Source organism: Zootoca vivipara, chromosome 8, assembly GCF_965207765.1.
Source record: "Zootoca vivipara chromosome 8, rZooViv2.hap1.1, whole genome shotgun sequence".
Lineage (NCBI taxonomy): Eukaryota > Metazoa > Chordata > Lepidosauria > Squamata > Lacertidae > Zootoca > Zootoca vivipara.
In genome coordinates this window covers 5334179-5474474 of record NC_142591.1, presented here as the reverse complement: position 1 = coordinate 5474474, position 140296 = coordinate 5334179, and the positions used below count along the sequence as shown (strand labels likewise).

The 140296-nt window shown below is 46.9% G+C and overlaps 5 protein-coding genes across 20 annotated transcripts; 3 read left to right on the top strand and 2 right to left on the bottom strand.

Annotated features, from left to right (window-relative positions):
* Positions 1 to 23618: 23618 nt before the first annotated feature.
* On the top strand, positions 23619 to 34516 carry LOC118079345 (START domain-containing protein 10). Its single transcript, XM_035103478.3, has 6 exons — positions 23619 to 24299; positions 28451 to 28598; positions 29443 to 29546; positions 30740 to 30857; positions 31504 to 31556; positions 33354 to 34516. Exons 1-6 carry the CDS (start codon positions 24135 to 24137, stop codon positions 33564 to 33566), a joined length of 801 nt encoding a protein of 266 aa, XP_034959369.3. The 5' UTR covers positions 23619 to 24134; the 3' UTR covers positions 33567 to 34516.
* Positions 34517 to 39163: 4647 nt separating this feature from the next.
* Positions 39164 to 79290, top strand: ARAP3 (ArfGAP with RhoGAP domain, ankyrin repeat and PH domain 3). 7 transcript variants are annotated; one of them, XM_088675048.1, is made up of 34 exons: positions 39164 to 39400; positions 44204 to 45269; positions 47741 to 47796; positions 48501 to 48571; positions 49420 to 49496; positions 50496 to 50744; positions 51663 to 51732; positions 52110 to 52230; positions 54083 to 54270; positions 54752 to 54858; positions 57097 to 57296; positions 58371 to 58456; positions 58685 to 58867; positions 59119 to 59260; positions 59733 to 59864; positions 59956 to 60109; positions 61902 to 62004; positions 62532 to 62730; positions 62935 to 62998; positions 64664 to 64827; positions 66060 to 66272; positions 67492 to 67597; positions 68571 to 68718; positions 68822 to 68890; positions 69196 to 69270; positions 70023 to 70137; positions 70456 to 70584; positions 71169 to 71302; positions 72258 to 72340; positions 72612 to 72647; positions 73584 to 73647; positions 75990 to 76127; positions 76744 to 76782; positions 78063 to 79290. In XM_088675048.1, the coding sequence occupies exons 2-34, from the start codon at positions 44248 to 44250 to the stop codon at positions 78687 to 78689; spliced, it is 5364 nt and encodes a 1787-aa protein (XP_088531174.1). In that variant the 5' UTR covers positions 39164 to 39400; positions 44204 to 44247; the 3' UTR covers positions 78690 to 79290. The 7 variants fall into 7 exon arrangements, with proteins under 7 accessions (XP_088531174.1, XP_034959304.3, XP_088531172.1 ...); XM_035103413.3 differs by lacking the exon at positions 39164 to 39400 and adding an exon at positions 41322 to 41456 and having other exon boundaries at positions 50499 to 50744; XM_088675046.1 differs by lacking the exon at positions 39164 to 39400 and adding an exon at positions 41322 to 41456.
* A 716-nt stretch (positions 79291 to 80006) lies between these two features.
* On the bottom strand, positions 80007 to 94001 carry LOC118079321 (protein diaphanous homolog 1). Of its 3 annotated transcripts, none has more exons than XM_088675060.1 (6): positions 93603 to 94001; positions 84617 to 84680; positions 83732 to 84367; positions 83131 to 83239; positions 82322 to 82440; positions 80007 to 81361 (listed from the first exon to the last, which is right to left on the bottom strand). In XM_088675060.1, the coding sequence occupies exons 3-6, from the start codon at positions 83854 to 83856 to the stop codon at positions 81241 to 81243; spliced, it is 474 nt and encodes a 157-aa protein (XP_088531186.1). In that variant the 5' UTR covers positions 83857 to 84367; positions 84617 to 84680; positions 93603 to 94001; the 3' UTR covers positions 80007 to 81240. The 3 variants fall into 3 exon arrangements, with proteins under 3 accessions (XP_088531186.1, XP_034959311.1, XP_088531187.1); XM_035103420.3 differs by having other exon boundaries at positions 83732 to 83871; XM_088675061.1 differs by lacking the exon at positions 80007 to 81361 and adding an exon at positions 81870 to 81941 and having other exon boundaries at positions 82264 to 82440; positions 83732 to 83871.
* Positions 94002 to 96951: 2950 nt separating this feature from the next.
* On the top strand, positions 96952 to 118196 carry FCHSD1 (FCH and double SH3 domains 1). 5 transcript variants are annotated; one of them, XM_088675052.1, is made up of 21 exons: positions 96952 to 97165; positions 98134 to 98231; positions 99068 to 99113; positions 99779 to 99848; positions 104389 to 104462; positions 105835 to 105979; positions 106153 to 106289; positions 106871 to 106934; positions 107102 to 107230; positions 107780 to 107902; positions 109862 to 109960; positions 110051 to 110167; positions 110982 to 111089; positions 112548 to 112709; positions 113415 to 113543; positions 114162 to 114245; positions 114609 to 114786; positions 115059 to 115264; positions 115832 to 115910; positions 116227 to 116285; positions 117447 to 118196. In XM_088675052.1, the coding sequence occupies exons 7-21, from the start codon at positions 106156 to 106158 to the stop codon at positions 117510 to 117512; spliced, it is 1737 nt and encodes a 578-aa protein (XP_088531178.1). In that variant the 5' UTR covers positions 96952 to 97165; positions 98134 to 98231; positions 99068 to 99113; positions 99779 to 99848; positions 104389 to 104462; positions 105835 to 105979; positions 106153 to 106155; the 3' UTR covers positions 117513 to 118196. The 5 variants fall into 5 exon arrangements, with proteins under 5 accessions (XP_088531178.1, XP_034959377.2, XP_088531177.1 ...); XM_088675054.1 differs by having other exon boundaries at positions 97018 to 97165; positions 109862 to 109957; XM_035103486.3 differs by lacking the exon at positions 99779 to 99848.
* RELL2 (RELT like 2) lies at positions 118192 to 140054 on the bottom strand. 4 transcript variants are annotated; one of them, XM_088675056.1, is made up of 8 exons: positions 134787 to 135428; positions 133694 to 133910; positions 130258 to 130323; positions 130097 to 130169; positions 129014 to 129205; positions 125821 to 126370; positions 123019 to 123061; positions 118192 to 119466 (listed from the first exon to the last, which is right to left on the bottom strand). In XM_088675056.1, the coding sequence occupies exons 2-7, from the start codon at positions 133902 to 133904 to the stop codon at positions 123020 to 123022; spliced, it is 1134 nt and encodes a 377-aa protein (XP_088531182.1). In that variant the 5' UTR covers positions 133905 to 133910; positions 134787 to 135428; the 3' UTR covers positions 118192 to 119466; position 123019. The 4 variants fall into 4 exon arrangements, with proteins under 4 accessions (XP_088531182.1, XP_088531181.1, XP_088531184.1 ...); XM_088675055.1 differs by lacking the exon at positions 134787 to 135428 and adding an exon at positions 140016 to 140054 and having other exon boundaries at positions 118194 to 119466; XM_088675058.1 differs by lacking the exon at positions 134787 to 135428 and adding an exon at positions 134162 to 134381 and having other exon boundaries at positions 118194 to 119466.
* Between the last annotated feature and the right edge of the window lie 242 nt (positions 140055 to 140296).

The window sequence follows — 140296 nt, the reverse complement described above, 5'->3', positions numbered from 1 at the left end:
GATGCCACAGCAATCTGTGGTTACTGCAGACAAAGTGAGAGAGGAAAATGAAGCGGGCATGTAGATGAGAGGGAGGGGAAACATGCAAACCAAAGGCCTGAGCCCAAATGGCGATCGAGCCACCATTTGCCATGATGTGTGTGAACCAAACGATGGTCTATTCTGACCAAGAGAGACGTCAGCCCAGCTCAGCCTGCTTTCCTTGCTACATGTTGTGGAGAGGAGAGGGTTGGGTCTAGGGCACCTGCTTGCCACAAGCCTGGAGCCTGTATGCCTTCCCTGGCAGCAAAGCTCGAGATATGGTAGCATGTTCTCTTTGAGCAGTAGGAGATTTGCAAGTGCTTCCTTGCAAAATCACAGCTAGCTCCCAGCAAGAGATGCCGTGTGCTGCACAGAGATGGCTCTGGACCAGGAAACAGCAAGCTGCAGATCACACAGAGGGGGGTGGGGGAGGGAGTGCTGTGGAGCACAGTGGGGGGGGGCATGGAGGGAGGTTTCTCAGTTCAGAGAAGCACAGCTGCACTGTAGAAATGAGTGCATCCCCTGCCCTATTTGTCTTGTACTGGTACAAGAATGCAATGGGGTAAGGATGGGGCCAGTGTCTGCAGGGGCGTCTTACCCATAGAGGCTAGTGGCGCGGGGTGCCGGGGCGCCAAGTTCTGGAGGGCGCCCGGGAAGAGGCGGAGCCTGGACGCGGCACCTCCCGGCACCAGCTCGCTACCCTCGCCTGCCTTAGCCAGGCCAGGCCAAAGCAGTACCGTGCCCGGAGCTTCTGTCTGCCGTGGCCACCGTGGCACGAAGCGGCCAGCTTGTGGGATGGAACACTGGGGCAGACAAGTCACAACAGTTCCTAGAGTGTCCACTAACAGGAACTTACCTGGAGGGACACCTGACTAAGTTCCTGTTCCTCCAGATATGCAGATGTGATGGATTAGCTGGGACAAAAGCCCCTAGCCAGCAGCCATTCTCCCTCTTAGCCTTCTCTCCTTCGATGGGAACACATCTCCAGAGAATCTCTAGTTAGGATGGTTCTCCCTCTTGGCCTGCAGCCAAGAGAGAGACCAGATGGAGCCTTACTTTACTAAGTAGTCTCCACATGTATATATCTGTAACTTTTCTAAGCAAGCCTGCCTTTCTGAGATTATGCTGTTAACTCAGGATGAAACTGTAAGTAAACTCTATCTTATTTTATAAACACTGTGTTGTGTATTTCTTTTAAGAGGGACAAAGGGGACTTTGCCAGGAAGTATAATATTGTACAGGTTTTAGCAAACCTGAACGCACACGCTTTGCTGCGCACAAAAGGGGAATGTCACTCTGCTGATATTGGAAGCTTGCTAACACAAGCTTGGATAGGATCTATCTAATAATATATCCTAATCCACATCCCTAACATTCCCACACAGCTGAGCCGGGAGGAGCCACAGCCAGCCTCCGCCTCTTCCCCACCGGAGGAGCCGCCCTCCAGCCGCTGCCCACCTCCTCCAGCCCCACCAGCATCGCCGTCCTCCCTAAAAAAACTCTGGGAAATGGGGGGGCGCCGGAGGGAGCTTTGCACCACGGCGCTGGATATGCTTAAGACGGCCCTGAGTGTCTGCATATGATCAGGTTAGGCTGTCTGTGGGGTTGTGAAGCATGTCGCTCATCTGCCCTTTAACCACTTTGTTCCTCCATCTTCTGTCTTTTTGTCTGCAAGCTCGACTCCATGACCTCCCCATTCCTCACCCCACAGAGCTCACCCTTATTTTGGGATCTCAGTCCACTCCTGGGAACCCTCAGTGTCTGGGAGCTAGAAGCATCCTATGAATCCATGTTTTCCAGTGCAATGTTTCATTTTAAAAATCTTTATACTTAACTGTCACTATTGATTTACACACTCTGACAGAAATTCAGTAGTAGTCCAGCTCTGTAACACTTGCAGTCAGACCTTTTTTCTGGCCCAATTATGCCGGGGTGCAAGGCTGCAAGCACCCCTAGATAATTTGGGGGAAAAAATCATTTCGGCTCTGCATGGTGTTACTGTGTGTCCTTGTTTCCATTTGTGCGTGCATTCACATGTACCAGTGTACCCAACTGACATTTGCAATTTGGGGACTTAAGTTCAGAAATGCAGCAAACCAGACTCAGTTCCTATGTTCTTATGAGCGGATGAGAGAAAACAAAAGCCAAACAAAACCCAGAAGTAAACTCCAAGCTCCTAAAAATTATTCTTAATGTGGGAAAATATGGGGGGGGGGAACGCACTCCAAATAATTTTCCTTAATGCATTCTGACTGAAAACAGTCTTCAATAACAGCAATGGTAAAGGCCTTTCTGGATACGTTTTCTGATTTCTTCTTTTCTCTCCTTGACTAAAGCTCTGCTCTCTGATATGAACATTTGCTCCCCCAGGAGACACGAATCCTTGTTCGTCAGAAGCCCACATTCTCCTATAAGTACTTTCTGCTAAGCCAGTCACAGAACACATTGGATGACCTGCTTTGCCTGTGAGCTCTGTGGCTGAAGTGATTTCGTGAAGCTTGTGTATAAGGGGTCTCAGGGGGGATTCAAATGGGGAGCCCTGGGACTGTTCGGTTCCCCTGCTCTGACTGCCTGCATAACAAAGGCCCTGAGGCATTCTTCTTGTGTACCTTAGGGATGGAAGGATCTGTCATTTTGGGGTATGCTCAGTTTCTCATTTTTCCTGTCTTACTTTTGGTTCTCCTTATTATTATTATTATTATTGACAACTGAACTTATATACCGCCCTATCCCTGGGGGGTCTCAGGGAGGTTCACAGAATGCAGTTTTGCCTGATACAATATTGACATTATCCCTTCATTCACACACTTCCATTTTCATTCTATAGTTTCTCTGACAGCAGCAGGTTCTGATTTTTTTTTATGAAAAAAAACCTTATGAAAATTCATCAGCACTTCAGTGCAAACTTCTAACAGACACATTTTTATATGCAGTTTTGACAAATGTGCACATTTTTGCAAGCAATTTCCTCCAATATAATGCACTTTTAATGTTATTTTTGCTATCATCGTCACTTTTATGCACACCTCCTAGCACACCCGTTTTTGTAAACATTACTTTGTTGAAAAACTGCATCGCAAAATTCAGACACGTGTGGCTTTTGAAGGATGGCAGTGTTTCAGTTCACATATAGGTTTGCAAAGTGTGAATTTGGCATCGAATGTGTACTGAAACAAATTTCTCTCCCTATTCCTACCTGGAGTTACACCTTGTGTGTGTATAGAGGAAGGGCAATACCATGGTGCCATTTACCCAGTGCCATGACTGGGCTGGCTCCTTCCATTCCTAGATGCTTTTTTTTTGCAGGGGAGAGGTTGTGAATTTAACCCCTTTGTGATGGTGTGTGCCAGCTCGGTTGCCATGGACCCCAGGGGACTGGTTGTTGCTGTTCCTCTATGCCTTGCTCTTTGTTGCCCTCTGCTCCTCCGCTGGGAGTACACTGGATCTGATAAACCTTTACGGAAGCCACACTAGCATTAGTAGCGGGGTCCCTGGTGGGTGGGGGAGCACTGGCTTGCTCTGTAATCTTTCTTTCATTGGGTGACAGCCCTGCTTTAAAGAATCCTTTCGGATGGAATAGCTTCTCAACTGGTACAGAAGGCAGCAGTTTTCCAGAGCCAGCAAACATGCTTCGTCCCTAGTTCTGCATAAACTCTTGGGCGAGGCCAGAAACCACTCTAAGCTCACCATTGCACCATAATGAAATTTCCTGCAAATCAGAGCAGCCACGGCCAAGACTCACCAGAAGCAAAAATGGGAGCTGGCACCGAGGCCTCTCTCTCGGTCTCACAGTGCCACCTAGCAGCACTTCCTCCGCTCAGCCAGAGGTTTCACAAATTCGGTTTCATAAGAGCAGAGCTGGCTGGGTGAAAATGAATACAGTCATACCTCATGATACATCCGCTTCATGTTGTGTCTTTTCAGGTCCCGGAATGGATTACTTCCGGGTTCGGTGCGTCTGTAATAATAATAATAATTATAATTTTTTATTTATACCCCGCCCATCTGGCTGGGTTACCCCAGCCACTCTGGGCGGCTTCCAACTGAAACATTAAAATATACTAATTTCTTAAACATTAAAAGCCTCCCTAAACAGGGCTGCCTTCAGATGTCTTCTAAAACCTGTAACCTGCGTGCATGTGCAGAAGCGCTAAATCACGTGCGCAGATGCGGCGCTTCATGTTGCGGCCTTTTCGTGTTGCAAACAGGCTGCCGGAACGGATCCCGTTCGCAACATGAGGTACCACTGTATTATGTGTCTGTCTGCATCTTTCAACATGAGGATATAAGGTTGTGTGTGCATATATATTTGTGTGCAAATATACTTTGGAAGTGTCTACTTTCAAAGGTAATGGGTTGCATTTACCTTTGAGTTTTATCTAATCTAACCCCCTGCAATGCAGGAATCTTTTTGCCTAATGTGGGGTTCAAACCCACAACCTTGAGATCAACAGTCTCATGCTTTCCCGGGTTTGTGTGTTTGCTGTACATCCTCTTGCTGGCACTTACAAGTATATGAAAAGGGTATGTGCAAGTGTGTTGTATCAATAGCCACCGCCACTGAAGCATGCACTAGTGAAGAGGCCTCCCATCCCCTTTTCAGAAACCCCCCCCCCCACAGTGCTTCCTTAGAAATCTGCCTTCTTTAAGTGAACAAACAGAAAGATGCAGCGACAGAGTTGCCATCTTTCATGTACAGTGGTACCTCGGTTTACAAACACAATTGGTTCTGGAAGTCTGTACTTAACCTGAAGCGTACTTAACCTGAAGCGAACTTTCCCATTGAAAGTAATGGAAAGTGGATTAATCCGTTCCAGGCGGGTCCGCGGAGTACTCAACCTGAAGCGTACTTAACCCGAGGTATGAGTGTAATTAGTTCCGGAAGTCCATACTTAACCTGAAGCGTACTTAACCTGAAGCGAACTTTCCCATTGAAAGTAATGGAAAGTGGATTCATCCGTTCCAGACGGGTCCGGGGAGTACGTAAACTGAAAATACTCAAACCGAGGCATACTTAAACCGAGGTATGATTGTATCTATATTTCTACAAGGAAATATGTTGTTGTAAATAAGACACCTTGATGCTTAAAATTATAAAATTATTTATTGAAATCCATGGGGCGGACCAGAGTGACTATTTTGGCCAAATAGGCAGGCAAGCTGTGATCCGTCTCCCTAGCCTGGGTGAAGCCAAAAAGGGTTCACCCAATCCCGGGGGAAACCTCACCTCCAGCACGACCGCCAGATCCAGGGGAAGCATTTTTGCAGTAAGCATCATTACGCAACAGATGAAACATGTACAAACTGTGTTTCAGATTTTTTCATCTTGTTTTTCTTTATGCTTCTACCTCCCCCTTGGTTTTATTCAATGTCCCTCCCAGCTGCACCCAAGGCTACTACCGCCCCCCATCATTCCAGTGCATAGCTGTCAAGTTCTCCCTTTTTTAAAGGGAAATTCCATTATGCTGAATAGGCTTCCTCGCGAGAAAAGGGGAAACTTGACAGCTATGTTCCAGTGTCCCCCAGGGGGTGGTATTGCCTACTTTGGAAAACAATCTATTAGTTCCTCTGTGCTTCAGTTGTGCTTGTATGTTTTGCCCTCTGTGGCTCATAGTTTCAGAGTGGGGAGGTGTTAAATTCAGGGATGGGCATGGAAGCAAAGGGTTAACCCTTGCTCCTAATCCAAATGCCTATCAGGGGAAAAGACAGGTTATTAAAAAGAAAGAAAGAAAGAAACAATACTATAGTAATAAGTAACAAGGCGCTGATTGCTGCATTTTGAAGAGGAAAATTAAATTGGGAGTTCCTAAAAATGAATTCCAACATAACATGCAATCACCCGAGCAGTACTGGACTACTGGTTTTGAAATTTCTGTACAATATTAGTCTTCAAGTAGATATTGCACAGATGTTAATATTGCACAGTTTGAAGTGACTAGATGCATAAAAACTGACTCATTCTGGAAATAGAACATGGTCGAGGCCCATATGTTTTATTTAAACTTTACTTGCAGAACTTTCTTCAAATCAAAACAAAAACATTCAAAATACATCTCTAGACAGTTCCATAAGACAAGGCGTAGGCTCAACATCTTAGAAAATATGGAATACTCTAAAACAGACCTAGAAGCAGAAGAACATCTCTTCCCACAGCCTGCATTCTGGCCTGAGGCTGTGGTTTCCTGGAGAGCTTCATTTACATACATACTCTCACAGAGTATGAGAACAAAGAACTAAAGGCAACTCCCTTCAAAATGGTGATTTGCAATCCAATACCTTAATACCTGATCTAAGGTTAAACACTCATGTGTTAGCTAACAGCAAACAGAAACAGTTAATTATCAATTCAGTTAAAGCTCAGAGTCGCTTAGAATACTGCAGTGGAATTTCCCCAAAATTAGCAATAAACATTTAGGCATTTCAGTGTCAATTAACCAATTATACTTAATTGTAAGGAGTCCTGCTCCAAACCCACAACAGATTGTGATTTGATTATGCCACAATGCCCCCCCCAGGGGCATGGGGGAAAGGATTGGAGAGAGAAGTTAAGAGTAGGGGAGAGTAGGAAAAAATCAGCAAAGGAGAAGCAGGGAAAATGGCAAGAGATTATGACATGTAGGCCCAATTCAGATGTGGAACAGCCTCCCTTCGGATGTCAAGGAAACAAACAACTATCTGACTTTTAGAAGACATCTGAAGGCAGCCCTGTGTAGGGAAGTTTTTAATGTTTGATGTTTTATCGTGTTTTTATTATTCTGCTGGGAGCCGCCCAGAGTGGCTGGGAAAACCCAGCCAGATGGGCAGGGTATAAACAACAACAACAACAACAACAACAACAACAACAACAACAACGTAGTCATAAACTATGGGCCTGGTTTGATATCCTGATTTCTTCACAAGCTATAGTGTGCTGCAAACTGTAATTAGAAAGTTGTAGTCTCCTCCCCTCACCTTCAGAGGTGGGAAGGAAAAGAGTGAGGTTATAACAACAAAAGCCAAAGGTTATTGTTGTGTTTGAAGTAAGCCATAGAATCACACATGAAAACCTAGCATGGCTTTCCTGCGGCTCTCTGGATGTGGCTGGACTCCAGCTCCCATCATTCCAGAGCACTGGCCATAGCAGCTGGGGCTAATGGGAGCTGGAATGCAATGACACCTGGAAGGCCACTCCTAATACACAGCCGACTTCATGAGGCCATGGGCATAGAAAGAGGCCAGTCTGCTCCTATTGAAGCAGAAAGGTTTCCCCGTTCCCTCTTCTCAGCTGAGCAAGCACACATTTACCGACTCTGCATTTACACCAAGATGTTTTCATACGAACACATTTCTCTTAATGGCATGTTAATATTATGGGGGAAATAATTTTGCATAAATATGTAGAGTGTCTCGCAAGGCAGTTATCCAAGGTAATTATTAGTTGTCGCCATGCTAATTGCTCAAAGGAAATGTTTAATTGTATGTTAAATGGATCCAGTCTGGTTTTCATTTCATGTAATGTCTGCACCTTTTCAATATGCTACTCCCCCAATTTCAGGTAGATGGATGAGTAGGAGCTCAGACCAGGGAAGAAATGGGATGCTTGAGACAAATTTTCTTAACGTTTGCACAGTAGGGCTCTACAGAAGGTTGTGGCAATGAGGAAATTTATTGTAGACACAACGGTGGTCTTAATGGAAATCGGACCCCCCCCCCCCTTTTCAGAGCCTCTGGGCTTCCTTTGATTGTAGGGCGAGGGAAGCCGACATTCAAATGACCACTTAGCCATACAGCTCCCTGGGTGTCTTTGGCCAAGAAGTCAACATTTCTCCACCTAATGTACCTCACAGAGTTGTTGTGAAGATAAAATGGCAGGGCCGGGGAGGAGGACATATTTGTTGCTTCTTAGAGGAAGAGTAAAATATGAATATCTTAAAATAATGTGTATGCAACTACCTCAGCCCCCTCAATGTACCAGTCCCTAATATAGCAGGGTGTATGGATGCTGCCACGATATGGTTTAGTCATTAGATGGCACTAAACCTGGTTATATCTGCATACTGTCGAACATTTCTCCCATGAAAATAGGGATGTCCTAATACTATTACTACTAATAATAAAAAAATTATTATTTATTCCCCATGCATTTGACTGGGTTTCCGTTATATCTGCATATTGTCGAACATTTCTCCCATGAAAATAGGGATGCCCTATTCAATACTAATAATAATAATAATAATAATAATAATAATAATAATAATAATAATAAATTTATTATTTATACCCCATGCATTTGACTGGGTTTCCCAGTATGTTGGGTGGCTTCCAACATATATAAAAGCAAAATAAAACATTAAACATTAAAAAAAATTCTAAAGGTTGTATAGTTACTTATCTCCCTGGCATAACTCCATACCCTCCAACATTTCTCCAATAAAAACACAGACATCCTAAGGTAAAGCGAGACATTCCAGGATCAAATCAGAAACCAGGATGACTTCTGTAAATCCAGAACTGTCCCTGGAAAATAGGGACACTTGGAGTCTGTATCTGAGTGGAGGCAGACGTTTCCGGTCTTTGCTTTGCTCCTGTTTAACGAAGACAACAAAGTTCTTGCCTAGCTTCCTGACTAGCTTCTCCTCTATGTCTTCCATGACACAGACTAGAGAGGAAGGGCAAATTGCAGTAAAGAGTGGGTTTTCCCTGGGAATAGAGCAGGGCGCCACAATTTAAGAAGAATATTGACAAGGTGGAATGTGTACAGAGGAGGGCAACCAAGATGATCCAGGGTCTGGAAACCAAGCCTTATGAGGAATGGTTGAGGGAGTTGAGTTTTTTCAGCCAGAAGGGAAGGGATATGATAGCCATCTTCAAATATATAAAGGGCTGTCACATGGAGGATGGAGCAAGCTTGTATTCTCCCGTTACAGAGGGTAGGACTCAGACTAGTGGATTCACATTGCAAGAAAGGAGACTTTGACTAAACACCAGGAAGAATTTTCTGACGGTAAGTGCTGTTTGACAGTGGAATGGTCTCCCTGGGGAGGTTGTGAGCTCTCCTTCCTTGGAAGTTTTTAAGCAGAGGTTAAATTACCATCTGCCATGGATGCTGTTATGTATTAGTGTATATAGTTTTCCCTCAGGTCCTCAGGTCCTTGACAGTTGTTTTAGGAGGGAACTTTAGGAGGGAACTTTGAATTATGTTTGATACATTGTTTGAGCCAGTTCTGTTCCAGCTTCCAAATAAAGAGCTGCTTTGGAGAGATTGCTGTGTCGTCTGCTATGCTTACCCACAACTTAACAGATGCTTTAGCTGAGATTCCTGCATTGCAGGGGGGTGACCCCTGGGGTCCCTTCCAATTCTACAATTCTGTGATTCCATGATTCCATGACAGTGACTCATCAACAGGCGTGAAAGAATGCATTATTTATGAAATGTAAGAATAGCATTTATTTTTAGATGTCTTGCCACTTAGAAATTTCACAGTTGCACGAAATAAAGCAGTCTGACAATGTATGTAATAAAAAACAACAGCTAATTGATATTTAAAGTTCTGGGGGCTGTTGAGTCATTTTTGAGAAAGGCAACTGAGAACTGTAATTAATAAGTAAAAGGAAGTAACTGATTAGTTATTAAATGATAAGTAATCCTTAAATGAACAGCTTTTCCAATCCAGTTTTTTGCAGTGTGGCGAGGAAATCCACCGCAGTGACCTGCCTGAAGTTCAGTTCCCTCCTTTGAATGGTCTTTTGCCGCTAGTCGGTGCTTATCTGATGAAACTCACAAATGGGTCCTTGGTTTCGGTCTGCCATCCTCCCTGCTGAAACAAGGCAGCAGCATTTATGGGGGAAGCAAAGCTCCGTTTGCTTGGGGTGAAAGCCTTGACCAGGGGAGAAACCGTTGAATCTGAGGAGTCTGAAAGCTTGGAGGATGGCAGAGTTGGCAGGCTGCCGAGAGGATGTGACAACAGACAGGAGCTGAGGGAAAGAAGGCAGATAGCTGGCAGGAGCACACATTGGCTTGAACCAAACAGCCAGATCTTTGAAATCTTTGTCTCAGCTAATGGAACTGCACAATTCAAATTAGCCGTAAGTAATTTGTGGTGGGGGTGATGGTGGGAAGTTCAAGCCACTGCCGTCCTAGGAGATTGTATTTTTCTTGTCTGTACAGAGCCAAGAAATGATATTTCTGAGAATGACACAGATAGGGTATGTGCCGTTCTGGATATTAAGGTCTATTTTCCTCTTGTTCCAAGTGCCGCTGTGATGTTTCTAACCCAAAGCCATGCTGCAAACGTGCCTTTGGGGTTGGGGCTAAATGAACACCCTCACATCCTTTTTCATCATGGTTGCAGACCCCATAAGTAACCCTTTTTTATAATAATTTTTTATTAATTTAGCAAAATAGACACAGAAGATACATAATCATAATCAGCCACCCTCTTCCACCACCCCTCACGAGGCCCCTCCTGCCACAAGAGAACTCCATGCGGGGCGAATAGTTGAAGGCGAACCATTTTATAGCTGGGTTTCTCCCCTCCCTCCCCCCCCCCAGATCCCACTCCTGCCACCAGTGGGCCTCGGGATAACAAGGGAAGATAGGGCTGGGTATCCGCCGAGCTAACTTCCATTTTTTTTAAAAAAAAAATATTTTTATTAATTTTCCAATTAAAACCAATTATATCACATTCAATATTTCAAATTATACACATATATATATCAATCAAACCGAATGTTATGCCAAATCATCTGAATAATTTATTTTTGGGTTCCCATGCTTCAAGAAATTGGGAATTCCTCGCAACTGTCCACTGCCGTCTTATTTCTAAAGTTCAAATCGTCCTCCAAGCTCATAATATTCCAAATCTTCCCCTTACAGTCACATAGGTGTTTTCCACTTTCATCCGATTGTTCCAGCTGCTGAGATAAATATCAAACGAAGTTTCACAGATGTTCTTTCTCCTGTGTGAGTTAATCAGTCCAGCCTCCCCATAAATCTTCTTAGTGGAGCTCCCTGTTGCGACGAAGTAGCAGCGCCATCTTGAAAGGCTCAAATCACTTTCATTTTCTCTCATAGCCATGAAGATTTACGATTTATTTATCTTTATAGAATTTACAGCTTTTTCAGGCAGGAGACCCAAACATCCAACCATGAACTCTTGGTAAATTAATGGATCTCCTTGCCCTATAGCTGAACTTAGCTTCAGGTCGCTGCTCCAATTTAAAGTGCGTCACAGCTCATAAATCCTCCGAACGCGTCCAGAGCTCCTTCCGTCTGACTAGGGGGGGGCTTTTCTCATCGGCAACTTCACATCTTTAAGAAATATGCTCAATAACAACAGCTATGAAGTTCAACTCACACAGTCTTTTGCTTCTCTTTCACTCCAAACAAGCCAGGACATCGCGTCCGGGAAGGTACGAGGCAACAATATGAAGAAAAAATAAAAACTTGCTTCCCTTATCGCTCCGTCCCCATCAATCCTTCTTCCAGATGCCGTACATTCTTTAACTCCTCTCACTCAGCAGCTTAAAATTCTCAGCAGTAAACAGCGCTTCTTCCCCTCCTTCTGAAGTATGTCCATAGATTTAAGCCTAATTATCTTCTTTAACCATGGAAATCCCCGCCATGCAGATTAGCGTCCGGGAGTCCTGGCCGTCGTAAGTGCTCAGCCCAAGCTCCCCCCACTCCAAAAACAGTCGGAGTGGGTCTGGGGGCATCGCGGGCCAGCGGCCCCTCTCCGTAACCCCCGGAGAGGGTAGGGGGTTGCCATTTACTCCCCTAGCAACCGCCAAATTCCTTACGAAGGTCAGAGAGATGGAAAACAGGTCCGCCATTCCTGCAGGCGGAAACCGGAACCGCCGAGCTAACTTCCAAACACTTCTTACCAAGAAAAAAAAATGAAAAGAAAAAGAAGAGAAAAAAGAAAAAAAGAAAAGAAAAGAAAGAAGAAAAAAGAAAAACTATTCATAAATTCAATCCTTAATTACTTAACATTGTTTTGGTGACTTCCCTGAATCTCTCCCACTTGATTTTCATAATTTTTCATCATTATTGACAGCAGTTTATTATTAAAATTTCAAATCAAACTTTTTACACATAAATTCAAACAGCTGATCATTATCTTTACACTTTACCTCTTATTTTAACTCACATAACATACATCTTCTCCCTCCCCCCTGTCCCACAGAGCCACTCCTGCCACAAGGGGCCCCATAAGTAACCCTGCACTTAGAGGGCTTAGAGTCTGCTACAGTAACCCTCACCACCCCTGGAAGATAATTAGCTACACTGCGTTGGCATTGTAATGGTTCTTGGTTCAAATAAACAGATACAGGCGTGGGCGTCTTTCGGGATGGCCTGAGAAAGGAAACAAGCAATGAAATTATCTCACTGAAGCCGAGATAACATGATGGAGGGATGACCATCCATTGGCCATCCACACAAGCTGAGCAGGACATAAATCGAATGAGATACATACCAGGCTGGAGTGCCCTCCAATATCCTGTTTTCTTTTATTTTCCTTTGGACTCTGATTCAGAAACCATGAGCTCAGCTTGTGCGGGAAATGAAGCATGAAACAAAGACGATGAGACTCATTTACAAAGACTAGATATTTACAGTGGCTTTCCCCCCCATCTAGACACTGTCAGTGGGCTTGTGAGGTACAGTGGGCTTCAGGCAAAGCTATTAGATTGATTCACAATATTGAATCAGCCACAGCTACACAGCCTGTTTTCAGACTGCTGCTTTGAGAAGCATCCAGTGGGAAGGAGAGGCATGTGCTATGGAAGCAAATGAAGGTTTATAGCAACCAGTTAGCTTTAATTTTCAGTTCAAGGATTCATAATTGGTCTGAGAAGCAAAGCACACATAGCAAACTTGAAGGGAGATGACCAACATGCTTAAGTCATGGGTTACAAGGTGGAGATTATCATGGATGCCAGCTAGCCAGGAAGGGACGTGCCGTGTTCTTTCTGTGAGGTTTGAAATTTACAGCCCCCAGTCTTTTTAGTTTTCAGAAAAGGGGACTCCATTTTGTTCTCCTTCATGGCACTTGGACGACACCAAGTGGCCAAATATAAATTGCAAAAATTGCCATCTTTGAAGAAAAAGAGCTTCCCAAACATTTAATATTTCTCTAAGAGAAAAATACTAATTTTATATCGGTGGGGAAACTATACAGGCTTATTTCTATTTCTCATTCCGGTATATGTGACATTGAAAGAGGCGCCAGCAAACCATTGCCATAGCCACAGCTACATAACATTTATTTGATGCCACCAGAGAGCTGACTAGGAATTTGGCAAAACATAAAAGTGATCTGGCTCAGCTATAGGTTTGAGGGGTCCCAGGGCAGAGTGATATCCTGTGGCCACATGCCTCTGTTAGGTGGGCTGCTTTGGCAAAGGCAGACAATAGCGATGCAGGGGACAGAAACCACCCACTGTGAGGTAATTGCCTCAATGTGACCGGCTCCAGAAATATGAGAGGGGCGGCAGATCCAGCCTCTATGGAGCACCCCCTACTCTTGTTGGCTGCAGCCTCCTCCACTCTGTGCCTGCTACCCACCTGCAACCGCCACTCTGACTGACGGCAGGTGACCGTAGGCACAAAGAGGGCACATATCAGTGGGGAGGGCAGCAATTCTGCTTTGCCTCTAGCAGCAAAATATCTTTATATATATATATATATATATATATATATATATATATATATGTATATGTATATGTATATATATATATTAATTTTTATTGATTTTACTACAAAAGCAACAGCACAATATAAAAATAACAATAAACACAAGAAAACAACATTAAAAAGACAAATACAAAAATCCAAATGAAAAATCCTTTTCTTTTAACATTATATAAGGGGGGGACTTCCTCGAGATCCCTCCGTCTGCGGTTCTATACTCCTTTATCTTTAGCAATTTCCAATTCATTATTTAAAACTCCTGATGGTTTCAAATCTCTCATATATCAATTTACGTCACATAATTCCCAAACCCGCAGTTTCTATAAACTTCTAAATCTAATCTCAATATACAATTTTACCATATTTTTTTAAAATACATTTTGAAATCTTTCCAATCTTCTTCTGTCGCTTCTTCTCCCCGGTCGCGGATTCTCCCGGTCAACTCAGCCAATTCCATATACTCCATCATTTACATTTGCCAATCGTCCGCTGTTGGTAATTCTTGGGTCTTCCAATTCTTGGCTAGTATAGCAGCAAAATATCTAGGGCCGGCTCTGGCTGGGGTGGGGTGGGGTCTTCTTACCACATTTGAATTTCCTACACTGCTTCTGATGTTGCTGTATTGCAGGGCATTATGGGAAATAAAAATGGTGGCTAGGCCCAGCTGTCCAGTGCTGCTCAAAGTACTGATAGGTTCTTGAAGGGCAAGTTTCAGCAGTGGATGGGCAGAAAAGAGACCTCTCTGCGCCTCAGTTCTGCAAGCTGCCCTGTCCCTCCTGCTTGAGTGTGCCAGCCGGAGAGGCAGGGCGGCTTGCGAGCTGAGGCACAGGGTGGCTTCTTCCCACACATCAGCTGTTAGCCAGGAGGCTGAAGAGCCTCATCAAAGCCTCGCTGCACCTCTGAGTCATAAGAAGACCCTCTCCAGAGCCCATGGAGGACGTCCCCTTTGCACTCCTGAAAGGGTCTTCTCGTGAGTCAGAGGCGCAGTGGGGCAAGAGGTACTGGAGCTGTGTTCCAGCACGGTCCAGCTGCATGTTCTCCCACCTTACCTATTTTTCTTATTTTTGAAGTTTCCTGGCCAAGACCCTCTTTCTGTTTGTGTAGAAAAGCAATGACAAACCTAGACAGCATCTTAAAAAGCAGAGACATCACCTTGCCGTATAGTTAAAGCTATGGTTTTCCCAGTAGTGATGTATGGAAGTGAGAGCTGGACCATAAAGAAAGCTGATGGCCGAAGAATTGATGCTTTTGAATTATGGTGCTGGAGGAGACTCTTGAGAGTCCCATGGACTGCAAGAAGATCAAACTTATCCATTCTGAAGGAAATCAGCCCTGAGCGCTCACTGGAAGGACAGATCGTGAAGCTGAGGCTCCAATACTTTGGCCACCTCATGAGAAGAGAAGACTCCCTGGAAAAGACCCTGATGTTGGGAAAGATGGAGGGCACTAGGAGAAGGGGACGACAGAGGACGAGATGGGTGGACAGTGTTCTCGAAGCTACGAACATGAGTTTGACCAAACTGCGGGAGGCAGTGGAAGACAGGAGTGCCTGGCGTGCTATGGTCCATGGGGTCATGAAGAGTCGGACACGACTAAACGACTAAACAACAACAACAACAAATTCCCTGCCCTTGGGGCGGGTGGATTAGGGTTAATGCGCTAGCTAGCAGGGTACTCCCTTCATACCAAAAGTCTCTTACATGACTTTTTCTTCACAAAGAAGAAGGTCTCAAACTGTGTAATATTGGTTTTAGATGATAAAAAAGCTCTGAACCTTCATTTTTGGTCTGGTTATTTGTTTTTAATATTCTCTTGCAAAGAAACACCCCAGATTGTGGGGTTGCATTTGTCCTGGCATCCTTGCATTCCCTTTTGCAGAGAAAGATTCCTGAACTGTGTGTCTCAGGCCTGATCAATTTGGCAAAAAAAGTTCACTAACCAGTTCCATCCCCAAACAGGTACATGACACTACCTCCTGAGAAAAGACATGAAGAAGCAATTGTGGGCGTGGCAAGTCATTGGAAAACAGAAGTGATACCAGAAATACCGGAGTGGAGATCTAAACTGTATGGATATATGGCAATGGTAAAATTGACTGTAATTATAAGAGGGGGTTCTATCCAGAAGCTGAAGGAAGAATGGAAAATGGTAGAAGTGTACATGGCAAAATATGGAAATGTCAGCTAATCAAGCGTGAGCACGTAAGGGTTAAGCTCACAAGGAGGAAAATATTGTACAGGAAGGGGAAGTATTAACAAATATAATTTATATAACGCAACAGAAAATTTATAGGTAAGATTAAATGAGATCGTATATCGGTGAGGGAAATCAGGAGGGGGAGGGCAAAAATCAGGAGAGGAGGGATTGTATTTTACTTGGGAATATCCTGTTATTATATTATTCTATGTTTATTTTGTATTGTTATTTTGGGATATTTTGCTATGTTGTGTAAAAATAAAAATTTAATAAAGTTTTTTTTAAAAAAGAAGCAATTGTGGGTGGGTGTCTGGAAGAAGAAGAAGAAGAAGAAGAAGAAGAAGAAGAAGAAGAAGAAGAAGAAGAAGAAGAAGAAGAAGAAGAAGAAGAAGAAGAAGAAGAGGAGGAGGAGGAGGAAATAACATAGTGGCTTTTAATGTTTTAATGTTTGATGGATTTTTGTATTTTAATATTTTGTTGGAAGCCGCCCAGAGTGGCTGGGGGAACCCGGCCAGATGGGCGGGGTATAAATATATTATTATTATTATTATTATTATTATTATTATTATGGCTAAGCACATGAACTGTTAAGTCAACAATTCTCCAGTTCAAAAAAAAGCTGGTGAATTGTTGCTATGGGAATGGGTCCGGTTCAGCACCATGTGAAGTTTCTCATGGGAACGATGCTGTTTGCCTCCTACACAGGGCTGTCCCAGGTGGGTGCAGTATAGGAATGTGCTGGAGTTTGCCTCTTGCAATAATACTGCATTTTTTAATTGGCATTATGAAACACTGATTTGGTTCCCTAAAAGATTGTGGCAGGCTTTAAGTGTATGCATACAGTATGTCAAGTTATGTAAATCAGGGATGTCTTCCAAGACATACATAACTCATGAATGCCAGCTTGGCCTTACCTTTGGTTAGGCAGATGACTCATAGTCCAGGAGAGGCAGGGAAACAGCTGGAGAATTCCCTGATATGCCATCATTTATGAGGAGGAGGTGATTTGAGGCCTCTGTGTGAATAAATTGCACTTTGAAGTTCGGGCTGTGGAAGAAATGTCTCTTGACCAATCGTTGGGGTGGGAAGGACAAAACGAAGCCCTTTTGAAAAATTATGGTGCAGGGGAAGAGAGAAAGGTCTCTAGGCTTTTCGGAAGAGGAGGTGGCCATTTTCCCCCTTTGCTTTTTTACCTTTAAAAGGCTTCCTACCAGCTCAGGCATGGTGACAAATCATATCACAAGACATTCCAGGAAGTGGGGCTACCTGGAAATTTTGGGCAATGTTTTCCCTGCCCCAGAAAATAGCTGTCCTGATTAGCCCTGACCTGATTAGCCAGACACTGGGTCCTCGGAGGTCAAACCAGACACTCCGCTCCAGATCATGAGAAGCAATTGTTCAACTTCATTCTGGGTTGGTCAGGCTTCATCTGGAGCATTGCATCCAGCTTCAAGGGTTGCATTTTAAAGGCCGTGTCCAGAGGAGGGAGGTCAAGATGGTCAACGATTTTGAAGTGCTATTTAAGCCAGGAGACGAGACTTTTAAGGAGAGCTATGATTGTGGCCTTCAAATATCTTGAAGGGCTGTCATTCAGCAGGTGGAGCAGGCATGTTCCACACAGTGGCAGAGCTTCATACTTCAGCACTGGGGGGGGGGCGGAGAGCAGGCGGGGCGGGGCTGGCGCCTGTCCCCCCCCCCACTCCTCTTCCTCCACCAGTGGTTCTACAGGGCAGGACTAGAGCCCATGGATGAAAACCACAATGAAGTAGACTTCAGCTGAAGAGAAGAAGAAACTTCCTACAGCTCAACAGTGGAAGGGACCTGCTTTGGAAAGGGCTCACCTCGCCTTCGCTGGAGACACTCAGAAGTTGCATCCTGCATTGCCCTCCTATATTGGGCAGGGGGTGGGACTTGATTGCCATCATGGCCTTTTCCCATTCTGTTCTATCCTTTTAAAGGTAAAGGGGCCCCTGACCATCAGGTCCAGTCGTGTCCGACTCTGGGGTTGCGGCGCTCATCTCACTCTATAGGCCGAGGGAGCCGGCGTTTGTCCGCAGACAGCTTCCGGGTCATGTGGCCAACATGACAAAGCTGCTTCTGGCGAACCAGAGCAGCGCACAGAAACGCCGTTTACCTTCCCGCCGGAGCAGTCCCTATTTATCTACTTGCACTTGGATGTGCTTTCGAACTGCTAGGTGGGCAGGAGCTGGGACCTTTTATACTGCCTTTATTTCCAGAGTTTTGTTCATGATGATACTGCTTTTAAAAAGTTCGGTTTCTTAAAAAATGATTTTATTGTTCTTTTCTATTGGGGGGAGACTTGGGTGGGGCTGAAAAGCAGTATATAAATGTTTTTGCTTTCCCCCCTCTGATCTCGTAACCTCTTACCTTCTTCTTTTGTTGTTGTTGTAAGCCTGAGGAGAGGGACTGCCTTATTACTGATGTTTGTAAACTGCTTGCAGAGCTTTTTTCAGATGTAAATTGCTGTGCCATGATTAGATCTCCTGGATTTCTTTTTTTCTCTTCTCCGGAACAAAAGCAGAGATGACTGGGATATGTAATCATAGGCACCCCATGCTTCCCTTGTTTGGTCTTCATCCTTGGCTGAAATTTGTAGGACACTTTCCAAAATGTTTGGTAAACGTTGTCGCAAAACCTAACTGTGACTTAGCCACTAGATGGCAGTGCCATTTGCTGTTCTTTCTAGACATGCCTGACAATGATGGTTTCATTTTTATTTAAGCAATAAAGATTATGACTGCCAGTGTTCTCCTAAGCCTTCCATAATACTGTGTGTGTGTGTCTGTGTGTGTGTGTGTGTTTATTCCATTCCATTTATGAATAATCTCAAAGCAATTTATCAATAAAAGCATATAAAACAATTTCATATTTTAAAATGATCTCAAATCCAATGCAGTTTCAGGGATAATGTGAAGCTGCCTTCTATTAAGTCAGAATATTGGTCCGTCTAACCCAGAACTGTCTACTCCAAGGGACAGCAGTTATCAAGGATCTAGGGCAGAAAATATGCCAGGAGTTCCATGTCCAGTTCTGGGTGCTACAATTTAAGAAGGATGTCAATGGGCTAGAATGTGTGCAGAGGAGGGCAACGGAGATGATCAAGGTTCTGGAAGCCAAGAAGGAGTTGGGTATGTTTAGCCTGGAGAAGAGGAGACAGAAAAGAGACATGATATCCATATTCAAATATCTCAAGGGCTGTCAAGTGGAAGAGGGAGCAAGCTTGTCTTCCCCTGTTCTGGAGGGCAGGACTCAAACCCATGGCTTTAATTTACAAGAAAGGAGATTCCTGTGGGAATGTTAGAGATGTGGATTAGGATATATTATTAGATAGAGCCTATCCAAGCCTGTGTTAGCAAGCTTCCAATATCAGCAGAGTGACATTCCCCTTTTGTGCGCAGCAAACCGTGAGCGTTAGGTTTGCTAGAACCTCTGCAACAATATTATACTTCAATATTATACTTCCTGGCAAATCCCCTTTGTCCCTCTTAAAAGAAATACATGACACAATAGTATTAAAATAAGATCGAGTTTACTCACATGACATCTTGAGTTAACAGCATAATCTCAGAAAGGCAGGCTTGCGTAGAAAAGTTACAAATATGTACATGTGGAGACTACTTAGTAAAGTGAGGCTCCATTTGGTCTCTCTCTTGGCAGCAGGCCAAGAGGGAGAACCATCCTAACTGGAGATTCTCTGGAGATGTGTTCCCGTTGAAGGAGAAAAGGCTAAGAGAGAGAATGGCTGCTGGCTAGGGGCTTTTGTCTGCCAGCTAATCCATCTCATCTGCATATCTGGAGGAACAGGAACTTAGTCAGGTGTTTCCCCAGGTGAGTCCCTCTTAGTGGACACTCTAGGAACTGTTGTGACTTGTCTGCCCCAGTGTTCCATCCCACAATTCCGACTAAACATCAGGAAGAACTTTCTGACAGTCAGTGCTGTTTGACAGTGGAACGGTCTCCCTTGGGAGGTGGTGGACTCCCCTTCCTTGGAGGTTTTTCAGCAAAGGTTGGAGGGCCACCTGTCATGGATGCTTTATCTGAGTTTCCTGCATTGCAGGGGGTTGGACTAAATGACCCTCAGGTTCTCTTCCAGCTCTACAATTATATGTTCCTAAGAATACCACATGTAGCCCTTGGAAGGCAGCTCATGGAGAAATGTGGCCCTCAGACTGGAAAAGATTCCCCCAACCTTAAATACGTAATTTGGGTTTGGAAAATCAGGTCTTAAAACATAGAGCAGTGTATGGTTTCTCGTCTTCTGGTTTGTGGATTGTATAGTATACTAGAAGGGCTGTCTAGTTAATTACAGAAACCCCAGGCAAACAATGTGGCAATTAGAAGCAGAACAAGCAGATGGAAAAGTTCTCCTCCTCCTTTGAATTTTTCCGGTATTACTATTTCTCACAAGGTTTAAAACAGGTTTAAGCCGGGAAGCTGTATTATTTGGGGGGAAAACCCAAAACAGGTCCAATTAATCATCTTGGATGTGTGTATTGCTGTGATATTTTTTATTTTTTGCAATGAGCTCCAAGTCTTTTGTGAAACGCGAGTTTTGTTCTTCCACAGCCTACGAGCAATCTGTGCAAAGCACTTGGCTTGGACATTCATTAAGCAATTTGTCATCGCAAGAAAAGCAGCGCTTGCAGGCAATATCCTCACCAAATCTATGCCTCGTGGCGGCTGTATTAAGCATCTTTTGTGTTTCTCTGGAGTCTGCACTCAGCACAGGTGCTACCTGCAGGAGATATCCTAGAATTAGCAACAGCATTATTGAAGTAACACCCTGCCTTTGGCACAGAAAGTGAATGTTTTATTATCTTCAGTTGCTTCCATATTAGCCCTTTTCTCTGAAAGTAATCTTTTTAAAAAAGAAAAAGAAAGAAAGAAAAATAGCAAGTAATGAGCCTATTGCCAGGGCCTGGGAAATGCCTGCTTTGTGATGCATGCAGTTAGCAGTCTTAGGGGAGCCCAAGCAGTTTCAGGATCCTGAGCAGGTGCGTTTGTTTGAGAGAGTTTAACCCTTTCTCCCCCTGCCCATGGTTCACCCCCTCCCCAGCTGCACTGCAAGGGAAGCCTCTACGCTGGGTGAGTGCCTGGAGGCGGTTGGAGGTTGGATGGCAGCTAACAGATTGAGGTTGAATCCTGACAAGACAGAAGTACTGTTTGTGGGGAACAGGAGGTGGGCAGGTGTGGGGGACTCCCTGGTCCTGAATGGGGTAACTGTGCCCCTGAAGGACCAGGTGCGCAGCCTGGGAGTCATTTTGGACTCACAGCTGTCCATGGAGGCACAGGTTTATTCTGTGTCCAGGGCAGCTGTCTACCAGCTTCATCTGGTACGCAGGCTGAGTCCCTCCCTGCCCACAGACTGTCTCACCAGAGTGGTGCATGCTCTAGTTATCTCTCGCTTGGACTACTGCAACGCGCTCTACGTGGGGCTACCTTTGAAGGTGACCCGGAAACTACAATTAATCCAGAATGCGGCAGCTAGACTGGTGACTGGGAGCAGCCGCCGAGACCACATAACACCGGTCTTGAAAGACCTGCATTGGCTCCCAGTACATTTCCGAGCACAATTCAAAGTGTTGGTGCTGACCTTTAAAGCCCTAAACGGCCTCAATCCAGTATACCTGAAGGAGCGTCTCCACCTCCATCGCTCTGCCCGGACACTGAGGTCCAGTGCCGAGGGCCTTCTGGTGGTTCCCTCGCTGTGAGAAGCCAAGTTACAGGGAACCAGGCAGAGGGCCTTCTCGGTAGTGGCACCCACCCTGTGGAACGCCCTCCCACCAGATGTCAAAAAGAAAAATAACTACCAGATTTTTAGAGGACATCTGAAGGCAGCCCTGTTTAGGGAAGCTTTTAATCTTTAAGAAATTAGTGTCTTCTAATATTTCTGTTGGAAGCCTCCCAGAGTGGCTGGGGAAACCCATCCAGATGGGTGGGGTATAAATTGTTGTTGTTGTTATTATTATTATTATTATTATTATTATTATTATTATTATTATTATTCTGGGGCAATCCCAGGCTTCCCTTGAAATGCAAATACTGTATGCAACTTCAGATGTAGTCCTGGGCACACATGCCTGGAAATCCTTGAACATGGTGGAGTTTAGGCTGTGTCCACAGCAGGGTGTAACTGCATACCTGGGCTGTTTCCATGTGTGCATTCGTGCATCTTTGTCCACACATGAGTGCTTTGAAGTTTATGCCTCCATCCAGGCTACAGGATGATGCACTGTGCTGCCCCCTCCACTCAATCACTGCTTCCCTGCTCACTATAAGTTCCAGAAACCTGAGGTCTGTTGTGGATATGCACCATATATATATATATATATATATATATATATATATATATATATATATATATATACATACATACATACATACATACACATACTACTATTGAAATGTTTCTCAAAATACCCTTATCACCACCTAAACGAGTTTGCTCCCCTTCATGGATCAATGCCTTGTCATGGCGAAGGGGCTTGAATAACTCAGAGAAGCTATGAGCTATGCCATGCAGGGCCACCCAAGATGGACAGGTCATAGTGGAGAGTTTTGACTAAACATGATCCACCTGGAGAAGGAACTGGCAAGCCACTCCAGTATCCCTGCCAAGAAAACTCCATGGACGAAGACAACAGGCATATAAAAGTTATGACGCTGGAAGATGAGCCCCTCAGGTCGGAAGGCGTCCAACATGCTACTGAGGAAGAGCGGAGGACAAGTACAAGTAGATTCAGAGCTGATGAAGCGGCTGGGCCAAAGCTGAAAGGTCGCTCAGTTGCGGATATGCCTGGGAGCGAAAGGAAAGTCCGATGCTGTAAAGAAAAATATTGCATAGGAACCTGGAATGTAAGAACCATGGATGATGGTGAGCTGGATGTGGTCAAAAATGAGATGGCAAGAATAAATATTGACATCCTGGGCATCAGTGAACTAAAATGGAAGGGAATGGGCGAATTCAGTTCGGATGACCAAACTGCGGGAGGCAGTGCAAGACAGGAGTGCCTGGCGTGCTATGGTCCATGGGGTCACGAAGAGTCGGACACGACTAAACAACTAAACAACAACAAACGAGTTTGCTAGTTATTGGATAGCCCTGTCTTCTGCTTGTTGCGATTTCTCAGTGTGATTAGTATCGTGATATTGTGAAAATTGTGATTAATATTGTGCAAGCAAAACTTGTCTTGCTGGGCTGTTAGCAGGGGAACCTTGGTTCAAGGGTCTTTTGAGATGGGGGGGGGGTCCCTTACTGCCCCCTGCCTTGTTACACTCAGATCTGAAGTGGGAGTAGGGGAGCTCCTCTTCCCGGATCGGGTGCATCCGTATCTCTAACAACAAGGCCACAGCATTGTGAAAGCTCCGAACACAACATTCTAGCTTTGTCACGGCTGAAGAAGTTACAGTTTGAAAACCCCTCCCTTTATGCTCCAGTACATCTGGAATGTCCTTTTTGCCTCAGAATGTAATGCCAAGAGAGAACGGCCAGTGTGAGGCAATCCCCACAACCTGCTCCCTGTTCCAGAATCCCTATTCCACAATCTAGAATTTTCTCTAGCTCCCCCACAACTGTTCCATTGCAGGGTTAGACTGCATCCTGCATTAACAAGGCCATCACATTAACCATCTGCAGAACCGAACCCAGCGGCTGCTGTTGCTGCTGCTGCTGCTGCTGCTGGCAAGTGCCCAGCTGGTTCTGCAACTCAGTGCGGCAAAGTGAGAGGCAGGTTAAGAGAAGCAGAAATTAGGAGAGGGATAGGAAAGAGGCATGCGAGGAGACACTGGAGAATACTGGGGATAGAACACTGAAATGGGCTCTCTGGGTGTATTTGTGCACTTACAGATTATCCACATAAACAGCAGAAGCTTCCCAGGGGGGCCTGGTGCCCTTTGGCAGGACTGAGAAGGCATCCACACTGCCAGGAACAGCCGTGACTCTTCTGCAGGAGAGGAGCGTCGAGGCTCTGAAGAGCCCACGCCATGCAATTGATGGAGGCACTGCCGTTCCTTCTCTCCCAGAATCAGGGCTGGGGGCCCAGAGAGGCCCCTGACAGAGCTGGGGAGGGAGAGTTATGAAGGAAGAGAGGGAAGTGTGACCAGGGCAGCGCTGAGCCCAGCGTAGCTTCCCCAGTGGCCAGCCAGGAACCTCTCTTGCCTGGGTGGGCATTTGGCACAGCTCCTTCTCTCAGAAAGCCTGCCGGCCCTGGAGGAAGCTGCACCTATGTCTGGGGAAGGAGAGAGAGCCTACATCCCAGATGATTCCGACTTCAACACTTTCCGGGACCAGTGTGAAAGCCAGGAAGGCTGGAGCAGCCGGTATAACAAGGGAGGAGTGGCAGTGTGGACCCAAATGCAGGAGGAGAGCAAGACTGTCCAGAAAATCAAGGTAAGGGAGTGGCATTCAGCTCTGGTTTACTCAGAGTAGACCCATTGCAATCAGTGAACAGGACATTCATTTCAGTGGCTGTGCTCTGAGTAAAACTTACTTGAATGCCACTCAGGGCCCCCTGCCTGGGCTTGGGAATCGTGGGTGATGGCGGGGCACTGCCCACCCCCCTTCTGCCCCCACTGATTTGCCCAGGAGCCTCTTCTCCTGCCCCTGCCCCATGAATGCTGGACTCCAAAGCAAAGGTTGGCTCCAAAACAAGCATCCCTCTTGCTGCGCTCAGTTCTCGAATTAATCCAGGCTGCAGAATGTGCAATGCTGCAATTCAGCTAGAAGATCCTTTGTGGCTCTCACATTCCCTTTTCCTCATCCTCTTTTCCCCTTTCTTTCTTTTTTTCTGTGAGGGATCTCTGCTGTTTTAGCCTCCAAGCACATTTTACAGTCAGAAATAACCCTGTTCAGGTATCTTGGCCATAAATTGAGATAGATTTACAGGAAGATAAGGCTCATTCTGTGTTTTTGAGTGCCCTGCCCAAACATAAGGGAATTGAACACTGTATATGGATTTGATAGTAGATAAAGACACAAGCTTTGGAGTTGTGGTTAGCCCTCAGAAAGAGGCTGATTCAGTTTTCACTCACTGGCTCCACACATTGTTTTCTTGAGCTCACATATTGACATTGAGGTGCTACATATTCCATATCTAAAAGGCCCAGAGATCAATACAATGGAACCTGGTTTACTTGTGTACACGAAGATTCTTTATTTAACCTACGGTTAGTTGTGATTTACATGTTTACTGAAAAATAATAATTAATAAGTCACACTGTGCTCGGTGGAGTTTATTTATTTTCAAGAAGTGTGTCTAGAATTTCTAAGCAGAATGCTCAAAGGGATTCCTTTTGTACGGCTGAGAGAAAGTTCTGAGATACAGTAATGGCTTCTTTTCTCATGCCTTACTGGGCTGGGCAGAGTGTAGATGACAGGGAGGGAAGATTGATGGTGAAACCAGTGCTGCTCATACATGGAGGGTTTTCACACTGTTCACATGATGTAATGGTCATCAAAATTCCAGCCTATCAGTGGCATAGCAGTATGTGTGTGTGTGCTCCAGAGGGGCCCTGGTCCCATGTGAGGGAGCACGAAGCAGGCGCCCCCAGCCTGGCCCGGCCCAGAGCTTTTCTTCTGGCATTGGAGGAACCAACACTCAAGCCGTGCCACGCTGGAGGGTGCCTGCATGGGGCGCCTGCTTCGTGCCCACCAAGTGCTGTCGGCTGGCTGGGTAGCAGACACAAACTCTCCCTGTCTAGGAATGGCCATAGCTCTCGAACCAGCCACAGTTGGTGGAAGGCCCTTCAGATTACACACATCTGAAATATTCCTCTGCTGGACTAAATAATCCCTGTGCAGAGGCAGACAAAGGAGCTTGGGCATCTGGACGTCTCATCTCCAAACAGCGAAAGCCCCCCTACCTCCACCCCACCCCCATTTGTGCGTAGATTGCTGGTGGAATAATATGAGCTCTTCTGTACATGAATACCAACATGAAAATAAGAATAAAAAAGAGAAAAGGCAGTATAAAAAAGGGATAGCTCTTTTCATTCAGCATCTGGCTAGTATTTAATTAAAAATGAGAACAGGATAACGAGCAGCATATACCACCTTGCTCACCTTAGCTTTCATTGAACTGAGCTGAGATAGATGCAGATAGAGAGATCCATGAAGTACCAACTGCCTGAGGCACTTAATCCTACAGACAGCTTTAGTTACAGGTGTCGTCATGACTTTGGTTACCACTAATCTGGGGTGGATCTAAACATTGGGGGGGCGCTATAAATAAGTCAGAAATCAGATTGTTTTAACAAAAGGGGGGAATTTCTATGGAAAATCGTGTTTTAAAATTTCCTGCTCTCTGTCGCCATCTGGTGTTGCATGTTTATAGCACATTCAAATTGCTGTTTCTTTAATAATGTAGCTGAGTCCTCGGTCTCTAGTTCAGGGTGGAAACCACCTGCAGACTTATGACATCTGGAATCGTTTTCTCAGGCTGGATCTAGACACATCAAAAAAGTGTTTCAGGAAAACGCATTGTAAACTTCATAAAGGGAAATTATGATGGCGAAAGGCAGGACTCCACAGCACCATCTGTTGTCAAAATGCATATAAAAGCACTTTCTCTTTACTAGTGTAGTTGAATGCTCAGTGGCAATTATCTGGTTGCCTCCACCAGACCTTTAGTGGAGAATTTCCATGTTTCTTTCACTCCCTTTTTGCATGGTTTCACCACCATGCCATCATCCAGTCATGGTCACCTTGTATTCAAAGGCCTATCCATTGAAACAGAAATTGAATTGCCATTGAGGAGGGCTGAACCCTCATGGGTTCTTGCCCTGTATGTGAAATGCTTTGAACACTCCCAAGCGTCTTAACATTATTCTCTACCTGCAGGATTAATGGGTGGCAGAGGAGTGGCCCCCCCCAGTCAGGATGTTGCCCCCAACCCCCAGTCACTTCTTGAGGGTGTTGTGTGCTGACTATGGGTCTGTTGGGAATTTGCCCCTTTTTGAGCTCCCTGGCTGGTGGAGGGAATAGATGGGTTTCTTTGAACGACAACATTTAAACATGTGGCGATGAAGAGATGGGTGGATGCCATAGCTGCCAAGTCTCCCGTATTCCCCGGGAAATCCCCGTTTTTCCAGCTGTTCCTAGCTGAAAAAACGGATATATATTTTTGTTCCAAAATGGCGGCAGCGCTACTTCCGGTCTGCTACTTTCAGCCTGGTCCCTTATTTCTCCAACAGCAACTTGGCAGGTATGGTGGATGCCCCCCCCCCCAAATTCCAATGCCTGGATGATGTGTTCAAGATGCAGACCCTCAAGCAGCGGCTGAGGAATTTCCTCTCAGGCCAGCTCCCTCTCTCCTGGAGCATCCTTTGGGATTCTCCGTCTCCTTGGGAACTGGAAGCTCAGAGCTGCAACATGCAAGAAAGACCTTAAGAAACTCAGGCAGGGAGGCCCAGGCCAGGACACTTGCACCACCACCAGACAACCTGAGAGGACTATGTGGCTCTACAGTTTATACTGTTCGTGTGTGTGTGTGTGTGTGTGTGTGTGTGTGTGTGTGTGTGTGTGTGTGTTTTAAACTGGTAAACCACCTTGGGTTCCTCAAGGGGAAGGTGGTATATAATTGCAGGAAGCAAAGACGTCGGATGCAGGGGCTATTGCACCGCACCTCACAACTGAGAGTAAAACCTTTGGGGTTGTGAGAGGTTATACCGGTATGTTCAACACCAGCAGATGCTAAACGAAATAAACAAAATCCACTTATATTAATAAATCACACAAAATGTCCACGTAGCTGCCATTTTACTGATTTTGCATAATCTTTAAAGTTTCAGAATCCAGGTTTTCTTAGCACACAATTGACCTCTCCCCCAAGTTATCTGCTTGTGTCCCAAATGGACTGCTGCTCCACACATTTGCTTGTGACGGATTGTTTGAGCTACGCCAACTGAAGAGAAAAGCTTGGTCTAAGTGCACTTGACCTTCTTTTGGATTAAGGCGTCTTATCATGACAGAAGATCTGACTAATAACAAAGTGATGGAATCTGAAGAGCCACGTGATGCAGCTCTTGCTGGACTGTACCAGCTGCTCAGACTGAAGTTTAGATAACACTCAACTCCCTGCATGCAGAAAATTAACATGTAAAGTTAAAGGAAGGCTAATTCACGTTCACTTTTTGCCCCATTCTTTCCAGGAACAGATCTGTGCTTGAAAGCTCCGTGTCCCAGCGTGTTTCTTTTGTTTGTTGCTACTGCTCTGAAGCTTTCCCTGTGAAAACCCGCTCCTTAGCAGTCAGTCAGGGCAAACATCCATTCAGGTTTTTAGTGGTTTGCTCTGGTAGAGCTTTAAAGAGCAAGTTTTTGTGAGGAAAAATCTGGAGCAAATAAAGGAGCTTTAAAATGCAGACTGTGCCTGGAAAAAAGCAGGGGGTGTGAAGTTTAGCTTGTTTTATTACAATTTCCCTCTCACCTGCCCAGCCTTTGCCCCACCCCTTGGTCAAATGTTTTGCCTCAGAGACTGATGACACAGCTGCTGTGCTTGCTAGCAGTTTTTCTGTGCATGATCACACAAATCCCTTGCCACACAGATGCGTATCGTCTGCCGTGATGTGCCTCCAGAGACGCTCTATGATGTTCTACAGGACACCAGTTACCGCAGGAAGTGGGACTCCAACATGATTGAGACCCACGACATTGGGCGCCTGACTGCCAACGCAGATGTCGGATATTACTCCTGTGAGCAACCTTGCTTGACTGGCATGCAACCCCTGGCAGATTATGTGGCTTCCTAGAAGAAAACACTTCTTGTGCCTCTCGGCTACATCCCCATCTGTGCCCAGAGGGGCTGCTGGGCTTGGGGGTTGGTGTCTCTTGAGAAAGCCATTGGGTTACTCCGCTGCAATCCTAGACCCACTTACCTGAGAGCAATTCAGGACTTCTTTCTGAGTAGCCATGGGTAGGACTGCACTGAAACTCTTAGTCCTGAGCTTCTTGCATCCCCCAAATCAAAACAAAAAACTCAGCAAGGATTTTAAGCAGTAGCTGGATGACCACCTCTCAGGGGTGCTGTAACAGAGGATTTCCTGAGGTCCCATCCAGCTGAATGGTTTTCTGAGCAGAACGCCACATTCTACCTTCTGCCATGCACATTAAATAAAATGAGTATTTGCTCAACTAATGTCTGCCTGAAACATGGCATGCAAACATGGCATTCCTTCTTTGAATGTGGGATTCTGAATGGGCAAGTATGACTGCATTGGGGAAGGAATGGCTGAGGTAGAACTTACGGTGAATACTTTGCTGCTCAGATCAGCAAAATGTTTAGCAAGGGGGGCGGATAGATCCAGGTACACACACTGGAGCTGCTTCATTAATGCTTCGTATTTATATTTATGCTATTCAAAACACTCAAAACACATGGCATATATAATCACAATCGTCTCTGTAGGCCAGTGTTATGTCCCCAGAATAGATGGGGGGGGGAACCGTGTCCTATAAGCAAGGTCTCTAGTTATGCATTATTTTCTCCTGGGGTTTTAATTTCAGTATGTTCTTGCTAACCACATTTTTTCTCTTTCAGGGAGGTGCCCAAGTCCTCTGAAGAATAGGGACTTTGTTACCTTGCGCTCCTGGCTGCCCCTTGGCCACGACTACATGATCATCAACTACAGTGTCAAACATCCAGTGAGCCACATGCTCTCAGCTCCTTGCAACTGATACTTGGGTGGTGCTTGCTTGCAGTTCAGAATGGGAAGCGGGGATGAATGCCACCCCTGGCTTGGTACCCTGCTGGCAAGGAAGAGGAAAGGGGTGCAGAGCAGGGGTTTAGTTTCACCCCATCCCTTCTCTTCCTTTGCTCGTGCAGAGACACAGAATTCCTCCTTCTTCAACCCCCTTCTCTCAGCTATGCCAGTTTCTCGATCCCCTTGCCTCATTTGTAATCCTTTAAGCCCCATTAAAAGCACGCCTTAATAATAATAATAATAATAATAATAATAATAATAATAATAATAATTTATTTATGCCCCGCCCATCTGGCTGGGTTTCCCCAGCCACTCTGGGCGGCTTCCAACGGAAAAATAAAACACAGTAATCTATTAAACATTAAAAGCCTCCCTGAACAGGGCTGCCTTCAGATGTCTTCTAAAAGTCTGGTAGTTGTTTTCCTCTTTGACATCTGTTGGGAGGGCGTTCCACAGGGCAGGCGCCACCACCGAGAAGGCCCTCTGCCTAGTTCCCTGCAACTTGGCTTCTCGCAACGAGGGAACCGCCAGAAGGCCCTCAGAGCTGGACCTCAGTGTCCGGGCAGAATGATGGAGGTGGAGACGCTCCTTCGGGTATACTGGACCAAGGCCATTTAGGGCTTTAAAGGTCAGCACCAACACTTTGAATTGTGCTCGGAAACGTACTCAGAGGAACCTAGGAAGTTGCCTTCTACAGAGTCAGACCATTGCTCTATCTGGCTGAGTAGCTGGCAGCAGCTCTATGGGGTTTCAGAGACGGACAAGTCTTTTCCAGACCTGCCTGAAGCTTCCTGAATACAAAGCATGTGTTCTAGCACTGAGCCATGGCCTTGCAGCAAGAATATCTCACTCACCTCTTCCTGAGTTGGCCACTATGGGGAACTGGCAGCCTCTACAGTGGGGTTGCTACTGCTGCTGCTTCTTGGTTTGGCTCTCTAGCAGTTTCTTCCTTTCCCTCCTTTGCTCCCTCCATGGGCCCTGCTCCTACACCTGAGGGCCCTTAGTGCATAAGCATGTTTCCACAAAGGGCTTATTGTGTGATTCAGTGCCTTCACGAGTTCCCCTTCAAGTGGGTACTCATGTCGGTGACTGCATGTATGAACCAAGCCTTAGACTGTGGGGTCTTCTCTGCAGAAGTATCCGCCCCGAAAGGACTGCGTGAGGGCCGTATCCCTACAGACCGGCTACTTGATCAAGGCAACGGGCAAGAGCGGCTGCATTCTTTACTACCTCACCCAAGTAGACCCTCGAGGTGAGCATCTTTACACCCAGGTTGTGGTTGGGAAAAGACAAAGCCTGAGAGGGGGGGATTGTTCCAGGCAGTGCCCAAGTCAGTGTTGAGGGTTCAGGGCAGCAAATAAAGGGGAGGTTTCCTAAGACACAGGTAGGAACCATTTTTGGCATAGCAGGCCATTTTTGGCATAGCCAGATTGCAATCAGCTGAGGTTGTTATGACATCACTTGCGAGTCGAAGCCCTTGGTACCATGTTTCCCGAGTGCCTGGCAGCAATCCAGTGTGCAGAAGGGGGGCTTTAACCCTGCTCTCTGCAGGAATTGGCTGTGTTGATCAAATTCCACAAGAAGGACCTGCTCACTCAGCCGATCCTGAACTCGCCACCATCAGTTGAACTTGATTGTGCAGCCAATTCAGCCACGTCTCTATCTGCACCCTGCATCTCAGGTGTGGGGCTGGTGGGTGTGCTTTGGGGAGAGGAGCCTTGCAGGATAGCAAAGGCTAGCCAAAGGACCCACACCGATGGGTGACACACCTGTCCCATGGGGCACAATAGACTGGGCTCTTCCCCGTGTAGGAACGGTGGGAAAACACAGCAGTTATCACGGCGGAGATACTTGCGCGCACCAGCTTTTGGTAACGAGTGAATCTGGTTTGCTTTTAGGCTCCTTACCAAAGTGGGTGGTGAATAAAGCGTCTCAGTACGTGGCACCAAAGGTAAGTTGGCATTGTGTGGCACATCCATGTCAGACTATGACTGAAGCAAGTTGCTAAGCAGGCTTGGTAGAGGGGGGGGAATAACTGTCCATATTGGCACACCGTCAAAAAGTGTAGCTCTGCTGCACAGCTGGAATATGGAACACCTCTGCAGTTTTTGGGCCAGCTACTCGCCCCCCCCCCACACACACACACAGACCATGGGCACTCCCTGCCACTGCCATGGGCCCATCACCACCCCCCACTGCCCCTCCCATAGCGGTGCAAGTGTAGTGGAGCCCATGGCAGAATCATGCCCACAGAGGAGGCAGAGGCATACCTGCCAAGTTCCTGTCTGAGAAATAAGGGACCTGACCGGAAGTAGCAGACCGGAAGTAGCGCTGCCGCCATTTTGGAACTGGGCGGAGCATGCTCAGAAGCAACTTTTCATGCTGCTTTGCCCAGTTCCAAAATGGCCGCCATGCCATAAGTCACACTGCAGCCATTTTGGAACTGGGCAGAGCTGCATCAAAAGTCGCTTCTGAGCATGCTCCGCCCAGTTCCAAAATGGCTGCCGCGCCAGAATAAACCGGGGGGGGGAACAAAAAAAACCTGTTTTTTCAGCTGGGAACAGCTGGAAAATTGGGGGTTTCCCGGGAAATACGGGAGACTTGGCAGCTATGGGCAGAGGCAGTGTGGCGGCAGGGGGGTGCGCTTATGGAAAATGTGATGCAATTGTGGAGGAGGGAAAAGCAAGAAGCATGTTCCTCAGGCTCACATCTGCTGCCCGAGGCCACTGCCTTACTAGACCTCATGGGCATGCTAGCCCTTCAACCAAATTGTTTGCTCGGGGACATTAAGGAGACTCAAGAGAACTACTAGTGTGCCCCAATAAAGGAATTAAATAACTGACAGCTCTTAGGAGGGGCATGGAGATTCCTTCTACCAATCAGCCTCCTCTGAGGGCAGGAAATTCTGCCATGACTGAATTCTATTTTATTTTGATTTTATATACTGTGATCTTTTTATGTGAACTGCCCTGAGACCTCCAGGTATAGGGCGGCATATGTTGTTGTTGTTGTTGTTGTTATTGTTGTTTAGTCGTTTAGTCGTGTCCGACGCTTCGTGACCCCATGGACCATAGCACGCCAGGCACTCCTGCCTTGCACTGCCTCCTGCAGTTTGGTCAAACTCATGTTCGTAGCTTCGAGAACACTGTCCAACCATCTCATCCTCTGTTGTCCCCTTCTCCTTGTGCCCTCCATCTTTCCCAACATCAGGGTCTTTTCCAAGGATTCTTCTCTTCTCATGAGGTGGCCAAAGTATTGGAGCCTCAGCTTCACGATCTGTCCTTCCAGTGAGCACTCAGGGCTGATTTCCTTCAGAATGGATAGGTATATAATGTATATAAGGTATATAATTTCTTTCAGAATGGATAGGGCGGTATATAAATTATTATTATTATTATTATTATTATTATTATTATTATTATTATTTAAATGAGCCAAAGAGACCTGAGGCCCGCAGAGGTCATCTACTACAGTGTTTCCCAACCTTGTGCCTCCAGATGTTTTGGGACTACAACTCCCATCATCCCTAGCTAGCAAGACCAATGGTCAGGAATGATGGGAATTGTAGTCTGAAAACATCTGGAGGCACAAAGTTGGGAAACACTGATCTACTGTACCTCTGTCTCAGCCACAGCCCTGAGCCTGCTGCCTCTGTCTGGTCATGTAAAAGTGGGTCTTTGCTTTCAGAAACACAATGTTCGTCAGCAACCAGATTTTTAGCTAGTGCCAACTTACTCTCCTTTTTCAGGCTATGAAGACGATCTATAAGGCAGGGCTGAAGTACCCAGAGTGGAAACGGAAGCATGACCCTGGCTTTAAGCCTTGGTTGCACCCAGAACAGAACATGTTGCCCAGCATTAGCCTAGCTGAGCTCTCCCTGCAGCATGCTGACTCCTTGGAGAACATCGACGAGAGCAGTCTGTCTGAAGCCAAGACGAGCCTCAGTGACGAGGAGGCCTGAGGCCAGGATCCGGATGCACAGCCGTCCTGTGGGCTGGATGAGGCCTTCTTCCACCATCCAGAGCAGAACAGCTCTCACAGAGCCACCTGCCCACCCAACAGAACACAAAGCCCCCTGCCCGCCAACTCCCCACCTTCCAAGACACACAGACACACCAGGGGCGTTCAGCGCTACTTTTCAAGAAGCGCACATATGACCAGTGGCCACAGATTGCTCTTGTCTCCTTCCCTATTTGTGAATCTTGTTGGGAATCACCACAATTGTGCATGGGATGGTGGTTTCAGGTGGCCATGACAGGCCTGCAGAATCTCAGTGCATGGGAATGGACCCCACAGGACCAACGAACATTGTGGATCTGCCCAGAGCTCGGCAAGGGGTGGAAGGGTGGGGTTCTCTCACTTGCTGCTTTGCATTCTGGCCTTTTAGAGCAGTTTGGTGGCACTTGGGGGACAGCCCCACTAGCAATGCCCTGGACCATTCACCAAAAGTTGACATTACGTACTGTAGGTGTGGAATGAGGACCCAGGATGCTGGAAGGTGGCCTTCACATTCATACATAATGCTAAGCCACAGGTGCCAATGTGATTCCTTGGGCCTGGTACATTGTATGTGGATTGGGGCCCCTGCATTCTTCCCTCTGTAATCTATTAGCAAGAACTGCTACTTATGCACATATATTAATTTAGCCTGGCCTACCTCACAGTGCTGTTGCAAACAGGAAGGGCGGGATAGATGTACATGACCTTGAACTCTTGGAAGGAAAAGTCACACACAAACACATCATGCCATTCACAGATTGTGTAAAGAAAAACAAACCTGTACAATCCCAGAAAAGCAGCCCTCCCCCCTTGTTTTAAATGCAACATTTTATAATTCTGTTACCTACTGCAAGATACCAAAACAATAATAATAAAAAAGTTGGCCAACCTTGACAAATCGATAAACGACAACAAGGAGAAAAATATTGTACGTGTGTGCAGTTTCAAACTTTGTTATCTTAACTATGAACTCTCAGATGAGGCTACCTTGCAGGGCTGTTGTAAAGATAAAAAACGGGGAAAGGGAGACAATTATACTCCTTGAAATCCCAGCAGTTAAAGCATGATACAAACAAAAGATAAAAAGGTAAAGGACCCCTGGACAGTTAAGTCCAGTCAAAGGCGACTATGGGGTGTGGCGCTCATCTCACTTTTCAGGCCAGGGGAGCCAGCATTTGTCCATAGACAGCTTTTCTGGGTCATGTGGTCAGCATGACTAAACCACTTCTGGCGCAATGGGACACCGTGATGGAAGCCAGAGCACATGGAAGTGCCTTTTACCTTCCCACCACACTGGTACGTATTTATCAACTTGCACTGGTGTGCTTTTGAACTGCTAGGTTGGCAGAATCTGTTGACAGAGCACCAATCTGCAAGCCCAAGAGGCTCGGTGGTTTAGACCACAGTGCCACCCACTCCATGGTACAAAAATACAATACAGTGGTACCTCTACTTACGAATGTTTCTACTTACGAATGGAGCTCTGTCTGACATCTTGGATGCGGTTTAGATAGGATTTTTTTTTTACTTACAAATTTTTAGATAGGGTTGCTTCTACTTGCGAATTTTTTCTCCCAATGCATTCCTATGGGATTCGACTTACAATTTTTTTCGACTTACGAATGTGCATTCGGAACGCATTAAATTCGTAAGTAGAGGTACCACTGTACAAGAAGCAACACTCTCAGCATGTGCAGTTTAACAGCTCTCAGCAAAACACACACAGGGCAACATTTTGCCAACCTTGATGAGCAACGCTTGTGTTAAAAGTAGGAATTTTAACTTGCTGCATCCATAAACTGCTATAAGGTGGAATGTGACACATGAACAACATAGGAGCATGGGGAGCTGCTTTGTACTGAGTCAGACCATGGCTCCATCTTGCTCTGTATTGTCTGCGCTGACTGACAGCTGCTTTTCAGGGTTTTAGGCACGAGCTTCTCCCAACCCTACCTGCAGATGCCATTGATGCTCTACCACTTTCCTAGGGGGGGGAGAGAGGGAGAGGGAGAGGGAGAGGGAGAGGGAGAGGGAGAGAGAGAGAGAGAGAGAGAGAGAGAGAGAGAGAGAGAGAGAGAGAGAGAGAGAGAGAGAGAGAGAGAGAGAGAAGGGGGAAAGAGATCAGAGACGTAGCACAACTCCAGCTGACTGAACAGCATTGGAGAAGAAAGTTACCACCAGCGCCACAAACAGCGATGGTGAAGAAGGCTTTCATGAAATCGCCTCCCGCACTGGCTCAGACCCATAGTCATGACTCGCCAGTCTCGCAAGTAGCAAATCAGAACTGGATTTCTGGACTTAGAAACAAGGAATTATCTGTGCTTTCCCATTTAAGGGACCTTCCCAGATCAGATGCAGACAGCAAATTATATGAGTATAAAGAATTAATATTCATTCAGTGTGAATCAGTTTCAAGTTATTCTTTAAAGTCACAGCTTCTGTATGGGGGTGAGGGGAATAGGAACATATTTTTCCTATCAGAGTCCAACATTCACTCTCTGCTAGGGAAAAAAATCTCACTGCATATAGAAAGCTGCTGATGCATATAGAAAGCTAAGGAAGCAAAAACCAACCCCACAACTCGCTGATATGCAGAAAACTACAACGGCACAGATTCTGAGACAACTTCTTGATTTAGGATTTTGGCCCAGAACAGAGTTCAGTTTAGATGGTGATTAACAGCAGCACTCTTCCAGGAGGAGTAGGGAAGGCAAGACAATCCTTTTTCAGAGACCCAGCAAAGACATCCAGGAAATGAGGTGGCTCGTGAATGGAGGAGGGGTCCCACTAAATACAGCTGGGGAGCTTTCCTGTTTGGCCTGTGACTCAGGGAGCCTCCCAGTGTCCTGAGATTGGTTGGAAAGGAAATAGGAAGTCGCTGCTGGGCCTGAGATTAGCTAAAACCATCTACCATTCGTTCAGATCCAGATCCCACTGATAGACATCATACCAGCAAAGAGATGAGTTCCTACTCTTCCCCGACTCACATCCAATTTCATTCCAAAAATAATAAATTTTCTGAGTTAAAATACTTAAAAGTGCAGCTGCATGGAAGGCTTTTGTGTGCAATTTCGCATTGAATTTGATCTGGATGGTGGCCGAGGGGGCAAATTATGTAGATTAGCCTTTGCTGCAACCCACGAGATGGTTTATATCAGAGGATTGTGTTTGGGGAATCCAAACCAGCCTCAGCCCCACCTCTGACTTGCAATATTGATGCTTGATGCAGGGTTGTTGCTTGCTAATCCCCGGCAATCTTAACAGTATAGAGCAGACTGCATTGCTAGGGCTATCCTATCTCAGCCCCAATAAACCTGCATAAATTTAATACCGTAAGGACCGTAATCAATTCCACGGTAAGGATTACAGGGGTGGCTAACTGCCAAGAGACTGTGATCTACTCACAAAGTTAAAAACTGGCAGTGATCTACCCCCTTTTGGGGGGTTCAGGTCAAAGTTGTTGAGTTTTTTCAGGGAGGAGGTTGAGCTTTTGGGGGGGGAGCCACAGTTGTTCAGTTTCTTTGGGGTAGCCAATGATCTACCAGTGATCTACCACAGACGTCCAGTGATCTACCAGTAGATCACGATCTACCTGTTGGACATGCCTGGATTAGGTAAATCGGGGCCAGATGTAACTTCTGCACAAGGGAGTGGCCTTGCACCTTCGGAATACAAGATTTCTACATCACAGCTGGAGCTTGGTTGAACTCTAGGACATGGGTAGGCAAACTAAGGCCCGGGGGCCGGATCTGGCCCAATAGTCTTCTAAATATGGCCTGCGGACGGTCCGGGAATCGGCGTGTTTTTACATGAGTAGAATGTGTCCTTTTATTTCAAATGCATCTCTGGGTTATTTGTGGGGCATAGGAATTCATTCATTTCCCCCCCAAAAAAATATAGTCTGGGCCCCCACAAGGTCTGAGGGACAGTGGACCTGCTGAAAGGGTTTGCTGACTCCTGGTCTAGCAATATGACCAGGTGATGCTTCTGAGAACATCCCTGTGATTCTGAGAGGATCTGAACACTCCAGTACAATACAAATCTTTATTACGATCTTAAAGGTAAAGGTAAAGGGACCCCTGACCATTAGGCCCAGTCGTGACCGACTCTGGGGTTGCGCGCTCATCTCGCATTATTGGCCGAGGGAGCCAGCGTACAACTTCCAGGTCATGTGGCCAGCATGAGAAAGCCGCTTCTGGCAAACCAGAGCAGCACATGGAAACGCCGTTTACCTTCCCACTGTAGCGGTTCCTATTTATCTACTTGCACTTTGACGTGCTTTCGAACTGCTAGGTTGGCAGGAGCTGGGACCAAACAACGGGAGCTCACCCCGCCACAGGGATTCGAACCGCTGACCTTCTGATCAGCAAGCCCTAGGCTCAGTGGTTTAACCACAGCGCCTTAGACCAGTATAAAAGGGTGGGATACAGTCATTTAAAATCTGAAAAGCATTTTGGAAAGCTAAAAGGTACTAAAACAGAAGGTGAATGTAAAAGTCTATAAGAATTTAAAAGAAGCTAAAAGAATATATATTCTTTTATAAAAGAATATAAAAGTTTTTATAAAAATTTTATAAAAGTATATAAAAGACTAACTACCGGTATCAATTTACAGAGCACTCTTATATGTTCATTAAATCTGGGTTTTGGCACAGGTCATCTGACGAATTTTGAGCTCTGCTGTGCAGAATCTAGCAACATTGTACTGTATGTTGTAGCAGGATTGGTGTCTGAGAGCAGCAGGGAGGTATAGAATTAACCTGGGTACTTACCGGTATGAAGTAGTGGGGAAATCAGGCTAATGCGAATGTCTCTGTGATACAGGCACTGGAGAACATGTTCTATCGTTTCTATTTGTCCCGAGTCACAGGGGCATTGACTCTCCGGGTAGTCAATGCCAAGCAAGCACTCCAGTAAGAAATCATGGGCTGAAAGTGGGCATAGGGCAGCCTTGGGCGTGTCCGAATGTAAACCTCAGGTGCATATATCGGTGGATGGCACAGCACCATGTGAGTGGTTCCATTTGCAGGCTGGATGACCTGCATGCACACTTATCACTGGTGTGCTAACTCTACATATGAATGGGCTGATTTGCAGCTTACGGGACAGCTACGCGCGGGGGCATGCCTGAGAGTGACCCCCCCCTCCGGCAGAATTCAAGCCCGTGCCCTGAATTGTCAGCCTTTGTCATTATTAAACGTTAACTCGGTACAGTACTATTTTTTTTTTCTTGTTCGGCCCAATTCCTCCCAAGACCGCCGAGCGGAAAGGGCCGGGGATCCCTGAGCAGGGCGAGCGGCGACCTGCCCACCCGCGCACGACCCCTTTCTTCCGTCGCTGCCTGCAGAGCTCGCTTCGCCGGGGCTGCTCCGCCCTGCTGTTCTGCCACTGGTTCTCCCCATTCCGGCCACGAATGCCAGCTTCTCCCGCAGCAGCTTCGGCCACCAGGGCAGCGGGGGGGGGAGGGCGCGGGGCCGGGGAGGGTTGCGTCCGGCCCGCGAGTTGCACAGCCCCGAGGAGGCAGGCGGAGGCAGGTGAGACGCGGCTCAAAGCAGGCGGGCGCCACGAAAGGAGGGAGGGAGCCTCGGCTCGCCTGCCGAGCTCCCGGCCAGTCCTGACCCGGCGCGGGGTTCAACTCCTGGTGCGGACACGGGGGCTTCGGAAGCGGCCCTGCGCCAGTGGCCCATCTCGCCCAGCACTGCCCACACTGGCCGGCAGCGGATCTTGCAGGGTTTCCGACAGTCTCTCTCTCTCCCCGTCCCGCAGGGAGACGCTAACTTTTCTTTTAGCCGAAGAGGTAAGCATGGGGGGGACGGGGACCAATGTTATTTCAATTACTACTTCACACGTTCTTTCTGGCTGACTCACATTCACCAGCTTACGGTAGTTGTAAATCAGCTGGCTGATTGAAAACCTTTTTGTTAATAGAATAGGATATATCCTGGCTGCAGACTTTTGATTTAAGTTAAGTGCTGAATGAATACAGTGCGGATTGTGATGACTTGAGGCCCTTTTGCTCCCTGGATTCCCCAACCCCCTCACTTGGGTGGAGTGAAGTACACCATGTTGTCTCCTCCTCCTTACTCCTTGGAACAACTGGGCACTCAGCTTTTCCTGTCATCTTTGTTCAGACTTGGTTACATTTGAGAGGACTCTAACCATTTGCCTCTTGACTGCGGCAAACCCTGTTTCCTCACATTTCCTTATATACAGACTTGCACAAAATGGTGTGTGTTGACTCACATGGCAGTACACCTGTATGTGTAATACCTGGTGTGAAGGATCAGGCACAGTTCTTACTAAGGTCGTAAACCTGTGTCTTGGCTCCACTACAGCAAATTGCAGGTGGACTTATATGATCAAATGCTTTCTCCATACAAAGCATGTAGGCTACTTTTTAAGTCAAATTTTTTGGTACTTTTTATTGATGTTTTTTGTGCTATATGCTGGCTGGTTAAACCAGGTGAGGGTAGCCGAAAACTCAAACTCTCCGTGAGTGAAGGACTTCCCCTGCATGCAAAGACAGGCTCCGGTGGATTGAGTGGGCAGGACCAATAGTGAGTCAAGAAGGCGGTTTCTGCGTTTTTCATAGAGGGAAGTGAAGGGCAGATGGAGCCCATCAACCTGCGAAGGTAGCCCATCTAGGAGAAGGAAAACTCTGATCCCCAACCTCTGTTGCCTTGTGGGACATATTTGGGAGAAGGAAAGGCTAAACCCTACACAAATCTGGAGTGTGGGGTCCCTAAGACAGCTGAATGGCATCATAGATGCCTCTGTCCGGCAACTCCTACAGCTAAGCTGGTACCAAATGTCTTGGTCTGCTTTCCTTTGGAGCACATCAGCAAGGCCAAAAGTGTGGTCTTGTCATCTGGGCAGCCCACTTCACTGCTGCTAATGCAGTGGTTTGATTTCACCTCTGGAGGCACACTCCACTGTCTCATCAAGGCAGATGGATGGCACCACCAACAAAAAATTCTCTGCATAGAAAATTAGCCTGTCAATGGCTAATATCCTTCTCCCTGACATCCAGTTTTCTAAATGCAGGGAATTTCATATACATTGAACCTCGGTTTATGAACACCTCGGTTTACGAATTTTCGGTTTACGAACGCCGTGGACCCATCTGGAACGGATTAATTCACTTTCCATTACTTTCAATGGGAAAGTTCGCTTCAGTTTATGAACACTTCCGTTTATGAACAGACTTCCGGAACCAATTACACCCATGCTTCGGGTTAAGTACGCTTCAGGTTGAGTACTCCGCGGACCCGTCTGGAACGGATTAATCCACTTTCCATTACTTTCAATGGGAAAGTTCGCTTCAGTTTATGAACGCTTCAGTTTATGAACAGACGTCCGGAACCAATTGTGTTCATAAACCGAGGTACCACTGTATACAAAAATAAACATTTGATCAGTTGAGACCCCACCTCACCCATATGCAAACGCACGCACACAAGATGAAGCAGTGCAGCTCAGACACAGGTTTACCACCTCAGGACTTTGACATCTGGAGAAGTACACACACACACATTTCATGCCAAGTAGAATGAACAAGCTACAGTGCCATTGGCATATGCACAAATATGCACTCCTAGTGCATGGCTGAAGTAATTCCTGTTTGGGGGCGGGTTGGAGAGAGCAACAGGAAGGAAGCCTGCGCTGAACAATGGGAGGAAATGGGACAACTGGGGGGGGGGCAGCAAGCGCAAAGTGGTGTAATGTGCAGCAGCTAGATTCACAGGGAAAAAAAACATTCAGCCTGGGATGCTTTACAAGCAAGACTCCTAAGGATACCTCCTGTGGCACCAGCCGCTGCACCCATTATGAGTGAAGAGGGGGGGTGAGAACAGGTAAGCCATTGCCGGAATTACAGTAGTTTAATCCAGAGTAGTATCAGACTGATTCCAGTTTCTGTAGCAGTTGCATGGGCGAAAACTTTCCTAACTGGGGATGGGAGTGAGTCAGGAGAGCTGCCAAAGGCACATTGTGGAGCCGATACACAGCCATGGCTAAGAGACCACCAGAAGCTCCCAGCTTCAGATCTTGCACGTACCATGAATGTGCTGGGTAGCTCTAAGCAAGCAGCTCTGCCTCAGCCCCATCACTCGCAGCCCCCCAGAGGCATGAGACATTTCACAGCTGCGTAATGGAAGAGAAGCCCCTTGAAAGGGAAGTGCCAAGTATACATGCCAAGTATTTTTACCATACATAATGTTGGGGAGAAAAGAGCATACCTGGGATAATTTAATGCAGATTAGATACAGATCACAAGTATGCATCCTTTCTTTGTAAATTAAGCATGTGTTGATGGACTGTTGGGAATCTTTCCTATTCCAAGATTTTTGTACAGTGCCCAGAAAGCATTTGCTATTGGGCACCTAATTTAGGAATGAGAATACATGAGTAAATTCGGTGTGTTTTTTAAAATGCTGAAATAAGACCATCCCTGTTTTTAGAACACAGGGGTTCTTTTACATGATTAGATCAAGATCCAAATAATCCAGCATTCTGTTTCCAACAGTGGGCAGTAAGAATCCTCCAGGAAGCTCACAAACAAGGCATGAAGGTGACATAGACTCTGTTTGTCGTCGTTGCCCCCCCCCCCCCGCACCGCTGCCCTCCCACTACCTGGTATTCAGGAGTACACTGTTTCTGAACTTATAAGATCCATTTAGACATCATAGCTATAATCACAGTTGACGGACCTACCTTCCGTGAATTGGCCCAAACTTTTTTAAAAAGTTTCTAAATTAGGGTAGAAGTACATACAGCTGCATGCATCTGTACAAATGTCCGATGGTTGCTTTTCCAAAAGGAATGCAGGTTTTTGAGTGGGATTTGGAGTTGAGAAGCCAAGGGTGGGTGGGAGATGGCATTTAACTCTTTTCTCCCCACCATATCTCTGCTAAAGATCTCTTTCTCTCTTTCATAAGAAGAGTCCTAGGTCAAACTAAAGGCCTCTCTAGTCCAGGATTCTGTCCTCACAATGTCCTTGTGTCTATGGGAAGGCCCACATGCAGGAAGTGCATGCAACAAAACTCTCCTGCTCGTGGTCTCTTGCAACTGGTTTTCGGAGGCATACCACCTCCAATCCTGAGGGCGATATAACACACACACACACACAGAGAGAGAGAGAGAGAGAACACCACAAGCCACTTTGCCTTTTGCAATGTTTGAAACATGTTTAGAGATGCTGTCTCAAAGGTTTGGGATGAGGGTAGGGATGAAAAACCTGGTATAATAGTGGCATATAACATTTTAGAAATGAATATGGGACCTAGGGGGGAGCAGCTGGGGATGGTTTTGTGCAGACTAAAATGTGAGTGGAGAAATAGGCATCCCATCCCCCACTGCTTCTGCCACTTCTCCATTCCAAATCTTCTCTTCCCAAAGCTTCCCTCCTAAGGGAAAGCAGCTGTTGTGCTTTTGTTACACCCCTTTGCGTGTAACATTTGGTTAGGATCTGACTGGTTAGGATCCCCTATTGGTGCGTCTTGTGGTCTGAGGCATCTGCCCTTCCAGAATAAGCCATGGCAAAGCTCCCATATTCCACCTTCTACAATGCACCATGATGTGAAACTGAAATTAAAAACTAAGGGAAATCAAATGAACACAAGACGTGGGAGTCAGGGAAATAAGAAAGAAATATATTGTTTTAATTCATTTTGCAAATGATGATGATTAATCAGGAGTGGAGATTGCCCAGGAATGAGACTTGCCAGTTCCAGATTTAGACTGAATTTTTGTAAAGACCAGCACGTGCAAAGGAAAGTCATTGGTCTCCATCTATTTGCAGAAACCAGAGGGATTTCTGAGCCGATAGCAGGAAGGGGTTCTGCAAAGCAGTGGGGTGGGGGAACCCTCCCATCCTGAGTCTGCCTAGCAGGCTGGATGCTGTCTTAGTTGCTGGCAGACGCGCTGTGTGAAGGAGGTCCTTGCTGTGTGTGACTCACAGTTCGGTGACCTCTCTCATGCCCTCAGCCAGCAGTCAGGCAGATTACAGCAGTGCCTTTCCAGTCACAAACCCCTCCCTATATTGGTCACCCTGGGAGAATCTCACTCCAGCCACAATCCAGTTGTTTCACTCTAAGATGGGCCTGCATCTTCCTGCACAGAGGACGGGGTTCTGAATGCTCTGCTAGCACTCTCACAGAGACAGGACAAGAGCAAACAAGGGCTGATTTCTCAAGACCACAGAGACTGCATATCAGCCCAATGTCAAGACTCTGTGCAGAGCCAAGTTTTGTGTGACAGAAGTCTGTCAGCCCCATCTTCCTGAGAAAGGGGGGGGTTCCATGTGAGACCACTGCCATTCTCTGGGAGCTTTTGCCTAGGTGAACTTTTAGCATGATGAAAGGTATGAGCATCAAGGAAGCCAGGCTACAGGAAGGACCATTTTATGCTGCTGAATTAATCTCAAGGTATATGAACTCCTGAGCCTTTTTCTCTGCACAAATTGGACACAAGGATGGGGGTGCATGAGGCAAGCCAAGGATTCCCATACACCTAGCTCTTCTCCATTCCTCCCAGTTCCAGTAGAGATGCTCTGCTGCCTTCCTGCGCCAGGTTTTTAATCGCTTTCTTTCCTTTCCCTCAGGTGGTAGGCTGAAAAAAAGCTCTTTCCTTCCTTGCCAAGGGGACATGCACCACCAGTGCTCTGTGGACTCTGACATTGCAGACTGGCTGACCCTCATCCACCTGGAGAGATACTGGGATACCTTCAAGAAACACGGATATGGCTCCGTGAAAGATGTGCTCTCTCTCAGCAAGGAGGACCTGCAGAAGCTCGGCATCACCGCTACTGGGCACCGCAAAAGGATTCTGAATTTAGTACAACAAACCCGACTGCTTGTGAGGGACAGAAGTGGGCACATGGCAGGAGATGCTCGTTACAGCTCTGGCAAGTGTGTAAATTCTCTGGATGGGACTAAGGCGGCAGAGAAGAATGAAGTGGGCACAAAGAAAGACGTCTTGGTAGAAACTATTCCCAGCCTTGGGGTTGAACTTGACTCTGAAGACCACAGTCAGCATCCACGGTTGAACAAGGAACCGGCACCTCCTGTGACCAAGCCAGTGCCCAAACCCAGGACATTGTTTCCTCGTGTGCACCAAGCAGCCAAGCCAGAGAAAGTCCCGTCGGCACAAACACCTGCGCCTGTCTGTAACCCCACGTCTTGCTCTGAACCACCTCTAAGAACGTTTATTATTCTGGAGGGATTTGATCCAGGGGAAAGTACCACGGACGCTGAGAGGCTGGAGTTCAGTCCAAAGCACCAGGCAGGGCCAGGAGACAAAGTCCAAGGGGTCGCCCTGCCACCTCAGAGTAGACCAAGGGAGGGCCACTTGGAATATGCTCTGCAGTGTTTTGCTCCTGAGAGTGGCATGAGTATGCATGAACTCACCTCCTCAACCACCTTCAAGAGCCAGCCTGAGGACACCGTCAGTCCAACAGAGTCGAGGCCAAGTGCCGGCCAAGTGCCGAAAGAGCCCTTGCTGCTTCCTTCTGCCCTCACCAAGTCAGCCTCCCCAGGGGAGCAGAAAGAGTCTGTGTCAGACGTCACTGTGCTCCTGCCAGTGAAAAGCATGGAGGCGAAGGAAACTCTGAGGAGTCAGCCTTCTGACCTGGTCAAGCAAAATGGGACTGTGACCGTGGAGAATGCCAGGTGAGTAATTTATGCCTTTCCTAGCAGTACTCTTTCAGGAAACCAACAGAAAGGCCTCAGGTAAAATAGGAATGGGGTCATCTGGTTGTGGCAGTCGCAGATAATTAGTTCTGCACTCCAGTCCTTTGGAGTTGATGAATGGATTCCTGTCGGACCTTGCAGCCAGCCGGCCGGGCGGCCTGCCTTAAGTGATGCACAAGGCTAGGGAGTATGTGGGCTGGAACAAAGGCCTTTTCATGGCTCTGAGAATGCATTTGTGCATTCCTGAGGAAGAGCGTCCCACAATTGCACTACCTAGTATACCAAGGAAAGCTGGTCCTATATAGCCCTCATGTTGGGTAATAGGATGGCGTGGAACCTGGGCTAATTCGCATCCTGAAAACAAAATCACTGACATTTTGCTCCACCGTCAGTTTGAGGCATGCCAGGGCAGCTCTAGGGATCAGGGTCAGGTGGGGATGTTACAAATGAGTCCTTTAAGAGGTGCAGTGAGTTTTACAGTTTTAGGGGTTCACCTGCAAGTTCACACTGCAGGGCTTCACACTTCTCGTGAATGTGGTTGCCAGGCCTGGTTGTCAAAGAAGATGTCAAAGAAATAAACAACTATATGACTTTTAGAAGACAGCTGAAGGCAGCCCTGTTTAGGGAAGTGTTTAATGTTTAATAATAATAATAATTTATTATTTATACCCCGCCCATCTGGCCGGGTTCCCCCAGCCACTCTGGGTGGCTTCCAACAAAATATTAAAATACAGAAATCCATCAAACATTAATAGCTTTACTAAACAGGGCTGCCTTAAGATGCCTTCTAAAGGTCTGGTAATTGTTATTCTCTTTGACCTCTGGTGGGAGGGCATTCCACAGGGTGGGTGCCACTACCGAGAAGGCCCTCTGCCTGGTTCCCTGTAACTTGGCTTCTCGTAGCGAGGGAACCACCAGAAGGCCCTCGGCGCTGGACCCATCTGGGCAGAATGATGGGGGTGGAGACGCTCCTTCAGGTATACTGGACTGAGGCCGTTTAGGGCTTTATAGGTCAGCACCAACACTTTGAATTGTGCTCAGAAACTTACTGGGAGCCAATGTAGGTCTTTCAGGACCGGTGTTATGTGGTCACGGCGGCCGCTCCTAGTCACCAGTCTAGCTGCCGCATTCTGGATTAGTTGTAGTTTCCGGGTCACCTTCAAAGGTAGCCCCACGAAGAGCGCCTCCATGAACAGCTGTGAGTCCAAAATGACTCCCAGGCTGCGCACCTGGTCCTTCAGGGGCACAGTTACCCCATTCAGGACCAGGGAGTCCTCCACACCTGCCCGCCTCCTGTTTGATGTTTTATGGCACATACACACACACACTGTTGGGAGCCGCTCAGAGTTGTTGTTGTTGTTGTTGTTGTTGTTGTTGTTGTTGTTGTTGTTGTTAACTGCTGTCTGAGAGCAGTGCACTCCGAAAGATGGAGCACACACAGACACACACATTACTGATACATTGTGTTAAGCACTTTGTCTGATTACAGCAGCATAAAATTCAGGGGTGGGGCCTCCAGACATCCCCATTTGACCCTCTAGGACATTTTGGAGAAGCTATGCTTCCCCATCCCCACCCCCACCCCCACCTTGCACCTGGCATTACACATAAATTGGGAGCTTGAAGTGGTCTCCCGATGGTTCCTCCATCGGAGCAAACCTCACTTGTCACTTGTGTGGCAATAGCATGTCTTGTTCAAGGTGGGGAAAGAGCTTCCATTACTGATTGCTTTGGCTGCATGTGCTTCAAAGAACAGTATTTGGGGAGAAAAGTGTTTTCATCCTCCCAGTGCTGCTCTTTGAAGGAGCCCTGTGCTGTCCAGCGCTAAGCAGGATAGACCTACACACACACACACACACACACACACACACACACACACACTAGCTGGTGTGAATGGAGATCAATCCAGCCTGAGTTGGGTGTGTTGAGAGATCTCCCTGCAGGGCCCTCTTACCCACCCAAACATACTCAGTTTGGCTGGGCTTTAGAATTCAAAGCACCTCACAATCAGCAATGCACTCCTAAAAGGGAGGTCAAAACCAAACTTTTAGCCTTGCATTACTGCCTTCAAGGTGCTTTGAAGTTCTGACTCCGGGACTTCAAAGCACCAGACGTCATTTGTGATGTCACTTGATGGGCAGACCCATCTACTTTTGTCCTGTGAGGCAAATCCTTATGAGGTTCTGGTACATGGAGCCAAAATGGTTGACACGTCCCTGATATAAACAAATAAAACCTCAAACTACATTGCTGGCTGTAGAGTAGAGGGAGTGTTGCTGTGGAGGTGGTTGGGTTGTCAGGTGCGATAGTTTTGAATATGATGCCTGGCTACTTGGCTAGGTGGTAGGATGAAAAGGATGAATTATCCAGGAGTGCCTGTGAGCAAAGTGCAAAGGAGATCTGTAACATGACATCCCTCCTGGGTTTATATCTCTGCTCCATTCTTGCAGGTCTTTGGGACAGCTCTGCCTAGATCATCCTCCACAGGGACTTGATAACAGATCAGGTGAGAGCGACAATAGCATCCTTTGTCCACTTAGCTATTGCAAGAACCACATCAGACGTAGGAGCCAGTGAGGGGGGGGGGTGGACACTGTGAGAGAGTAAATGTTGGTTTGGGTTCCATATGCTCCTAAATCTGAAAGCTGTACAGTGTCTATGCGCACTCCCCATGGGAACTGGCTGTGTTTACCCTTCATGGGCACAGGAGCCTAGGAGTTCAGAGCCCACATGAGAAATGCTAAACCCAAGGCCCAGAACAGACAAGACACAAGGGGCTCTAAATTTGTTTGGAACAGCAGCGGTGAAGAAGGAAGAATGTAAATCCTCATTGTCAAAGCTGCTACATGTGTGTGTTTTGCACTGTGAGACAAATAGCAGTTGGAGGGTGGATTAAGATTGGGGGAAGGGCCCTTTTTATTCAGGGTACTCAGCTATACAGCTGCAAAAAAAACATTTTAAGTATGTTGTAAAGTGCATTATACAAATGTGACACTAGATGGCGAATTTTTCAAAACGTTTTTTTAAAAAGCATTTTCATGTGTTTTTTTAATGTGTGTAGATTCCACCCATGTAGAAACAAACATGTGAGATCCAAATATCTCCTGCATCTCATTTGTTTTGGCCCTCTTGAGAGCCAAGAGACCAGTGGAGGCTTTTCTTTCTGCCACTTCAACCCTCCTGATATTTCAGCTTTTGTTTCCCCCACAGGACCTGTTGAGGAATCCATCAGTCCCTACTGCGAGAGCATGTTTGGGCAATGGTGGCCTGCCCAGGAGCAGGTGAGGAGATATGCCAATATGGAGTAAGGGGCAAGGAGTATGAAAGCCAATGAGAATGCCCGTAACTCCGAGCAGGGCTTTTAGTGTGGCTGCCTCTGTCCTGTGGAACAGCATTCCTGTTGAGATGCAATAGGCACCCATGATCTGCACTTTCGAGAAGCAGTTGGAGACATTTTTGTTCCAACAGGTTTTCTCAGCAAGTGTCCACTAGTTAAGGTTTAACTTTTGTTTAAAATGCATTTGCTATTTTGTTTTGAATTGCTTTTAATTATCCTCCATGTAAATTGCCTTGAGATGGTGGCTTAGAAGATTATTAATAACAAGCACAACAACATCAGCTGTGATCAAAGCAGCTGCTCATTACACCTCAGAAGTGGTTAGGGGGAATGCCAGAGGCCTAGTATGTCACCCCACTTTGCATGCTCACCCCCACTTTTCTGAGCAATGAGATGCCCCAGGCGCACAGCACTTAACCGGGATTTGGTTTCCCTTGGAAGGTGATCCACTGGAGGCTCCCAAAATTCTGTAATAATGGAGCTTATGTCCCAAAGCACATAAGGTCTAGCATAGCTGGAGGCACAGCTTAGCACTCCCGACAGACAGCCAAAGGTGGCCAATACCTTCCTGCCCTGATTGTGAGCTTTCTCAAGGCATCTGGTTAGCCACTACTGGAAACTTAAAACTAGGTTAGATTGATCTTTTGATCTGATCCAGCCTGGCAGCTTGGTGTGCATCAATTTGTACACAGGGCATAGAGTTCTGGAGCTTGTCTTTCAGCAGGCAAAGAAAAGGAAAGGAAACAAGAACTACCTTTGTCTCCTAAACATTCTATGAGAATCTTCTTCCAGGCTGCAGCATCCCTTGAGTGGCAGGAATATGAAGAGTTGCCAGAATGTGCACCAAACCAGGGAGAAGAAAGGCCCGTGTAAGTGGTTTTAGCTACTATTCTCTCCCTACTTCTCAACTCTTTTTCACCAGTGTTAAAAATAAGCTGAAAGGGGGGGGCTGGGACACACTGGGAAATATCTGAGAAAATGGCATCTCATTGGTGCAGACTGCAAAGAAGTTCACCAGTGCAAAGTAACTACGGGCATGGGCTTCCACAAGGTGATGACCTGGTTCAGCACCAGCGCCGTCTTAAGCGCCCCTGTCGCCATGGTGCGCCGGATCTCTCCGGCACCCTCCCGCCCCGTTTCCCAGCGCGGTGGGCGGGTGGGCACCGCGCGCAGCTGACCGGTGGACCGGCCGGCCAGCGGGCGGGCGCAGCTCGCGGCGCCCTCCTGGCGGGCCAGCGCCATGGTGCCCTGCGCCACCGGGGGTCTACGTAGAGCCGCCCCTGTTCAGCACTAATAGTGGTTGCCTGTCTTTCACATAAAGCAGAGAGGGACTCACAGGACCGGCCATCGCTCAGGGCTTGTCCACACTTCTGCTTGTCCTGTGCCTAGAAAGCAAGGCTCTGGGCAGTTTTTTGCTTGGCCTGCGCTTTCTAGGTATGGGTCTGAGTGGTTTTCCCCTTGCCCCACTCCTTTCCCAGGGAAAACCTGCTCTTTACCTTTGAATCGGAACAAATGGCAATCTGCAGAAAAATCTGGTTTCCATTTGCTCCAGTTGAGCGCTAAAGAATGGTTTTCCCCAGGGGGAAGCAGTGGGACCAAAGGAAGTGTGCATAAGCCCTATCTGTACTCTTAACTCCCCCTCTGCTTGTCAGTTTCAATGAGGAGAGCAGGACAGAGGAATGGGACTGGCAGGGGCTGATGTTCCTGTTTCCTGATCTTCTGTCTTCATTGCTGCTCTAAAGGGCATTTTGAAAGGAACAGGATTGCCGTTCTTGCTATCAGCTGCTGTGGGAGAGAACTGAATTGGTTCTATAGCTGAAGGGCTGTTCATGCTTCAAGAAACAGGTCTGACGTCTTTCTTTCACAAGCAGAAACACCAAGATAGAAGAAAAGAGCCAGTCCATGCAGCCAGTCCGCATTGGCCAGAATGAGACCGGGGGATACTCTTCGGTGGAGACTCTGTGGGCCAAAGGCTCCCCATTCAGACTCTCTGACCACCTGTATCCTGATGAAACTTCAGAGGACCTGACCATCTCCCCCTATGCCAGCTACACCTCGCTGTCAGAGCGCTCGGTCACTGTGCTCAACGGCTGGCTGGACAAGCTGTCTCCACAGGGGTAAGTGGACTGGCTGTGGCAAGAGAAATGGGCCAAGTTAAAACCTGTGTGGAAACAGGTTACTTGCTTACTCGCGATCATTTATTTGCCTCTTTCCCAATAAACTGCCTAGAGCAGTGCACACAATTTAATCCTCAGAAATCACGCAAGCTGAAGTAACTACAAGCACAAAAACAATAATTACATCTCTGCCAGAAAACTGATAGTTCTGTTTTGGTAAAGAGAAAAGGTCCTGGACAGGAAGAAGAAATGCTGAGATTTATACACACCCAGAATTGAAGGGCAGGAGGTCGTTCTCTAAGTAAGCCCTGATGTGTGAGAGTAGGCTCCATCACTCTGTGAAGAAAACACACTCTGCACATATGCAGAGCATTTAATCAGTAAACAGGTTGACTTAGTCTTTGGTGAATTGATCAGCAAGGGCAAATTTTAATGAAATGCCATTTAGGAACGTAACTTGTTTTGGGGTTTTTTGAGGCTTTTGTTGTTGTTGTTGTTGTTGTTGTTCTTACTCTTTCTCTGATTCTGTACTCCAAATTGCCCCCAGTTGAAGATGACCATTGGGTGGGGGGGAAAGGAGTGTCACATGTGTTTCCAAGCAACATGACTTTAGGTGTTCAGTTTATTTCTGAAAGGCACATATATTGATGTTTTGGTAATAAGCACATCTATTGAACAGCTGAAAGGCATACGATTAGTCCATTTTCAGCCTTAGTTGAGAGGCTTTCTGCTCAAGAGCTGAAACCTTTTTGCACTAAGCCTTAAAATCAGTTCTAGGACTGAGCCCTGCTGGTACCAGAGTCAGCTTCTGTTCTGCCCCCTCCCACCCACCCTGCCTTTCATAAACTCTAGCAATGCAGATGGGGGGGCCTGATAAAGGGCTCTGGACTCAGCGGGCTCTCCTTTTATTCCCATCAGGAACTACGTCTTCCAGCGACGCTTTGTCAGATTTGACGGGAAAAGTCTCATGTATTTCAACAATGAAAAGGTGGGACCAGAAGAAGAGAAACTCTGGCTGCTAAACGCTGCACATTTGGAGGAGGGGGGTGCTCAGGGAGACCCGAGTGGGAGACCGAAGGGAGAAGGCCATGGGAGGTCCTGGCTCAAGTTGAGGAAGCGTGGGCCTTTCTGTGCATGTGGAGGAGACATGGCTGTGGGAGGGGTCACCGTGAGACAACCATCCATTTAGGGCCCCAACATCCCATGCATGAGCCTTTGACCCATCTATTTATTTTCAAGAGCCTGGTTGCCAAACTGGTTGGTTGGGGTTTTTTTGCCTTCCGGCTGGGGAGAGAAAACCAGATCAGCATAAGATATAACTAGATTGGGGAAATGGCAACACTGAGCTCCCTTTGTCTCTTGCAGGAGCCATATCCTAAAGGTTTGGTTCCCCTCTCTGTCATTGATGTCGTGCGCTCCACCAAGGACAACAAATTCCAAGTTGTCACGAAACAGAGGATCTTTGTCTTCAGAGCTGAAAGTGAGGGTGAGAAATCCTATCCTGAACCCCAGCAGGGAGCACCCACTCTCTTATTTTTATCTGTTCCAAATATTCGTACCCCCCCCCCCTTGTGATCCTGTTCACTGCCCACACCTTGCCCTTTCCGCTTGTCTTGGGAGAGAGAAGGAGAGCAGCCTGTAGCTATAGCAAGAGCTGTCTGACAATGGAAGGGACTACCTCAGGAGATGGAGACTCTAGTTTCTGTTCGGTTTCTGATCGTTAGTTCTCATGGGAAACTTACAGATTCTTGCTTCACACAATTAACTCAAGGCAGTGTCAATTTACTCTTGGCAGAAAGCCAAGGTCTGCCTGGCCTGGCAACAGCTCTCTGATTGGTTAATGATCAGCACTGAACTCTGTTATCTAGGAATGCTAGCACAGTTGTTTCTTGTTGGGTGTTAGGAGTAGGAGTGCTGCGGATGGTTGGAGAGAGAGAGAGGGGGGGATTTATTTTGCTTTGCTTTGTATGCATAAACTCTGCTGGTTTTATTTTCTTTTAATAAATACTGTAAATAGTTATTCTGCGTCTAGCCGACTAGTCATTTCCACCTCAACTAGCTTCTGCGCTGTGCAGGAAAACTCTGCTACGTTTGGGCTAAAGCCACTAGAGCTATGACTGACACTTCAAAATTCTAAGAGTTTCTTGGAGGTTTTTAAGCAGAGGTTGGATGCTTTACATGTATTCATTCATTCAGAGCCCTGGGCTCTCACTTGTGGGGTGCCTCAGGGTTCCATCCTCATGCTTTTTAATATCTATATGAAGCTGCTGGGAGAGATCATCAGGGGGTTTGGGCTGGGTGTTCAGTATGCAGATGATACCCAGCTCTACCTCTCTTTTAAATCAGAACCAGTGAAGGCAGTGAAGGTCCTGTGTGAGTGCCTGGAGGCAGTTGGAGGATGGATGGCGGCTAACAGATTGAGGTTGAATCCTGACAAGACAGAAGTACTGTTTTGGGGGGACAGGGAGCGGGTGGGTATGGAGGACTCCCTGGTCCTGAATGAGATAACTGGGCCCCTGAAGGACCAGGTGCACAGCCTGGGAGTCATTTTGGACTCACAGCTGTTCATGGAGGTGCAGGTCGATTCTGTGTCCAGGGCAGCTGTCTACCAGCTCCATCTGGTACGCAGGCTGAGACCCTACCTGTCTGCAGACTGTCTCGCCAGAGTGGTGCATGCTCTAGTTATCTCCCTCTTGGATTACTGCAATGCGATCTATGTGGGGCTACGTTTGACGGTGACCCAGAAAGTATAACTAATCCAGAATGCGGCAGCCAGACTGGTGACAGGGAGTGGCCGCCGAGACCATATTACACTGGTCCTTAAAGACCTACATTGGCTCCCAGTACATTTCCGAGCACAATTCAAAGTGTTGGTGCTGACCATTAAAGTCCTAAACAGTCTCAGCCCAGTATACCTGAAGGAGTGTCTCCACCGCCATCATTTAGCCCAGACACTGAGGTCCAGCACTGAGGGTCTTCTGGTGGTTCCCTCACTGTGAGAAGTGAGGTTACAGGGAACCAGGCAGAGGGCCTTCTTGGTAGTGGCACCCGCCCTGTGGAACGCCCTCCCATCAGATGTCAAGGAAATAAACAGCAATCCGACTTTTAGAACACATCTGAAGGCAGCCCTGTTTAGGGAAATTTTTAATGCTTGAAGTTTTATTCTGTTTTTAATGTTCTGTTTAAAGCTGCCAAGAGTGACTGGGGAAACCCAGCCAGATGGGCAGGGTAAAATTTGTTGTTGTTGTTGTTGTTGTTGTTGTTGTTGTTGTTGTTTGTGCTGCATGTGTCAGTTCCCACTGAAATTTTACTCTGGCCTTTGGCAATTGCCCCTGCAGCTCAGCGGAATGAGTGGTGTAGCGTCTTGCAGCAGAGAGTGGCTGAGCAGCAGCTGCTGCGTCCCCGGCTGTGCCTCAGTGGCACCACTCGTCTCCAAAAATCTGGGCACCTGGAGCTCAAAGGCTACAAATCCAAGCTATATGTGGTGCTTGTCCTGGCTGAGATGTGGTTGTACAAAAGTGAACAGGTGAGCACTAGAGCCTTTCAGCCCAATCTATAGAACTTTCTAAACCTCCCTAAATACTTTTGAAACAGATTTTTGGGTGCTGTGCCTAACTTATAGAGTTTGGAGGAGCAACTTGGGGCCACTCTATATATTTTTTCTGCTTCTCAGACTTGATAAACTGGAGGAAAAAGTGACCTTTTGGCTTTGAGGGTTTTCTTTGGGCGGAACTGGAAGGAGAGGGACCCTTGCTTCTCCATTAGTAGAAAAAATAGTATTGTGTCTGATAATGGGATTGGGATGATGTCAGCACTGAAGATTTAAAGCTGTTGGGAGAACAAGTTAGCAGCCTGCACTTCTAAACAAAAGAAATGGAAGGAAACATGTTTTGGCTACTTTTTATGGCTTTTGCTTTTGTCGGGGATAGAGCTGTAAATCTGTAATGGGAACATCACTGTGGCTATAGGCTGAAGTCTGATTATTATTGTACCAATTCCACCCACAGTTCTTTAAAATGGGCATCGCCATCTGCCTCATTGAGATGCAGGGCGCCACTATCCGAGAAGCCAAAGGCCGCACCTTTGAGCTCATCACCCCATTCAAAATCTTCAGGTAAGACACAATCGTGTTACAAAGTGGGGCATCCACGTGCTGAAGAATTGCATGCTGGGTAGTGACAGCACTGGCGTGACTGAGCTCCTGCCAGGCCAGCAGCCCAGCAAGACCCACTGCTGATCCTAGAAGCTGGGCCAGGCTCCCATTTCGACATAGAGGTGCCTGGCAGCAGCAGAACAAACAAGACCACAAGAGAGCTATGCACCCCACTGCCTCCTCCCTGTATACCTTCCATTGAGAAATGGAAGATTGTTCCCAGAGAGCCCTGCAGCACCACAAGGCATTGAGCAATGACTCTTCCACTCTTCTTAGCCAGTCTTGCTCCACCGTTGCTAGGTGCTCCACGCACGAGAAAATGGCAACTTGCCCCATAGACAACATTGCTAGGGCATCTGGGGGAGCTTCCCTTCCTTGTGACACCTGGAAGGAGCACAGCAGCCAGCCTCATGGGCTTCCCAGAGTGGGAGGTTTCCTGCCTTATTTCCTCCAAGGGCAGATCCCTCTAGGACAGTGATGGCGAACCTATGACACGCGTGTCAGACGTGACACTCAGAGCCCTCACTGCTGGCATGCACCCCATCGGCCCATTCGCACTGTTGTTGTTGTCCCCCGCCCTTTGTTCTCCCGCTCCTCACGCTACAGCTTGTCTCCGCTGTCAAAACCGAGATCCTTTGTTGTTGCTGCTGCTGCTGCTGCTGCTGCTGGTAGCTAGAGATTTTTTAACCCTTTCTGTGCTGTTTTTTCTGGCGCTTTGGCAGACGATGATTGGGTGTAACAGCGTTCATTTTTTAACCCGTTCTGTGCTGGGTTTTTTGGTGCTTTGGTGCTGCATGTTAGTTCCAGCGAATGTATTATTCGTCATTTATTTCTGTTCTCTTCCACACACACACACCCAAAAAAGCGCAGCAGCTTTGGGGCACCCCCCCCCCAAAAAAGCAAAGCAACTTTTGCACCCCCCAAAAAAACCTCCAAAACTTTGGTCAGCAGTTCCCTCCAAAAAGCTCAACAACTCTGGGCACTTAAAAAAAATTCCTTCAGTAGCACCTTAAAGACCAACTAAGTTTTTATTTTGGTATGAGCTTTCGTGTGCATGCACACTTCATCAGATACACTGAAACAGAAGCAACCAGACCCTTATGTATATTCAGAGGGTGGTGGTGGTGGTGATGGGAATGGGTGATGGGCTGATAGGAGTGGTAAACTGATAGGAATAATTAACAGTCGTTAACAGGTTTACCACTCCTATCAGCCCATCACCCATTCCCATCACCCCCACCCTCTGAATATACATAAGGGTCTGGTGACTTCTGTTTCAGTGTATCTGATGAAGTGTGCATGCACACGAAAGCTCATACCAAAATAAAAACTTAGTTGGTCTTTAAGGTGCTACTGAAGGATTTTTTTTATTTTGTTTCGACTCAGACCAACACGGCTACCTACCTGTATCTGGGCACTTTGTGATAAATAGGTTTTTTTTGGTTTGGTTTGGTTAAATAATTAGCTTTTGGTTTATTAAATACAGTTATATATTACAATGATACATTTTTGTTATTTAAACTATAAATATCACAAAATTATGGTTTTTTTCTCAAAGTGATACACCACCCGAGTTATGCTTGTTTTTTTGGCAAATTTTGACACACCAAGCTCAGAAGGTTGCCCATCACTGCTCTAGGAAGTAGGAACTTGTTGCAGAAGCCCTCTTGGCAGGGGCGTCAGGGCAAACACAAAGGTTTCCACTGATACCAAGGACACGTGGAAGGAAGGATAAAAGCAGCGGCTTTCTTGTGCTCCAAGGAGCATGAGGGCAGTGCTACTTTACTCTTAAAAATGAGCTTGCTGCAAAGTTCCCTGCTCCATTGCCTGGAAGGTGTAGAGTACCAGCTCCATCATGCTTCACTCCCTCCATCAGAGCCCTGGAATTTTTTGTGGTGGCTGGAGATGGAGGCATGATGGAAGGGAGGCAATCCTGTGTCCAAGAGCTCCCCCAAACCTGATGCCAGCACCCCACCTGCTCAGGTATCTGAAAAGGGCAGGGTATTGTTCTCTCAGGACATGGGGAGGGTTTGAGAGGGACTGCTGCAGTTTATTTAATGTCATCCTTGGCTGTGTCTGGAGCAGAAGCAGAAGCCCATTTGGTCTCGTGAGTGTTGCAAGCAGAATGTTTGTGGCATTGCAGGGTATTCCCTGGGAAGACAGAACCTGCTGCATTGTTATATATGTGTATTCCCTTAGTTTTGGAGCAGAGTCTGAGCGAGAGAAGAGGGAGTGGATGGAGGCCCTGCAGAACTCCATTGCTGAGACGCTCTATGACTATGAGGTGGCTGAGAAGATCTGGTCTAACAAAGCCAACAGGATCTGTGCAGACTGTCGCACCTTGAGCCCTGACTGGGCTTCCGTCAACTTGTGTGTGGTGATCTGCAAGCAGTGTGCAGGCAAGTGCATCTGTGTGTTGTTGTGCACCTTCCCATCTGCAAGATGGTGTGGATGAGAGGGTGGGTGATGCAGTGTGATGCAGCAGCTAAAAAAGCCAATGCAATTCTGGGCTGCATCAATAGGAGTATAGCATCTAGATCTAGGGAAGTAATAGTACCACTGTATTCTGCTCTGGTCAGACCTCACCTGGAGTACTGTGTCCAGTTCTGGGCACCACAGTTCAAGAAGGATACTGACAAGCTGGAACGTGTCCAGAAGAGGGCAACCAAAATGGTCAAAGGCCTGGAAACGATGCCTTATGAGGAACGGCTTAGGGAGCTGGGTATGTTTAGCCTGGAGAAGAGAAGGTTAAGGGGTGATGTGATAGCCATGTTCAAATATATAAAAGGATGTCATATAGAGGAGGGAGAAAGGTTGTTTTCTGCTGCTCCAGAGAAGCGGACACGGAGCAATGGATTCAAACTACAAGAAAGACGATTCCACCTAAACATTAGGAAGAACGTCCTGACAGTAAGAGCTGTTCGGCAGTGGAATTTGCTGCCAAGAAGTGTGGTGGAGTCTCCTTCTTTGGAGGTCTTTAAGCAGAGGCTTGACAGGCATATGTCAAGAATGCTTTGAGGGTGTTTCCTGCTCAGCAGGGGGTTGGACTGGATGGCCCTTGTGGTCTCTTCCAACTCTACGATTCTATGTCTTCCTTATGAGGATATGGAGAAGGCCACTCCACCAGCTCCATACCTTTGGCGGCAGGCCAGGACTAGGCATTCTGGAACTGGAAGCAGTACCAAAATGTGAGTCCCACAACCTAAGCTACAGCATATTTAGGGTCTCTGACAGTGTGCCTGAGGCCAGAGCAGCTTCCAATTACCCACTCAATTGAGTTTTAAGTGCTTTACCCTGAAGTTAATGAGCAGCTCTCTGCATGAAGCTGGAGCTCAAGAGCTGCTCTCGTGGCCTCGCATGCAGATGCAGCTACTTTGGGCCTGGACGTAAGACTGGCCCTCTGTGCCACCTGCAGCTGCATCGCATGTGTGTCATATGAAGTTTATGCTTTTATAGCCTCCCTGCTTCCACAGGTCAACACCGGAGCCTGGGCTCCAGCATTTCAAAGGTGCAGAGTCTGAAGCTGGACACAAGCATTTGGAGCAATGAGATGGTTCAGGTACGAAGCCTTTCCTTGAGGCCCCAGAAACCGGAGAAAAATTTATCATGGTAGGGACTAGATTTGTAGAAATGCAGAGCACAGTTGTGGAAAGGAAGGCTGGACGGATCTAGTATTAACTTGAGAATCTTGACTAGCTTAAGGTGCTCTCCTTCTTTGACCTCCTCTGGGGATCTGGAGTGCGCTCTTCCTCCAAGTTGAATGTCACCCCAACCCTCTTTCTTAAAGCTATTCATCATGCTGGGGAATGAGCAAGTGAACAGGTTTTGGGCAGCGCACCTCCCGCCTTCTGAGGCCTTGCACCCCGAGGCCAGTGCTGACCAGAGGCGGGAATTCATCACTCGCAAGTACCGCTATGGGCGCTACCGCATGCCACACCCCCAGTACAGCAGCCAGGAAAATATTTTGCAGGTAAGGCCGTGATGTAAGTTGTTACGTATTTGGAAACCCATCCTGAGGATACGAAGGAGCTATGAAGGGGCTGCAATTCCCACATGTGAATTTCAGTGCACTGTCCCACACAGGCAGGAGGTGGGAAGCCATTTCTGTTATCCAGAGGGCTGTTGAGCTGCCTTTCCCAGAGATTCAGACTGCAGCATCTGAAGCTGCTGTAGGAAGTTGGCTACCTTGAGTAGCTCCACTGACCGCTTTTATTTCCTCAGGCTCTGTGTGTGGCTGTGTCTGGGCCTGGACTTCTGAAGAAAATGTTGCAGTTCTTTGCAACCACCAAGGAAACTGAGGTGGGAGGTTGCGGGTTCGTTTCTAAAGCCAAGCCCTGGGACAACAATGGGCAGGACCAGCAAGGTAACCTCAGATGTGTCTGTGTGTGTGTGTGTGTGTGTGTGTTTATGCAAGAGGATAAGCATTTTATCCATTTAATCACATCACATCTTTCCCAGTGGACACTCCTAAATTTTGTTGCTATGTACTTGTTTCCTGATATCAGCTCATAAAAAGTCCGGTAAGTGTGTTTAATTTTACATCACAACCTTCTACAAAAAAACATCAGTTTCCTCTTCCAAAACTACTCCTTGGAATTTGAAGCAAACTATAGGAGTATGAAAGCTGGTTTTGAGCAAAGACAAGCTATTATTTTTAAATGAAATTATTTGTACAGAAGGTTTCACGTTTATCAGCTATTGAACTTCCACTCAGTTCTACAGAACGTGATCTTTGCACTCCCTCGTTCGCAGAATATTCTGTAGATGTGTGTTCGGTGACAATGTATGGGCATTCCTCAAACAGGATACACAAATGAATTTTGTGTGTTTGATAGGCAATGTCAGTGTGGAGGAACTGAGCTCAGAAGGAGTCTACAATGAGATTACACAACCTGTGGCACACCGAGGCTACTTGTACAAGGCCACAGTTGTGACAAAACTGGCTGCCACCAAGAAGAGCAGAGAGGGTAAGTGTGAGGAAAGGGTAGGCCCCACAACATGTGGGTCAAATGGACTAAGGCCTTTGGCCAACGCGCGCTCGCTCTCTCTCTCCTGTAGACTTTCAGAGAGTCTGGTGCTCACTGGAGAAGTTTTTCCTCTTCTATGAGACTGACAGGAGCTCTGAGCCTGTGGGGAAGATAGAAATGGCTGATGTGATTTCACTGGGTGTGAACAGAACAGATGGGCTGGTTAGTCCTATCTCCTCAGAAAGGTATGTGAGAATATGACATGTTCAGCTCTTGTCCCCTTCCATCTAAAAGCTATCCCTAAAATGAATCATGACAGAAGTCAGGTCACATCTGTGTGGTGTGTTGCTAGTGGTGATGCCACACAGTTGCTCTCCCTGGCAGCCACCAGGTGTTTCATGCTACTTCTTGTCATTCATGTGCTACTGTTGGTTTTCACAGTGCTTTGCCCTCTTCATAGTGGCTGCTCTTGCAGTAACCACAATGAAGTGAGATGCTCTCATTCATGTCTCAGATGTATATGGCCAAATACGTACCCCATGTGTCAGAGGAAACCATGTACAGTGGTACCTCTACTTACGAATTTAATGCATTCTGAACGCACATTCGTAAGTCGAAAAAATCTGTAAGGCGGATCCCATAGGAATGCATTGGGAGAAAAAATTCGTAAGTCGAAGCAACCCTATCTAAAAATTCGTAAGTAGAAAAAATCCTATCTAAACCGCATCCAAGATGGCGGACGGAGCTCCATTCGTAAGTAGAAACATTCGTAAGTAGAGTTATTCGTAAGTAGAGGTACCACTGTACAACATTTGTACAGCATTGGAACCATTTAAACCTACCCCTCACGCCGTTTCCTGTAGAAGTTAAAAAGCACCTAATGTAACCACCTTATTGAAGAAAATACACAGGAGAGGGTTACCAAAAACCACTCCCTTAAATAGACTTACCATAACTATTCACTGCAGAGAATGCGGAAGGGGGCAATTTAAACATGGCAACAGTTGGTATCTCTTTTCTAAATATGAAAGAAATATTAGTGTCTAGCCCAATGCTTTCAAGTGAGATCATGGGAAAGAAAAGAAGTGTCAAAAAGCAGTATACCTGCCTGATACCTTGTTTTACCAGGGCTAGGAGTTTGCAGGGAAAGCGGCAGCAGAGTGGTTTCTTTAAGAAAAGTTACATCGCATAAAGTCCCATCTGGTAAGGTATCACATAAAGTATCAGAAAGTGAGGACAAGTCAAGGAAAGTCAGATTTAGAGGACTGTAGCTTGGCAGGGCCTTGGCAGGACAGCCCCCCATGAGCTCTGCTGGCCATCCCTGTCACTCACCTCTTCTGGGATGATGTTGCTTCAGCAAATATCTGAAGCCTTACAAAGGTTGGCAGTGCCTCTTCTGCTGTCCACCCCCCACCCCCACCCCCCGGCAGAAAAAGAAAACTGGCTGTGCTCTTTGGAGGGCCTTGGTCCAGTTCTGTCACCACTTGTTTCTGTGAGGTGAATGAGAAGGAGCCACTACAGTACTGGGAACTGGCCCTTGGAGCCTGAGGAAGGCAGAATCACACCAGTTTCCTCCTTGTGTGAGCAGCCTGTGTCTCTTTCTCATGGGAGGCATGTCCAGGGTGTGGCTGAGCACTAACCACCTGCAAGATGGAGGAGGTCCATGACTGCATTTCTCAAAATTTCTGTTTTATTCTTTTAAAAAGTGCCTAAATGGGATTGGAGTTCAAACTTCTTTCTGCACTGTTTTCCCAATCTAAATTGTCCTCAAAACTACTATTTTCCTTGCTGGGGAGAATCATAGAATCATAAAGTTTGAAGGGAACTTGAGGGTCATCTAGTCCAACCCCCTACAATGCAGGAATCTTTTGCCCAACATGGAGCTCGAACCCATGACCCACGATTCTGAGATATTAAAAGCTTCATGCTCTAAGCGAATATGGCCTCATGTCTTGCCTATTCTGGCTCTGAGTAAAAGTGGAAGAATTGCTTCCCCAGACAGCCATTCTCCATGACATTATCATTTGCTTCAAACAGGTTCCACTTCGCACTGGAACTGTATCTGAGCAGTGAGCGAATGCAGCAGCTGGGGACTGATGGGCCAGACAGTTTGCAGTCGTGGGCCAGTGCCCTTGGCAAGGTAATGGTGTGGAGCAGGAGTAGCCCACGAAAAGTGTCAAAACACTGGATTATTCATGCACCTCTGAAGCACAGGCACTACTTTCTCCTAACACAGCCAGACCAGTCAAACTATCCTTCATTAGGGCACTCTAAGCCCAGGTCCAGAATGTGATCTCTCTTTTGTCCCCTTTATTGTTGTTGTTGCTTTTGTTGTCATTCTTTATTTCAATATTAGTCACTTGGCACTTAGGAGTCCTGAAGTGTCTCACACAGTTTTAAGAGCTAAAGCATGGCATTGGAGAAAGGAACAATTGCTATGTGGTAGATTCCTCTGCTCTGGTTTCATGCCAGACTCATCTGCACACTGCCCTGTGCCCCGTCCGTCTTCCAGTGAGGCTGTATCCTTCTGACCTGACCATATACCATTCCTGTCCTCAAACAGGAGGTTGATGGGCCAACCTTTGCATGCTCTGGCCAACCTTTACAGGGCCTCTGCATTATCCTTTTGGCTTGCCTCTCCAGGTCTGCTTTCTCATTCCTTTGCAGTGGTTCACCCCTCTCAGCTGCCACTGCCTGCTGGGCTACGAGTTCCAGAAGGTGGGCAGACTCTGCTACAAGTCAATGTTGAATCCCAACCAGTGGCTGCAAGGTTTCTTCATCCTCCAGAAATCTCATCTCTTCATCTGCCCAGGAGAAGAGGGGGCAGCCGAGGACAGCATCAACCTGCGGCAGCTTCAGGAGCTCAGTGAGTAGTCCCTGCCCTAAGAGAACAGTCCCCAACTTTCAGAGCAGCCGAGATGCCAACACGAGCCTTTGAATGTTATAATAAACCTATGGCTTTTATTATTATTAGTTTTTCTGGCATGGAATGGAAGCCGCATTCAGGCTTAGCTGAAGGCACAGGCCTCTTCTCTGATTTCCCTATCCGCTGCTTTTTTTTCCCTTGTAGGTGTTGTTCCCCTTGCTGATGGTCCAGAGAAGAAAGAGATGCTGATCCTGGTGGAGATGGGGCGGTGAGATGTGTGAGGAGGAAGGGCCCTCAGATAATTCAACAAAGCAAAACCCAGCTTTCCTTGGGAAGATGTGGTTAGCGGCAGCAGGGACTGGCTGACCGAAACAAGAGAAGGGCATGTTAGGAGTTGAGCCTGCCTTGAAAAGCAGAGTCAACCCGCAGCCTTCTCTTCCCCTTCAGCACCTTCCTGGTGGAGAAAGCCAACTGGCCGCATTCTAGATGGAGAGTGTGCCCTTCTCCCTTCAACCCACCCTCAAGGGTTGTTATCCTGTCCGCAGGTAGACCTCCCAGTGTTACAGAGTGATTAGAAGAGCTGACAGCAGCAAGACAATCCAGGGTTGCCAATCTGCCTTGGTTTTGCCCACCTTGCTTGGCTCCTATTTCAGAGCCAACGAGGAGGAAGATAGCTTGCAAAAACCTTCACAGGCAAGGAAGTGCCTAAAAACTACTAATTCGGGAGCAAGTGTCACCAGTAACTGGTGTCGCCAGTAAGTGATGACATGACACTTTTGGGGGAAGAAGCAGTCCCTGAGCTATGACTCCTCACTTTCATCTTCCTCCTGCTCTTCCTACAAATACACCACTCCTACAAAATGGAGATAGCTGCCAGTCACTGCTGATCCAGCAGCAGTTCCAGTCCAGCTCAAGCTACACCTGAGCAGTGAGTGGTCCAAACACCTTCATAAGGTCAGGTAGAAGGCCTGTGGTCCCTTGTATTGCCTGAGAGCTTTCCCACACTTACTTTTCCTCCGCACTGTCCAGGCATGACCTGCACTTTAAAGTTCCATGTCCAAGTGCCTCCCCCTTGCACCAAAGTTTCCGGGTGAAAACCCGCTCTTTAAAGCTGAATTGGAGCAAACAACAATCTGCAGAAAATTCAAATTGGCGTCCACTCCAATTCAGCTTTAAAGAGCGGGTTTTTGCAAGAATGTTCACCCCCCCAAAAAAACACATAAAAACCCATGCTCGGACATGGAGCATTAAACTGCATGACCTGTGCCTGGAAAGAACAGGGTGAAAGGTTAGTGTCCCCCCAGAGCTCCTGACAACTGATACAGAACTCACTGCCTTGGCTGTCACCACCTCAGCATCCATGCCTGGGAATAGCTTTGCCCGTTCCCCTGTTATTCTGCCAGTTCCCCTGCATCCAGCAAGCAGAGAGGAGCAAGATATAGGATATGTCTGGTTTTAAAACAACTATACTCTGCGCCATAAAGAAGAGTTAGTGGCAAGCAGGAGAGTGGAGGAAACAGTGTTAAATTATTGTGTTGTAGAGGACAGTATTAAAGGAGTCTTAGTAATGAGGTGGGTGGGGGTGGGGGTAATATCCAGAAAACAGAGGGTTGTGATGGAGCCAATGAATTGGGCTTGAGTGTGGCAGGGGGGTGGGTATGTGGTTCTGAGAACAGTGGACTTGAAGGAAGAAAATCCCAAGTAAGAAAGAGTGGCGTGTCATGCTGAACATGGACAGAACTATTGCACTCCTGTCCTGCCTGTGGACTTCCTTAGAGGCATCTGGTTGGTTGCTGTGAGAACAGGATGCCGGGCGGAAATGGGCCTTTGGTCCTGGAGGGCTCTTCTTGCGTTCCTAGGTCTGGCCCAAACTCTAGAGACAGGTGCCACCCTCCTCGCCTGCCAGTCGCACTCATTCTGTGTTCTGTTTTAGGACGTTCTGTCTTCAAGGAGCGTCGCGGCTGGACTTCTCCGCATGGTGCGCAGCTATTCAGGCTTCAGCAGGGGGGCAAGGGAATGCTCTGCGTGACCAGCAGCTCAGCAGGAGTGGCATCCCCATCATCGTGAACAGCTGCATTGCCTTCATCACCCAGTATGGTGAGTCCCTCAGGGGCAGGGCCGGCGCTGCCACTTAGGCAAACTAGGCCATTGCCTAGGGTGCCGAAATGGAGGAGGCGCTGTCGAGCCTGCCCGCCACCTGCCACCCACCACCTGCCCGCACTGCCAGCGCCAGCGCCTCCACGCGCATCACCGGAGCCTGGCGGATGGCTGCTCAGCTCCGCCCCTGAAATGGAGGGGGCGCTGGCGAGCACAGCCGCCGGCCGCCCGCACTGCCGCCAGCGCCGCCCTCACAGAGCACTTCCCCGGGCAAAGAGACCGGTGCCGCTGTCTCTGTGAGGGGGCGAAGCGGCGGCGGCGACCAGAGGCTCAGCGCACTTCCCCGGGCAAAGAGACCCGCCACCATGGACGGGTCACAGCGCTGCCGCCACGGGTCTCTTTGCCCGGGGAGGTGTGCTGAGCGTCCGGTCGTCGTCGCCGCCTCGCCCCCTCACACCGCTGCCGCCGTTGTCACAGCCGAGCTCGGGGAGGAGGATGAGGCGGTATTGGCCTTGAGCGGCGGCGGCGGCAGCAGCGGTGGCTGCGAGGGAGCATCCCTCCTTCGCCTCTCCATGGCTTCCTCGCTTGGGCAGCTCGTCCCGCAGCGGCTGCGAGGAAGCAGGCAGGAGGAGGGGGAGGAGGGGGAGGAGAAGGAGAGGATCAATTGTTTTTTATTTTATTTTTGTTTTTTTGTTTTTGTTTTTTCTACTTTTTATTTTTTCCTATTTTTTATTTTTATTTTTTCTATTTTCTATTTTTCTTCTTCTATTTTTTCTATTTTCTATTTGTCTATTTTATTTTTTATTACTTTTGGGGGGGGCGCCAGAAGGTGATCTCGCCTAGGGCACAAAAAACCCTAGCTCAGGGGCCCTTCCCATCGGCCAAAAGTCAATATTCTACTGTGAGCCAACACATCAGTAGCCTCCCACCACCAAAAACAACATGGGGAATTTTACCTGAAAATGGTACAGTCTCCATTATCTTCTCTTTGCTGGTCTTCTACTCAATATTGCAGCATCTGTGGCTGCTTTGTGTAAAAGAAAACTGAGCGTTGTGTGTAATGTGAGTCCCACTCTTGCGCAATGCATATAAATCAGTTGCAACTTTTCTTTCCCATTTACTTGCTGATCTCCTTGCTGATTTTTCATATAACAACTGCAAAGACACAGCCCTTAGGTGCCATTTTTTCCCACTGGGCTACCTTTCTCTCATTTCCCCTTCTCCTCCATCAGGGCTACAACATGAAGGCATTTATCGGAAGAACGGAGCCAAGTCTCGAATCAAGACTTTGATGGAGGAGTTCCGACGGGATGCTCGAAACGTCAAACTGCGCATCAGTGACAATTTCATTGAGGATGTGACAGACGTGCTGAAGAGGTTTTTCCGGGAGCTGGAGGATCCTGTTTTCACCACATACCTGCACCCTCAGTGGAAGGAGGCGGCAGGTACCAGACTTCCTGTGCTGCTGCTCCTTTATATGCCAGCCAGCAGTTGAAGCCTCCTTTCACTCCTTAGATCCCAACTGCAGTGGGGACAACTTTGGGAGTTACATACAACAAGCTTTGCTCACTGCAGGGATACATTTGAGCTACAAAAGAAGTTTTCTTCCAGTGCCATATCCTGTGAATCCAGATTCCTATGGTGTCAAGAAAAACAAAACTGAGAGTCTGCCTACATGTGACCCTAACAAACTTTTAAAAATTAAATGCCAACTTTTTCAGGACATGGGGGTCTCAAGATTGTAACATGCAGGGAGGAGAGAAGGGGAGCTTTAAGTCTTTGCCCCTGGCTGCAGTCTCCATGAAATTCACCTCTTACACACAGAGAGAGAGAGCAAGAAACCTTAGGAAAAAAGCTTCATTTGGTTCTAAAGGGAACTTTTCCCCTAATGCTATTTGCCATGCTGGGCAGGTGTATATGCGGAGATTGTGACTACAGCTGGAAACCTTTCCTCCCTGCATGCTGTGATCTGGATTACAATCCCCACACAACAGAACTGCTAATCCCGTTGTTAATATCACCTGCAGTTGGGCTTGTCACCCAAGAAAGCCAGTGCCAATCAGAAGAGTTGATACTGAACTACTGAACTAGATTGGCCAAACAGACAACCTGATTTGGAAAATAGAGTAAACTTTTTTATTTTTTAAAAAAAATCATAGCCAAGCATTCCTTGTACCAAGTTGCTCAGGAAGACAGGCTCTGTTGCATACTAAAGATCCATAGCTGCCAAGTTTTCCCTTTTCTCGCGAGGAAGCCTATTCAGCATAAGGGAAAATCCCTTAAAAAAAGGGATAACTTGGCAGCTATGTAAAGATCTTCCCAATTGCCAGAAAAGGCTCCCTTCTTTTTTGGTGTTCTTCTTGCTTGTATACAGCCCAGTATGTATTGATATAATTAAAGCAGAAGAATGTCTCAAAAACCATCTGAAACAGCACATGTTGACCTGGGAGGCCAGGGTTCAAATCTCCACTCAGCCATGACGTTTTCTGCTATGCAGCTAAGGGTTGTTTGGAGGATAAAACAGGGAGGGATAGAACCACATATGCTTTTTGGAGGGAAAGTGGGATATCAATGTAATAAATAAATAAAGTAAAAAAATAGAACATAATATAATATTTAGAATGTACGTTTACCAAAGTTTAATTCTGTGCTGCTTCCTTTCAGCAATCTCCCAGAAGCCCCAAAGATTGGAGCGATACAAGGAGCTGATAAACCGCTTGCCCCGTCTCAATGGCAGGACCCTGGCTGCTCTGATTGGCCACCTGTACCGGTCAGTCTACACTCGCTCTCAGTGGCCTCCACAAAAATATCACTCTTTGCTTCCCAGAGCTCCTGTGGAAGGTGTTCTGTTTAGAACAAAAAAACACCTTTCAGACCCTGGATTTAAAATGAGGGAAATGGTGCCAGGAAGGATTAAGTCCCCCTCCTGTAGTTCCACAGTCCCAGTCTAAATTCCATCCCCCTTCAGCACTCTGGTTGCTTTTAAGTCCTGAGAAAAGATGACACACCTGGATGGCACAACGCACAATGGTGATGTGCATGAGGAGATCAGAGGCTGCTAGGATTTCCCTGGTTGGGAGAGTGGTGGACATGGAAACTTTCTAGTTGAGTTCCCTCGTCCAGGCTGAGCAAACCAATCCAGTGTGCAGTTCTTCTGCAGACTTCTCTTCTTTGACAGTCCAGCTTCTGCTAACCAACTTCAGTGAATGCTGTGCTGTGGCATTGGCCTGTTGATATCAGGACATGGAGAACCACTTAAAAGTTGCTTAACGGAATCCATGCAGTTCTTCCCACTCTCCCCTCCAACATACTCATTCAGTCCATAATGGGGTGGGGGGGATGTGCATGGACTGAAAAATAACACACACACACACCCAAAAATGTGTCCTTTTGAGTAACATCCCCTGCCTCCCCCGCCCCTGTTTGACTCACATGTCGGAAGTGGAGAAATTAAGAAAGTTATGCTCCATTTCATACTGTTCTCCAGACTTCAAGGAAGATGTTTGGAGAGATGGGAAAGTGTCAAAGTAAAGAAGATCTTGCATGCAGCCTTCTGATCCACCTGTGGAGGAAGGACACCAGAGATATAGGAGATAGAAGGGAAGCAGAAGAGGGAGCCACGTCTGCACATGGGGGAGACTGGTGGATATATGCAAACATGGCTACTAGAATGCCCCTTGCTTGGAAGAGTGCCGGCCTTGGAAGCACCTCCACTCACGGCATTCTCTCATTCGATATCGCAGGGTTCAGAAATGTGCTGACCTCAACCAGATGACCACCAAAAACCTAGCTCTGCTCTTTGCACCCAGCCTCTTCCAAACGGACGGAACGGGGGAACATGAAGTCAAGGTGATGGAGGAACTGATTGACAACTATGTTCCCATCTTCAATGTGAGTCGCCTGCCTCTTCACCCAACAGCTCTCCCTGTTACTTCACAGTAGGCCTCTGCCTTTTGGCATCCATGCTAACTGCATTGCTTCTCCTGCCCTGTAGATAGAGGAAGACCAGGTGTTGCAGATGGACCTGGAGAACAGTTTGATTACTACCTGGAGGGATGTCCAGGTATTGCAGTTTCGCTTGCCCATCCTTTTGGCATGTTGCCCAGCAGATATGTAGGCAACCACAGCAGCCCAAGAGACATTATGCGAGGGCTTGGATCCATGAGGATTCACGAAGGCTCCTGACTGTGTGTGGTTAGCATCCGCTCCAGACATATCTTCGCTGTAGCCTAGTAAAAATAATAGTTAATGTTTGTGGATGGTCTGAAATGCTGGACATTAAGATCTTGTCACAGAAAAGTCCCTGTTCCACATACCCACACGCAGAAACTTAGACCGTTAATTATCCCCTCACCTTTCTCCCTACAGCTCTCACAGGCTGGCGATATCATCCTTGAGGTTTACCTGGAGCAGAAGAACCCTGACTGCTGTGTCACACTTAAGGTGAGCAACAGTCCTCTCAAGTGCCACTGTCCCCTGGTGATTGGGTAATACAGGACTGAGGTCACTGGCTTTTTTCACAGAGCCATGAAAGGCTGCTTGTGTGAGGAAATCCACTGGAGCGGCCAGAACCATGGAGCTGCCCCTGGGCAGGATGGAGGGGCTCTCAGCTCTAACAGAGACATAGAAATGCCCATGAACTTCATAGCCAATTTCCAACTCTAGGCTGAAATGCATTAACTGATTGCAAGATTTGTGTATACAGTGGAACCTCGGTTATGAACACCTCAGTTTACGAATTTTCGGTTTACGAACGCCGCGGACCCATCTGGAACGCATTAATTCACTTTCCATTACTTTCAATGGGAAAGTTCGCTTCAGTTTATGAACAGACTTCCGGAACCAATTACACCATGCTTTGGGTTAAGTACGCTTCAGGTTGAGTACTCCACGGACCCGTCTGGAACGGATTAATCCACTTTCCATTACTTTCAATGGGAAAGTTCGCTTCAGTTTATGAACACTTCAGTTTAAGTACTCCACGGACCGTCTGGAACAGATTAATCCACTTTCCATTACTTTCAGTGGGAAAGTTTGCTTCAGTTTATGAACAGACTTCCAGAACCAATTGTGTTCATAAACCGAGGTACCACTGTAATGTTCTAATGTCAGACTCTGCACCTTTACTTGACCACATGCCGACATTCCTGCCTCTGGGTTGGCTGACTGAACTCTGCTTGCTCATCACCTCGCAGGTGTCTCCCGTAATGAGAGCAGAAGAGCTGTCCAATCAGGTGCTGGAGATGCGAAATGTGGCCCCCAGCCTGGACATCTGGCTTACCTTTGAAGTCTTAGAGAATGGGGAACTAGGTAAGCAGGTGATACCTTTCTGCTGGGTCTGTGTGCCAGGAGAGCTGAAGAGGTTTTTCAGAATTTCACAGATCTGTCCAAGGCATTCTTTTATTCATTTATTAAAATAATGACATTTTAAAAGCCCACCACTTGCTTAACAATAATTACATTAAAATACAGCTTTAGAATATGTTCCTAGGGTTTTCATGCCACACGCATGAAATTTGCACAAAATTCTTGACCGTCTGGTAACGATCATTTTTGTGAATGTTCTTCCCGCTCCCTGAATCTGGTCTCTGGACATACATTGGACTCTTTCTGGCCCTTGTTTTTCAGAGCGCCCCCTGCATCCCAAGGAGAAGGTCCTGGAGCAGGCCCTGCAGTGGTGTAAGCTGCCCAAACCCAGCTCTGCTTATTTGCTGGTGAAGAAGGTTCCCATCAGGGAAGGCAGCTGCCTCTTCACAGGTGAGTGAGCATCCCCTTCTCGTGCAGCCCAGCTTGTTGGTGCCCTGGTAACAAGCAAGTCAGCCCCTGCTCACTTTTGTGATATAGCAGTAGAGTCTGGGGCTCTTAGCCAGGGTAGCAGGACTGAGAAATTCTGCTTGAAATTCTGCAGAGTTGTGGCCAATCGGAGAAAAAAATGCTGGCCTCAATGGGCCAGAACTCTGAGTCAGGACATCCTATGTTCATAATGTACTGTGCAAAGTTATTTTATGGAGGGGCTGTAGATCGGAAGTAGAGCATATGCTTTCCACCCAGAGTCCCAAGGTGACCTTCTCCAGTTAAAGGATCTCAGGTAGCAAATGATGAGAAGGATCTCTGTGCAAGACCCTGGAGAGTTTCTGCCAGTTAAAGTGGAGCACTGTGCTTGGTGGGCCAGTGGTTTGACTCAATGTAAGGCTGCTTTGTTCAGATTCATCACAGAATCTAAAAGCTGAAAGGAGCCACAACTTGTCTCTTATTTGGCCTCTGAGTGCTGGCTCCATAATTCCACTGCTCTGAAAATTGTTAGGCAGCATCTCTCTGCCAATGTTCGTGTTTCCTTGCAGGTGCTAAACGTGAGAGCCCCAAATGTGGTCTGCTGAAGTGCCGTGAGGAGTTGCCCAAACTCCTGGGGAACAAGTTTCAGGAGCGCTACTTTGTCATCAGGGACCGCAAGTTGCTTTTACTGAAAGAGAAACGGGTATAGCAACCCAACTAATACATTTGTTTATTTTAAAATGTTACATCCTGCCTTAGCTTGTAAAAAGCAGCCCAAGACAACTTCCAAAAAACAACCATTAAAGCAAACCAGCAATAATCGCTCTTAAGGTTTGGTTGTAAGTTGCTTTGTGACCAACAAATTTAATCATAATTGAGGGCTACTGGTTTTTTGGCTGCCATTATCTTGGTATACCAAGTTTCAGAGCTTGGAACCATCTCAATGGGACGCGGGTGGTGCTGTGGGTTAAACCACAGAGTCTAGGGCTTGCCGATCAGAAGGTTGGCGGTTCGAATACCCACGACGGCGTGAGCTCCCATCGCTCGGTCCCTGCTCCTGCCAACCTAGCAGTTTGAAAGCACGTCAAAGTGCAAGTAGATACCTTCCAGCGGGAAGGTAAACGGCATTTCCATACGCTGCTCTGGTTCACCAGAAGCGGCTTAGTCATGCTGGCCACATGAAGGCCAATAAAGCGAGATGAGCGCTGCGACCCCAGAGTCATCCGCAACTGGACCTAATGGTCAGGGGTCCCTTTACCTTTACCTTCATCACCTCAATAGCTAAAGAGCACCATGTATTTCACATGGACTAAATGATCCTCTGTACTAATGCTTCCTTCATCCCAAAGGTAGACTCTTGTTATTACAGATTTCAAGGAGTGGTCCTTCCATCCTTTTGCCAAACCACAAAACTGTAGGATACCCATAGGGCCCTGAAGATCTGTTTTAGTAGAAGAGAGTCCCTTTGTCTCTCCAGCTCCCTTTTTGTCTCTTTCCATCCAACCTCTCTCAAAAAGGCAGCATCTCCCAGTTAATTGCCCAGTTAATTAAGCCCAAATAGTAGATAAGAGTTCTGCCCTTTCTTTATACTTTGGGAAAGCTAATAATGCTTTATGCCTTTGGAATGAGGATTGCACCTTCCGGTTCTCTATCCTCAGAGTGCTAAGCCAGAGCGAGAATGGATGCTAGACGTGGCCAAGGTTTACATGGGGATTCGAAAAAAGCTGAAGCCTCCTTCACAGTAAGTGACTACGGGATCCCATTGAATTTACAGTAGTGGGGTTGTGGGGGAGACCCCTGGGCCTGCAGGCCAGACTTGAACCACCAGACCTCCTTGTCTGGCCTACAAGGCCATTTTGGCCAGCAGTTGCACTTGGTGTCCTATATGACATGGGAGCTTGGGAAGTACTGCCCCCTTTGAACTTTGGCAGGCGTCAGTTGCCTGATGTAATTATGACATCAGATGAATGACAGCAGGTGATTGTCTCGCTCTGTATCCATCTCTGCTACAGGTGGGGTTTCACTCTGGTTCTAGAAAAGCAGCAACTGTGAGTATCCTTTCTATGTTGCTTTGTTCTTTCAGCGTGAGGAGATGAGCTATTCCTCCCGCTTTTCCTTCCTCTGCACCAGGGCTTTTCTCATCTCAAGCACTGCGTGGGACAGGGTGGAAAGAGCCTGTCACGATGGGACTGCCTCTGATGCATGAATGTGAATATAGTGCACAAATGCCATCCCACGTCCATATTAAAATGGCAGGTGGTGTATCACCCACTTTCTTACAGGCTGCTGTTCAGCCTGAGAGTGCAATTGCTCGGGGACGCACCAAAGGGCTGCTTCCATCACTCATGAGGGCAGTTCACTGGCTAAGACCAGCCACGTCTGGCTACTGCTCAGGGCCGTCTTAAGCGCCCCTGGCGCCGTGGTGCACCGGATCCCTCTGGCGCCCTCCCGTCCCGTTTCCCAGCACGGTGGGTGGGTGGGCACAGCGCGGCTGCCACAGGTGCTGCTGGGCGGCGGGCGAGCGGGCAGGCACAGCGCGGTTGCCGTGGGCGCAGCTGCATGGCGGACCAGCCAGCCAGCGGGCGGGCACAGCTCGCGGCGCCCTCCTGGCGGGCCGGCGCCGTGGTGCCCTGCGCCACCCAGCCTGGCCGTAGGACCGGCCCTGCTACTGCTCACAGTTGCCATGCCCATCAGGCAGCGTTAGGGAAGAAGAGAAACATGAATCGAGGAAGGTGACGGTCTCCTGTTCACTTCCTCCTTTTGGTATCTGTTATAGCAGAACTGGGCAAGCTCACAGGTTCCAAGTGGAAATTACAAATCCTCCAGTCCTAATCTCGGTGGCTGTGAGTTCCAATGGTTGAATGAAACTTCCATAGTCAGACACCAGCCGCCTTTAGCTGCTCCAGGGAATGCCTGTTTGCTAGGGAGTAGGGTGGGACAAAAGTCACCAATGTTGGCAGTAACAGGGAGTGTTTGTTCTGCAGGTATTTAGCATGCATGGGGCAATCCGACCTGTGGGACTGGACCACCAGCATCCTGAAAGCCCAGGTGTGTAATAAAGAAAAGCACTCAGCCAGGAACAGTTCCCTTCAGTCCAAGTTATGCATAGGGAATTGCTTTCAAGTAGTTAGCTAATGAAATATCTGTGACTGACCGTAACACTGATGTGATAGTTTTGTTCTGATTTGTGATGTCATCTCCACAAAAGAGGTTTCCTGGATTGTTCATCCTTTTATCTGGCAACGATCTGCCCTTGTGGTGACAACACCCAACAGTCTTACCTGAAAATAAATTCAGATGGGAGATCTGCCATGGGTCACCCTCAGGAAAAAGCTCAACTATTCCTTCTTCAGGTGAAATTCACCTGTTTTCACTCCCAAGAACAAGTCGTTTCAGATTTTCAGTGCATTTGTTGGAGGAAATGGTTAGAATCCAATGTGCAAGCATTTATGCTTGCATGACAGGACTTCCCTCTCTCCTCCTGCCCCCATGCATACCCAGCACCCTCCCCAAATTTGCTCCAGAGTTTTTTGGGGGAAGTCCTGAAACAGATATGAGGGGGCCACAGGGAGAAGAGAGGAGGGAAAGTTCCTTTGGGCAAGTGTGAATCTTCTTTCCACCAACAGAGTGGTAGGAGGAAGAGTCCTTCAATCACAGTAACCCTATAGCGAGTTTAATGTATGAGATGAGAGGGCCAGAAAATGAATCCCTCCCTTCTTAGCTAATGTATATGGCTACTTGTTTTGCAAATGTGAGGGTGGGCAAGAAAAATTGTGGCTCTTTTACCCAGCACAGATGGGATGTTTTCCTTTCCTACAAGGCACAGTGAAATGGGGCAAATTGTGTCTGTGTGTGAGTTACCCACACTCTTGTGCGCATAGCAATAATGTCGTTGAAAAGCCAGAAAATTAAAAGGAGAGGATAATGTTGCCCCTTTTCTATTCTTTTTTTCCAACAATAGCCTTTTTAGTGTTGGGGAGGTACGTTGGCTGTGCTTCCTTTTACTGAACAAAGTTTTTGCAGCCTCCTCCTCCTCCAGATGCAGCTCTTTCATCGCTAATGTGAAGTTCCCTAAAGGGTTAATGATGAAACCCAGATAGAAATAATCAGAAGTGCCATAAATAGCCCATTGCTTTATAACAGGTTTTTGCTGTGCAGCCATTTTCTGCCTGCAACGATAAAAGGGAAAATCTTTGAGCTCTGTTCCAAATAACAAACCATTAACGGAGCTGCAAACTTTGCACACTAAGCTTTCTACCAAACATCATCTTTGCCTCTGACAGCAGGTGCATGTGTGATTGTGGTGGATGCTGGGCTTATTGTGCATTTTAAATATTCCACATATTTGGTGTTTCCAAGTGACGGCCACTATAACAAGGACAGACTGCATTTGTGACCAACTTCAGGTGGAAGACATCACTCATTCTCTGTTAGCCTGCCCCTTATATAGAGACCCAAGAGATCACTTTCTGAAACCTTTGATCACACAAGCAACCAAGTACACCCCAGCGGAAAGGGTTTGGTTTCTTTTAAGTGACAATAGCAGCTTTGTAATGCAGAGAGTGGTCCTCTATGCACTGGCTGCAAAAAAAAAAAAAGAGGAAAAAGGAGATATGGTGATTTTATCTAAATTGTTTTGGTGATTCAGTGGTTTAATATGAAATCAATGTAGATTTAAGCATGTTGGTGTCTCTGGTATCTTCTCTCATCATGGATGCCAGCTTTGGGTGTATGTTCTGTAATATTTTATTCATACTATTGCTGCAAGTTGGTCATGACCTTTGGGCTTGAACAATAAACTTCTGAACTTAATAATAATATTAATAATAATAATAATAATAATAATAATAATAATAATAATAATAATAATAATAAGTTGCCTGCCTCTTGTGAAGGAAGCACATTGGTTCAACAGGAAGTCACTGCAAGCTGCTGGTATCTGTTACTAAGAACCCACTTCTAGAATAACAAAAAAAATATCCATTGCATCTTCTACTCAAAAGGGCGAAATAACCTTGCAGGCCTGAAACAAGAGATATCAAAGGATGGCTCTCTCCCAAAATCAGTCTCCAAATGTAGCAACTGACCAGATGAAATGTGGAAGGGGCAGCCATGTTTTGATGTATTTCTCCACAACTCAGCTCACTTCCAATGTCAGACCTGGGCTGGGAGAAAGCATCTGAAGCAATGGTACAGATTAAAGCAGGGTATCACCTGCCCTTACACATCTTTTGTTGTATGCATTAGAGCTCCTTACCTAGGAGTAGGGGATGTCTGACCCAACGACCAATCGCAGGCCCCCAATGAAGCATCCCATGGGAGGCATGACGTCTGTGAACAGGTTGTGATTTGTAATATAAAGAAATAGTTGTTGACTTCCCTTCCTTTAGCATGACAGCATCCGCCCAGTCATCCTGCGTCGGCGCTCATCTTCTGACCTATCCAAACAGAAGTTTGGCACCATGCCCCTGATCCCTCTACGGGGAGACAGCACCAATCCCACCATGCTCTCTGCTAACCAGACCTTGGTAAGGCTACGTGACCTAGCTCCTGCTGAAGCCCTGCTCTTCCATGAAACAAGAGCAAGCTACAAAGCATGCGCAGCTTTAAAATCCCTGTGCTCAAATGTAAAGCATTTCTCACACACAATTTCCCCCTGCTGGTTATATGTCCAAAGAAAGGGGTACAGTTGGTGCCAGAGCTCAAGAAGAGTAATTGGTGGGTGATCTATTTTTGTGTTTAGCCGCAGTTATGAGAGAGTCACTTCCTCATTACAAGAAGAATTAATTCCCACATGTCTGAATGTGCTTTATTGAGAACGCTGTCTTTGCTCATGAGTAAACCTCCCCAGCCTCCTCCATGAAGCAGATTCTTCTGGTGCCCTGGCTTGTAGGTGGAAATTGCATGCCCAGAAAGAGCAACAGCAGAACCTTCTGAGAAGAGGATGAGGCATAATTTGCCCCTCTTGCTTTTTCTCCAAAGGAAAAAATGGGATGGTACAAAAATAAAACCCAACAACCCCAACCTCTGGATCTCTGCTAAGCTTTGCAAGTCAAAACCAAGACTGATTAATCTGCTCTTCCTTCTTGTCTGCTTGTGGTGTGAATTGCATCATCTGACCACTTTTATTCCTCTTGTTTGCAGCACCGCCTGCACACACGAAGGACGTTGTCCATGTTTTTTGTAAGTACCTATGCATTTACAGTATTACATACTTATCCTGTGTTCCTTACACTGTTGATAGAGGGGGAAAATACAAAGTTTTCTCAGATGTAGATCTTTAACCCTTGTCTCACACAGAACATGGTGAACCCTCGCAGCTCTCACCTGGGAGCTTCCCTTTCTTCTTCTCCCAGCCTCCAACCCTGGGAGATCTTCCCTTCTCTGTCCCTCGCACAGGGTCTTTCATCAGCCAGCCATCACCTTCCTGTGTGTACCCTCATTAACCCAGAGAAGAGGACATCAAACAAAAAACAAAGCAAAAGCGTAGTAGATAAAAGAAAAAAGAGAAAGAGCAAAAACAGGAAGCAAACGATAATGAAAGAGAGGTCCCCTTCATTTCATCATCTGTTGCCTCCCGCTTTACCATTCCACTCTCACGTTCTGGCAGACCTTGATCGGTATTTTCCTTCAAATGTTCTGTGCATTCTTTGGTTTGATCTTCCTCTGATCCATTTTCATTCACCGTTTTATGCATCTCAGCTCCAAGTCAAGGAGGAATCTGGGCCATGGTGGTGCAGAATGTCTGTGGAGTGGGCAAGCGCTCCCTCTTTCAAACCCGGCTGGATCTGGGCCATCCCAGAATGGAGAATAGCCAAGCTGTCTCCCCTGAGCCTTTTCAGAAAACCTGAACGTTGCCCATGCATGCCAAACAAAGTGTGAGCCACTGACAAGCTTAGTTGCCTCTAGTCTCACCCAGGACTGCCGTCTGCTATGGCAAGGAGGTGAAGGAAGGGTGGCAGTCTTGGGCCTTGACTTGTGGTTGAGGCCTATTAGACACTCACACCTGCAGTGTCAGAGCCAAACCAGGGCAGGAGGCCAGACTGCTAGGATTTGTGTGAGTGCACACATAGTCCTGGGTAGCTTACTAGACTAGGCGAGCCTCAGGCAATTAGGTTATCGGTCCAAGCTGCAGAGACCTAAAATCACCAGGCCAGCCTTGAGGCAGACTGAGGCAGCCACCTCAGTGGCAGAATCCCATGGGCCGGTGTCCCACCTGCTCCTGCTGCCACTACCACTGCAGAAGCAACAGTGGCTTCCAGCGAGTTTTTGCTGGAAACCGCTGCACGACCCCAGTAAATGAGACGCAGCGGTGGTGGAGATGGCACCTTCCTGTTTTGCCTCGGGCAGCAAAACAGGACAGGCAACCCCTACTCAGAACAATTGTGGAATGTTTCTTTCTGCCTTGAGGCCAAGCAGTGGCAAATCCATTAATGGCCTTCTTTTGCTTTGACTCCTCACAGCCAATGAAAATGCATCAGGATTCACTAGAGGAGCAGCAGGAGGCGGCTGAATCTGAGCCTGTCTATGAGGAAGTGGGAAACTTTGCCGACATGGGCTTTCTGGAGCTCCAACAGTCCCTGCTACCTCCCGTGGACCGAACCAAGAAGCCAGTTCCATGCTCAGAGCAGGCAGTATCCAGCTCACTGCCCCCCTGCCCAGCCCCCAGGGCATCTGGAATCAATGTGGCAAAAGGATGCTGCTTTGAGAGGACCCTCAGGCTGGAGGAGAAGGACCTCCTCCCAGACAGGCTCCCAGGACACAGTGTGGCTCCAAGTGCCGGTGTAGAGAGAATGACCGAGTTGCATCAAGGGCCGCCTGCCCCAGACTGGGAACAGGGACTATCGAAAGAGGCACCTGCCTCACCTCCAGAACCTCCAATGGGAGAGGAGCCTCAAGCTGATGCCTCCAGGAAGAAAAGCTTCCAGGCAGACTGGTCCATCAATGACAAACTCATGCAAGAGCTGAGTTCTGCCATCCTCCGAAAGAACGAGTCCCAGGCACCTGCCACAGTGGGGAAGCAGAACCCCCGGGATGGGGCCCAGGCACAGCTGGAAGGGTCACGGGATCTGAGGACTGAGATCCCTTAAACTGGAACTAGGCTCAGCGCAGTCCTCAGCACGACATGCGTCGCGGGAGGCTGCTGGTCTGCATCACGTCTCTGCCTGTGATGGGTAGAACCAAATACCCTGCCTGGAAGCGTCGCATTAAGAAATCCTCTCCTCCTCTAGAACTATTTTATCCTTAGAGTTCCCAGTCACTCCTAGAGAGGAAGCGTGGTGGAAAGCAAGGTGGGGTGAGATTTACTAAGGCAAGGGTGGTGCCCCCCTCAGCTCCAGCTCATATCCACATGCAGAATGTGGTACTGCGTGCAGGATTCAGGTTCCTGGGAAACTCAGCTTTCATTTTTAAAAGTTTCTAGCCCTCATGCTAAGATTATACTCTTGCCTGCCTATGTGCAATGCCTGAATGAAATCACAGAAGTCAAATAGGTTGAGTATGCCCTGTGATAATCTGAACACGTCATAGACTTCAACTGTTCATGGTGCAAAATTTGGATGGTGTGGCCATATATTTCTGTTTAGATAGGCCTGCTCATGGAATAAATCTTCTTGAAAAGGTAAGGAAATCCAGAGCAGTTCCAGCAATATTCATACTGCTAGTTGGAATAAATGAATTTTGTACAACACAGAGCAAGAGAGTTTGTTTATGCTGAGTTATCTGGAACAGAGCTGATTAATGTGCAGGGTAGATATGGGAGCCAAAGGTTTGTTCATGCCGTATTGGAGACAAGTAAATTAGCCACAACTGCTTGAAGATTGGGGAAAGGAATGCGGTAAACCACTTCTGAGGTGATGATGATGACGACTGGGTGAAATTCTGAGGAATTGTCTCAAGACTGCACATTCCAGTTGGCCCTCAGGATCCTGAGGCAGTTAAGAACACACTTCACTCTTCTCAGCTGGACAGCTGAACTTCATAGAATCATAGAATTGGAAGGGTCACCAATGGTCATCTAGTCCAACCCCCTGCTATGCAGGAATCTCAATTAAAGCATCTATAACAGATCCAACCTCTGCTTAGAAAACTCAAATGATTTGCATCACCACTGGGACATGTGCCCTTTTCCTGATGAAAATTCCCCTTCCCTTTTTGCCCTACGCAGCAAAACATGAAGCTACGGATCTCTAGGTTTTGCCCTGTGGGACAAAAAGCATTATGGACGTTTTTTTAAATCAGGAAAATGTTGGGAGCTTTAAATACCCACCCATCCATACTGCTATTTGTTGTTGTTGTTGTTGTGGCTTTCCCAATGGTAACATCAAATCTGACTCTCAGATTCATTTATGAGCCAGGCAGCGAACTTTAAATATTTATGAAAGTGAAGGAAAAAACAGAGCCAGCTATTCATCTCTGTTCAATAAACAATTTAATTCCCAATATATTATAAAGCAGGAAATAAGTGTATTAAGGGAAGTAACAGGGTAATTTGAGTGAGGATAAAGTTTGAAAGAAACACACGTTGGTTACATATAGCAAGTGTTCAAAAATAGCATAACATTTAGTTTATATTCAACACAAGTCCTTTCCAACATTCAACAAAACGGGGACTCTCAACTGGAGTCAACACGGAGTCAACACGGCACAAAATTCAAAATCCAGCCAGGTGAGAGCTTGTTTCCAAAGAGGCAAGCTGGACATCCTGACCAGCAGATGCCATATTATGGGCAGGAAAGAGGTAAGAGCTATGAGGCATTCAACTCTGCTCTCAGGTCCTGGCCACTTAACAATTTATATATATACATATTCCCCAAATGGAACAATTGATCAGGAGGGGATAAATAAATGCACAGGGAGCGTATGTTTACCCTGTTTTTGTATTTTAAAGGGCTGCCAATAACACTTACTGTTTGGAATCTGTTTTCAAAGTGTTGGACACAATTTTAATTTGATTTTTATTAGAAAGGAGAAGGTAAAGCAGAGCAGAATAAAAGCTAAGATCACCTTTTCATCCATAAGCAGGGGAAATCAAATCTGTCCCCAGACAAATTCCAACCCTGGAATGTCCCCAGATTTCATTAAATGTCCCCGGGAAACGTGGCAGCGGCAGTCTCAGCAGCCCGGAGCCAGCCTGGTAGCACAGTTGGCTCTGGAGTCTGGCTGGCTTCAGGAGCTGCTTGTGCACATCATACAGGGACTTCTGGCAAGGAAAAGTAGTGGGGGCCGTAAGCAGGCGTACCTAGGTTCCCTTGTGCCCTTGGCAAGGAGCTGTATTGGTGCCTCCAAAGCCAGGGAAACCATGGAGCAGAAACTCAAAATGTTTGCTTTTCAATACCTTTGGTGCTCTGTCAGTGACTTCTGCAGCCATCGGGGTCTGCTCTGCTGCTGCTGCTGCTGCTGCTGCTGCTGCTGCTGCTGCTGCTCCTACTCCACTGGTCGGTCTGCCTGCCTGCCTGCCTCCCTCTGCTCATTGCTTTACCTCCTGGCCACTCTGAGTCCGAGTGGAGAGGCACAGTTTTTGTGCCCACCTGGGTCTGCTCTCTTGGCAGAGGCCAATCAAACCACTAGGTACATCCCTGATCACTGTCATCCACATACTGCCAGCACCACCTTTTGTGAATCAAGAGCAGTTTCCCCTCTTTACCTGGCCTCATAGTCATTGCGGACTAGCAGGAGATGCTGCAGAATAGAAAGGAGATGCTGCTCTGCTTTAGAGTCCTTTACTGTATTGTGCAGAATCTGGAAAACTTCATTGAAATCAGTGGAAATCAATGGTTAAGGATGCAAAAGCTACTTTGAAGAAACACACATGAACTCCCCTGGGAGAGCTGGTCTATCCCCTTAGACTTATCCACCACCCTCTCAACTTACACACCAATCATAAATGACTTCTACAAAACTGTATGCAATACACTTTCACCAGCAGTAAAACCTTGCTTTTACCACCATAGTCTGGCTACAAGCCTTTTGTACAAGACTTAAAACAGCTCAAATAGACAGATCATGGGAGATACCACAACTTTGGGTCCCAGGAACTAACTGTTTAGGATTCAACACATTTCCAGTCATTCTTCCTCAAGGTGGCTTACCTACCCCTACTCCTGAACACAATCTAAGAGAGATTCCCATTGTGGGTTTGGCTACAAGTGGGCATTTAAAACAGAGATTCCTTTTGGGGCGCTCTGTTTTCGTGAATACATTTGCATATTTCAGGTGCACTCTGATGGCCAAGCGCACAAATAATCACTCTTAAAACATTGTTTCTCATGATGCAGTTCTTCAAATCCAGGCACCAAACCTTTCCCACTAGTCCTTTGTTCTTTTCCTCTACCCTTCCACCAGCTTCGCATCTCTCTCTCCTTCCCAGAGGCAACTAGCCCCTCAGTGCCATTGCCTCTGTGTAAGGGAAGCCTGCGGTTGCTGTTGGTTTTAATTTATTCATGCATAAGAGAAACAGCCTCCCTTCCTTCCTAAGTTTACCCCCAGCTATCAAAGGCTTCATCTTAAACTAAACAGAGAGTGGATGCAGGTTGTGGACACAATGCCATATTGATTAGCTGTTCCGACGAAATACGGAACCAGGCCAGAACAACATGTTACAAGTTAAATGCTTTTAATATGTATGGCACTTCACAAAGTATAAGGGGATGGATCCCTGCCCCAAGAAGCTTATAATCTAAAATTAGCACATCTCTCTTCTAGCTACTCAGAAGAAGGATATTCCATTTCAATGCGAATCTCCTCAAAGCGGTTTTTGAGTTCTGCAGAATCTTCTTCAGCATATTCTTCGAATAGCAAGAGGTGCACCAGCAGTTCCTCATTGTCTTGAGCATGCAGCTCCTACAGAGGATACAACATTAAAGTCATCACCATCCTCATTTCTGGAGTTCCAGTTCTGTACTCTATGGAGGATATCCTATTGCTGGCCAACTACAGCGGTACCTCTGGTTGCGGACACGATCCGTTCCGGAGTGTCATTCACACCCTGAAAAGTCCGCAACCAGAGCAGTGCTTCTGTAAACACTTCGGCGTTTGCAAGATGAAAAGACGCAACCTGAAGCGGACACAAAATGAGGTATGACTGTACTGGTTCTTTCTCTCTTTCACACACATGGCCAGTAATTAACTGGAACCATCTGAGAACAGATACAAATGAAGGAATACAGTACCATGCTCCACAATGGTCCTCTTCACATCTGCCTCCACACATACAATGAACGTGGAGAGGAAGGCAAAACCACATCTCACTGAGCCCAAACACCCATGTGTTCAGCAGAACACAGGACAAAAAATGCCTCTATGCATACAGTGGAACTGACTCACTCACAAACACACTCACTCACTCACTCTTAACTCATACCAAAGCAGCACAAAGAAGTCCAAGATGCTGGTATAATAAGTAGCAAATTCAAGACATAAGTACCAGTATAGACAAAATGAGGACTGAGAAGTAATAAAGATGTATCAGCAAAAGCTTGAGGTCTGCAGAAGTACAGAAACATCTTTTTTGCTGCAGGCCCTACTTATTACCTTTAATGCCACTGAGGTGTCACTCTTCAGGCCATCCAAGATGGGTTTGAATCGTTCCACTTCATCCATTTCTGCTCGTTGTGTCAATGCCACCAGAACTTGCTCATGCCTATGTAAGAGTAAGGAAAACAAATCAGGAACAGATTATCTGACAGTGCAATGCTAGCCATGTCTACTTGCTAGACACAATGAGTTGAATGAGATGCACTCCCAGGTGCTTTCAAGATGGCAGTCTGACTTTCATACGCTCACAACAGGAAACTATGTAAGAGTTTGATCAATTGTGCATCTACAGTATTAAAATTTCTAAAAACTGTTAAGAACCAATGTTGCCTTGGATCCAGGGGACAAAAACCCTCCCAAGCAATATGGAGTAAGATGTGGGGCTTCAAAGTGGGAATGACCCCAAACCTTACACAAGCTTTGTTCAGCTTGTGCTTCTTAGGCTTCAGGCCGTTGTGCAGATTACATGCACATTAAAACTTGCAATTTAGAAGTAGCCTTCCAGTTTTTAATGTATTTTGGAAAGGATCCCAAGTGCTAGACTGCCCACCAATGAAATACAACTAAACCAAAAGATAAATCACCTATAGTCACTTACATATCCACAGGCTGAGGCAGAATGCAGAGGGCAGACAGTAGCGTGATAGCATCAATCATCATGGATGGGACTTTGGGGTTAACTGCTCTTGCCAAAAGCAGGATCCCCTCCTCCGTTTCAAGCATTGTCTTAATTCCAAACTAAAAAATAGGGGGGGGGGGACACCCACTGAGTGCATGCACATACAGAAAGGTTGTCAATGCCACAGGAAGAAAGTAAGGCAACTGTCTAACTTGGGAAATAGGTGCAAGGGGGGGGGGCAAGCCCCCCAAAGCTGACATGTGCAAAAGTGATGTGGGGAAGATCCCATAAGTGTGCAAATTTAAGAAGGGGAGCATCTCAACTGAGAGTAATCACACTGGAGGTTTCTCACCCTTAATCTAGAAGTTCATTTATAATTCATCTCTCCTCTCCTCTAAGTTTTGATGGGCTTTAACCTATATATATATTAGATTAGATTCCTCACACTATTTCCCTCTTATCTTCAATTCTGTTGCTTGTTTAATTTACAGCTCTTTATTGTGATCAAGTTTCTCCTTCTTTCTTCCCTCCTTGGCTTCATCTTGCTACCTTCCTTCCAATACAATATGGTTCCTATTTTCTTTTTCCCCAAGTATATTTATTGATTTTATAAAACTGAAAAAAAGAAAAACATATAAAACAGAAAAACATAAAAATACAATACAGAATCACATAAAGCACAAAACATGAAAATACAAGATACAAAAAACTGAAGAGTGGTCTAGCTTCTTGAGCAATTGTTAAGAATTGTGTTCTTAACCACCACCCTCATTTTTCACTTGACTTTCTGAAGTTTGCCTACTGATTCTAAAAAAGTAAGAAATGGCAGCTCACAAAAATTTATGTTGAAAACAAAGGACATACCTTATCGTTCATGAAAGCTTTTAAGCATCTAATGATCTCATGTTTGATCCGGATGTCATATGGCCTAGCGGAGGATAGAGAAAACAATCTGATTATTTATGGCTATCGGTTCCTATACAATTATGTATAATTCTACCACTCCACTCAAAGAAGCTCCTGGTCCTTCTAATAATCCAGATATCAGGCAGCATTAAGAGCTGAAACAAGTTGTCCCAACCTTCAATAGAACTTTGGAGTGAGGAGAGGAGAGGGAGAAGGATGTTTGGAAAAGACTGTTTCCCTCAATCTGAGCTCCACTTTCCCCATCCACATACAGTATTTGCATCATTGGCCTAACTCAGCTCCTATATTCTCTTCTCTCAACCATGCAAAGCAAAACGTATTATGAAAGCCTGTTTGCAGGCATATGTAGAGATATCATTGTCCCATTTATCTTAAAATGCTCCACCACGAAACAAAATAATCTCATTAATTTCTTTATTGTATTTCTGGCATTTGAACTCTGCTTTTCAACCATTTAGGCTCCCAGAGTGATGTATGGAAGTGAGAGGTGAACCATAAAGAAGGCTGATCACTGAAGAATTGATGCTTTTGAATTATGGTGCTGGAGGAGACTCTAATCAAACTCTAATAAGACTTTCCCCCTTTGCACAGCCTCTATTCATTATGCAAGCTTAAAAATAGATGCCCAACCCCCCCCCCCAAAAGAGACAATTAGCTCCACCTCAGAAGTGGGAAAATTGGAAGGTCTAATCCAATTTAATTGGGCACAATACTCCCAAAATATAAAAATCAACATGAAGAAAAGGCTTGAAAATCAGGCAACGCCGGCTGTAGCAGGTCAACAAAGGCGTCAATCAAACGCAGATACCGAACCAATGGATATAAGGGAATTAATTCTAGGAATGAAAGCAGAGATTAATGAGAAAATGGACTCTATGAACGAGAAGTTAGATAATATGGAAAACAAAATTGAACAAAACTTGAAAAGAATTGAGGAAAATTCGAAAGCAATAATTGACCTGAACAAACAATATGAGGAGCTGCAAGAGAAAAATAAAGGGATAGAAGAAGTCACCCAGAGCCTGTCAACCAAAATGAGCAAACAAGAGGAAACAGCTAAAAAACATGCAGAGGAGCAGAGAGAACTGAAAAGGGCCCAAGAAAGAATAAGAGAAGAAATGCAGAAATTAAAGGATATGCAAGAGGCCACCTGGGATACAATTGCGATGCATGAACTTAAACAAAATGATTTGACATTGAGGTTTAGAGGTCTGAAAGAGAACCCAGAGGAAAATGTGGAAGACACCATAATTAAGGAAGTTGCAAAGTGGATGGAGTTACAAGAAGAGGATGTGTCTATATGTGTAGACAGAGCTTTCAGACTAAGAACGAAACAGGCAAAAGCTGGCAACTGGCCAAATGACTGTCTAGTCTTTTTGAACTCTAGAATATTAAGAGACAAAATAATGCAGCACAAAAAAACACAAAAGCTGAGGATAGAGGACAGAGACATTGTCATTATGAGGGAAATTCCACCAAGACTTTTGAGGAAAAGGTCGAAATACAAATTATTAGCAGATGCCCTGCAGAGGAATAACATTTACTATAAATGGGAGTTTCCTGAAGGGATAACCTTCACATACAAGCAGGTTAAGAGGAAATATACGACAGAATCACAGGTGGAAAAGTTCTGGAGAAAATATGCTAGTGCGTTAGGGGGGGGGGGAGGTTGTGGAGAAAAAGAAGAAGAAAGGAAAATCGGAAAGTGAAGAAGAAGAAGATTAGATTAAGAATAAATAAATAATTACGATAGGGAAGGAAGAGGATAGATGTTCTACACTTGATCTATAACCCAAAGCTAGTCAGGAGAGTGAGCAAAATGATATGAGAAAGGAAGATTTTAGATAATGAGTGGTTGGTTATGGTAATTTTGGTAATTTCGTGTTGTTTTATTTAGATTATTTCTTTTTTGTATGTTTCTTTTCTTGTGAATATTATCTTTTTTCTGATGATGTGTTTACTGAGAAAGTAATTTTATTGTAGATTTTGTTGTATGTAGAGAAAGAATAAAGGTAATTGGTATAAAGTATATTTGGTGTCAGGGAGATTAAGATTGGAAAGTGCGGAAAATGGATTTAAGACTTACCTCTTGGAACGTGAACGGATTAAATAGCAAATTAAAGAGAAATAGATTGGAGCGCCTGCTGATAAAAATGAAATCAGATATAATATGCCTGCAGGAGACGCATATAGCAAAGAAACACCGCAGATTATTGGTGAATAAGAAATTAGGATTGGAATTTATATCCTCAGACGCAAATAAGAAAAGGGGTGTCGTATTTTACATTAACCCCAAATTAAACCCAGAACAACTATATAAAGATAATGAAGGAAGAATTATGATCCTAAAAATCAAAAATAAATTAGAGAAAATAATTTTAGTAGGGATTTATGCGCCTAATCAGAATAAGTCAAAATTTTACCAGAGATTGGAGAATGTGATGTTAGAATATAGTGACCAAAAAATTATTCTTATGGGGGATTTAAATGGGGTAATATCCACCGAACTGGATAAGGTGAACAAAGAGAGGAAAAACAAAAAAGAGGGGCGTCTCCCAGAATCCTTTTTTCAATTAATAGACAATCTGGATTTGCAAGATGTATGGAGGCGTAAACACCCCACCCAAAGAGAATTTACATTTTACTCGTATCCCCAAAATTCAGAAAGTAGAATAGACATGATCTGGGCGACTAAGGATTTGATGTTAAGATGTAAAAAAGTAGAAATTTTGCCCAAAACAATATCGGACCACAACCCAATAGAGATGGAAATAATTGGCGCAGAGAAATGCATTAAAAGGTGGAAGCTAAATGAATTTTTATTGGAAGATGAAAGGATAGTTAAGAAAGCAGAGGAGACAATAAGAGAATTTTTTCAGATAAATTTGAATCAAGAAAATAATTTAAACACAGTTTGGGATGCTGGGAAGGCTGTCTTCAGAGGGTTCTTCATTAGTCAAAATAGTTGGAAAAAGAAAGAGAGAGAGAAGAAATTAGAAAATCTTTTGAAAGAAATTAGGAAGAATGAGAGAGAATTAGAGAATACGAGGAGCAAAGACAAAGAGGATATGAAAAGGAACATTAAAGTATTACAAAGTCAAGTCTCTATGATTTTAGATGATGAAATAGAAAGGAAAATAAGATATTTGAAACAAAAGAGTTTTGAGCATTCCAACAAGGCAGGAAAATACCTAGCCTGGCAATTAAAGAAAAAACAAAAAGAAAGGACGATAGATAAAATAATAAAGGAAGGGAAAATAATAGAAGACCCAAAAGAAACTGCAAAACACTTTGTACAATTTTACGCCAATTTATACAAGGAAGGAAAGCTAGATCAAACTAAAATTGACGAATATATTAAAAACACAGATATATTAAAAGTTGATGAGAGGGGAGTGAAATTATTAAATGAACAAATAACAAAGGAGGAGATACAAGGAACAATTAAAAGAATGAAATCCGGCAAATCCCCAGGGACAGATGGAATCTCGGCAATATTTTACAAAACATTTATAGCAGTATTGATTGACCCCCTGCATAAATTATTAAATGAAATTTTAGAAAAAGGAACAATCCCGAAGACATGGGAAGAAGCATACATAGCTCTCATCCCAAAGCAGAACTCGGACAAAAATCAAATACAAAACTTCCGGCCCATTTCATTATTAAATAATGATTATAAGATCTTTGCAGATCTGATAGCCAATAGAATGAAAAAAGTATTGAAGAATATGATAAATAAAGACCAAACAGGATTTCTCCCAGAAAGATTTATGCATAATAACATCAGGAATATCATCAACATCTTAGAACATTTAGGCTTGAGGTTTAATAAAAAGGTTGCCTTTCTGATGTTGGATGCGGAGAAAGCCTTTGATAAAATTTCATGGACATTTATGAAGAGGTGTATTATAAGGTTGGGATTTGGAGAGAAAATTATAAAAGGAATTGAGGCAATTTATAAATCACAAAGTGCCAAGCTAATAATAAATAGTGAAATATCTGAGGGAATTCATATACGGAGGGGGACGAGGCAGGGCTGCCCATTATCCCCGCTATTATTCATTTTATGTCTGGAGTTTTTGTTGAAAAATCTAAGGGAAGAAACTAGGATAAAAGGCATAAAAATTGGCAAAGATATACACAAGGTTAAGGCGTTCGCGGATGACGTCATAGTCACTGTGGAAGATCCATTAGAGAGCATCCCAAAAACTATAGAAAAAATTAGAAAATTTGGTGAATTAGCAGGATTGGATATAAATATGAAAAAGACAAATTTGCTAACCAAGAATATGACAAAAGAGGAAGATAGGCAATTACAAGAAATAACAGGATTGGAGGTAGTAAAGAAGACTAAATATCTGGGAATATGGATAACAAATAATACAAACAATTTGGTTAAAGATAATTATATTAAAGTTTGGAAAGAAGTCAAGAGGGATTTGGAAAATTGGAACAAATTAAATTTGACGTTATTAGGTAAAGTGGCTGTAGTTAAAATGAACGTCTTGCCGCGAATGCTTTTCTTGTTTCAAATGTTACCGATATTGGGTACGGGGAATAACATATTTAAACAATGGAAATCGGATTTGACGAAATTTATTTGGAGCAATAAAACAGCTAGGATAAAACATAAATTATTAACGGATTCTAAAGAAAGAGGGGGGCTAGCCTTGCCAAATCTTAAATTGTATCACGATGCGGCAAGTTTTTTATGGTTAAAAGATTGGATAACCTTAAAAGACCATGAATTATTAGACTTGGAAGGAATTGACAATAAATTCGGCTGGCACGCTTATTTAATAGATGGGAAGGTAAGAGTTCATAAAGGGTTCAACAGCCATTTAATCAAAAAATCCCTTTTAAAGACCTGGGAATGTTATAGAAGGCTGCTGGAACCCAAAACGCCGAATTGGGCATCACCAATTGAAATAATTACAATCAAGAAGGTAAATTCAAACGGGAAATGGGGGAGATATACAGATTTACTGCAAGAACAGGAAGGTAAACTCAGATTGAAAAAATATGAAGAAGTAAAACAACATTTAACAGGGTGGCTGCAGTATTGTCAGATAAATAGCAGATTTAAAGAGGACTATTTTAAAAACGGCTTCCAGAATGAACCATCATTATTAGAAGTTAACTTGTTGCAAGGGGATCGGAAAGTTATAAACAGGATGTACAAAGTATTATTGGAGTGGGATTTAAAGGATGAATCCGTAAAGGAAACAATGATTAACTGGGCGATAGATCTGGGGAAACCAATCCTAATGGAGAGTTGGGAAAAACTTTGGAAATATTCGTGGAGATTCACGGCGTCAGAAACGATCAGGGAAAACATGGTTAAGATGTTTTATAAGTGGTATCTCACGCCGGTTAAAATTAAAAAAAATGTATAAAACCCATGATAATCTCTGTTGGAGATGCAAAAGAGAGGTAGGGACATTTGTGCATATATGGTGGCACTGTGATAAGATTAAAATATTTTGGAATGCAATTTTGGAGGAATTGAAAAAGATATGTAAATATAACATTAAAAAAAACCCGGAATTTTTTCTACTAGGGATGTTGGGAGAGGAAATTAAAAAACAGGATGATGTACAGGTGGTATCAAACACCAGACAAAATATCAAGGATGTATAAAAATAAATCACCAATATGTTGGAGGTGCGAGAAGGAGATAGGGACCCAAATGCACATGTGGTGGAGATGCCCAGAAATAAATAAGTTTTGGAATAATATCTATGAAGAGTTAAAGAAAATGCTGAAGTGTAAGATCATAAAGAAACCAGAACTGTTTCTGTTGAATATAATACCAGAGGATATCAAAGATGCAAGTAGAATTTTACTTATGTATGGTATTGTAGCTGCGAGGGTCCTTATCGCTAGAAAATGGAAAATTAAAGACGTACCAAATATAACAGATTGGCAAATCTTAATGAAGGAGTATGCACAGCTTGCTAAAACCACTGGGAGAATTAGAGGTCAAACAAAGCAAAAAGTAAAAAAGGAGTGGAGGATTTTTGAAGATTATATAAATTCATCCAAATAACCAAATCCCGATAGCAGAACAGAATTGAACCATGTCGAAATTTTAGGGATAAGGAAATGTTGATAAGAACTTAAGTGTGAATTTAAATGGGTGTATATAATTTACACAGGATATGATTGGAAGAACGCTCTTCTTCTTCTTCTTCTTTTTTCTTATTTTTTTTTTTTCCCCTTTCCTTTTTCTTTTTCTTCCTATATAATCTCCCTATATAATTGTTTTTGTTTCAATTCCCTCCTCTTTCTTTCCCTTGTATTTTTATTTCCTATACATTTGACATTCCTCTTTTCTTCTTTTTCTCTCAAATGTGGATTCCTTTATATGTAAAAGGGAGATGTACCAATTTCCTGTATGTGTTTTTGAAAATCTTTTGTGTTTCTGCAAATTTGTATGGCTTTTAACATTTGAAATAAATAAAAATTATTTAAAAAAAAAAAACAGGATGAGAAAATATGTTTATACGCAACGGCAGCTGCAAGAATTCTATTGGCGAAGTATTGGAAAAAGGAAGAAACTCCCAACATTAAAGAATGGCAGGAAAAATTATTAGGGTATATAGAATTGGATAGACTAACAAATGTAATAAGGGGAGGGAGCTGGGAAAAATCGGCGAAAAATTGGAGGAAATTTGGAGAATATCTTAAAAAACAGTGCCCCATGATAAAAACTTGGATTTGCTTTTAACACCTCGCAAAGAGTGAATTCAAAAAAAAACACAAAAGAAACAATGCAATAAATATTAAGCTATTAACCCGGGAAGAGGACAAGCGGAAGTCGGTTAGTAGGTGAAGGGGGATTAAGTATGAATATTGTGTGTACATAGGAATTTATGGAATATAAGTATTATAAGCATTACAAGAAGATACAGGTATTGATATATGGGCTAATTTACATTCAAATTACACATCAGAATATAGATTTTGATTCTATTTTAGATTTAAGTTTTGATATTAATTTCGTGTTATGTTTTACGTTACGTTATAATTTTTGTTATGATATGATTTAATTCTAATTTGTATTTGAATTACGATTTATTGTTATTTAGACACCGTTAGGCTCTTTTTTTGTATTTATATATGTATTCGTTTGTGTGTTCGTTTTTTTTCTTTTTTTCTTTTTTTTCTATTTTCTTTGTATTTTTAATGTGTGTTTTTCTTTGGTATCTTTTCTGTGTGCTTGTGTATTTTAATCTCAATAAAGTTTATTTAAAAAAAAAGAAAAAAAGAGAGAGTTGCATGGACTGCAAGAAGATCAAACCTCTACATTCTAAGGAAATCAGCCCTGAGTGCTCACTGGAAGGACAGATCCTGAAGCTGAGGCTCCAATACTTTGGCCACCTCATGAGAAGAGAAGACTCCCTGGAAAAGACCCTGATGCTGGGAAAGATTGAGGGCACAAGGAGAAGGGGACGACAGAGGATGAGGTGGTTGGAGTGTTCTCGAAGCTACCAAAATGAGTTTGACCAAACTGCGGGAGGCAGTGGAAGACAGGAGTGCCTGGCATGCTCTGGTCCATGGGGTCACGAAGAGTCGGACACGACTAAACAACAACAATAGCATAAGAAACAAAGTCATCTGAGAATTAGCATCTTCCACACCAGAGACACACAAATTCTACAGGTAGCCTACTTGAAACATAAAGGCACATATGAAACCACCTTATTTAACCCAGCATTTTCCTACTCTTAGCAGCTCCTCTGAGGGCCTAAAAAGCAGAGGGTCTTTCACAACCTCCTGCCCTCCTGCGAGGTCCTTTTAACTGAAGAGGGAAAGATCAGAAACCGGAGTCTCTTCTATATGAAAAAACTTGGCTCAACCCCACCATCCAAAATCAAGCCAGCCCTCTTCCTGATCCACCCTCTTCCTGATCCACACACACACACACAGAAACTAATGGCACCTAAATATTGCTTATTGGTGTCGGTCAGGTGCCTTTCACTGTATACTTTTTGGTGCCTACTGAAGACCTTCCTATTTAGAAGCAAGCTGTAACGAAAAAACGCTAGGATGATGTATTTGGTCACAGCCTGGATGTATAAGGGTTAATGCATCTCCTACCCTGAGTTACATCACATGCTTGTGGGGGCGGGGTTACGAACATTCTATGAGGAGAAAAGAGCGGTTATGACAGTTGGGAGAGAGAGGGAGATGAAGCAGGGGAGGGTAGAATAGGTTTATAGAGTAGTGTTAGGTGAGGAATTGGTGAGGTTTGAAGTTACATGTTTAACAAGAACAGTTCCACTGAAACCACATGCTTGTACACATGAACAAAAGTAGAGGACTTTCGTCACACAAGCCTACTCAGGTGTTTAAGAAAACCTGCATGAGGGGTTGTTGTTTTCCTTTAGGAAAAAAATCTGTCTCAGTCTATTCTATTCTGCTTTCAAAACTTGCCGTGTGTGTTTTACAGTCATGGTTTGGCAATCGTAAAGAAGCGACGGCTTTCTTATTCTGCCTGTTTTTTGGCAGACCACTCTTGTTTTCCAATTAATTCTCACGCATGCACGCCCGCACCCAAAGGAAACGGAGCGGGGTCAGGCAGGGAGCCCTGCACGTGCGGAGGGGAAGGAAGGGAGAACTTCTGCCGGGCACCGCCAGCTCCAGCAGGGCTGAGAGGGACGGATCCGGCATCCCCCTCTCCCCCCGCCCGAGGGAGATGCCGCCGGCGGGACACCTGCGCGGGCGGCGCGGGGAGGGAGCCGGAGGCCGGGGCCGCTTCTGCCTGCCTTTCCCCGGTTAGCGCGGGACGATGCAGAGGAGGCGGCAGCCGCGGGCTCCGAAACGCCCGCCGGGCGGGCAGGTGCGGCCACGGCAGGTCCTTCCTTCCTTCCCCCTCCCCGCCCGGACCGGCCACCTCAGTCAGGAGGACACTCACGAATTTCTGGGACTTCCCGCCTCCTCCTCCGGGGTCTCCTCCAGTCACGGCCGCCGAGGGGGCCTCGTCTGCGGGGATCTTGCTCTTCTTCCTCTCGCGGCCGGTCCCGCGCGCGGATCCCCCGTCGCCGCCCTCCATGGCGGGGCGCGAAGTCCGCCGCTCGCCGCCGCGAACAGGACGGGGGGCAGCTCGGATCTCCTATCCCGGCGCAGTCCGTCAGGGAGTCAATGAGCGAGCGAGAGAGGGAAGGAGAGAGGGAGGGAGGAAGAGGCAGAGCGAGGAAGGCAAGCGACTCCTGACAGGAACGGCACTCGACGCCCACCCGACGGGACCTCTCAACGGACGGGCAGCCGTGCCTGCCGAACTCCGCCTCAGCCGGGTTCCGCCCTCCGTCACAGTGGCTCGCTCCGAGCGCCGGCCCGCCTCCCAGGAAACAGGCGCCCCGCCCACCGCGGCGACGTCGCCACGTGAGACGCAGCCACGCCCCTCGGCTCCTCGTGCACCTCACCCACACCAGCGGGAGTAAAAGGCGGTTGGTAGGAAACCAGGAGAGCACAGAGATAGGAAAATGTTTTAGAAGGGGGACATACGCGCTCGGATAAACAACTTCCAAGATCCTTTCGGCGGTATCTTTCTCTCTCTCCTTGCCTGCCAGTCGTTCTCTTCTACTGTATACTATGGAGAAAGACGCAGACAAGGAGCTCTCTCAAGGCAGTATCAGGCACATGGACCCTTTGAATTCCTTTCCTTGGGGGTTTACCTGTCTCAGAAGATAGAGCCAGGTACTTCCCTCCCCTTTGCCGGCACATCGGATTGGAATGTCTATCTTCCAAGATAGAGCAAGGTCAAGGAACAAAGACACTCTGGAATCTGTTCAATTCCAGATAAGGCGCTCCTGCTGTTGCCAGGATGTCAGGATGATCTGACTTTAAAGATTCTGTTCTGTGCATCAGTTGGCAAAAGGTTGGTCTCCATCTCCACCACGTAAATATGCAATTGTCTGCGGACAAACGCCGGCTCCCTTGGCCTATAGAGCGAGATGAGCGCACAACTTCAGAGTCGTCTGCAACTGGACCTTATGGTCAGAGGTACCTTCACTATCTAGCTAATCTAAGGTTACCAGACGTCCCCATTTCCCAGGGACAGTCCCTGGATTTACAAATCAGTCCCCTGACAAAATCCACTGAATTCGACTGAAGTTGAAAAGTGTCCCTGGATTCATCCCTGGAAAAAAATCTGGTAACCTTATACTACACCATCCAAAATTAATCCCTGGCCCTGTTAAATCAAAGACTGGAGTTCTGGGGAACTCAAAAGCTTTCCACAATTCTGCGTCACTTTGCTTGGTTCTAATAAAGGTTTTGCCCAGCTGGATTATGAAATGCTTTCTTATGGTCACTGAAGACAAATACTTCCCGCACCTCCTTTGACAGCTGGTCAGCCCAAAACACAAAGCAGCTCAGATGTATTGCAACCTGTGGAAACTTTATCAAAATGCAAGCAGATAACTCTGGCTGAAGCTCTTGCAAGCAGACACTGCAAAATGTAAGATTTGCCCTATGATTAGAAGGCTCCTCCCTTGCCAGCGACCTAAATGAAAGAGGAGCATTTGTACAAATAACATCTGTCCACGAGGTGGTGCTAATCTGCCACAAGTGACAAGGCTGGGCATGAATCATTTTCTCATATAAAGAGGAGGACAATGTCATTTTGTCTATTACTGCCAGCCCACACAGTACAACCTGGGGTGCATGGATGTGGTGTAAGGGCAGTTACTCAGAAAACGATCTGACAACTGGTCTCTTGTTGTTTGCCAGATATCGCCCAAAATTATTTAGAAACCTCTTCAAAATCATAGTGTGCCTTTTAAAAAGTACTACAATGGCAGAAAAGAAGCTTTGGGAGCTGCAGTTGGGATCAAAAGAGCAGGCGGAGATCAATGGAACTGGCAGGACCAGTGAGGTCGGAGGTGGCCAATGCAAATATTTAGCACAAAGCATCTTCCTTTGGTTCAGGAGTGCCTGTTGTCACAGTTGCTTCTCTGCTGGAAGAAAGGTTGTGTGGCCCCCATTCTCTCCTTACCACCCTCCGTTATGAAGAACAGCCAACATTGCAGTTCACACCTGTTTCATCACAGTTCAGAGCTGCTGTCACAATTTCTAGTGTAGGTTCATACCACAATAACTACCCAGTAAACCCAATTGCATTCCCTGGGGATTGCTCCAAGTGTAACTTGACTTGATTAGCCTTTAATGTGCTTCACAGGACTGTTCACAAAGGACCCGCAAAAATTCAAGACCTATGCAAAACTATTGTCGTCGTCCCCGCCCCCCCCCCCGGCTAATTCTCTTCTCTGTCTTCTTTCCAGAATGTGGAATAAAGTAGAGGAATATTAAGTGGACCAGCAGCCTCCCCCCCCCCATAACAAGGGGACTTGCCAGAAGTCAAACCAAGGTGGCAGCAGCCAGAACAGGGTCCGGGGTCAACAGACTCTTAGGGCCTGGTTGTGTAGGTGTCACTTCCCACTCACAGCACAGATTCTTGATTCAGAAATATCTACCAGGCCAAGGGCGGTATATAAATTTGATAAATATAATAAATAAATGGAATGTCTTGGCCATGCAGTAGCAATATTTTGGGGTTGGGATTGGCTGAGCAGTGCCTGGAACTGGTCAGACACAGATTGACAGGAATGACTCCAGGAGCCCCTCTAAGTTTAAACAGAAGTACAATGGGGGGCAGGAAATATAGTTTTAAATTTGGGGGGGGGGACATTTTTGTTTGTTTGTTTGTTTTTGCTTGTAACTTCCCCTGCTTTCCTCCAATGAGCCCAGCCTTGATTCCCTTCTTCTCACCTGTCTGCTCCAACTCTTCCCCATCCTGAAAGAAGCGCAGAGAAGAACATTTTCAGGACATCCCCCTGCTTTGGAGTGAGGCAGCTGCGTATGATACTATGTTATAATATTATATATTATTAATTTATACTCCGCCCTCCCCCTCCCCCCGAAGACAAGGGCTCAATGAAGCTTACAGATAAAATAAAAACCGCTAAAAACCTAGGGGTGAGGGGGAAACAATCATTAGAACAACTAAACATCAGCAATTAAAAACCGTAGGCTATAATAGTCATGGAAGTTGCTTTGGGAGCCTTTTTGGCTGGAGAGCGGGGTACTGATGCTCTAACATAAATAATATAAACAATATATATATGAGATCTATTAAAAGCCTGCAATAAGAACGAAGTGCGCGGCCCCTGGCATTAACAGAACAGCCCGTTCCCGAAAGGCAGCGCAGCGCTCAGCGCAGCCACCTCCTTTGACCTTTCCAGTCGCCGAAGCCCCAAGAAAACGCCCCGTGGGAAGCGGCGTGGAGGCGGCCGGGGGCGGGCGGCGCTCTGCGGAGCCGGGCGGAGCCTGGCGAACCGGGTGGCGCGGCAGTTCCGGACTCGCCTCCCCGCCGCAGCCGTGCTCTGGAGCCGCTTGCCGAGGTCGGGAGGGCGGCCGAAGGGAGCGGTAAAGCGGGGCGCCCAGGAGCCCGTCGCCATGCAGCCGCCGCCGCGCAAAGTAAGTCCCTGCGCGCCGGGCTCGCGGAGGAGAAGCCGGGCGGGGAGGGCCCTCCTTGGCACCCTGGCACAGTCGGGGCCACGGGGTCCCCGAGACGCGCTCTCGCTCGCTCTCCGCCCCTAGTATGAAAGGGCGTGCGCGTACCATCTTGAAGTGGGCGGCTTCCTTGGCAGCGCCGCGTCAGGCTCTAAACTAGGGCGCGCGCGCGCCCCCAAAAAACTTTTGGGAAACTGTGGGCACATTTGGAAATCTAATGAGTTCTTGCGGGCGCCACAAACGACCCATTTCGCAGAAGGAGAAAACCGTGGAGATGCGCAGAAGCTCCTCCCAGACAACGCGGGAGTGGGGGGGGGGATTCATCTACGCACACCTCAGAACAAATGAAACGAAGTGGAAGGGGCAACCACCACTACCCCAAACAAGAAAGCAAACAAACATTAGTTAAATACAAAAATTGGGCAGGGGCTTGGCTGGTGATGGAGGGGGTTTTGGTGGAAGGTGCCACAGTGCCTGTAGGAGCCACATAGAGCCCCCCTAACCTCTTGGACTCTTCCATGCATCATACCGGTAATTCCTAGCCTTTGTCTTTAAAGCGCTTGGCATCCACTACTTTGTCATCCTTGCAACAACCCTTTTGCAGAGACTGACAGGAGGAGTGCCTTGCTCAAAGCTACTTACTGAGTTCATGACAAGCAAGATTTGAGCCAGGGGCTTCTAGACGCTATTGCTACACCTTGTGGGTTGAGCTCCTGGAGCTTCTGCCCACCACTCCTCCCCGAGTGCAGCTGTTACTAGGGTCCTGCTGGTCCTCTTCCCACTGCCTCTGTGTTCCTAGTCTTAAGGTCTCATTTCTGTGCAAAATAGTGGGTTCCTTTTCCTTCTGCTCCAGGTGTGTTTGCTTGTCTGCTCCTTGCCCTGTAGGGGGGCCTCTTGCCATTGATAAGGTGCAAACTCTCTTTCTTCTGCAGGTTAAGTTGACCCAGGAAGTGAAAGTGCGCCTCATAGAGCAACTGTCGAGCCTGCAGAATAAGCAACAACGGGAGCTGGAACTCCTAGAAGACATCAGGTAACAAACTGAGCCTGCAGGGGATCAGAAGAAATTGGGAACTGGGCAAGCTCCTGAACAGGTTCCACCACAGGCCTAAAGGCTACCCTTTCCTTCACCTGTTAAACAGCCTAAGACAGCCTTCCTCCTCAGGAAGCAACGGATGGAGACTGACTGCTCGCTAGTGAGTGACCCATGAACTTCCAAGAGCCTACTGCTCCTTATCCAAGAGGCTTAGCCTGTAAAGAGCATCAGCCTTAAGCTAGAAGTGTTGTTCACCTGCTTACATAAATCCAGCAGTCATTTGTGTTGATTCTGTACCTGAAGCTAGTATGTTATGCTTCAGGGACTCTTCCAGTGGATCAGTGCTGGGGTTCAGATTTAAAATATGGGGATTACTGGACAAAGCAGAGGGAGGTTGAGTAGCATGTCCTCAAACCTGAGTCATTACTGCGCAAGATTGAGGCATGTCAGGGCCAACGAAAATAACAGCTGCTCAGCAGCCCCCCCTTTTTTGGGGAGGCCATGCAAGTTAAAATAATATGAGCTGCTGGGTTATTAGGAAAACTGCTCAGTCGAGGTCTTCTCTGGAATCTTTTGTCAGGGAAGTATGACACACTAATTGCTGTTTCGTAATTATTACTATTTGGAACTTGTTTTTAAAAGCACCATGCAGTTTCTGAGGTTACAGTTGCAGGGGGAGTTGGGTTCATGTTAGCTGGGCTTCCGCTGAGTCGCGGAGTTCTTCACCCGGCATATCTTGAGAGAGAGATTGTTCCCTTGCCCTTAGATTCTGATTGTGCAAGAAGATTGAGCTGTGTGGTTATTCAGAGCCTTTGTCTTCTCCTTGCTTGCAGGTCGTACAGCAAGCAGCGATCTGCCATTGAGAGGGAGTATGGGCAGGTGAGAGAATGCAAGGCTTCTGAGCTGCTTGCTTGAAATATGTTGCATGCTCCCATTGAAATTGGGTGTATCATGGCGGGGTGGTAGTGGTGAATATAACGAAAAAGTGTCTGGCCTTAGCAGCGGCCATTTCCCCAGGGTTTAGAGCTCTAACAAGTCGTGTCAAGAGATGGATACAGACTCAGCTTGTGCCCTCCATTGTAAGCCAGCACTCTTCCCTAGCTGAAGGAAGTGACCCAGTGAGCAGGCAAGAATCATTTGAGCTCTTCCTTGGAGCTTATAGACTTAAAGAGCCGGCTGCAGCTGTTTCTTATGACTTTTTATACTTGGAAGTGGGCTGATGAAGAGTCAGCTGCAGCTGGAACTTGTACAGCAAAGGGTCTTGCAATCACTAGAAAAAAGTTGAAATAAGAAGTGGTACTTGTCTGACCGTAGATCTCATTCCCACCTGGGCCATGTTTTGGAGAGACCTCCTGGGTTATGCCCAGGCTATGCTATCAAACCAACATGCCCTGAAGGCCTAACTTCCTCAGCAGTGGTGTTGCAACAAGCCACTAGGCTTTACGTCCTCACATTACTGAGTGTTGCTGACAGAATCCGACCCTTTAGCCCTCCTGCCTAATCTCTGGTTCTCTCTTGGTTGCCTCTGGCCACTGCACACATAGATGGCTTCGTTTGGCTGTCCCCACTGAGGCTTGGGCCATTATCTCTTGAAGTCTCAACTTGGGATTGCACGTGAGTAGGAAAGTGATCCCTTGGTGTATCATATCACTCCTCTGCATTTGATCTTCTGTCATCTTGTTGGATAGCATCCTTTTCATTCCTCCCCATTTGATTCTTGCGAGCCATTCACTGGTGTTGATAAGTGCTGTTGCCATCTACCTGGGGGGTTACATAACTGTAACGGGACTGGCCTTGGAAGGGTCCTCTAAGGCACTCTGCCTGTCTAGAACTGGACATGGAAGATGAGTTTGAGGACAAACATGTCTTTTAGGTCTGATTCTTGTATTCAGCATGATCGTGTGGTAAGAGCTTTCTGGACTGCTGAATATTACTCCATCTAAAGCCATAACTCATATGTTGCATTTGAACACTTTTTTAAAAACAAGAGAAGCCAATATGCACTTTCAAAAGCAACTCCAAAAGTCATTGGCGTAGAGAAATGTCAGGCAAGGAAATTGTTAATGACCTGTTCCTCTTCTCTCTCCTCTTCTCTTCTCTTTCTTTCTCCCCCATCCCCTACTGGCAATTTTCCTGGTTTAAAATAAAACTAATTATAGGGCATATTTGTGTGTATGAACTAATCCTATGCCTCTAGAAACTAGCCTGCCTCGGGTAAGGCTGGTTTTCTGTGTGCTGAAATAGGGGAGCATTTGAACATGCACTGCCATCCGCTACTGCATGAACTTGTACATTTTCGGAAATGCTTCGCCACATGATTCTTCTGGTCCTTTTCAAGTTAACACCATGTTAGCATCTACTCCCCTGTTGGACTACCCTTGACATGGATTCACATAGACAGTTTGGGACTTGCGTTTTCTCCATGGAGGGGAGACCCCATAAATGCAAAAAGGCTGAGAGCTGTGTGTGCCAATCCATCGTGAGGAAGCTTGCTTTTCAGCAGCTTTTCCAAATTTGTGAACATTATTTCTTCTATTTTTAAGCCAAATGTGCATTTATTTATTTTTTATTTTCAATTGTATACATTACAACAATTACTCAACCACAATTTTAACATTTCTGACTTCAACTCTCTTCCACCTCTTTCTGCAGTTCTTTACATTTATTTTCGTCCTTCCCTGCATACTCCAAATTATCTTAACTTATTCTTTTATTCATCTATTCTCATATATATCTCATATCTGTTTTTGAAACTGCAGGTTTTTACAGTAATCCTGCCAATGTCTTGATCTATTTACAGATTATTAAAACATTTCCATTCCTTTCTAAAAAGTTTGCTATCTTGATTTCTTATTCTTCTGGTAAGTTTCACAATTTCTGTATGCTCCATTATGTTCTGTATCCATTCTTCTCTCGTTGGGACCTCCTCTTCTTTTGGGCAAATAGCATTCTTGTAGCTGTGGTCGCATACATAAATAAATTTCTATACTGTTTAGGTAGTTCTGATCCCATAATTCCCAAGAGAAAAGCTTCTGGTTTTTCATGCATGTTATCTTAAACATCTTTTTCAATTCATCATATATCATTTCCCAGTAAGCTTTAACCTTATTGCAAGACCACCTCATATAGAAAAAGGTACCTTCTTTCTCTACATTTCCAACACTTATTCGATTTTGATTTATACATTTTTGCCAATCTACTAGGTGCTAGGTACTATCTATATAACGCTTTCGTATGATTTTCCCTTAAACCATAACATACAGTAAATTTAATATTCGTATTCCATAATCATTCCCATGTTTCCATTTCTGCATTATGACCAATATCTTTTGCCCAGTGTATCACGGAACATTTCATTTGTTTGTCCTTTGTCTCCCATTCCAATAACATTTTAGACATCACTTTAACATTTCATTACAGGTCTCTCTCTAGTTGTGATAGTTGTTCCCCAAACCCCCGCTTCATTTTTCTTTTTCACTGCTATGGCTTCCAAAGGTGAAAGCCGAAGTGGTGCTTTAGTCTCCAATAAGTTTTTATATTTATCCCATATCCTATACACATATCCCCCCTAATTATATGGTTTGTGAAGCCTTTGTGTACTTTCACCTTTTCATACTACAAATAAGCGTGCCAACGAAAAATATTATCATGACCTTCCAAATCTAAAATATGCGGGTTCTTCAATAGCAACCATTCCTTCAACCAGCACAGACAAAATGCTTCATAATATAATTTAATATTTGGCAGGGAGAAACCTCCTCTCTCTTTCGTATCTATCAGTATTTTATATTTTATTATTGTTTTTGTCCCTAGCCAGTTGGGCTCCAGTGGCAGAGGTGTTTGAAAATGCAGTGCCCTTGGTGTTTCAAGATCAGTGTGGTCCCTGTAGCACAGCTGATGACTGGGCAAAATGTGTGCATTTAGTTCGGCTGCATTTGGCTTGTGAGCCTTGCAGGATGGGACAACCACTGACAGTGTTTCTCACGCAAGGGCTGGCTTGGTGCTGACTCAGCACTGCTACTGCGGTGCACCTCTTTGCTACTCCCAGTGCCACATGGGGCTTGTCAAGCAAGCAATTAAAACAGCAAAACCATCATGCATGGGGAAAATCGTTGCATGAACTGACTCTGAGTTACTGTCAGGAAACGGCAGTACTCTGAACCTTCGATCAGTGATAACTTTGCCTTATGCTGTTTTGGGTTTCTGAGCACACCTGCGTTGGGTTTCATTTTAAGGATTGGATGTGCTCAGTCAACACATTGAATTCCTGCAGTTCATGTTCTACACCATGGATAAAGGTAAAGGTAAAGGGACCCCTGACCATTAGGTCCAGTCGTGACCGACTCTGGGGTTGCGCGCTCATCTCGCATTATTGGCCGAGGGAGCCGGCGTATAGCTTCCAGGTCATGTGACCAGCATGACAAAGCCACTTCTGGCAAACCAGAGCAGCACATGGAAACGCCGTTTACCTTCCCGCTGTAGCGGTTCCTATTTATCTACTTGCATTTTGACATGCTTTCGAACTGCTAGGTTGGCATGAGCTGGGACCAAGCAACGGGAGCTCACCCCGTCACAGGGATTCGAACCGCCGACCTTCTGATCAGCAAGCCCTAGGCTCAGTGGTTTAACCACAGCGCCACCTTGGTCCCTACACCATGGATAAGGAGGGTGCAAAACATTCCATGATGTGCCTGACCCTGAGCATCTTCCCTGAGATGAGAGCACCCTGCTGTTCAGCAAACCAGTCATATTGGAAGCTGCCATGTCAACACAATCCAGGCTCTTTATCAGATGCTTGTTCCTTTTATACTCTTCTCCCTTAAGTGGCAAAGATATTTCCCTATAGCAAATACATATAGAAGAAGTGAAGGAGAAGAGATGGGACAAAATCTTTAACATTTATGAAAAATGGATATTGCCCCTTTTAGGTGATACTTAACTGTTGGGGAGGAAAAGAGGCATCTGATAATTAAGTACAGTAGGAGGTAAAAGAGGCATCTGATAACTAAGTTGTGCCCCTGTTCCCATTTGGGGCCTCCACAGGATTACCAAAAGTGCAATATTTTCTTGTCAGTTAAAGCAAATAAGAAGGGGTGGGGAGTGGAGGCCAAGTCTTTGTGCATTAACTGGGCAAAGTGGCAAATGATCAGTCCACAGGAATTGTTGTTTTGACCATACCATTTATATTATTCTTTGCAAATAAGAGGACTTGCGTCCCAGGAAAAGGCGTTTCCAGAGAGCCAAATTTTGTTTTGTATTGGTCCATTAAAACAGGGGTGGATAGAAAAGGGAGGTCAAGATCTACTGGAGGAACTCTGGGTGATTTGCAGCAGATTGCCAATGACTTATGAGTTCCAACTGTTACAGCAGCTTTCCCCCCCAAATGAGGGTGCTTTGGGGTGTAGGGGGAACTGGGAATAGGTTTTTGTCTGAAAGGACTGTGAGCTCAGTTTTGGTACTATGTATAAATTCCTGAACTGAGATGTACTCAGGGGTCCTGAATTCCTACTGTATGGGTGTCCCTCTTTCTAAGGCACTATTTTGCACTTGACCCCAGCTGCTAGATGTTGGTGGGGTCTCACACACCCTGCATTCAAACCATGGAAAAACAGAATAAGCAGGGCTCTGAATGGCGAGCAATTAATAAAGTTGTCCATTTTTTATGCAGTCCTACTTTTCTCTCACTGCAAATTAGCATGGTTCCTCAGTGGGCTCCCATGCAGGCAGTGGCCAGGCCTGCTTAGCTTCAGCCGTGCTTCCCAGGCCACCTATAATAAAGGAGATAGTTGCTGATAATAGCTAATGGAGCTGGAGAATCTCCACACACCGGCCTCTTCCTATTCTTCTTGGGACTGCTTTGGAGAGAAAGAGGCAGCCGCTGGAGGCCATTCTTACATCTGCAGCTCAGCAGGGAGGCCACAACAAACACCCTGGGTGATTCATCTGCTAAGTTTTCTGGATGCGAGATGGAGAGGGATACCCCAAAAGAGCCAGTGGCCATATTTGCAGGAGTTTTCAGGGAGAGGGAAGGCTGGCTTGTGTTGTTGTTTTGTTTTCAACTACTCTTCATGTCCATCTTGCAGACTTAACATGGGTGGAAAGGTGGGGCGCAAAATGTTTCAAAATAAATACACTGTACTGTATGTACTTACAGGCATTGCAAAGGCTGGCAAGTCAGTACCAGAAGAGAGACGGGCAGCGTGGTTGGAACGTCGCCAGTGACTCCAGGTGGGGAATTGGGCTTTGTGGCGAAAGGAGCTGAGCTGCCTTGCTTATTGGGGAAAGGGCTTGCCTGGCTTCACAGCTGGAAAGGATAGCATTTGAGGAGAAGGGGGATGTCTTAGTCTTGCGCTCATCTCCCAAGCTTGGTGTTCAGCTCAATCCACCTCTGATTACAGCTGTTCTCAAGGGTAGGCCAAATAGCAATACCACTGTGTTTAATTACATGTGTGTTTGGTCATGTACATGGGTAGGCAAACTAAGGCCCCGGGGCCTGGATCTGGCCCAATCGCCTTCTAAATCCGGCCTGCAGACGGTCTGGGAATCAGCATGTTTTTACATGAGTAGAATGTGTCCTTTTATTTCAAAAGCATCTTAGGGTTATTTATGGGGCATAGGAATTCGTTCATTCCCCCCCCCCAATATAGTCCGGCCCCCCACAAGGTCTGAGGGACAGTGGACCGCCCCCCTGCTGAAAAAGTTTGCTGACCCCTGGTCATGTATCTGCCTGGGGAAATGTGGCGGCTGTTCCTTTGAGTGCCCAGCTCTCTTTCTTTTCAGCTCCTTTCCTGTAATGTTGAAAACCTCTTAGCAGAAAGAGTGGTGGTTTTTGATATTGCATTGTGGCTTTATGCCTTTCTTTAATCAGGACATCTGTCATTGCAGTATCTGTGCTTGCCCTTGAATTTTAGTGCAGGAAGCAAAAGTGCCACCCGGATTGCTTTCTTCCTCATTATTGCTTGGGAGGAAGGAGCCTCTGTTAGCTGGAAAGCAAAGAAAGCAGGTGGGAGGAAGTAAAGAAGCAGCGTTGAGCCATCCTTCCAGGGAAATGAGGATGTGGGCACAACAAGTGGACTCAGGAAATGGGTGGAAGGATGTGAGGGGCAAGGTGGGAGAAGCTGGCGACTGGAGCACACAGGTCTGGCAGGAAAATGAGGCAACTGAACTTTGACATAGTGGATGCTGTTGCCTTGTGAATATTTGGTCTAATGCAGCCATTCGATAGAGCTTCCTCAAATTTAACCCCAAGGCAAGTTCTAAGAATCTTGGGGGGTGGTTTGTGGAGAGAGAAGCACAAGCTCTGAGCCTGGATGGGACTTTATACTCAAAGAGCTCAGGAAGTGGTTTTAGCACTTCAGGAGGCTGCTGATAGATATCGCTGTGCACATAGTCTAAAGGGGACTGAGTGCAACTCAGCAAATGTTTAGAAAGATGCAGCCGGCCGATTCGTACTGCATATACCATGCTGCTTAGTGCAGTGGCTGTCAGGAATTGAAAAGCCCTGGTGTTCCTGGAGGACAGAGTCCTCAGACCTCATGAAATCAGAAGCAGGAGCTGGTGAAAGCTGGCAACGCCTTGACCTCCTCTAATATTTCTGCAGGAGTGTCTTTGGAGTCTGGAAGGCCGTGATCGATGGCACCGTCTCTTCTGGTCAGTCCAGGCTGGCTGCCTCCGATAATTATCGCAGTGTGAGCGCAGAAGCAGCTAAAACCGCTCGTACGTCAAAAGATCACTTGTTCAAAAAGGTACTCTTTGGGTGGGCTAGGAGGGTCCTAGTAGCAAGCCTTTGGGGACAGAGAAACCGTGCTTGGCTCTGGATGGGGAGGGGTCCTTGAGACTCCGCTAAGGGGTTGAGCAGCAGCAACTGGCAGAGGGCAGGATGCTGACTGCCGGACCGCTTCCCCACCTGCTCTCCTAGGGCATGGACCAGCTACTGAATATCCAGGCTGAACTGCTGGAGACAGTGAAGGAAGTCAGCAAAACCAAGAAGCATTACACACAGATTGAGCGATCCAGTGAGGTAGCCCGAGAGAAGGCTGCCGATGTGGATGCCAGGTGAGCCCCCGGTTCCCTACCCACCAAGCAGGGGAATCCCAAAATGTGAGTGCCAGGGGGTCCCGGTGGGCTGCGCCCTGTTGTTCTCGCAGGTCTCCCATGGGCTGGGACTTACGGTAGAGCTTTCCAGAGCTAAGATCACTTGGTGGTTTGCATCCAGGGGATCTGTGGAAACTGAGCCAGTGTGGTGTAGTGCAGACATCCCCAAACTTCGGCCCTCCAGATGTTTTGGACTACAATTCCCATCATCCCTGGTCACTGGTCCTCTTAGCTAGGGATCATGGGAGTTGTAGGCCAAAACATCTGGAGGGCCGCAGTTTGGGGATGCCTGGTGTAGTGGTTAAGAGCGGTAGACTCCTAATCTGGGGAACCGGGTTCGTGTCTCTGCTCCTCCACATGCAACTGCTGGGTGACCTTGGGCTAGTCATACTTCTCTGAAGTCTCTCAGCCCCACCCACCTCACAGGGTGTCTGTTGTGGGGGAAGAGGGGAAAGGAGATTGTTAACCGCTTTGAGACTCCTTCGGGTAGTGATAAAGCGGGATATCAAATCCAAACTCTTCTTCTTCCCTCCCCTCCACAGGCTTAGGAAGAGTGACCATGGCATATTCCACACGAAGGCCAGCTTGCAGAAGCTCAGCGCCAAGGTCAGAGGCCCATCCTGCCAGCCCACTGGGACACTGAAGTGGGTTACAGAGGCTTGAGGGATGCGCCCGTCGCACAGTGGGCTGGCAGAGAGTTTTCCGATGTGGGGCATGGGTTTGGTAGGTCTTTGAAATGTCGAGTGCATGGCCCTCTGTTCCTCTCATTGCAGTTCTCTGTGCAGCTGGCAGAGAATTCACAGCAGCTGGTGGTGGCACGAAATGAGTACCTCTTGACTCTGGCGGCTGCAAGTGCCCACCTGGAGCACTACATCCATGTGGAGCTGCCTGCTGTTTTCAAGGTAAGAGCTCTCTTCTTACACTGCACAGCTCCTCCTCTGAGGACAACTTGCGGACCTGGGCAGCTTCTTGTATAGCACCGCTTGCATGCAAAGCAGCTGTGGCAGGCCATAACTTTGAACAGGAAAACTCTATGGGAAGGGACAGTGGTACACAGCTTCCTCTCCACTGACACACACTCCCCTAATTTCCAATTTCACCTTCCTGCAGCTGTGTCCCTTTAAAAAATAAAGGTGGGGGTGGGGAGAATTGCATGTTTTTTAGCCTACCCTAAAATGCTTGGATTGCCGCATACTGGTGTCTTTTCTTTTGCTGCGCAGGATTTTAGCTTGAACCAAATTCTGTTTCCCAGTTTCTTGCCAATCCCACAAATACCTTTCCTCAAATAGGTCCCTGTTTTTCTCTCAGGGAGTGTAGGGAGTTGCCTGATTTTGGATGACTGCCTGCACTGCAGCAAGTTTGGGTGGAATGATCTCTCCCTGGAGGAGCCTCCCTTCCTGTTCCTCCTCTCACTTTGCACTACCCAACCTGTTTGATCTGCGTTTTGTCAGATGCTGGATGGTGACCTTTACGAGCGGCTCAGAGACCAGCTGACCCTGATCAGCAAGACAGAGCTGGAGGTCTGCCAAGGCACACAGGAACTTTTCCAGCGTGTTCTAGGTACATCTGCACAGGTAACAAGGCACTGATAGGTGACTGTGTTTCTAGGGGTCTGCAAGGTATCCCCAAAACTGCTGTTCTCCTATTGGGAGAAAAATACAGGCGTATTTTTACATTTGATGTTTTCAGATCTCCTCCAATCGAAATCCAGGCCCTCTGTGACTATTCTAAAGCTTTCTGAAAAAGAAGAAGAAAAGTTGAGAAATGCAATCATGGATCTCTGGTTTCCCTTCTGTTTTGGCCCTTATTCTCTTGCCCAGCAAGTGTGGACTTTCTTCCCCCACCGTACATGTCACAGTGTTGCTGTGGAACAGCCATCCCCCCAAATGAACATGTGGCAGCCCTAGGTCTTCATTTCCGAGTTAAGCAACTCCAAGTGCTTTTCTTTGATACCAGTCTGAAGAAAATGATAACCACCTTGTTAGACCTTCTCAACCTTTTGGTGGAATAACCTGTGGGCCATTACAGGCCACCAGCAGATGGGATAGGGTGTAGGAAGCACAAGGGAAATCAAAGAAAAAGATGGTAACAGACAGGCCACAGAGATCTATAGGACTGGGGTGGTTGACGGATAGGATAAAGAGAAACCTACAGAAAAAGAGGAGATTGCACTGTGGGATGTGGAGAGAGGAGGAGCAACTGAGAGATGGTGGGATCAGGAAAATGTAGCATAAGAAAGGTGAATAAGGGGTAATGGGTGGAGTTACAAATACCTTGAGGACCACCGACCTGGACCCTGTGATCCTTATCTGAGGTCAGAGGGTGGCAACACAGGAACAAGCCTTTTCTGCAGTGGCTCCCTGTCTATAAAATGCTCTTCCTAGGAAGGCTCGCCTGGCACCTTCATTGCATATCCTGAGGTGCCAGGCGAAAATGTTTTTCTATAGCCAGGCCTTTGGCTGAATAACATTCTATGGCCTTTTAAATGTGTTTGTAGGCGGGGGGTTGTTGGTTTGTTTTTGTTTTTCTGCTATGTATTTTGCATTCTCATTTTATATTTTTTATGGTTTAAATCGCCCTGTGCTCTTTGAATGAAGGGTGGCATATAAATTTAATAAACAAGTAAACAAATAAAATAATTACAGAGATATCATTTACTCATGCAGAGAAAAATGAATATACACTACTGTATTAGCACAGAGATAAAAGAGGTGATGACAGATAACTGGATAAAAAAAAGAAAATGCTGCATCAAATATGTCAGAAATACTTTCCTGAGACTGATGTAGTCTGGCTCTCTTAAAGGTAAAAATACCCCTGACTGTTAGGTCCAGTCGCGGATGACTCTGGGGTTGCGGCCCTCATCTCCCTCTATAGGCCGAGGGAGCTGGCGTTTGTCTGCAGACAGCTTCCAGGTCATGTGGCCAGCATGACTAAGCTGCTTTTGACGAACCAGAGCAGCGCATGGAAACACCGTTTACCTTCCCGCCGGAGCAGTCCCTATTTATCTACTTGCACTTTGATGTGCTTTCGAACTGCTAGGTTGGCAGGAGCTGGGACCGAGCAACGGGAGCTCACCCTGTTGCGGCGAGTCGAACTGTCGACCTTCTGATCGGCAAGCCCTAGGCTCTGTGGTTTAGACCACAGTGCCACCCATGTCCCAGTCTGGCTCTCTTAAGGTTGTAAAAATCTACAAGTGGCCCTTGAGTGATTTGAGTTGGGCCCTGAGATTTAGCTGATGAAGAACATTGTAAATGTGCACTTGAAGTGCATGTTCTTCATCAGAATTGTGTTTGATAAAATAAAATAAATAAACGCTAGACCACTGAGACTTTGAACAAGGCAGCATTGCCAGGTGCTCTTTGGAAACACAGAAACAGCAGGAATGTTTGAGCAGAGACCCTGCCATCAGCATTTCCTCCAGCAAGGACAGGCTGGCGGTAATGCAATGAATGCAGCTTTCTCTCACACTGGATTGGCATCTCTCAGACGTTCTTTTCTTGATATACTTTCCTTTCTTGTTGTTCTTGCAGGTGTGCCAGGAGCAGAATCTCCTCCTCTTCCTCCAGGATAATGCTGCATTTTCAGCGATGGTCATGCAGCCCTTTCAGCCGGCAGGAGCTGACCAGGTGGTAAGAAAGAAGCGGGTCCTCCCCTAGCCCTCGCCCAGGAGGAGAAGGGGGTCTTCGGACAGGGCTGCTAACAAGCCTATTTCTTCCCAGGCTTCTCTTCTGCATGAAAGTGGCAGCGGCCTTGGGGAGAGCGGGTTAGAGAAGGAAGTACGTCGCTGGGCCACTCGAGCAGCCAGGGATTACAAAATACTAACTGTCAGTGAGCAGGTGAGCCGCAGCCAGGCTTTATTTCCCAGGAAACACTTTCCATGTGATAGGACTTGTCCATGAAATTAGGGAGAATAATTCCCTTTTTCTGGTTGTACTTTTGTCTTCTGCATTATTTGGGTGGGTGGATATGAAATGGGGAGGAGCATAAAATCCTGTGAAGAGTTAATCCACCCATCGGTGTCTGGGGGCAGGGTAAAATGAACCCCTGTCTTGACCCTTGAAGGAAAAAAAAACACAGTTATCTTCCTGCTTAGATCAAAAGAGCGGGGTTTTTGTGGGGCTCCAATCCTTCAGGGCCTTGTGGTTACTTTCACTGGCAAGTCCCTTCCCTTCCCTTCCCTTCGCCTTTGGGCAGTTTCCTTAGAATTGGGGCCCTTTTTCCCTGAAAGGGGAGGAGCAGCTGTCAGAAATGGAGATTTCCAGGCAATCCCACCTCCCCCTCTACTGGATAAAGCCCTTGGATTTCTGAAGCTGGCAGAGGAGAATCTAGCAAACTCCTAGGAGTCCAGGGGATGTTTCCCCAAGACAGGAGCCCAGCCAGTTATTCTGTTCTAATGATTTTTTCACTCTAAAAAGAAGAACAGACTTCATCCTGTTTAATGATTTCACCTCAGCATCCACAAAAAATGTTCTATAATTCCATTAAAGAAGATGAGGCCTATTGCAAATTTTGACGTTCCTGTGGCCATTCTAATTCCAAGGGCCAAAGACTGACACAAGGTTTCCTTCGGGATTCCTGAGACAAGAAAACAGGAATTTGCCCTGAGAATGATGCTGGGATCACTTAAGTGTTCAATATTGGGTTGAGCAGGTTCTACAGAGAATGGAAGCCAGGAGGCAGCAGCAGGCCCCTGAGGCAGAGATGACCACCGTGGAGAAGAGGATGGAGGAGATAAGAGACAACCTACGGAAGGCTGAGGTGCGTCTGGCTGAAGGCTGCCTGTCCATTTTCCAGAGTGGTCAGCAATGCTTGTCTGTCTGAAGCTGTCTGCTTTGTGCCATCGATATCCCTTGCGGGCTCCCGGCATTTGTGTCCTGTATGTGTGCTTTCTGGTGCTTTTGCTGACTTGACAGCAAATATTGCAGGAGGGAAAGGAGCAGGCTGCATTGCCCAGGAGAAAAATTCCAGCTGAAGGTAACCAGCCTGTCACCCCATTTGAATGTGTTTTATAGCCAGGGGGCTAGAATCTCCATGCTCTGTAAAGTTTAACGTGTTGAAGAGGTGAAATAAAGGTAGCATCCCAGAATAAACAGGTTAAAGCATCATCATATTGAGACTTTGATGTTTTATCCTTTCTGATGCAGTTAGCCAGTCACGGGTGGATCTATATTTGGAAAATGATTTCCACCAGCTTCTCATCTCTATTGCTCCGCCTTGTGTGTGATAAACCAGATTTCAAATAAAAGAAATTTCTGGTCTTACATTGAGGGGAAAGGAGGGTATAAGATGCTGTGGAAAGGAGGCAAATGCATGGTAAAGGTAAAGGGACCCCTGACCATTAGGTCCAGTCGTGACCGACTCTGGGGTTGCGCGCTCATCTCGCATTATTGGCCGAGGGAGCCGGCGTATAGCTTCCAGGTCATGTGGCCAGCATGACAAAGCCGCTTCTGGCAAACCAGAGCAGCACATGGAAACGCCGTTTACCTTCCCGCTATAGCGGTTCCTATTTATCTACTTGCATTTTGACGTGCTTTCGAACTGCTAGGTTGGCAGGAGCTGGGACCAAGCAACGGGAGCTCACCCCGTCACAGGGATTCGAACCGCCGACCTTCTGATCAGCAAGCCCTGGGCTCAGTGGTTTAACCACAGCGCCACCTGGGTCCCTCAAAATCAATAGCAGAATTAGATTCCTAGGTTCAGAACATCAGGAGGCACCATTGTATTAGGTTCCTAAGTGTTTTGCAGGCAAATGTCATGATTGGCTCCTGGCCAGCATGTATAAAATGTGCAAGTTAGGTGTAACCAAGAGCTTGTAGCGCCCGGTGGGATTCTTGCCTTTTCTTTTTCTTTTTTTGGACAGACTCCTACGGTCAAAAAACAGAACCCCAGACAGAGGGGTAGAGAGGACTGAAGGCAGTTGTGGGACTTTGCACTTAAAAAAGAGAAGGAGAAAGAAGGTTGGGTTGTAATTGAGGAGGGGCAGCTTTCTTTCCTGCCTTTGCTGCCAGGGCATCATTGGCTTCTGGCTGTCATTCAGAAGGTGGCATTCTTGGTGCTGAATGGCAATCCTAATCTGCCATACTGCTGCTTTTCTTCATTTGAAAGACCAGGCTTGTCGTTTCCTTTGTTCTGCTTGTGGTTGGATGTGACAGTTGTTTGAGGAAGGAATTGCTGATTCATTGCTTGATCACAGGACCGTTCTTGCCCTCTCTTTAGATCAGCAAGGTGAAGTCAGAGGCACGGCTAGCTCTCCTGCGTCAGGCTGGCCTGGATGTCGATACCTGGCTGGCAAGCAGCATGGGGCAGGTGCTGGACGAAATGGAGCAAGAGCGGCGGCTCAGCGAAGCTCGCAGGTCTGAGAGAGGCTCGACTCCGACGGTAAGAGTTGCCTCTCCCCAAAGATCAGCTCCCAAACCCTTGGAAAGAGCTGCACCCCCACCCCATGCCCAGTGCCTGTTGCTGCATCATTCAGACACGACCTTCTGCTGCATGGGAACAACACATGGAAGAGGCTTCTGTGCGGTTGGCGGTACATCTGAAAAGGGCATCTTTGAGACACTAGTTTCAGGGAAAGAGAGACCCTTCAGCCCAAGGGCGGCAAGGTGCTTTCGGACTTGTCTGCATTCTCTTGCTGAAACTGGGACCATTCCCCCTGCTTGACTGAAGACTGTCTTGGGGAGAATCTGGGCAAATATTCCTATTCCCCATTCTCTTTGTGATGTGGTGTTTCCTTGGAGTAAAACCCTCTCCCCCCACCCCCAGTGATCTGAGATTCTGTGTCTTTGGCCTGGAGCTGCCTTTTCTTTATACAGTGGTACCTCTACTTAATGAATTTAATCCATTCCGAACACACATTCGTAAGTCGAAAAAAATTGTAAGTCGAATCCCATAGGAATGCATTGGGAGAAAAAAATCGTAAGTAGAAAAAAATCCTATCTAAACCGCATCCAAGATGGCAGACGGAGCTCCGTTCGTAAGTAGAAACATTTGTAAGTAGAGTTATTCGTAAGTAGAGGTACCACTGTATTTGATTGGCCTGTCATTTTAGCTTCCCATAGTTGACAGTAATCAATCTTCCATCAGGCAGAAGACTTTGATCTTGCTGAGTTTGATGACTATGACGACAACTCAGAACTGTTTGAGGACACGAGACCAAGTCCAAGCCTGGTTCGTGCTTATCCTTCATCATGCAGAGTATTTTTCCCATACCAGGTAATACTTCTTTTCATCTCCCAAATATAAATTGCTGCTTGCAGCATGCCCTTCACAATAACCTAGGTGGCTTTTCAGGGGCTTCAGCGAGGGCACTGCCAGAATTTCAGCTGAGCTTCTTAACAGCAAGCGATGTAAACGATAACAAACAAAGGGAGTAGAGCTGGGAAAATGGGGTAGATGTTTGGCTAAATGTCTTCACTCCCACACCTACCTGGATTCTGACAGCGATTCCTGGTGTCTTACTCTGTACCTGGGAATGTCAAACAGTGGCACATCTGAGACATAACAAACCACGGCTTCATGATGCTGGAAGGAGCAGCAATAAGCCTGTTGTTTTCATGCATGGGTTTGCCACAAATGATAACAGGCGCTTCTAATCTCCTTTCCTCACCTATGAAAGGAAGAAAAGAACCTTATTCCTCTGAGGCTCATGGCTACTCCTTCTCATGGTGAGAAACCATGGCTGGTCACTGATGCCTGAGTGAGTCAGGCTGCATCTCAATAGGGCCTGTTATGGGTCTCTAGGCCCTGCTGTTTGTTCAGCCCAGCTGACCTTTCACACCAGAACTCTGCTGCGGACTTTGTTGTGACTCTACGTATGTTCTTCTCTGCCAGGCCTGCCAATCAGATGAGCTCTCCATTGCGCAGGGTGAGGAGCTGGAGGTCATTGAAGATGGCGACGTGGAGGAATGGGTCAAGGTTCGTATAAGGAAACTCAGTCAGGTTCCTCTCTGCAATGGGACTTGGGGAAACCTTCCATGAAAATCTGCCTCTAGGGTGCTAAGCAAGAGTATGAATGGGTGCTGAACAACTCTGTAGGGCATGCTGGAGCTGCTTGGACACATGGAACCATTGGGCGTCCCATCTCTGGCAGTAATGCCAGTCCAAGATAGAAGCTGAGCACTTTGGACCTAAGAGAGCAGAACCCAGATTGTAGCCTTGGAGGCAGGCTGGCTTCTTGCAATCCTACCCATGTGTTCCCCAGCCACACATGGTAGGATCGCACCAGGGCACGCTTGTCCAAATATGTTTCTTAGTGTCACTTCTCCTACCTGACTTCAGGCGCGTAACAGTGCAGGACAGGTCGGGTACGTCCCTGAGAAGTACCTCTTCTTTATGGATTCAGTAAGCAGGGGACACCCAGCCCCAGATGGGAACGCCCAGGAAGAGTCCTCTGATGCGGCCTTGGAGAGGGAGCTGACAAACATCATGAGCATGGGCCTGATGCTGGAGCCTGGAGGTGCGTCTTGCTGGGGTAGTTGGGGGGGGCTGTGGGGGCTGTGAGCTATTGGCAGAGGGTGCAAGTGCATGGTGGTGTGAAGATACGGGCCTGTGATAAAAATCCAAGGGAGCCTCTGCTGCCCAACCTGGCTAGTGGACGAGGCGACCTGCCTGCACTTGAAGGGGTTCAGTTTATATACACTTTTTATCCTGTCCTTCCCCCCAACAGAGTAAATGGCTGCTGACCCCACCTGCTTTGTAAGACCAGTTGTGTCCTCTGTTTGTTTGCAGCTTCCCTGGTGCGAGCCCTTTATGACTACGAAGGGCAGAGCTCCGAGGAACTCAGTTTCCCCGAGGGAGCCATCATCCGAGTGCTGCCCCGGGAGGAGGGAGCAGTAGATGATGGCTTTTGGAAAGGAGACTTCAATGGGAGAATCGGAGTCTTCCCCTCATTGGTTGTGCAAGAAATAACTGGCGCTCAAGAGGGAGCTGAGCAGGTGAGTCCCAGGGTGGCCCAGGAAGGGCAGGTCAGCTTGTCTGCCTCCTTAGGGAAACAGTGTTTGGACTGTTGCAGTTGGCAGGGCCCAGGAGTCTCGGTAATAGTGACTGGGATCCACAGATCCCACACCTCAGCACGTGTCCCTCCTGCCTCCAGGAAGCATGCCAAGGCACCCTAGAAGCTTGGGGCTGAGGAGGTAGTTGAGCAGTCCTGCTGTGCTTCAGAGGTGCTCAGAGGGGAAGCATAACAATGCCTTGCTAATTTGGAGTCTTCCTGGGTTTGGCAGCCGGGTATAAAGTTATTATCACCACCCCTGCCCATTCTCCAGCTAGAGAAGGACGGCACCTTGTTTTTGATGTCATGCTGAGCATTAGATGCCTCCGGAATACAGCACGAACCCTTGGAGCATGTGCAGAGGTGCTCTTTTCTTCTGAGCCCCGCTGAACCTGGTTCCCACTCCAACACAGGGGGATACACTCGGCCCACATTCATTTTTCCACTTGGTGTCTTAGAAGTTTGCTTCGCTTGCTTTGAGTCTGACGGCAGCTTGGCTTGCTTGTTTCAGGAACTGCTTTCACCATCTCCTCCAGCCTTCTCCCCTCCAGTCCTTGACCACGCATCTCCTCCAGACATTCTGCTGGCAGGTGAGTTACTTGAGAAACCAGCATCTGGAATCTTTCCCCCACCCCACAAAAAAAATGGTGGTTTCTGGAATAGTCAAGTTGTGTTAGAGAGAAGTGATGATACATACAGATCTCTAGTATGTTGTTTTAGATGACTGAAACTGAGGCCTTGAACAGACCTCTAGTAAGGAGAGCGAAAACCTGTTTGTGTTTCTGGAGAGGAGGGAGGGAGGGAGGGAGACCGACCGACCGACCAAGTGAAGGGCCAGGATGTCAGTAGTCCTTAGCTGCTCTGCACCACACGAGTGTAGTCATTAATGTTTTTATGTGTTCCCAGGTGGCTGGCAAGGAAACATGCAAGAGTCCCCTGAGCTGAATGCACCACGCATTCGCCCAGTAAGTTGTTGCCCATATGCTGTGATGGGATGGCCTCAGTCTCCCTGTCTTTTATCCCTGCCACTCACAAAAAAGTTCATTCACATATGAGCACATATGAGTAGGTTATGATCTAATCTTTGACACAATTTGACTAATTATTATGAGCCTATTTATCTCTCAGGTAGAGAAAAAAGGCAGAATGTTCCATTTTTGCCAAAAAAAGGAAGTGCTCAGTCCATCTAGATCTTACACACGAGTGGGGCTTTGTAGTCAACCCTTGCCTGTTAGGTTTGTGTTCTACTAGAACCTTAATAAGAATTTATATTGGAGAAACTGAAGGTTTGAACCCACATTACAGGAGGTAACCAGAGTTTGTCAGTCTTCTGTTGGGAGGGAAGAAAAGTAGAGTGGGAAGATGAAACTTGAGAGGATGATAATTTTTGTATCCCACCCATCTGATAGGCAGCTTCCAAATGAATATACAAAAACACAACACAACATCAAACATTAAAAGCTTCCTGATAGAGGACTGCCTTCAGGTGTCCACTGAAGGTTGTATAATTCTTGATCTCTTTGACATCGGATGGGAGAGAATTCCACAGGGCTGGTGCAACTACCGAGAAGGCCCTCTGCCTGGTTCCCTATAACTGCACTTCTGGCAGTGAGGAAACCTCCAGAAGGCCCTTGGAGGAGGATTTCAGTGTCTGGGCTGAACGATGGGGGTGGAGACACTCCTTTAGGTATATAGGGAAGCCATCTGGGGCTTTAAAGGTCAGCACCAATACTGCCCCCTGTTTGCCAGAAACAGTACTTGTCGAGATTCAGCCTCAATCCATTGACCACCACCCATCCTCCAACCGTCTCCAGACACTCACACAGGACTTTCACTGCCATCACTGGTTCCGATTTAAGCAGTAGGTCGAACTGGCTATCAATCACATACTAGTGGACACCCAGCCCAAACCCCCTGGTGATCTCTCCCAACGGTTTCATATAGATGTTTTTTAAAAATGGGAGATAAAGTGTAACATAAATGTCAGCAATACTCCAGACTCCTTTTGATAGATTTTGAGAAAAACACTAATAGGGTCCTAAGTTTGCCCCTTTGTGGGCATAAGACGCAGTGCAGGAACTTTACACCCTTCAGAAATGCTGCCTTCCCCCAACCTTTCTTTTTAGGTTCGAGCTCCTCCACCTCCACCGTCGAAGGCTCCAGAAGATGACTCGCTGCCCAGCCACGATTAAGTCCACACCTGCCAGGGACTTGGCTTCCCAAGAAGGCTTGAGCGCTTTGGGGGCTGGTGGGCCACAAGCAAATCCGTTTCTGCTTGGCGTTCTTGGGTGCCTCTAGCTGCTTTTGAGCCCGTGCTCACATCTTCCAGCACCAGCAAGCTAGCAGTGGGACGGAGGTGCTGAGAGGAGGATTGCTGCTGCTGCTGCTGCTGCTGCTGCTGCTGCTGCTGCTGCTGCTGCTGCTGCTGCTGCTGCTACTGCTGTGATGGGCTACCTCAGGACATGAGTACATGCTCAGATGGATGGACTGCACCAAAATGGGAATGTTGAAAACAAGTGTTTTGTCTTTCTCTCTGCACTGGGGTCGAGCCCTACAGCATAGGACCTAGAAATGGCAAGTTCTGTTGGCCTTTGCCATTCCTCGGACTGCTACTCGAGACAACGCCAAGCATTTCCTTTTTTCCTGTTCTGTGGTTTGAGAATGGGAGCAGGTCTCTCCCTTTGCTTTAAATGCTGCTAGCTAGCATCTGTCTGCACTTTGTCTGTCGGAACTATTGACAACGGCAGGGTCTGCTGCTCTTCTTGTAGCCGGCAGTCCTTTTGCTGTCCCTTGCTGAGTGAGCTGTCGCCTGCGCTGTATCCTTGAGAGGCAATAGATGGGCAGGTATTGACCAAATAAACAGACACCATTCTGCATGTCTTCAGCAACTTTAATAGGGTTAGTTTTTGTTTACACTGTACTTAAACATGAAAAGATGTAGGGAGAAGGTAGAGGTGGCCTTCGGTCATGGCTTAACTAGAACACAGAAGACGAGAAATCACAGGGTCTGGGGGAGTGTTGAGTTGGCTCATTTCCCAAGCCAGGTTCTGGTCTCCTAGCGAGGGGGAAACCCTATCCGGAGCCACAAGAGTCTCCAGGATCTGTGCTGAGCAAAGCAGCCCCCACCCCCACCCCATGCAAGTCCCCACACATACCACATTGAGCCCCACAGCAAAGGGGCTCAGAGTTAGACGCTATTTGGCTGCTTCAAAGAGGATGATGTGGTTAGTAGACACTAGAGCAGGATCTTTGCAAGGGTTTATTCCTTAGGGGGGGAGTGCCTGTTTGTAAATATTGCGGTCCGAGGCAGAATTCACGTTTCCTCTTGTGTAACTGCTGCTCCTGAGTTGTAATTCTAGCTCCTCTGATTGTCTTGTGTGAATGCTGGAAACCAGGGAGGTTACCCTGGGTCCAGCTACCTGCCTAAATGCAGCCCCCGGGGCCACTGTATTCCCTGGTCAGGATGGGAGTGGACACTCAGACTTTAAGCCAGCTAAGCTGAGTCACAGCTACGAGCAGAGCAGGCAATACCAAGGGCCTTCTCCCCTTAGTTCAAAACTCACTCTACCCACGTTGGCCGAGTTCTCTTCCTGCTGTAAGCAGTAGCTGTATTTTATTTTTTTAAACACTAATCGTTCACTCAGACCTGACTGGCATGCAGGAAAATGTGCTATTGCTGAAAGGGCAGCGCCTGGAGCTGGGTGTGGGAAGGATCCTGAGATACAAATCTGGGATTCTTCAAAGCACCACAAGTTGAGCCCCAGCATGGAGAAGAATGGGATTCTTACCAGCTCAGGCATACCGGTGGGTCCCGCCACCCCACCCCACAAGTTGCATGGTTGCACACAGGGGCCTTAGCAAAGCTTTCAACAGAATGAGGTTTCAGCAAGGTAGATAATGCCACAACACGGTCCCGTTCCTGCGCTCTTCTGCTGCTGCTGCGTGAGTAGCTGTTGCAATGGGGATGAGGCTCTTGCCAAGTGTCATAGTTCTACTAGTGGGAGTGGCGCATCCTTGCCAAGCGTGGTGTCGCTCTTCTGGCCCAGGCTTGACTCGTTCTGGCCGCCTAGTTCCTGCAAACCTGGTGTTGGCTCTGTGTGCATCTCTCTGCTTTGCAGCCCGGAACATACATGGAGCAGGCAGGCTCTGAAAGAAAACGTTGAAGGAAGGAGCGTGAGCAGAAACTTCTACCAAAGGCAAAGGATAGTGGTAACTGCCCTCCATCTGGAAGCAGCCGCAGTTCCACTGCAACTTCTCACAAGGGGTTAAAAGGGGCATGAGCTAGTAGTTGCCTCGCTGGCAAATTTTTGCAATGTAAATGTCATCTTCTGCAGTGCTGGACACTGTATTGCCCGAGTCTCTTCCCAGCCCTTTCTCCTAGGAGTCCATAGCCAGCAATTGAGGACTTGTACCTACACAGGTGCTACATTCGGATCATTTAGGACACGGGTGTCAAACACAAGGCCCGGGGGCCAAATCCGGCCCGCCAGACCTCGTCATGTGGCCCGCCGAGCGTCCCAGCCAGCGGGACCCAGCAGCGGGACCTTGCTGCTGAAGCGCCGCGCCAACAAAGCGCCGACAAACAGCTGGGGCCGGGGAAATGCTTTTTGCCCCTGGGTCCCTTCGCGCTCTTTTCTGGCACTGAATCAAGGCGGCGACCCCCCCCCCTTCCCTTTCTTTCTTCCTCTCTCTCATTCTTATTCTTTCTTTCCCTCTCCTTCCTTCCTTCTTTCTCCCTTTCCGTCTTCTCTCCCTCTTTCTTTTTCTTTCCTTCTTTATTCCTTCTTTCCTACTCTTCTTTCTCTCACCTCTTTCCTTCCTCTCTCCCTCCTGCTCCCTCTTTTCTTTCTTTCTTTCTTCCTTCCTTCCTTCCTTTCTTCCTTCCGTCCTTCCCAACTTTCTTCCTCTCCCTCATTATTATTCTTTCTTTCCCTCTACTTCCTTCCTTCTCCCTTTCCGTCTTCTCTCCCTCTTTCTTTTTCTTTCCTTCTTTATTCTCTTCCTTATTTGCTACTCTTCTTTCTCTCCCCTCTTTCCTTCCTTCCTTCCTCTCTCCCTCCCACTGCCTCTTTTCTTCCTTCCTTCCTTCCTTCCTTCCTTCCTTCCTTCCTTCCTTCCTTCCTTCCTTCCTCCTCTCCCTCTCCTCAGAAACATAGGATGCTGCTTTATACTTCTGGCCCTTAAACCCTGGAACCAGGAGAGCAGCTCCATTGAGTCAACCTCAGCCAGTCCCTTTGGTGAAGGGTGGTGGCTCACTGGCAGAACATCTGTCCTGCATGCAGAAGGACCCCAGCATCTCCAGGTACTAGTAGCTCTGCAAAGGTCCTGCATGAAACCCTAGCGAGCCTCCACCACCCAGTGCAGTTACCAAAAATTATTTTTCAATAAATTGTACAATAATTGTACATTTGAATATCTACTTGCCATTATTCTGACTATGTTTCTGCTTTCAGAGCTAGTTATTACTTACATTATTACAAAAAACAGTAATAATTGAATGCAGTGACAATAATTTATGATAATAAAGAGTGGACACATAGTCCTACAGATACAACCGGCCCTTTGAGGGTGACCAAACTGCTGATGCGGCCCCCGATAAATTTGAGTTTGACACCCCTGATTTAGGAGTAGCTTGTATGGCTTGGGGTTATCCCACTCACAGCAGGAGGGGGGGGAGTAGAGGGAGAAGAGATCACAGGGCAAGACTAGAGAAATCTCATCTATGATCTTCTGGCTCAGCAAGTGGAGAATTGCTCTGTAGCGTAGGAGTTGTGGCTTCACTTCCTGCTCCTGACCTCACTGTCTAGAAATATTCTTTCCAGTCTAATGCTAAAAGAAAGCCGTTTCCCTCCTATTTTATGTGGCAATGCTAATCCTGCTCCCTCCCCCCTCCCCAATCCTACTGGCCGGTTCAGTCTTGGCTCCTGTGACCTTGCTTTGTTGTCGCTTCCATTGCTGCTTCTCCAAGTAGATATTTTCTCCCTCACTCCATTGCAATAGGGCTGTTCCCCCCACAGTCATTGTTCCCACGGGGAGACTTGAACCCTTCTCTGGGTGGGGGCGGGCAACATGGGTCTCCCTTTTCTCACACACAGTAAAAAAATTGGCTGCATGTTAGGACTGTGATCCCTTTCCTTGCCCTGCTGTGTCCTCCTGAAATCCCCCCCCCAAAAGAAAGGTTAATGCCCTCTTGCCTCTTGCTATGAACTGATTCCCACTTTTGGTTTGAAATTTCTGTTGCTACCTAGACCACCCCCTTGCTTTCTAGCACCTGAATTTCCATCTCCATGCAGTAGGACTGAACTGCCCCTCTCCTTTTTCTCTCATACTAAGCAGCTCAGAGTCTTTGTTTACTGTGAGATGGCTGTTATAATAATTCATCTTTTTCCGTGTGATCCCCTTCCATTGCAATTAATCAAACACACACACACACACACACACACACACACACACACACCTACACCTGGAAGTGTTACCCTCCAAAAAGCCATATCCCTGTGGTGGGATATGAACCCTTCTTTGGGGCAAATGAGGAGCCTTATAACTTCTCTAGGCTTGCACATACCTCCCAGGGCTGTGGATCTGGCTGGTAGTTTTAACTAAAATGTCACTACTTCTAGGTATGTGTGGAACTGAGCATAAACATGGTAAAAGGGCTGTTCTGCTGCTGTCCACACTGGGGCTGCCAGGGAATGACCCAAGGAGAGCCCTGGATCTTGTGGGTGCAGCCGGCATATGTGCTTATGGGCCCAGTCTGATTAGCTTTGGCACTAGATCTGCTGGAGGAATCACTGTGAACACTTTTTGGCGGGGTGCCGGCCAAACGGGTCAATGGCTATCATCGCAGTGTCCCCAGCACCATTCCTTGCTGAGTGAAGAGTTAGGTGCTTAAAGGGTGAGGAGGTGAATGATGGTGAAAGTTGAGGTCTCCTATGTTCTGCGTAGGTAAAGGTAAAGGGACCCCTGACCATTAGGTCTAGTCATGACCGACTCTGGGGTTGCGCGCTCATCTCGCATTATTGGCCGAGGGAGCCAGCGTATAGTTTCCAGGTCATGTGGCCAGCATGACAAACCCGCTTCTGGCAAACCAGAGCAGCACATGGAAACGCGTTTACCTTCCCGCTGTAGCGGTTCCTATTTATCTCCTTGCATTTTGATGTGCTTTCAAACTGCTAGGTTGGCAGGAGCTGGGACCAAGCAACGGGAGCTCACCCCATCACAGGGATTCGAACCGGCGACCTTCTGATCAGCAAGCCCTAGGCTCAGTGGTTTAACCCACAGCACCACCTGGGTCCCTTGTTCTGCGTAGGTGGAAACCCTAATCTGATACTTCAGGTGTCCCCATAAAGTGTCTGGGCCTGGTGCAGGGATAGCTATCTTCCCCTGGGGAGTAGCAGTAGACTGACAGCCCGTGAAGCTTCCACCTCAGAGCAACGTGGTTCAGATTGCTCTGGTGCCTGAGGAGGACAAAGAGAAGCCCAGAGAGCAGCAGTCCCCGTCTGGTTTCCGTGTGCCAAAGAATCCCGCCATCTCTTGCCAATCCAGTCAAAGCAGAGCTACTCCCGCCCAACCTCCACATTACATACTTTGTCAGGCAGCCTGGTCTCCCCCCCCCCCCCAGCCTAACGTTGGGAGCGGCTTTGTGGCGACACTCAAACCCTCAGTCCCAGCTGTTGACAAGCAGAGCGTGGAACTTACGTCACATGGATACTCCTGGGTCTTGCACCACCAGCCTCTGCTCCTGGGAGAAAAGAGGCAAGAAACAAGCAGGGAAAGGGTCACACCAACATCTTAATGTTACTAGAAACCCCAGAAACCCCCACAACGTGGCACCTAAGGAGTGGGGCAAGAGTGGCAAAGTGGCTCCTAGGGGTCCTGGAAGAACACCTGGGGGTCCCTATACTGGCTAGGATTTGGCCAGGTGGTCTATGCCAACAATAGCAGGGGGTGGGAACTAGGTAGGCCGTATGAGTGGGAGAGATGCCAGTCCCCAGAATGGGGGGCATAGGTGCCAACTCCCTGGGGCCCTGCGTGCCTGAGCACCCACAAAATTCCCCATGAAGGGGCCGGGCACCCACAAATTTTGGTGCTAGGGCCATGCATGCTGCATGGCACCCATGGCCCCGGGCACCCATAGCCGCGGGGCCAAGCTGGCATTCCCGATGGTGGGCACTGGTGCCAGGATCATGGCTCTTCCTAAGCATGTGAAAAACCCCAAGGAGATTTACAGGTAGGAGCTAATTGGCACTCAATGAAGCCTTACGAGGTAGAGATGGGATTAGAGAGCTTCAGCAATGATTCTATAAAAAGGCCAGTCGGGGAGGGAAGTGGAATCCAGTCTAAGGACCATTTTACATGTGACAGTTTTAATGGGCACTGCAGACTCATAATGTGCATGATGTGCTAAAAGGTTTGTCTTCTTTTTAAAAAATTAATGTATACCAGGAAAGCACATCTTAAAATAATATGAGTTTATGGGCCTGTTCTACCATTAGGTAGGCTGAGGTGGCACATCTCAGATATGGGGCATTATTAAAAGGTAGCAACCTGCCAATTAATAATTTACTAATAATGTTATTTACTACTGCCAGGGAGGTTATATTTATAATTTGCTGTTTCAAGCGCTAAAATAACTTGGACTGTCTCTAAGTGGTATGCAATTCAAAATTATGGTTTCAGCAGGTAGCATCCTGTCTATATAAAACTCTATGCTCCATCTCCTCCACCTACTAAATTCTTTCTGTCAAACCAAGAAAATGTTGGATATGTAATAATGCCAGTGTAAATGGGGTAAGAGGTTACACACCAAGAACAAACATGAATAATAAGCAATAATAATATACCAGATATTTGAGTGTCCTATTTCAAATAGTATGCAATCTTTCATTTCTGCCACTTCAGAGATAGATTGGTTTCTACATCTTTTGACCTCGTAACCCTCCATGGATATTCTGAATATAAATGTTACTGCTTCCAAGCTGATTTCAGCTGGTATGTTATTTTCCTGAATATAGTTGCATTCCATCATTTAACCACAACAAGGCAGCTATCCTAGAAATTATTAAAATAATACTTGTGAATTTGTACCGCTTTTACCCAAGCATTCTGTAAAGGGTGCCTCTCCTGCCTCCCTGGCCCGCATTTCACGATTACAATGACGTTTGAAGCAAAAACACTTCATTTCATCAGCATTTGCCTGCTTTTGGCAGTAAGCAACAGCTCAAACACTTATTTCCTCTCCTCCTTGCTGTTGTATCACACCTGAACTCATTACAGTCCTGTACCTTCCTAGTTTTATCCTTTTATTTTAAAAAAAATGTGTTGATGTTCATGGAACTAAAATTCTTAGTGCTGTAACATTTGGAAGATTAATGTTCTCCCCAAATCTACCCTGCACTGGGAAATCTACTTGCAGCTACCTTGCTTCCCTTGTTTTCATCACAGCTCTTCCCTTTTGAGAACCCCTGATTAGTACAGACACAAATAGATTTGGGGTGGTGGCAGGGCCGGCCCTATGGCTAGGCTGGGTGGCGCAGGGCGCCACGGCGCCGGCCCGCCAGGGGGGGCGCCTCGCAGCTGCGCCCACCCGCCCGCCGGCCGCGCTGCCTCGCAGCAGCTCTCTCGGCAGCCGTGCTGTGCGCTGAGCCCGGCCACCCGGCCGCCCGACGCGCTGGAAAATGGGGCGGCGGGGGGATCCGTCGCACCCTGGCGCCAGGGCGCCAGAGGTGCTTAAGACGGCCCTGGGTGGTGGGGCTTCTTAGGATATGTATTGCCCTCTTTTCTGGCAAGATACAGAGCCTCCCTCAGTTCATTTTGTCCCAGAACAATAGTTCAGAGTCAGGCACATGCAGCAGCGTAGCTAGACACTCGGGTGACTGGTGGGGGGTGTGCCCTGCAGCCAGGGGTGGGGCGATCCACCCGTGGGGGCGGGGCAAGCTGAGCCTCTCCGCCGCCTCCCCCTCAGCTGTAGGGCTGCTGAGGGAGAGGCAGTAGGCATGCGCAAGTCCCATGGTGCCGTAAGCCACCACGTCACTCCGAAAAAGTTTTGTGAGCACAACTTTTTTTAAAAAAACACCTCATTTTGTCACCTCCCCCCTTCAGTGAGGACACCCGGGGTGAACCACCCCCCCACGCACACCCCTTCCTCTGTCACTGGGTGCATGTGTCATTAGAGGAGGGAAGGGGAAGAAGGGCTCCCTCTTCTGCAGCGGGAAAACTGTGCTGCACCAGCTTCTGTAGGCACATACACACCTTAATTCTCAGTGCTAGGTACTCTGTGCCCCCTGCTGGGTTTTTGATGCGTGTAAACAGTTACCCACTGGCTGTTTATCCTCCTCCACTCTCTCAAGAGAATCTGTCAATCACAACCCCCTGGCATCAGTTTGGATGTGCTGTGAGGGCTGTACCTGTTAGTCAGCAATGCTCTTAGTAGCCCTGTGCACAGCAAGAGAAATGGGGCGTTCTGTAAGATGAGGAAAGAGAGGACATAACAGTATCTACCTGGAGTTCTGTGCTGTTTGTTGTTCTATTGATCTCGTTTCCTGATATATCTAGTCTGGATGTTGCTTTTTCTGATACATCATTAGCTGCCCTTTGAACACCCTCATCCTCAGAGGCAGCCACACCCTTATCCAGGCTCTCCAGATCCTCTGACCCAAGGCACTTGGGTCCAGTAGAGCAGTTTGTCTCGGACGAATTGCTTGTTGCAGTCCCTAGGAGGCTGGCCTCTTGCAATGAGCAGGGCTTGGGGTTTTCTTTCCTCTCTGGTCCATTCATAGAGGCATCTGAGTTGGCCATTGTGTTCAAGGGGCCTTCTCCTTGAGTGGATTCATCTGCCCATTCTTCCTTGGGCCCCTTTTCACTTTCAAGATCTGCCTGCTGGAGTCCATTTTGCTGAAATTCGCCTGTGTGAACTATTCCATTCTGGGACCCCTCCCATGGGAGTTTCTCGTTGCTGTGGGCTTCCTGGTTTGCATCAGCAGATCCAAGGTCCTGTTTGCTACCAGGGAGAGACTCGTCCTGTTTCTTCCCAATATGGGTGACATGAAATCTGGGTGGGGGGGGGGGGAGATAAAGGAAGCCAGGTGAATCAACAGTGACAAAATCATCCTGTAAGATCCCTCATCATCTGGGTTGCAAGGTCTCCTGACAGAACAGAAAGCAAAACTCTGAGGCATTTGGTTATATTTTTTGTGGATAAGATACTAACCATATCCTACTAGCTACTCTCCGATGCAGAATAGCATACCTTTTCCCTGGATACTTTCAAATAGGTTTATTATTCCTGTATTTTGGTGTCCACTGCTCACTCTCCCCACGGATGCTAGATTAGAAGAGCATGCTAAGGAAAAGGAGCGAACGTTTGAATGGGGAGAAAAAGCTGAGCCCTGTGGAAACCAGTTAGGGAGCCCTTTCCCACATACCGTATTTTTCACTCCATAAGATGCACTTTTTTCCTCCTTAAAAGTAAGAGGAGATTCTGTGCGTCTTATGGAGCGAATGTGTGGTCCCTGGAGGTGAGTTGCCCAGGGGCTAAAGGCAGATCGTGCTTTTTCTTTCTTTCTTTTTTTGAGAAAGAGCTAAAGGCTAACAAGAGGGGGAAAGAAAGGAACCCGCTCAGCAGCTGATTGCAAGAGATCGGGGAGGGAGATAAGAGAGCTAGCTCCCTTCCCGGCCCCTTGCCTAGGCCTCAGTTGTTGTCTGCAGGGGGAGACATGTGACTGGCTGATTAGATTATCTGTCTGGAAACTGTAGAAATGGGTCCCTTGCCTAGAAAAGCTGCAGAACTGTGAGTTGAACCCCATAAAAACAGGATGTTTTCCCCTTTGCAAGGAAACTCAGCAACTTTGAGCTGATCCTAAAAAATTGAGCTTTCCCCCTTTGCAAAAAAGATGCACAACTCTGAGCTGACCCCCTCCCCCAAAACGGGCCTTTTCCCTTTTGCAAAAAAGCTGCACAACTTTGAACTGATCATCAAAAAAATGGAGCTCCCCCCCTTTGCAAAATAAGCTTCCTCAAATATTTAGGGGGGGGCCAAAGGTACCTAGGCCTCTAGGAGTTGGCTGCTATGCCTAGGACAATTCAAGAAAGCAAAATATTTTTTCTTGTTTTCCTCCTCTAAAAAACTAGGTGCGTCCTATGGTCAGGTGCGTCCTATGGAGCGACAAATGCGGTAATTTAAATCTTTTCCTCAAAGACTCAAGAAAGAAGCTAAAATTGCAACACTTTGAAGTCAAACCATGAGACACTACTCATCAAGCTGATGCTCTGACCCCCTCACTCTTTGTCTTTGATTTGTTTTCATTTTTCACCTTGCAAGTATGCCTAATAAACTTACTGAGAATATAATTACACTCTCTCTTAGGGAGCCAAGGCTTTATAAGAATAATGGCAAATCTCTTCAGTATTGTGAGGCACTGGATGAACCATTGGGCGGTGTCCCATTCAAGGGGTCCTCTACTGTGTCTTTATTAAATACCTCTTATTCAAAACAGATTGGTTTTGGTGTGGAAAGTTTCCTTTTCACCATGTGAGAAATGATGTGTCCTTTTCCCTTTTGTTGCTGCTTTTTGTATGCCTGGCCCTGCAATTCCGTGGCCCCTGGAAGGCCAAGAATTCTAACCTTGGAGAGGGAGATCTGGTGCTGGATTCCCACCAACTCACCATTCTGGAAACTTCTTTAGTCCTGGTCCTACCAACCTTAGGACCAAAAAGGAGCTGGACCAGGGGACCAGAGGCAGGCTCAGCTTAAAGTATACAACACCTGACCATGTCCTGACATGCTCCCAAAATGGAGATCAAACTATGCTAACTCGGGAGTTGGAGTGTCTCAATTCCCACCCCAGCATAGCAATTATTTATATCTGCTGCCTTTCAGCACATCTTCAGGAAGAGAGACGGTGAAGGAGTAAACCCTACAAAAAGCTGTCGTGGATTCCCTAAGGAGGTTGGGTGGCATCTTGTATGCCTCCTTCTGGCAACTCTTGCAGCCAAGCTGGTGCCAAATGTATTGCTCTGTTTTCCTTTGAACCACATCAGCAAGGCTGGGGGGGGGGGTGGTCCTTGTAATCTGGGCAGCCCAGGACCTCCAGACACATTGCACAGGCTTGAGCCCCAGAGAGGTCACTTTGGTGCTGCAAACGCAGCAAAGACAATGCAGGGGCCAGCAGTTATTGGGGGGGGGGGATATCTCTCCCATATCAGTCTCTACAGCCACAGCAGGCGCTGCAACTTTCCAAGAGTTTGGCCTTACCCCCAAAGTTACACTCCTCCATTGTCTCCTGAGAGAGACAGGTGCCAACAACAACATAGTTGTTTGAATCTTTCCAAGATGAGCCAGTCATTTTTATTATTATTTTGCATTGTTTTATGGTATGTTTTATTGCACTCACACCTTTCATTGTACCAGTGACTTAATATTTTATTTGAGGGTGCAGTCTACAATATACAAATAACTTTTTTAAATTAAAAAACAACAACCCGTTTGTTAGCAGAGGGGAAATGTAAAAACACCTTGCTCCTGCCCTGCCACCTGCTATGGTGAATGCCTTCTCCCAACCGAAGGATTGCAAAGTGCATTTCTTCTGCTCCCTTTACAATGATTTCCAAGATGTTGTATTATGTTTTTATGCTGAAATCTAGTAAAATGAAGGATGGCATGGAAATAAAGAAAGACCTGTCTCTTGATAAATACCTGCCCACAGAGAAGACCGTGGTCTCCCCAGGGTGCATCTTGCCCTTGCCCTCCTTGGACCGGCCCTGGCGATGCAGCGGGTGCCTCTTTTTCCTACTGCAGTGAATGCAAGGTGCTTGCGTTGAGCCCAAGTGCACCGTGTGGTGATGGGGCAGGCCAGCATCTTGGCTGTTGCGATGTGGGCAGAGGCTGCTGGAGAAAAGAGAACAGAAAGCGAATTGCCACAACAGTCATTGAACTCGGAACATCATTGTCCCAAACCACTCAATCTAAACAGAAGGATGGAACCCTCAAGACGCGACCAGCACATTACCATGAGACAAGCACGAGAGGTTCTGAGATCCACACGGACAAATGTGACCCACAGAGTTCAATCTACCAGGAAGTTCTCCTAAGGAAGCCCCACTGAAATAAATGTGAGCAGTACAAACAAAAAAAAACCACAATACAAAAGATATAAAGGTAAAGGACCCCTGGATGGTTAAGTTCAGTCAAAGGTGACTATGGGGTGCGGCACTCATCTCACTTAAGGCTGAGGGAACTGGTCTTTGTCCACAGACAGCTTTCCGGGTCATGTGGCCAGCAGGACTAAACCTCTTGTGGCACAACAGAACACCATGACGGAAACCAGAGTACACAGAAATGCCGTTTACCTTCTTGCCACAATGCTACCTATTTATCTACTTGCACTGATGTGCTTTCGAACTGCTAGGTTGGCAGAAGCTGGGAACAGAGCAAAGGGAGCGCACCACTGTTGAGCAGTTTTGAACCGCCAACCTCGGTGGTTTAGACTACAGCCAAGGCTTGGTGGTTTAGACCACAGCGCTACCCGCATCCACCACAATAGAATCCCAGCATGGACTGGGGAGGGAAAACCCCATTTGGTTTTTCTGCCTCAGGAACCAAAAACAACCTGAACTGTAATTAAATGTTGCGGGAGCCATATGAACTTTAGGGAGTCAGGCCTGAGCTTCCCCTTTGCCCTTTTCTAGCACAGAGACAAGGGCTTTAATCTCTCCATCTCTTCCTCACTGACAGCTGATCTCTAGCCCAGACTATGGTGCACCTGGACCCTGTCCTCACCTGGGCACAGGGACCGGCAGTGGGAGATCAACGTCACCATCTCCCAGCATTTCCTTCAGGACTTCCACATTTGCTAACAAAGGAGAGAAAGAAGAAATGTGTCACAGCAAGATCCTCATGCACAGGGACTTCCCAACCGTTAAACCAAGGTTAAGCCTTACCTTCATTCTGAATGATGCACTTCACTATCTTCTCTACAGTGTCCTCATTCAGCTCCTCATCTTCATCTGAAATGAAAAGATATGGCAGTGATAGAAGAAACAGAGGAACTCTCCATACAGCATCAAAAACCCTGAAATGCTCAAGGAACAGCTAGCCCCATGCTTCTGCAAAAGTGACCTGGGAAGCTGTTCTCTCTAACAGAAGTGTGCAAACAGAAGCGGGGGCCCAGCTGTTACTGCAGCTTCCCAGGAGGTGAGGTACTATCAAGAAGGAGAGGCAAGGGGGCAGGAGGTCGGCATAGTGCAAACCATCAACGGAACCAACCTTATACCCAGCTGGTGCATTTACACTGTGCCAATCTCCCTGGTGCCTTGCTCCCTCTGCCCTGGCAAGCAACAGTGAATTAGGAAGCTAACCTAGCAGCCCTGTCCCACCTAACAAGCCACTGGTGTGGGGAGACCTGTGGCCACAAGCAGCCCTTGGCCTGATTTCATGCAGGGGCAAGGAGACACAGAGAAAACGAGCTTCTCTACACCATTTGTGGCTCCGTCGCTCCCTGCCATTGCCACATGTGGCCTCTGACCAGGGCCAGCCCGAGACATTTTGGCACCTAAAGTGAGCCACAAAATGGTGTGCATGCCCCTGCCATGGAACAAGGGTGGGGAGAGAGCAGCAGGGCCTCCTATTCGCCAAGAGGCTTCTGTAGAGGCAACATGGGGGGGGGGGGCTGCTGAGGAGATGCAGATCTGGCCTCCAGCATGTGCTGCAGCTGCAGTGGCAGGAGGTGATGCATTCCATGCAAGCCAAATATGCTGCCCCTGTGGATCCTGCCGTCTGAGGTGGTTGCTTCACCTTGCTGGCCCTGCCCCTGACAGATTAGCCCTGCAGGAATGTGATCCTCAACAGAGAAAAGGTTCCCCAGCCCTGCTCTAGCAGATCACATAGCAGCGCAGTCTGCCCGTAATCATCCTGATATAATTTGACTTAAATCTCCCAAACTAAGGGGTGCCATTCAAAGAAGCCAGTCACTTCCCCACACATTTCAGTCCCTGTGTTTATTCCTCAGGAATACCTGTATTTCTTGGCAACCCACTGCTTCTACACAATGTGGCAATTGTTAGAAACAATTACTTATAAAGATGAATATCTATCTTAAATGTTGCCTCTTCTTTGCAATCTAAATTCGATGGAAGTCATGCACAAACTCTTGGAACTTTGCAATCCCAGACACCTGACATCTCTCTAGTACAATGTAGAACTGCTAAGCCAAGCCTGTAGAGATTGTATAAAAGCAGCTCAATAATTGTGTGTTTCTACTTGATAAATGGAAAACGGCCATTTACAAAAGACAAAACTCTGTAGCAAGGTTAAGGCTGCCACAATGCCCTTCAGAACAAGGGAGCTGCAGTCTTTTTGATGCCAGTCTGCAGCACAAGAAGTGCAGGGAAATTTGGGTTCAAATCCCCTCTAGGGCAAGTCACAATTTCTCATTCTAGCCCACTTTATAGCTTTGTTGTGAGGATAAATTCATGTGTGCCACCTGAGCTCTTTAGGGCGAAAGCAGAATGCAACCTTGATGAAAAACTAATAAAAACTAACTACTACAGTTTTTCTTTTTCTTTCCCTGCTCATCTTTCCCTATCCTACCTCCCTCCTCACATTTGGAAAAAACAGCAGAAATGTGGCCCCAAAATGCCCATAGCTGCATCACATAAAATGAGGCTCAGGCCGCAATCACAGGCAAGTCTGAGGGACATAATAGCCAAGAGCACGCATCAAATTTTCAGACATCCCATTACAAGGACATCCCTGCTTTCAGCTATGCCCATTGGAACATCCTGCTTTCAGGTGTGGCTGGTACCCACTGATTGGTCAGGTGGAAGGCAGGGACTCAAGCAGGAGGCGGAGCCAGTGCCAATGACAGGCAGAGCCAACTCCCTCTAATTTTGTCCCGCCCTCTTCCCTACTGAGTCCCACAAGGGCAGCACTGAGCCATGGGAGGAGGAAGCCAACAGGCAGTGCCTGCCTCCTGGACAGGATGCAAGAAAGGCAGGCAGGTTGGGGCTGGTTGAGGGCAGACTGAGGTCTATGGTGCAGTGCTCCCATTTGTCCTAATGGAGCAGCCTCCACTTCCTCCTTCCAACTTTAGTTGAAATTGTACGGAAAGAGCTTTGCTGTAGCTGCCAGAAAAGGCAGTATTTTTCTTCTGTTGTTGTTGCCCTCCATCCCACCTAGATTCAGAGTCCTAAATATTATTTGCCACCCAATTCAAGAAAACCATTGTGGTGGAGCGACCCGGGTTCAAGTCCTCACTCAGTCATGAAGGACACTGGCTGATTTGGGGCGAGTCTTCTAGCCTCTCACCTACTTCACAAGGTTGCTTGGGGGGAATAGACTGATGCAGGGAAAGATCACTCTGAGCTCCTTGAACAAAGGTAGGATAAAATAATGAAAACCGCTCACACCCATCTAAGTTCAGATGCCACTAATTCTAGCATGCAGTCCACCGTGATATTCTGGTCCCATTTGCCTATGTGTTTCAGTTGATTTGGCATGAGGCTTGGACAAAATGCTTGGAGAAGTATGGTCGTCTCTCACTGGCTTATTAAACCCTTGGTCTTCATAAAATCATAGAGTTGGAAGGGACAGCGAGGGACATCAAGTGCAGGACTCTTCATGCCCAACATGGGGCTCGAACCAAAGACCCTGATATTAATAGTCTCGTGCTCTTACCAACTGTCCTCTGTGCATAAATTCTAGCAGCAGAGGGATGACTATCCATTTGGCTATGGTTCAGCAGGGATTTGAACCAAGAGACTCAACCCCTTGCCTGGACCTAGTATTTGCTGGCATTATTCCAAGGCTACAGTTTCGCAAATTATTAAATATGAGCTATTAGCTCCAATTTAGCGAGGTGACTTTAAGCAACGTGCAAATTAGCTGCAAAGTTGGTGAAGAGGGAAAGGAGACCAGTAACGTTTTTGCTTAGATCCGGAAATTTCAGCTCAGATCTGGGTCAGTCCTATCGAACACAGCAATATTTGTTCCTGAGACTGGGCTGTATGATTGGTGAAAGCGAAGCTGAGCAGAGCAAAGCCAACGTCACAAAACCTAAAGGGATGGGAGCTGTCAAGACGGATGAAGCGGCTGCTCCGAAAGCCACCAGCAGCCCACTTTAATCCCTCCAGCAAATTGCACCCGCAGAATTTAGGCTGGTGGGGTAAAATAGTGATGCTTTTTTAAATGTAGAGTTCTCTCTATGCCTCCTTCTCCAACACATCATTTGCTAATCCAGGGCTGGCGAGTGGCGAACTCTTGGTCTTGAAGGAACACCGCTTTGCGCCTGCGGGTGGCGGGGAGCTTGGGGCTGAGAAAGAAAGAAAGAAGACCCCCGCTCGCTTGCTTTCCTTCTCGGCTCCCTCCCCCATTACTCACCATCTTTCAGCTGGGTCAGAGACTCCTTGTTATCAGAGTCGAGCTCATCCCGGAATGTCCGGCAGCGGTAGCCCTTCTTCTTCAGGACGTGGCAAATGAGGAATCCCACGAGTCCCATGACGAAGAAGACCAGGACCAGCAGGAACAGCATGGAAACGCTGTGCTCGTGGTCGGCATCGTCCTCCCCCTCGTCGTTGCTGTGCTCCGACATTCGGATCTGCGAGAGAGGGAGCGCGCATGGCTCAGGGGGGCCCGCAGGCGCCCACGTGCCTCGTTGCCCACCCAGGCCGGTTGCGCCAAGGTCAGGTGCCCTGCTGGGCAGGTACCGGGGCTCAGCTCCCTGTTTCCTGGGCTCCCCCACCAATCGGAAAGCACCCCTCTGGTGAGAAGCCTTACTGAGGGGTTGCGGAAAGTTTATCAGGGGAGGTTTCGCTTGACTTCCAGAAAGAGGTTCCTGGGGATTTTTACCAAGGATCTTTCGCAGCCATCTGCCTCAGAAGTCAGGCACAAGGACGAGCAGTCCAAGGGCAAAGATTCTCAGCCAGATGCCCGGGAGAGAGGAGATGCTGCTGCTTCCCTAGGAAACGTCCTGCTTCCATTTTGAGATGCTTTGACTTGAGAAATGCGTTTCCTCATGCCTCGCGTTTCTGCCTTGGCGGTTCCCTGACCAGAGCCCTGCTTCTCCCTCCCTCCCTCCCTCCTTCCCCTACTAGAGGTTTTCCAAGGACACGGCGCCAGCCTTTGCGAGCGCGCGGCCGCCCTCTCCGCCGCTCTCGGCGGGAGGAAGCATCCCCCGTCCCGTCTCTCTCGCTCAATCTGTCTGTCTTTGTCTCTTTCCACCTCCGCGGCTGGGCTGGAGGATGCTTCTCAAGGACACGGCCGGTGCCGCACTCCTGCCGTTGCCTCTGCAGCACAAACCTCGCTCCGGAGAGGCGCGACGGCTCCCTCCCTGCTCCTGCTCCTCTTCCTCCTGTGCAAACACCTTTCCCCACCCCCATCACCCCCCTTTCCCCACCCCCATCACCCCCCGCCCCTGGCCGCTCCCCTCGTCCTGCTTCTCGGTTTCCCGGCACTGCAGGTCCGAAATACTCACGGCCGACAAGGAGGCTCTCCTCCCCGGACGCCTAAGTCAGCGCTTCAGCGGAGCGCATTCCGGCTGCCGCAGCAGCGACCAAGCAGGTTCCGCAGCTGCTCGCCAGGCGCCCCCCAGCTGGCCGCGCACCTTCCGCGCGCGCAGGAGCCCGGAGCATCGCGCGCACCTTCCTGGCGAGGTGCGCGCCAGCCGGGCCTTCCCGGAATCCGCATGGGCTTCAGCTTCCTCCCAAGAGCGTTCTAGAGCCGGGCGGGCGAATCCTTCTCTCCGGGCCACTAGGCGCTGCTACCCCCTCCGCTCCCTTGGACGGCGCGGGCGCCTCCAGCGGGCGAAGCAGCGACGCGCTGCCGCCGCCTCGGCGCGCACCTGAAGCGCCCTTCTTCCCGCGAGGCTGTCCCTTCTGCCTCCCGTCTCCTAGCAACTCCGAAGCCGGGTACCGCTCGCAGCATCCCTGACGCCTGTCTGGCAAGCCGCGCACACGGCGGGCTGCTGCTGCCCTTCAGCACAAGGGCTCGACTATGCCTCTCGGGTTCCCCACAACCTCTCCAAAAATCTCTCAGGCAGAAACCGGGTGGGGCCCGGGGAGAGGCTGAGAGAGCACCGTCTGGGGGCCGAGAGGGAGGCAGCAGCTGCCAAAGCCCCTCCAGGAGACATTTCGCACAGACTTTGGAGGGATGGCCGCAGAGCTGGCAAAAAGTAGGGAAGGCCTGTCACCATTCCGAGGTTCGGCATCAGGCTCAGTAACTGGAAAGCTTTCCAGCCCCTGTTAAGGCCAATTCTGGGTTGGATCATATCAGACTGCTGGTGGGTGCTCTAACCCAGGCATAGGCAAACTCGGCCCTCCAGATCTTTTGGGACTACAACTCCCATCATCCCTAGCTAACAGGACCCAGTGGTCAGGGATTATGGGAATTGTAGTCCAAAGACATATGGAGGACTGAGTTTGCCTATGCCTGCGGTAAGCAAATGAAAGCCACTCTGCATGGAAAGTTGCATAAAAAATGTTGTAGTGTTTCTTGTCTTATTCCTTTCTAAAAGTAAATAAAAATAATTTTTATAATAAAAAAAGGAAATTACCCTGTCAGGTCCAGGGGCAAGGACTCTGATCCAGCCTTTTCCCTGGAATGCTAGTTTCCCACAAGGAGGGAAACTGTGTGTTCATATTGCTGCCTTAGAGCACAGCAAAGTGTGTTGTCCCCCACTCACCCAGTGCATTTCTCAACTCATATCAACTTCAACTTCTCAACTTAGACTACTACAATGTGCTCTATGTGAGGCTACCTTTGAAGGTGATCCGGAAACCATAACTAATACAGAATGCGGCAGTTAAGACTGGTGATTGAGAGTGGCCACCGAGGCCATATAACACCTGTCCTGAAAGACCTACATTGGCTCCCAGTACGTTTCCGAGCACAATTCAAAGTGTTGGTGCTGACCTTTAAAGCCCTAAATGCCCTCAGTCCAGTATACCTGAAGGAGTGTCTCCACCCCCATCATTCAGCCCAAACACTGAGGTCCAGCGCTGAGGGCCTTCTGGCGGTTCCCTCACTGCGAGAAGCCAAGTTGCAGGGAACTAGGCAGAGGGTCTTCTTGGTAGTGGATGTCAAGGAAATAAACAACTATCTGACTTTTAGAAGACATCATAGGGAAGTTTTTTATGTTTGGTGTTTTATTGTGTTTTTAATATTCTGTTGGGAGCCGTCCAGAGTCGCTGGGGAAACCCAGACAGATGGGTGGGCTATAAATAATAAATTATTATTATTATAACTTCCTACCAGCACAACTTCATTAATGTCAGATTTGTTTTAGTACACACTAGGGGTTGTTAAGGGACACAGGTGGCACTGTGGTCTAAACTACAGAACCTAGGGCTTGCCGATTGGAAGGTCAGCAGTTCGAATCCCTGCAACGGGGTGAGCTCCCATTGCTCAGTCCCTGCTCTTGCCAACCTAGCAGTTTGAAAGCATGTCATAGTGCAGGTAGATAAATAGGTAAGAAGGTAAACAGTGTTTCCGTGCGCTGCTCTGCTTCACCAGAAGTGGCTTACACATGCTGGCCACATGACCCGGAAGCTGTATGCTGGGCTCCCTTGGCCAATAAATTGAGATAAGCACCACAACCCCAGAGTCGTCCACGGCTGGACCTAATGGCCGGGGGTCCCTTTACCTTTACCTTACGGGTTGTTAATGAAACAGGGATAACTTGTCTAGAGACAAAATAAGAATGGCTTAATGACTCCAGTTGTTGTCAAGCTGCTTTGAGAAACACATCAAACAGAAGTACTTTATAAAAAAAACTGCTGGATACATATGCATTTTGGATAACTTTGTGAACACAGATTTAAAAGTCCACACTTGAAAATGCAGGGAGAGCACAGTAAACAGGTGTGTGGAGACAGTCACAGATTTGGGGAGCAATCCCTCAAGCACCTGGTGTAAAGCAAACTGGTGCAATTTATGCTAATGTAAAGTTACATCAGATCCAAACTCCTTCAACAGCACAGCTGCTTCCCTGCCTAAGCCTGGAAGAGGGAAAACAAGCTTTTAAAATAGTATTCTATCCAAAGTTTCCAAGCTGAATTGGCTAAGCATCCAGCCTAGACCCCCTTCCTCCTGGCAAGCTCTCTAAACTGGCCTCAGCTGAAGCAGCTTTGGCTCCACTGGCTGAGCCCCAGCTGAACCAGGGTTGATTGATTGATTTACTTATCTGCAACTTTTCAATCATGAACTGTGCCCAAAGCGCCTTACAGCAAACATTCAGAGCACTGCAAATTCAAACATATAAAATACAGAACATGCCAGTAAATTCAAAAATGACAAAAATCGACCATTTGGCAAACAGAATAAATTCAACATTACAAGACAAAAAAAATGCTATTCACTTATTAGGTACATAACAAGAGTCAACCAACAATAAAGTTTCTGGTACTGGTCTTGCTGCACTCCAAGGAGCCTGCACTCCAAAATGCACTTTGGGGGAGCAACTTATGCCGGCAAACCTTCTGCTGAGGTGGGTTTGGGAACTTAATGCTGACTAAGCCAGAGATCTGATGCATCCTAAGCGGCTCCTCCAATGGATCTTGCCATATAGGGAATGCTCCTTTAAAGGAGGAACATTCAGTTATATGAGCCCTCACCAGAATCCACACTGTATGCGCTAATTGGCTGACCAATGGTGATATATCTGTGTTAACACCTTGTTACTGTGAGTGGCCCTTTGTGCAAGTCCAAAAATATGGACATTGTGAGCCCTCAGGCGAAACATTTGTGTGTCCACTTCTCACTTCAGTGGGCTCAAACAGGCTGTCATTGCCCTCAGCTGTTGCTGCTGCTTTCCATCAACACTGCTGACTGCTCATTTGCCAGCAAGAGAGCTGGAGGTGAAGGAGAGAGGAGGCAATAGCAGCTCCTTCTCTACTTCTGCACCATCATAGTTCTTCTGATTCTGGGACAGAGGGAAGTGGGGACGATGACTAGCGAAGGGTGGAAATAGTAAGGAAGGGAAGCAGTAGAAAGGGGATACGGGGTTGTTGACATTGGTGCCCGTGTAGAAGTGTGGGACCCAGCAAGGGCCTGACCACATCAACCCCTGAATCTTTTCTCCTTTTTCTCTTTTTCTCATCACCAGTCTTCTCCAGAAACCTTTTAAATTGATAACTGGAGTCACACAAACAATATTTTGTGTGTTTAGCTGAGTGCAATGCTAAACACACAAAATATTGAGCTTTAAAGCCCTAAACGGCCTCAGTCCAGTATACCTGAAGGAGCGTCTCCACCCCCATCGTTCTGCCCGGACACTGAGGTCCAGTGCCGAGGGCCTTCTGGCGGTTCCCTCGCTAGGAGAAGCCAAGTTACAGGGAACCAGGCAGAGGGCCTTCTCGGTAGTGGCACCCACCCTGTGGAATGCCCTCCCACTAGAGGTCAAAGAGAACAACAATTACCAGACCTTTAGAAGGCATCTCAAGGCAGCCCTGTTTAGGGAAGCTTTTAATGTTTGATGGATTTCTGTATTTTAGTGTTTTGTTGGAAGCTGCCCAGAGTGGCTGGGGGAACCCGGCCAGATGGGCGGGGTATAAATAATAAATTATTATTATTATTATTATTATTATTATTATTATTATTATTATTATTATTATTACCATTTGCTGAGCAGAGGGCACCCCTTCCCACCCCCAAACACCTTCTTTTCCCCAAGCACCAGAACTCTCCATGGGATCCTCCTGCACATGAATTGTCACATGGTGGTCTCCCCTCCCCCCCCCACCTTTGGCTTTTTATCGATATAGGACTTGTAAAGTCAGGAGGAGATTGTGAGGTAGTAAGAGCAGCATTAGGTTCTCCAAAGAAGAGCCATGATTGGCTAAAGCCAGCCTTGGAGTAACACTCAATACATGCAATGACTTCTGATGATGTTTACACAGGCATAAGGCCTCTTTGTGCCAATAACCACCAGTGGTGCAATCTGAAATCTGTTATATACAGGTATGTATCTCACAGGATAAAGTATGTGGAATACTTCCTACACTCTGTCTCAAACACTTAAACACTAGAGGGGCTTTCTTAGCATGCCCAGTTTTTTCTCTGCTTCCCCATCTGTTTTTTTTTTTAATTAAAAAAGCAAACTTTCAATAAGAAGGTGTGTTCTGGAAAACTCAAGTGGCTTACCCCTCACTATTTTGCCATTTCAGTTGGTCCTTGTTGGCATCTGTCTGTCTTGAGAGACAATAGAGTGTGCCTTCCCATAACACACTATGCATATTAGGTAAAGGTAAAGGGACCCTGACCATTCTCTGGGATTGCAGCGCTCATCTCACTTTACTGGCCAAGGGAGCCAGCGTACAGCTTCCAGGTCATGTGGCCAGCATGACAAAGCTGCTTCTGGTGAACCAGAACAGCACGCGGAAACACCGTTTACCTTCCTGCTGTAGCGGTACCTATTTTTCTACTTGCACTTTGACGTGCTTTCGAACTGCTGGGTTGGCAGGAGCAGGGACGGAGCAACGGGAGCTCACCCCGTTGCAGGGATTCAAACCGCCAACCTTCTGATTAGCAAGCCCTAGGCTCTGTGGTTTAGACCACAGCACCACCCACGTCACACTATGCACATTAGTTGGTCCTAATAATTCTATTCTCCTACAGATATTACTGGATTTTTTTCTAATGGTAAATGGCTACTATTTATCTGTCTATGAAAGAAAGATGTTTATTTGAAAAGGGAATATATTCTTACCTCTTTTCCTGCTAGGGTAAATGCAACAGTTGGCCCCATGGCGTAGTTAGTTATAAGAAATTGTGCTGACTTTATCTCACACTTGCACCTTGCCTTTCTGGGGGACCCTGCATGTTTCCTGTTCTCTCCCAATCCTCAGGGTGGCCAAAACTGTTTGAATGTCTAAGCCAATTTGAAAATTAGAGGCAAGAAAGAATATTAAAATGGGAAGGGATATTGTTTGCCAGTTTCAAATAGTTTTGGATATGACAAAAATAACAAAGGATTTAAATGATAAGAAG

Coding starts and splice junctions, on each gene's coding strand:
- LOC118079345 (XM_035103478.3), top strand. CDS start 24,135: ATGTCTGGGGAAGGAGAGAGAGCCTACATCCCAGATGATTCCGACTTC. Junction 28,599..29,442: donor AGATGTCGGATATTACTCCT/GTGAGCAACCTT, acceptor TTTCTCTTTCAG/GGAGGTGCCCAAGTCCTCTG. Junction 30,858..31,503: donor CACCCAAGTAGACCCTCGAG/GTGAGCATCTTT, acceptor GTTTGCTTTTAG/GCTCCTTACCAAAGTGGGTG.
- ARAP3 (XM_088675048.1), top strand. CDS start 44,248: ATGCACCACCAGTGCTCTGTGGACTCTGACATTGCAGACTGGCTGACC. Junction 62,005..62,531: donor GGGCCAGTGCCCTTGGCAAG/GTAATGGTGTGG, acceptor ATTCCTTTGCAG/TGGTTCACCCCTCTCAGCTG. Junction 72,341..72,611: donor AAGCTGAAGCCTCCTTCACA/GTAAGTGACTAC, acceptor TCTCTGCTACAG/GTGGGGTTTCACTCTGGTTC.
- LOC118079321 (XM_035103420.3), bottom strand. Junction 83,240..83,731: donor CTGCCTCAGCCTGTGGATAT/GTAAGTGACTAT, acceptor ACTCTTACATAG/GCATGAGCAAGTTCTGGTGG. Junction 81,362..82,321: donor GAGATTCGCATTGAAATGGA/ATATCCTTCTTC, acceptor ATTGATTTCCAC/TGATTTCAATGAAGTTTTCC.
- FCHSD1 (XM_035103486.3), top strand. CDS start 97,145: ATGCAGCCGCCGCCGCGCAAA. Junction 115,911..116,226: donor TCCAGACATTCTGCTGGCAG/GTGAGTTACTTG, acceptor ATGTGTTCCCAG/GTGGCTGGCAAGGAAACATG. Junction 116,286..117,446: donor ATGCACCACGCATTCGCCCA/GTAAGTTGTTGC, acceptor CTTTCTTTTTAG/GTTCGAGCTCCTCCACCTCC.
- RELL2 (XM_088675055.1), bottom strand. CDS start 140,054: ATGGGGCCAACTGTTGCATTTACCCTAGCAGGAAAAGAG. Junction 130,170..130,257: donor GTGCATCATTCAGAATGAAG/GTAAGGCTTAAC, acceptor CTCCTTTGTTAG/CAAATGTGGAAGTCCTGAAG. Junction 123,062..125,820: donor CAAACAGCACAGAACTCCAG/GTAGATACTGTT, acceptor CTTTTCTCCCAG/GAGCAGAGGCTGGTGGTGCA.